At 43.5% G+C, this 144,179-nt stretch overlaps 1 protein-coding gene across 2 annotated transcripts; it reads right to left on the bottom strand.

The window, feature by feature from the left end:
- Window positions 1-31,036: 31,036 nt before the first annotated feature.
- On the bottom strand, window positions 31,037-143,029 carry TENT4B (terminal nucleotidyltransferase 4B). 2 transcript variants are annotated; one of them, XM_029608512.1, is made up of 12 exons: window positions 142,926-143,029; window positions 114,447-114,570; window positions 103,381-103,427; window positions 102,810-102,930; window positions 81,898-82,005; window positions 39,102-39,230; window positions 37,722-37,935; window positions 35,799-35,925; window positions 35,601-35,704; window positions 34,464-34,648; window positions 33,833-33,997; window positions 31,037-31,938 (listed from the first exon to the last, which is right to left on the bottom strand). In XM_029608512.1, the coding sequence occupies exons 2-12, from the start codon at window positions 114,534-114,536 to the stop codon at window positions 31,753-31,755; spliced, it is 1,476 nt and encodes a 491-aa protein (XP_029464372.1). In that variant the 5' UTR covers window positions 114,537-114,570; window positions 142,926-143,029; the 3' UTR covers window positions 31,037-31,752. The 2 variants fall into 2 exon arrangements, with proteins under 2 accessions (XP_029464372.1, XP_029464371.1); XM_029608511.1 differs by lacking the exon at window positions 142,926-143,029 and adding an exon at window positions 142,017-142,525.
- Window positions 143,030-144,179: the final 1,150 nt, after the last annotated feature.

The following is a 144,179-nucleotide window of genomic DNA, read 5'->3' as shown; positions in this document are numbered from 1 at the left end:
TACTAGCAAGAAGTGAAAGGCATAATTTATTATCTTACCCTCTTGAACTTTCAACATTTAATGGTTCTCATCGGTTAGAGTCCAATCAAGCAAGGGTATTAGAACTAGCAATCAGAAATATACTTTTGTTTTCAGACATTGAAAATCCACAGAGGATTGTGCTGCATTTAGCAAGCTGTTAATTAAAAACAGTTTAACTCTTGGGATACTGAATTGGCAAAATCAACAAAGGTTAGATAAATGCTCACTTAAAAAGTTTGGTTTGAAAAATCTTTTATACAACAATAACCAGATACAGGTACTAATACCATTACTGTATACAATATTCAATTTTTCCAGTAAAATCAACAAAAGTTCGATTTCTCTTCACTAAAAACAGTCCATGGTATCATCGCAAGAATAGTTATGAAGCATATTTCCCCTGAATAAGCCATTTCCATGCAAAACAGGGGCCTTTGTAGGGACAGAAAGAACACAGGATCAAGCAGAAGTATAACAGACTACACACAATACAAAATCATCATTGGAACAAGACTCCTGTGAAACAATTATAAAGTATCCTTTCTTATGGATTGTGGTTGAACTATATCCTCTTTTTAAAGAAAGTGTCATCCATGTGACTCATTTACAATTCACTAAGTCCAGCTCTATTGCAAGTGATTTATTGTTTCATTACTAGCACTCTGTACATATTTTGACAATGTTTTATGTATAATATAGACTATATATGCATAACACTATAGAGAGTTTAAAAGTGGTGGGAATGAGGAATGATTGAGTAGGACAGGTGATAAATATATGTATATTTGTTATTGTGCCAATTTTATCTTTTGAATCGTTTTGATATTCTTTGCCATTCTATAATAAAGCTTGCTACATTAAGAATCTTTCAAATCTTTTAAAATATTAGTGGCGTTACTTACCCCTTTTTTAGGGTTCTCTGACAAATTGTGTGTTTGTGTATATATCTAGATCTATATATCTTTCTCTATATACATAATCAGTTTGTTCTCTGCTAGAAAAGGCATACAGACATGGAAAATTATTGTGGAAACATTTTCTAAGATTTAAGTCAAAGAATGGATTATATATTAAGATAAGTCTTAGATCTGAATGCCTGAATATCAGTTCTAGCAGAGAAGGATCTATGAGTACATACATCTACTTAACTGATAAGTGAACTGTGCTAATGTAATCAGCAAGAATGTTTATAGTGATAGAGAGCACACAGACCATAATCTATTCTGGTATGTGAACTCTGAACTTTAGAACAAGAGCGGAGCAGAGTGCTCAAAATCTGAGTGCGAATAACCGAAGCTGCTCGCCTAGACAAAAAAACATTTCTGAATCCAGGTTGCACATCAATAGATACTGAAACAAAAACTGATTTAATCCGAGTGCAGCACACCCAATACAGGCCTGCACAAAATAGAACATTCCAAAAATTTGTCAAAATGTCTGGCAATCTGCAGTTTTATACAGGGTTTGAAATGTGCTGATAAACCGAGTGGAACACAAGGGAGGACTGATTGGCTCATACATGCACCAAAGAATTATTATTTAAGCCGGCAATGTGTCGAGCTGATAAAGGTACAGCCACTCCAACTCATTAATCTTATTCTTTGGCAATGTGTTTTTAATGACCACACATGGGTCTGTTCAGTGTAGCATGGCACAGTTAGTAACGCCATTCAAAAACAGAGAGAAGCTTGTTTTCCTATCATAGATGGTAGAAAAGGACAATTCAATCTAAAGAGTGGACATAGCAGTGGCAGACGTCAACAGCAAACAATATAAACATTTTTTGTGCCCACTAGCTTTCTACTGCTTTTTTTTTTTTGGAAGCCTCCAGCTTAAACAGAGCCAGTCCCAACTAGGACTACTGTATATAATCCTTCATTCACAGTGTGGTGTGGGTGGAGATGGTTTATCCATTTTTATTTTCTTGCTCTCCCCTTTCCACTTAACATAATCATCAGAACAACTATCTTTTAACTGAAAGACACAAACTGCACTTCTCTCCAGAACCTGCCACAAATATGCTCGAGTTAGCCTGAAGGTATCAATTTTAAAATGACAGGGACCTCTTTGGGGGAACTATGAATCCTGCAGCATTCCCAGCCCCTGAAATACTAGATCCAGGCCCAGAAACTGAACCTGGCTCGCCAGCATAGCAGTGCACGTATCTGATGGCACAATGAAATAAGACAGGAGTAAAAAAAACTTTGCACAGTAAAGCACATTTTCTTAATGCACACGCTAAAATATGAAGTTAACTCCTGATACACGGGCGCTATTACCCCTTATTCAATAAGGGGTAATAGCGCATCGAAAACACGCGGCCAACCCCCCAAAACTAATAGCGCCCGCAACATGCAAATGCATGTTGATGGCCCTATTAGTTATTCTCGCGCAATACAGAAAATAAAATGTGTAGCCAAGCCGCACATTTTACTTTAAAAAATTAACGCCTGCCCAAAGGCTGGCGTTAATTTCTGCCAGCACCGGGGAAGTGTACAGAAAAGCAGTAAAAACTGCTTATCTGTACACCCTCCGACTTAATATCATAGCGATATTAAGTCGGAGGCCCCAAAATTTAAAAAAAATTCAAAATTAAATTTAAAATCAGCTTGCGGCCCACGGGTCAGAAGATAGACGCTCAATTTTGGCGCCGGCCATCCAGTGCTTCTACCATGTGACAGGGGCCGGCCAATGGCATGGATACCCTGTCACATGGTAAGGGCAAAGGGCCATCGGCGCCATTTTTATTAACGCAGCCGATGGCCAGAGAGCAGGAGATTGTTCCCCGCGCCCCCACTGGACCACCAGGTAATTTTAAAACCTTTTTTTGGGGTTCGGGAGGGTTTTTTGATTATCGGATCAGGCACAGCCGATAATCAAAAATCAAATCGGGCCAGGCGATACAAATTTTAAGATTTGGATCGGAACCGGAACCGATCAGATTCCGGTTCCGATTCACATCTCTAGTCCCTATGGTAGCTATGGGGATTATGAGGCAGGTTTTGAGTGGATAGCCACTGTCACCCGAGGGGAGAAGCCACAGAAAAGCTGGATATAGCTTTTGGGTTTGAGAATGGGACAGTTCACAGGACTAGGTTTGAGCAGGCCTACACGGTCAACTCTCAATCAACCTAAACATGAGATAATAGGAAGCAATGAAATGGGGAGCTGCTAGAAGTGATAGGCCCCTTCTTATCTAGAAGCCATCCATCAGTAATGTGCCCTTCCTGGAAGTGTTCATCAAGTCTTGATTGCGAGAGAATGTAGTCACTGTGAGCCGATCCTGGAAATCGACGCACAACATTCATGATGCCCCCGGCGTCACAGACCACTTGCATAATGGAACGGAAGCCCTTGTAATCACGGTAGGCAGCCTTGTCTCGCCAGATGCCCTTATGCAATGTTTGAGCGATCGATAGATCTCAAGACAGAGGGGAAATGTGCAATTTGATACAAATCAGTTATTTGATGGTGTTGCTGTCTTCTGCTACAGAAGGATATAAATTGTTGCATCTTCCTGAGCAAGGCAGCCAGGACCTGCGCTACACGCAGATATGACCTCAAGAGGGTTCTGGAAGGTGCCAGTAGCAAAAAAAAAAAAAAAAAAAAAAAAAAAGCTAGGGCACTAGTGACCTTGCCATGTACAGGCAAGGCCTAGCCCCTTTGAGTGGTAGGGTGCAGGTCCTGCTCTAATAGCATGCATTAGAATCATAGTATTGAAAAGGGACTACCCAAACATGAGAATCCCCCCTCCATATATAGGTAACAACATATAATCCTGGGGGAATTCTGCCCCTGCACAGAAAATGGCAGAGGAGACCGCGCCATGCCATGAACAGGGTGCGCGAAGATGAAGGGCCTGGCCTGTCATTCGCAGCGAGGATGATGGCCCCTGTGTGCCATGAACAGTGTACTCCGCTCATGGCAAAAATCAAGGCCCGGTGAGAGGAAAAGGAGAGGGGTGTGGGAGAAGGGAGATGAAAGCAGGGAAAGGATGCTTGAGTGTGGGTGCCAGAGAGAGGGAGCCTATATGAGGAGATCGTGAAGGAGTGTGCATGTATGTGAGAGACTGGGATCATGCGTATGTGAGGGTGCTAGCCTGTGTGAAGGGATTGTGTATGTGTGAGACAGAGCCTGTGTGAAGGGGTGCGTGAGAGAGAGACCTAGGTAGCCTGTGTGAAGGGGTGCGTGAGAGAGACCCTGTATGAGGGTGTGTGTGTGGGCGAGAGAGTGAGGGAGCCTGTATGAGGGTGTGTGTGTGGGCGAGAGTGTGAGAGAGCCTGTATGAGGGTGTGTGTGTGTGGGCGAGAGAGTGAGGGAGCCTGTATGAGGGGGTGTGTGTGTGTGTGGGTGAGAGAGTGAGGGAGCCTGTATGATGTGTGTGTGTGTGGGCGAGAGAGTGAGGGAGCCTATATGAGGGTGTGTGTGTGTATTAGAGAGAGGGAGCATATGTGTGAGAGAGGGAGGGACAGAGGGAGCCTGTGTGAGGGGCAATATTATTTATTTAATTTATTAGCTTGTATATATAGACATTCGTGGGTACATCATGCCAGTTTACAATATAACTGAAGGAGGAAAATACAAAAAACCAGGGTGGGGGGAGGGGAGCAGATAGAAAGAGAGAAGGGGGCGAGAGAAGAGAGGGAAAAACAGGAAGAGGAGAAAAGGAACAGCACCAGAGGACGGGGTCAAACTCTGGGACTGGCGATAGAGTGGAAGGGGTTGAGGCTAGAGATGGAGGGGAGAGACACTGGCAGGTGAAGGAGTTGAGGTCTGAGAGGGCAAAGTGGCCAGGGGAGTAGGGAAAGAGAGGAAGGGACACTTACAGTGAATTTCTAGGGAAATTCCACTCAAAATATTTAAAATTCTGCATCTTTAAGTAATAACTTTTTTTCTGTATTAATTTAAAATATAAGTACTTAATGACCATCGTGTAAATTGTGTTATTTTGCCCAATATAAAGTTTGCAGAATTTTAAGGTTTTTTTGCACAGAATTCCCCCAGGAGTAAATATACTCGCCTAGCCTCCTTTGTAGAGCCCCTGTTGGTCTTATTCCTATCTATTACTCTAAGCACCTGTCTAGACCTGAATGTCTTATTAAATCAGTGTAACTCTCTTTACCCGCTGGCTTGCAGCAAGTGAAGCAGGGATATGGCCCAGCCTGGCCTGACACCCCCCCCCCCCCCCCCCCACTTGATTCTGTGTTCACTGACCGAGAGAGACCTGCCCAGCAAAGGAAAACATGAGAGAAAATGAAAATTTGCACTGCCTCTCATAAATAGGCAGTAGCAAGTGTGTGCATGTATGTTTCTAAATACATCGTTTCATAAGTGTGCATCCCTTATAAACAACATCATACATGTATAAGTATGAAGTCCCAACCTAACACCCATTTTTTTTTTAATGCGCACAACTCCATCTGTGCAGAAATGCCAGCTTTATAAAATTGTGTTCCCAAGCACAAGCATCCAAACGATTTTGCACTTGCAGGCCTTTTAAAATTCACCCATATGGGGTGGAACAGTGTGAGCGGCTTTACTGAAATATAAGACAATATCCAGTAGTCTTCCCTGATCTAACTGCATGGTTAGCTAATCAATCTCAGCAGATTAGTTTGCCATCAGCTCCCCCTAGTGAATTCATGCTACTTCAGCTCATGGTTTTTGCCCTCCAACAATTCTGGTTTCAGAATTACAGGTGAATAAGTTGTGATACCTTTCTATTGGACTGGTCCCAGATGTATTTAATCTATTACAATGGTAGCTATCCTATCCCCTTCTTTGTGGAGCCCTAATTCTACCTATCCAAGTGGACTAACACAGCAACCACACCTCACTGGTTAGTCATTTAATTAATTCTCCCACCATCACTGACTGAGCGAGAGGTGCCAGTCTGCTGCTCTCACTCAGGCAGATTCAGTAGGAATCGCGGGAGAACGGGCAGTCCGTGTTAAACGCCCGCTCTCCCAACGCGCATCCAGCCACCTTCTCCGCCGACTTGATATCGCTAGGATTGGCTGCACCTTTTAGTTTTGGTATCCCGAGCAACTAACCAATAGCCTCATCAACATGCATTTCCATGTGATGAGCGTTTACTAGTTGCGAGGGAGTTAGGCTGCGCGTTTCGACACGCTAAACCCCTTACAGTATAAGGGGTAATAGATGCGCATTGAAAACCACGCAGTCAACCATTGTTAAACAGTGTGCGCGGCCAAGCATCCTTTACAGAATCGGCCCGACTGTTGGGGAGAGGAACACCACATCTCCCCGGTTCCAGACCTCTTTCTATTTCCGATGAGCGACTGAACAAGGCTGCTCTTTGTGCAATCAGCACCTCTCCATGATGCATTGCACCTGGCCTCACTGCCTACATTTCCTTCTGATAGCATCATCTAGGCTCTTGTTTTCTATAAACGGAGGAGCCAGCTCCCTCCTCTTTCTGCTGGAGTTGTCAAACTTGTTGGCAGCACTTCCCCCGCCTTCAGTGAATACAGCACAAAAGTATTTGTAAAGTATTCCAATTTTGCTTATCTCCATTCGTACACTTCTCCTGTCCTCCTTCAAGACACCCTTCTTTTACGACTTAGAAAAGACAGTCTCCTCCCTTTACTACCTTATTTAGCTTGTTTAACTTTTTTTTTATCATTTATTTATAAAGTTTTCAAACAATTAACAGAGAACAGTGTCCACCATCTTGAAGCTTACTGACAAATGTACCTGGCGTTCTCCTCCCATATCCGCCCCTCCCTTCTATCTTGTTTTACTTTTGTTCTCCTACTGCCCAGCTGCACCCTGTGCTTTTCTAAATCTTCTTCTCCATCCTCCTTCCACAGATGCCTGGTATCTCCTGAATGCTAATTGTTGTAGACTTACCTTGTCAGTCACTACCTTTCTTCCCAGCTCGATTTCCTCCGACATCTTTGAGGCTCCAGCACAATCAAAACAAACCATTCTTGGCCTTGGGCCCATTGAGCCTTTGCTCACAACCTCGAAGAGATTTTTCCTACCTTAGTTCCCTGCTTTATTTAAAATCCTTTGTCAGTCACCAAGCTGACAAACTCGGTTGTTACAGCAACAGTCTAGACAGGAGCCATGCACCTCATTCTGCACCCCTGCAATCATCATTAGTCCTAAAGCCAGCTAGTAGGCATCACCATTGTACAATACCGCATGTCCCCCTTACCAAGCTGGAAACACTTTGCAGTGCTCTCAAACCATCGTAGACCAGGCCGTAGAAGACAAAGCAACTCGATGGCACTTCTGGAACTCTGCCCAGGGGGATGGTCCTGTAGAGGCTTCTTGCAGTTCTGGCCAAGCTATGTTGGAGATCTCATCCAGGATTCAGTAGTGAGCAGCATATAGACTGTCCCATCTCAAAGCAGCCTCCCTAGCCTAGTTGGCTGCTACTCTTGAGAAGATTATGGGAACAGGCTCTGTTTATAGCTAGGCCCTGGAAGCTCATAACCCAGTTATTTCAAGGACTGTGAGTACAGTAGGGAGAAATCCCCAAATGGGAAAAGGGATTGACTAGCTCAGGAACCATGTGATACTGCTTAACCTTATAGTTTCCTATCGCAGGCTGCTCCTGTTGCCGCAGGAAAGAGCCAAAAAAAAATATTGTGTTTAAAAGAGACTGAATAGATGGGATATTGCCTGTGGGTGTAATAAAACAAGGAGCAGCAATAAAAGTGATCAACCAGAATCAGCTCTATATCCAAAAAGTAAGAATTTATTCTGCGATACAAGAAAAAAGTCCAAACACAATTATTCACACTAAATGACATATCTTGGAGACCTGAATCTTTAACAATGAGGTAGCTGTATTTAAATACTACTGATCTATTTTCATAACATGTTGTAAGATTCCCTGAGTCCTTTTTGGAGGAGGGCAACATAAATCTGATAAGTAATGTAATATAAAAGTTGTAGAACAATGTAGATTAAGTATCGACACTAAATTGTAGCAAGCATGCCATTGCATCTTCTCTCTCTTTAGAGAAGTATACCACAGTCCAAAATCATATAAGTGAAATGAATTTTCACAAGCAGCCAAGAGACCTTAACTATAGTTTTAGATTAAGACCTTACCAGTCAGAGACCGAGGATAGTGATTAGTTATCCATTACAGGAATGTGTTTTTTAAAAATCTGAATTGCTCTGAGATTAAAAATCCCTCAGACTTTGAGGATGTGAAAGTTCATGCACTTTGAAGTTAGTTTCTAAGAACTGTATCATACGCCCTGAGGTCATCCACTGGTCACCTACTTACTCAGTCCATCTCTTCCGCATTGAAAATGACTCGGGTCAGCACGGAGTCTGTGCCGACAGAACTGCCCGGATGCAGGCTTTGTGCTTCTCTACCAAGCAAAGGCCTGTGCTGCTTGCTCCTCTGACGAAGCTCTGTGCAGAGGGCATTCTTTGCACAGGACAAGATTTTTTTCATTGAGGCCTGCAGTGACGGCAGAGAGCCACCACTGCCAGACTGGTGAGACTGTGGCCACTGCAGATAGGGTGACTGCAACATTCTTTAGAGTGCCATGATCTGGCAACATAGAAGCCTGTCTGCTCTTCTTAGAGGACTTATCCCCTTTCCTTGTTGGGATCAAGGGGATGGAAGAAAACCTCTCTTTGACACTGCATCTGGCCACCTCCCAATTGAGGAGAGTAGCTCTGGTTTAGCAGTGGAAAGGGTCTGAAGAGTTGCACAATGGTCTTTAACCTGAGTCATCACATTTGACCTTATTCTGAAAGAGATTTTCCTCATTGTACGTCACATCCATAAAGTCTTTCCTTGACATCCAATTGGCCTGCAGTCAGGGGAGTCTGTGAGCACCAATACCCACTCCAAACATTCGTGATGCTGTCTTGAAAACAAAGTTTGACCAAACTATGTTTTTTCCATACTCCATACCCTTGTCCACCAGTGTTTCCTAATCACGCTGTTACTGGGGGATGCCGCTCTGCCACTTTGCCCCTGGGCTGTGTGTGTGGGTAGCCCATGAAGGCGGAAGATATGTCAAAAAGGGAGAGATGGGCTAATTCTGGTGCAGATGGAAGGCTATGAAGCGGTGTAAAGTGAACCATCTTGGAGAACCTGTCTACCACAACCAGATGGTTGTGCAGCCATTAGAGAGAGGGAAGGTCTGTGACAAAGTCAGTAGCCAGATGGGTCCAGGATTCATCAGAAGCTGGCAATAGGTTTAACGACTCCCAAGGGCAAGCATTGGGACTCTTAGGACTTGCACAATTGCGGCAGCACTCTACGTAGCGCCGTATATCATGCTTCACTTGAGGCTACAGTAATGGCGGAGGATTAACTGCAGGATCCTAATGACTCCAGGGTGTCCAGTCAGGTGAGAATCATGGGCCCATTTAAGCACTTTTTCTGACAAGTGTTTTGGGGACTACTGTCTTCCCCAGGGGAACATTTACAGCTGCTGGGCTGATGTGCGAGGAGGTGCCGAGGAGTCTTCAATCTCAAAAGACCATGAAAAATTATTGGCTCGTTGGTTTCTCTCTGCTGAACGGTACCACCCTTCAAAGTTGAAGCAATTGATGACTAAAGACCATCTAGCCTGTCATGGGTTCAAGCGCTGGCTTGTGGTAAGTATTCTAGATCTTATGGTCGATGTAGATCATAATTGGATGTTTATCATCCTCCAATAGATGGTGCCACTTCCAGCACTAATTTCTCAGCCAAGAGTTAGTGTTTCCTCATAGGGGAGCTATTCCATCCCCTTTATCATTTTGGCCGCCCTTCTCTGTACCTTCTCCATTGCAACTATATCTTTTTGGAGATGCGGCAACCAGAATTGTACACAGTATTCAAGGTGCGGTCTCACCATGGAGCAATACAGAGGCATTATGACAATTTCCATTTTATTCACCATTCCCTTTCTAATAATTCCCAACATTCTGTTTGCTTTTTTGACTGCATCAGCACACTGAACCGACGATTTCAATGTCTTATCCATTATGACACCTAGATCTCTTTCTTGGGTGGTAGCTCCTAATATGGAACCTAACATTGTGTAACTATAGCATGGGTTATTTTTCCCTATATGCAGCAACACCTTGCACTTATCCATATTAAATTTCATCTGCCATTTTGATGCCCAATTTTCCAGTCATACAAGGTCTTCCTGCAATTTATCACAATCTGCTTGTGATTTAACTACTCTGAATAATTTTGTATCATCTGCAAATTTGATTACCTCACTCGTCATATTCCTTTCCAGGTCATTTATAAATATATTGAAAAGTACGGGTCCCAAAACAGATCCCTGAGGCACTCCACTGCCCACTCCCCTCCACTGAGAAAATTGTCAATTTAATCCTATTCTCTGTTGCCTGTCTTTTAGCCAGTTTGTAATCCACGAAAGGACACCGCCACCTATCCTATGACTTTTTACTTTTCCTAGAGGCCTCTCATGAGGAACTTTGTCAAATGCCTTCTGAAAATCCAAAAACACTACATCTACCGGTCCACCTTTATCCACATGTTTATTAACTCCTTCAAAAAAAGTGAAGCAGATTTGTGAGGCAGGACATGCCTTGGGTAAAGCCATGCTGACTTTGTTCCATTAAGCCATGTCTTTTTATGTGTTCTGTGATTTTGATATTTAGAACACTTTCCACTATTTTTCCTGGCACTGAAGTAAGGCTAACTGGTCTGTAGTTTCCCAAATCACTCCTGGAGCCCTTTTTAAATATTGGGGTTACATTAGCCACCCTCCAGTCTTCAGGTACAATGGATGATTTTAATGATAGTTTACAAATTTTTACTAATAGGTCTGAAATTTCATTCATAGTTTTTGTTGGCTGAAGAACCTTTTGCGTTTTGGTAGGTTGCTGATAGAACCATCTACGGTTCACCCCATTTTTGTATTTTCTGCTTGCATGCCCAATGGCTTAACACCTGGGTCTTTGTATTTTGGCTCAAAAAAATCTACTTTGCCCATTCTCCGGACCTGCAATATGTAATGCTTAAAGCTGTAGCAGATTTTTCTACCACCATCAAATAGTAGGTCAGTTTCTTCTGAAACTCTTTGGTTCCGGGTACCCTCTTATTTATGCATAATTGATTAGTATACTTACTAATACTCAACTAATCATTGACTGCAAATGGAGTAATGATAGCTTTATGACCCTTGAGTCTAGCTGATTTATGTACCCCGTACTCTCTTTGCTTAATCTTGAGAGAAATGGGGTGCCTTTGGCCAGAACCAATCTTAAAATGGGCATCTGTTGTCTTAATATCCAATCTAGATTCTCTAGTGATATTCCTCTCTGCAACATTCAGGGAGTTTGTATATCTACAAACACCTTGCCATTATTTTCAGGTGATTTTTTTTTTAGCAATTTATGTAAGATTTATTTATTTAAATGCCTTTATATACCGATATTCGTTTGTACATCATATCAGTTTACATGGAACAATTGGAAGTAGTACAAGGAACATGATGAAAAGGAACAAAAACATATCAGGTTAAAAGAAACACATAACTTATGCTGCAAAGGGAGTTTTGGGTCAGTTGGATGGTTCTCCTTCCTTGGGATCCTCTCTGGGCCGAGGAAGAGAGGACGAAATTGAAGCTGTAGCTCCTAGATAGGTGGATGGCAGGAGATATAACCTCTTGGGAAACTTCTCTGTAGCCAGCTTTTTTTTTTGGAGGGAGGAATCTGCTTGGCTCTCTCCCTTGAGGGTTTCTTCACTGAATGTCGATTTCAAAAGCCTTGATTTCCCACTCTCAGGGTGTCAGTAAGCACCTAAGGCTTCCCTGTTTCAAAACAGTTAAATGCTTGGGCTTAACTCAATGTGAATCTCCTACTCGAGGTCTCAAAGAAAACAAGGCTATATCTTAGACTACTATTTGAGGTGGGGGGGGGGGGGGGGTCTTCAATTCCTGCTGTAGTGATTGAAAGATGTTATTGGTGTTACTAGATATATGCAATGTTATTCCAAAAAAAAAAAGACCTATTACAATGCCCTCTTCTGTACTGGGTCCTGTCTGTGCGTGGATGTAGGATTGCAGTTCAGTGAAGAATCTGGCCCAGGTGAAGTTGCCTGGGACCGCATTGGGTCTGATGGCACTCCCCGAGGGCCCCCACTGTGAAGGGGCCAAGTTGGGAATAGAGAGGTCCCGGGGTAGTCTTGCTGGTGGATCCAGAGTCCTCTACAGGCTGAAGGGGACCTTGTCTTGGCTCCCCCCCGAGCTTCTTCGCATAGCAGGCACGGGGCAGAGGTCACCTCGGGCTGCGCCGCTCTTAGGGGACATGCCGGGCAGAGGACTGGACCTTTAGCTGTCTTGGACGGCGGTGCCATGATTTGCACGTGTATCCCGTATAGGTGCGCGTGCCGGGAAGCCTGGTTATACTTCCAAGCACACGAGCCTAGTTGTGCGCCCGGCTGGCCGCTGTGCGCACGGCTCAATTGTGCAGATGATGCGGCGACCGGGGGGGGGGAAGGCACCAGTGACCACGTGTAAGATGGCAGCGCCCCAGGGGTGTCTCCACATGGGAGGACCCTCTTGGTGGATCGGGGTCTAGCCCAGACGGGGCTGCTCAACCCGAATGTACAGACGCCAGAAGGACGATCTGTGTGACTGTCCGAGCTTCGGAGACTTAGAGAAAGTTTTCTACCTTACCTTGTCTCGGCGCTTCCCAGTCCTCTGCTGGGTGGTCTCCGGCTGTGGGGGGAGAGGGAATTACCTTCACTACCGTGCTCGGCTCTGCACCCGCTGCCTCTCAGCCGCTCCCTTTCCCGGGGGCTAAGTCCACACCGGAACAGAGGCTTACTTCTGAGGGATCTCGGAAATCACCTCAGGAAATCTCGACTGGGGGAGGGACGCTTAGGTATCACCGCAGGAGAACGGGGCTCGTTTTGGAAGTTTTTCTTCGTTTCTTCTTTATTCTAACGCTGTGCAAGCGTGTGTGAAGTCCCGAACCGCTATGGAGATGGGAAAAAATGGAGAGCAAAGCCTCGTGCACAGGTGTATGTAGTGCTGACATCAGATTGAAATCTGACTCAGTCTCCAACTGCTATGAGGAGCACACTATACCCACTGGTCCCGAGTCCATCTGCTACACGCTAGGAAAAAAGCATTTAAAAAAAAAAAGAATCTTTGTTCTCTCACTAACATTTTTTGTAAAGTTTCTCATAGTATTAAACATAACTTCTAATTTCACAAAACTTCTTGTAAACTTAGAATCCAGCACCTTAACTACAGCTACCGTCACCTCTTCCAACAAAACTTCACTTACTTTTGGCTGGGCAGTAGCAGCGCAATAGTATCCACCATCTTGGATTCTGTAGACCTCATTTTCTTTTTTTTGTTGCTTTGTGGTCATATCTCAAATATCAAAAGATAATAGGGTGAGTATGCAAATTTGACAGTGCCTTAACATTCCATTAAAGCAAACAGCACAAAATACAATCACGAAGACATGTGGTGAAGCAACCCTCAGAAGACCCTCTCCCAATTGGCTGTTTTAAAAATGCACTAATGTAGGGTTTAAATTGGTCCCTGGAAGATATCTTAATAGGAATCATCTCTCCCTTCCAGATACAGCCCAAATTCCCAGTGAACTCCCTTTTTTTTGGGTTGACGTGCCTCATTAAGAATATCCTGTCTTTGTTCCTGCCAAAAGCAGCTAGTACTCAGAAAAGGTGACCAAGGTGAAGTTCCTTCTGCATTAATTTAACTTTGGGCAAGAAGGAAATGCTGCTAGCCTCTCTTATGATGCCATGAAGATTAAACTTTTTCCCCTCCTCCCATTGCCTTTTAGCTAAGAACTAGGCGTAGGATCTGAACTAGAAGTTAAGGATAGTCCCCCCTCTTGTTTTGGCTGAGACTAAGAACCTGCATGTTAAGAGGGGCTACCAGTGTCTCCTGACCACACTAGAGATACGATGTTATAATCACTCAAAGCAGGCGCATTAAATCTGTTCTGAAAAAAACCACCAAAAAGTTGTCTTAGCCACTCAATGGCATCAAACTCACTAACCCCTCCTATGAGATTTAATAGTTAACACAGATTTAAGGCCCATTAGAAATTGGGGGAAAAAATGTTTCAAATTTTGAGGGGGGTTAACATTATGTTGTGAAAGGTAGATATCAATTTGTAACTAGATAAAAACCCATTGACTAGTTTGGTATGTGTTTGCATATACATGGCATCAAAAATATAAATATGATTTAGCTTTTAATATAAAATGTTAAACATTTCCCTTTTCAAGATTTCTTAAAAAGAATTAAGATTATGTTTGTGAAATGCATCACATGAAGCTAAGAACAACAATAATCCTGAGAAATGAGGTCTCTAAGTTCTAGGCCGTGCACCTATGACTGTAGATCAAGCAAAGCTTCAGAAACCAATGTTGTAGTCCACAACTCAATGAATGCAATAGCATGTTGCTTAGACCTTGCATAATTGATTCAGGTCCAAGTATTATTTCTGCTGGGTTTTGTTTTTTTGTTTTTTTATAGAGGTCATGTATGACTTAAGGGCATATGTACAAAAACATTTAACATATGCATTATTTATTACTATGTATAAAGGCCCAACACACAAGAAAATGCAGTTTAGAACATATGCAAGTGCTTTTAACATGCCCTTATATTCTCAGCAGGTACACAGTGTGCTAATGTCTTTATCCCTCATTAGCACGCTAGGTGCTAAGATTCCCTGAGCAGAAACTATTTAATATGCACTTTTAGCTTTTATTAGGAGGGCTGTAGTAAAATGCTATAATGCAGTGTTAGCAATTTAGTACTGCATGGTAAAGCTGTCAACATGCACCCCCTGAATCCTTTTTAAAGAGACGATGCCTTCCATTCCATGCCCCGCCCCACCCACCATGCTCTGGTCTCCTATATAAGCCCCTTTCGCCGACAACACAATCAACTGCGCAGCCCTTGCCTCGTTAACTTCATATTTTCGTATTTTCCAGGAACATTATAATAGTTCTATCAAGTAATCTCTTAATCATATTCAATTTATTTTTGTTATGTTACACAATGTTCTAAAGTTATCTGTATGTATTATGTTGTTCTCATGTTAACCAGAGTGAAGGCAGAATGCTATACTTCGGTATATAAAAGATCCAAAAATAAAATAAAAATAAATTCACTCCCAGACTTCCCAAAAGAGACCACTCAAGGTCTGATGCAAAGCTGGCAGAGCACGGTACCTCACCTTCTGCTGGCTTGGCATGCACTGCTGATCTGAGGTAAAGATTGTGTTTGTGGGATGGAGGGGCAGATGGAACAAAAAAAGGGAAAGAAATCCCCAGTTAACCAAGCTGTTGCATGGTTTGGTTTGCACAGGGGAACTTTAAGGGGCTTAATTATTAATAATTATGCTCTGAGCACACAAATGCTGTTTAGTGCACTTTTCATAGGACATTTTTACTGCATTCTTAATACAGGATAGAAGGGTTTGTACATACTTTCTACAGTCTTGCCTGCATCTCAACATTTTGGCTGAGAGACAACTCCGCCAGGCTGGGTAAAAGCAAATAACTATCCGTGAGCTGGTCGAACCAGTTTTAAAATGTGCCTGTAAGGCGTTTTTACGTGCACGGGCCTTTGAAAATCTGGGTTTAAATGTTCTTGCTATCTTGTAGAAATGTATACAGTTGCATGGCCTGAGACTAATAACCACGAGTAGACAAATGGAGAAATTACTTACCTGATAATTTCGTTTTCCTTAGCGTAGACAGATGGACTCAGGACCATGGGTATAGTGTACTCCTGTTAGCAGGTGGGAGACAGATTTCAAAGCCGACCTCAGTCTACATATACCCGTGCAGAAAGCTTAGCTCTTCAGTATTCTCCTCAAAATGCAATTGTGGATATATGTGTGCTCTAAATAACTTGATTAAGTAGGACTGGCTCAACTGATTTCCAAGTTGGAGACCGCCAGTGCACGCAACTGAATAACGCCTACACCCAGCAATTGTGGGTGTCTTGAACTAGGGTTAATACCTGGCTTACCTGTGTTTGTCTTGTTCTCGGTGTTTGTCACCAGAGTTTCCCAGATTCCAGGGTAGCCGTGGGCGGGATGCCGAGTCCATCTGTCTACACTAAGGAAAACGAAATTATCAGGTAAGTAATTTCTCCATTTCGTAGCGTGTAGCCAGATGCACTCAGGACCAATGGGATGTACAAAAGCTACTCCTGAACAGGGCGGGAGACTGCCCATAGCCCACTTAGTACTGCCCTTGCAAAGGTTGTGTCCTCCCGGGCCTGGACATCCAGGTGGTAGAACCTGGAGAAGGTGTGTATGGAGGACCACATCGCCGTCCGACAGATCTCGGCAAGTGACAGCATCTTTGTTTCCACCCAGGACACTGCCTGGGCCCTTGTAGAATGGGCTCGTAGAGGTGGAGGCTTCCCTGCCTCGATGTAGGCCGCCTTGATTACTTCTTTGATCCAGCGGCCTATAGTTGCCCACGAGGCCGCTTCCCCCTGTTTCTTTCCACTGTGGAGAACGAAGAGGTGGTCAGTCTTTCGCACAGATTCCGATCTTTCCAGGTATCGGACTAGGAGTCTGCCGACGTTTAGATGGCGAAGACGTCGTGAGTCTTCCGAGTCCTTATATTTGTCTGGAGATGGCAGCACAATGGTTTGGTTTAGATGAAACTGAGAAACCACTTTTGGTAGAAAGGAGAGGACAGTGCGTAGCTGTATGGTTCCCGATGTGAACCTGAGGAACGGTTCCCGACAGAATAGAGCTTGAAGCTCGGAGATGAGACGGGCTGGACATATTGCCACTAGGAATGCAGTCTTCAAGGTCAGGAGCCGTAGTGACAGACCGCGTGTTGGTCTGAAGGAAGTTCCCGCTAGGAAGTCTAGTACTAGATTGAGATTCCATAGGGGCACCGGCCATTTTAAGGGTGGTCGGATTTGTTTGACCCCTCTCATCAGGAAGTGGGAAACATCTGGATGGGTTGATAGGCTGATGCCGTCCACTTTGGCTCTGAAGCAAGCCAGTGTGGACACCTGAACCTTGAGGGAGTTGAGGGACAACCCCTTCAAGCCATCCTGCAGAAATTCCAGGATCATGGGAATTTTGACTGTCCGCGGAAGGATCTCATGGTCCTCACACCAGGCTTCGAATACTCTCCATATTCGTATGTAAGCTAGTGATGTGGAGAACTTGCGTGCTCAAAGCAAGGTGTCAATCACTGCCTTAGAGTATCTGCTTTTCTTCAGGAGAGTCCTCTCAATGACAAGACCGGAAGAGAGAAGAGAGTCGGGTCTTCATGGAGGATCGGTCCTTGCCGGAGAAGGTCCCTGTGTGGAGGGTAAGCACAGAGGGTTCCCCGCAAGAAGTCTTCGCATGTCTGTATACCATGGCCTTCTTGGCCAGTCCGGGGCCACTAGAAGTACTAGACCCTTGTGGTGTTTTATCTTGTGGATAATCCTGCCCAGTAGTGGCCATGGGGGAAAAGCGTACAGCAGGTCTTCCTGTGGTCAGGTTTAGACGAGGGTGTCGATTCCCCAGGATTGCGATTCTCGTCTGCGGCTGAATTACTTGGGAACTTGGGCATTGAATCGGGTTGCCAAGAGATCCATGGCTGGGGTTCCCCAGCAGTTTACTGTCAACTGGAAGGCTGTAGACGACAGCGTCCATTTCCCCTGGGTCTAGACTCTCTCTGCTGAGGTAGTCCGCAGAGACGTTGTCTTTTCCTGCGATGTGGGCGGCTGAGATCCCTTGCAGGTTTGTTTCCGCCCACGCCATGAGGGGGTCTATTTCCAGGGACAGCTGTTAGCTTCTGGTTCCTCCCTGGCAGTTGATGTAGGCAACTGTTGTGGCGTTGTCCAACATGACTGACTGACTCATCCCAGAGTCTGTGGCCGAATCGTAGGCAGGCTAGTCTGACTGCTCGGGATTCCAGTCTATGTTCCACCCCGCCTCTTCCTTGTCCCATTGTCCCTGGGCTGTCAGTTCCTGGCAGTGGGCTCCCCACCCTCGCAGGCTCGCATCCATGGTGAGCAGGATCCAGTTCGGTGGGGATAGTTTTACTCCCTTGCTCAGATGGTCTTCCTATAGCCACCATAGGAGCTGGGTCCGAACCTCTTCTGGTAGCTGGAGGTGAATGGAGTAGTTCTGGGATGTTGGGTTCCTTTGTGACAGTAGGGAATGCTGTAGTGGGCGCATGTGGGCCCTTGCCCATGGAACGACCTCTAGGGTTGATGTCATGAGACAGAGGACTTGGAGGTAGTGCCATACCTTGGGGCGAGCATAGTTCAACAATTTTCCCAGCTGACCCATCAGTTTCTTTCTCCTTGGAGGGGGAAGGACAACCTTGTCTTGCTTGGTGTTGAACCGGATTCACAGGTACTCTAGTGACTGGGAGGTTTGCAGGCAGTTCTTGGCTGTATTGACGACCTACCTGAGATTCTGCAGCAAATTCTTGACTCTGGTCGTCGCCTGGTGACTTTCCTCTGGAGATTTTGCCGTGATCAGCCAATCGTCCAGTTAAGGAAGTATGAGGATTCCTTCTTTCCTCAGTGTTGCCGCCACTACCACCATGATTTTGATGAAGGTCCGAGGGGCGGTAGCTAGTTCGAAGGGTAGCGCCCGGAACTGGTAATAATGATCCAGTATCGCAAAGCATAGAAAGCGCTGATGGTCGTGATGTGGAGATAGGCTTCGGATAGATTCAGTGAAGTCAGGAATTCTCCCGGCTGTACTGCCCTTATGACTGAGCGTAGGGTTTCCATGCGGAAGTGTCGTACTGTCTTGAGGTCCAGGATGGGCCAGAACGTTCCTTCCTTCTTGGGAACGATAAAATAGATGGAATAGTGACCAGTATTTTATTGGTGCATGGGCACCGGGGTTATCACCTTTAGGCTGAGTAGCTTTGTCAGTCCTCTTGGAGAGGGAGTGGCACAGTGATCTCACAAATTTGTCTGGAGGGATGCTGTGGAAGTCCAGATAGTAACCCTCTTGAATGATGGTTAGGACCTACTTGTCAGACGTTATCTCAACCCATCTTTGGTAGAAAAGGGTATGTCTGCCCCCTACAGCTTCTTCCTCTGGATGGGTCTATTGATTCTCATTGTGGGGTGCGGCCGGAGTCTGTACCTGAGCCTGCTCCCCCTCTTGTGTCTGTTCTGAAAGGACTGGGCCCTGCCTGCAGGGTGAGGTGCTTGGTAGTATTTATTCTTGTACGGTCTAAAGCGCTGAGCTCCTCTGTCCTTGATTCTTTGGGGGGGGGGGGGGGGGGGGGGGAGGAGCACTGGTTTCTTTTGTTCCTGTCCGGTAGACAAGGTACTGGAGATTTGCCCCATTTGTTGGTTAACTTCTCCAATTCGCTTCCGAACAAGAGGGATCATTTAAAGGACATTCTCGTGAGGTTCGCTTTGGAGGTTGCGTCAGCTGACCAATTTCAGAGCCATAGTTGTCTTCTGGCTGCCACTATGGAGGAGATGCCCCTGGCTGAGGTGCACACCAGGTCTGAGGTCGCATCCATGAGGAAGGATATAGCAAATGTTGCTTACCTGATGTAACAGGTGTTCTCACAGGACAGCAGGATGTTAGTCCTCACAAATGGGTGACATCGAGGATGGAGCCCTGTACGGAAAACTTTTCTGTCAAAGTTTCAACAAGCTTTGACTGACACTGGCACACTGGGTGCACTGAGCATGCCCAGCCTGCAATTATCCCTGTGAGCCACAGGTGTCTCCCTCAGTCTCGTCTTATAGCTAAAAAGCGCAAGCGAAACTAAAATAAAAGTATACAGACCCAACTCCGCGGGGTGGCGGGCGGGTTTCGTGAGGACTAACATCCTGCTGTCCTGTGAGAACACCTGTTACATCAGGTAAGCAACATTTGCTTTCTCACAGGACAAGCAGGATGGTAGTCCTCACAAATGGGTGAGTACCGAGCTGAGGATGCCCGGGAATGCACCAGATACACCGCAGATGCGCAAAGGCGTAACGACTGAGGTGGAAATGGGAACGGAGGGCATCCGCAACACCATAATGGGTTCGTGGAAGGATGTTGGGTAGTGAATTGAAAAAAGTAAGAGTAGGCGGACTGGCCAAACATGGAGCATGCCGGCTAGTCAAATGTAAGCAATAATAGGCTGCGAAGGTATGGAGAGGACTCCAGGCTGCAACCTGATAAAAAAGTACAAGCAGCAGTAACCAAAGGGAAGCTGTTAAGGCTAAGACGGACACAACAGTATGTGGATACCCACAGTGTTGTAGTGAAATGTCTGCTTGTTGGTAGGAAAGGAAATATAGACCACTTAATCAGAAGGATTAGGTCTGTGTGGCCACTGGAAGTAGCAGCTTGACCCTTGCATGAAGGAAAGAGTCAAGTGGAATTCACATGGAATGCAGTGCAATGTAGATAGAATGTAAGCGCAGCATTACTGTCCAGGAATGTGGAAAACCCAGTCTCTCCCTAGGGCGAGAGAGAGAGGTTAGGAAAAATTAATAGAGTATTTCCTGAGGAAAGGAGATACAACATCTACCTGAAAAGGATAGAAAGTTGAATGCGTAGAACTACTCAGTGGCAGAGGAACGGAGTCAGGTGAGTATGGAAAGAGTGCATAACTCATGGACCCTGCTGGCAGGAATGACATTAAGAGGGAAAGAAGTTCCCTTGCCAAACTGTGGAAGAGAGGAATGGAAAGGCTCAAACGTAGAATGTATGAGACTTATAAGGAGAATATATATGTTCATTCCGTGATTAGAGAAATAGAGGCGGCTTGATCAGTGGATAATCCATGGTAAGCCGACTCAGAGAGGATTACCGAAAACGGGAACCCAACTCCCAAAACGATACACCTCCTAAGAGAAAGGTGTATCTATGTGGAGGATGTCTGGAGAACAGAATCCGAGGGAGTAAGAAAAAATGGTGGAAAAGTAAAAGGGGTAAAACCTCTTTTTTTTTTAGCGTCAGGAGGTAAAGCCTGCCATATTAAATGGCAAGATTTATGTTTAGAAGGTTTTGTGACGCTACCAGAACCTAAGAACATCAGTAAGTCTATGATTTGGGACTGACTGGTGAGGGAATAAAAGGTTACTGATATGATGGATTGAGAAGTATGGGAAGCATACTGATCTCAGTCAGGGAGTGGGGAAAAGAATACTGAACCCCATCCCAGTTCAACATTAGAAGAATGCTGGCTACGAGAGGCAGCAGAAGAGATATATTGAAGAGGCCTTTGATGGAAGAAAAGGCATCTAAGGGAACGCATAGGAAACATGTGTAGGGAGCAGAACCTGTGCATCGTATGGAATGATGCAGACGCAGAGGAAAGTTTAGTTAAACTCAGCGTTAAAAGATTTGCCCTGTACACATGTAATTGAGACCATTCGAGAGGATAGAACCTACGTGGAGAAGGTCAGATAGAGCGTTCATTAAATCTCTTAGATATGTGGCCCAAGGACGCATGAAGTGAACAAGGGCCAAGGGTAGAGCTGCGCAGTTGTCTAGCAGAGCAGCTAAGAGGTTGTGCGTGCTTATGAGTTGGAAAGCACATTGTCCCTATGCTGTCTGTCTGTATGCACAAAGAATTGTTGCAAAAGCAGTATTGGAAGGCATAAGGGCATAACTCATGGGTGCAACGTCCAGGAAGTTTATGAGAAACTATGCTGGAGTGCAATAGATGCATAATGGGTTGACAGCTTTCAGGAGAAACTTTATAACCCTAAGGAATTGCGAGCATGAGTCGAAGGAGACTAGGTCCTAGTTCGAACTGGGATAAGAATCAGGGACGAAAGCAATGAAACCACTTAGGTCCATTGAGTATAGAATGTCACTGAATATAACCCATAGCAGTTTTGAATTATGAGAAAAATGCATAGTGGGAAGAAACCCCATAGCCCAACCATGAAAAGTTGAAAGGTTGAGGTTATGGAAAATATGCGCAGGGACATATAACAATGTATCAGAATGTCTGTGCGCATGCTGGACAAGAGGGTCTTAAGACTGTGGTGTCCAGAAGTGTTACAGAAGGGATTTATGGCAGTGACAGTAATCCCAGTTAGTAAATGTATAGTGAGACCTGAAAAAAGTGAGAGCTCCTTGCATGTACTGAAAGTGGTTAGCAGTAGTCTATGCAAGGAAAGTGAATGATGTTACACTCCGCAGAGAAAACAGCATTCACCAACAGTGATGCAAGAGACAGTTCACTTACCGAAGCTGGTGCCGGCGGCAGAGCTTGGGGTTGTAATGTTGACTCACCATAAAGCACATAGAAACATTAAAATAATGTACTTACTGCAGTATGGAGTGATGGTAACCAAAGATACCATTGTACCTGTGACGTCTAAAGAAAGTTGGATTTTCTTAGGTCCAGGATGTGCGGAGAGTAACTATTTTCTGTTAAAAGTAAGAATAGTGCAATTAAAACTCCCCAACCCCCCTCCCTTCTCCCCTCTGCACTTCGTAGCGCCTGGGGGAGTGTACCGGGACTTTGGTACAAGGTGGGGTGGCCGCTCTGATATCTGACCAGATGGGAGACCAGGAGGTGTCCCAATGGAGGATATCATGTAGGCTCCTGCAGGTGTGTGAGCGGTAAGTGGTACCCGCATTTCTGTATGCTGTACAAGGAGACACTGAGACCTGTGGCCAGGCCTCAAGGTGGACTTGTACATGGGGCAATGGTTGCTGAATCTCATGTTTAGCAGATCAGCCAATGCAGCTGGACCTTGGTTGGGAGGGAACCAAGAGTCAGAGCATTGGTCGGCACAGGGACTTGTTACTGACAAGAGAAGAAGCCCTGCTGCAATCCCAAGAAGATAGAGGGGTTCTCCTGATATTGTGGCTAACATAGCTAACATAGTGATATGTGACACTAATACAGTTCTAAAAGGCACATGACCCAGAACTTTTCGAACCACGGTCCGAATGGGAGAACACAACTCTATGGGAATGCCGCCGAAGCGGGTACTTACCATCCGACGTGGATCGCCGCAAGACGAGCCGGTGAAGATTGTTGACCCCGACGGTCTCCGGAGTCCTCGAGGGTAAGGCCGGGGACGTAAACGTCCATCTCACTCTGAAACCCGGTATGGTGGCACAGGTACAGAGGAGACAGGCCAGGCGTGAGTGGCGTTTAGACTGCTAAGTGTAACAGATGGCCATAGTCCCACACCACTTGACGGTGGGGCACGCCAGGAACAGAGGAGCCCTAACGGAACTCATGTTCCCTTCCCTCGTCACAGCGGCTCGATGTGTCGTGACGCCAATGCAGAAGCTGTCGGACCTGGATCCGGAAGTTCTGGATCACCAAGGACTGCCAAAACTGTAGGAACAGTGCTGATGGCAGTGGTGATGTCGCTCTGCCCGAGCGTTGTCCAGCCTGGAGAAGGATGGCACCGATGTGCTGGATGGCGTCAGCGGCGGACGATCACGATGTCGGCGATGATGGGTGCCACGGTGCTCGGCCCGGTCTTTCCCCAGCGCCGAGATGGAAGCCCTCGTCGTCCTGGAAGGCGATCGATGACGAACTGTCAGCACGCCTGCTCTGCTCCTGACACAATGGAGTGTCTTAAGCTAATACGGGGCTTAAAAAAGAACCCAAAGCGTGGAGCAATGTGAGGAGGCGAGGGTATTATGTGGCGGTGCTATGTCGGTATTGACGATATTGAAGGCAACCTAAGGGGCTTCGAGGATATCATCAAAATGGGTATGAAAAATTGTCAATGACTGGCCAGGAGAATGATGACAGTGACGGGCACTGACAGCAGTGGCATAGGTATCTTTGAAACGATGTGGAATCGAATAATCGAAAAACATTGCCGTTATTGAAAAAGATACCGGCATCGACTGAGTCGAAGTCGAATCAATAGGGCGTCAAGGACACCGAAGGAAAACGGAGGTGTCGAGGGCATCGATGCATGGAGGCGGGCATTTATGCCATTTGTGGCATGGCCACGGGCATCAACTATAGGGCCACAGACGTTGACGGTATCGATTTGGACAGACTCAGATTTCCAAGTGTACATGGCATCGGTGCCCCAGACACGTGTGTCGGTGGCATCGATATGGACACGTATGGAATCGATGGCATGGATCTCCCAGTCGATGAATTCCATCCCGGCATCAACGCCAGTCCTGGAATCGGCATGGGCATCGATGCCAGCCATAAGGCTGGCATTGGCATCAACGCCCATCCACGGAATCGAGCCGGCATGGATACCCACCGATGGGACCCACCTGGGCATCGAATTTCACCGATGGGAGCAGCCTGGCATCAACTGCCCTCGATGGATGCATTCTAACATAGATGCCCATGGATGAAACACCTGGGCATCGGTGTCCATCGATGCAAAAGGACCCGGCACCGATGCCATCGACGGACGGCCATCCGGCACCAATGCCATCGACGGACAAGCCATCCGGCACCGATGTCCATCGATGGGGACCATCCGGCACCGATGTCCACCGATGGGGACCATCCGGCATCGATGCCCACCGACGAATCGATGTGGCACCGATGCCCACCGATGGAAAAGGGCTGGACATCGGTGGGGAGGATGGGGCATCGATGGCATCCCCAAAAGGGGGGGGTGGCATCGATGAAGTGACCCTGGGATCATTAAAAAGTGTCTCGGGCAGCGGTGGCGGCGACCCGAGTATGCATGGCAGTGACTAACAGCGTGTGCGTCAATGGCATGCATCCGGGTAGGGACGGCACCGAGGAAGCCCAAGGAAAAAAACAGTGCGTAGGAGGAAAAAGCCTGGTAGCACTGAAAAGCAAAAAACATGGATAAAGGCATCAGGGCACCGTAGGGGGAGGGGCGCTGATGACATATAAAAGCCCAGGGCGGTTTAGGAGGGTCCCGGTGTAGCGATAGGGTATCGACTGCGTGAGGGTACCAGGGAACGAAGGACTTGAAGCTACAGAAGTCCTAAAGTTAAGGAAAAAATCCCTACCCCACTAGCATAAGCAAGCAGAGTGTCACAGAGATACTCGCAAGCTGTTTAAAGCTAACTGAAAAATGGGGGAAGGGAAGGCTTCAGTCAGTTAACAGCCTTAAGATAGTGACAGGAACCGACCGAAAAATAAGAATTAGTACTCACCGAGCGTCGTAAAAACGTACGCGGAGGGAGACCTGTGCAGGGAAAAGTGTTTTTTGAAGTGAAAAGTTAAGTGTTTCCATGAGGTAATTAGTTAAAAAATCCTCACAGAGCTCCAACCGCTATGCTGACTGCAGAGCGGAAAAAAGAAGACTGAGGGAGACACCTGTGGCTCACAGGGATAATTGCAGGCTGGGCATGCTCAGTGCACCCAGTGTGCCAGTGTCAGTCAAAGCTTGTTGAAACTTTGACAGAAAAGTTTTCCGTACAGGGCTCCATCCTCGATGTCACCCATTTGTGAGGACTACCATCCTGCTTGTCCTGTGAGAACGCTGGTTCCAATGTTTCAGCGGACATGGTTGCATCTCTGGAGAGGAGCAAGCAGGCACGTGTCACTATGGCGCAGCAGGAAGCGATCTGCAGGGTCATAGCTGCTACATCAAAGGACTGTTTAAGGATGGATTCCTGAAGTCTGTCCTGGGCATCCTTGAGTGCCGCTCCTCCGACTGGGATGGTCATGCGCTTTGAGATTGCGCAGACCATGGCATCCACTTTTGGGAACCGTAAGAGTTCCTTGGCCGTGGGTTCCAGGGGATATAGGGCTTCTAAGGCCCATCTTCCTTTGAAGCTGGCCTCCGGGGCATTCCATTCCTAATCAATCAGTTGTTGTTCAGCCTGCAACATTGGGAAATAGCATGAGGCCTGACAGAGGGACACCAAAATGGGGTTTGTCTTTGGCTTTGCTGTGGTACTCATGCCTGGAATGGCCAGCATCTTCAGGGTCAGGGACACGAGAGCTGGTAACTAGTCTTTGGAGAAGAATCGCAGCATGGTTTGGTATGGTTCCATCCCTTGGGGGGGATTTCCCCTTCCTCCAGGGAGTCAGTCTCGTCTCCCCTGAGGGGAGGCTCTTGCTTAGATGGGGCACGTCTCAAGAGGTCAGAGAGGTGCTTGGAAGGTCTTGTGCTTCTGGTGGGGACTGGGACTGTCGCAGGCGGTACCGATTGTGCCTGGACAAAGGTTTGCAGCCCTTTGAAGAATTCCACCCAGGAAAAGGTCCCTGGGTCCATATTGAATCCAGGTGGGGTTATGGTGGAGGCCTTCGAGGTGCCTCCTGTGTAGGTACCGAATCAGAGATACAGAGGTCCGGGGTACTATCATTAGTGGATCCAGATCCCTCTAATGGCTTTGGGGAGCCTTGCTTAAGTTCCCCCTGAGCCTCTTCGCACTGCTGGCATAGGGCGGAGGCAACTTCAGGTTGCGCAGCTCTCAGATGGCAGGCTGGGCAGAGGGCTTGTCCCTTGGCTTTCTTGGCCGGCGGTGCCATTTGTGCGCAAACTCCTCTGTGTGCGTTGGTACATGCGCCAGGCGGCTTAGTTGTGTGCTCTGGTTGCATCGATGTGCGTGCGGGATGCGCAAGATGTGCGCGCAGGCTATTAATTTGTGCACCTGGCTAAGATGCACGTGCCTATCTGTGCGGGCTGCTATGCGTTCGGCATTGTTGTGCGCGCCGCTGTGAGCACGGCTCAGTTGAACGGGCAATAAGGCGGTCAAGGGGGGGAGGAAATGGCACAGACGACCACGCGGACAAGATGGCGACCCCCCCCAGAGGGTCTCCACGTATGTGGAACCTCGCATCGGATCGGGGTCTAGCCCAGACGGGGCTGCTCAACCCGATTTAACAGATGCCGGAAGGGATGATCTGTGTGGCTATTCCAGCCTCGGAGACAAGAGAAGTTTCTATCTTACCTGGTCTCGGCATTTCCCGGTCTCGTGCCGGGCGGTCTCCGGCTGCGCATGATTCTACACCCACTGCCTCTCAGCCGTCCTGGGGGCTAAAGTCCACACCGGGAGCCGGCTACCGGACCAAGGCTTGCCTCTGAGGGATCTTGGCAATCACCTCAGGAATTCTAGACCCTTAGGCATCACTGCAGGAGAGCAGGGCTCATCTTCTAGAGGTAAGTTTTCTTTCTTTGGTTTAAAAGTTTCTAAAACTATTCTAGCGTGTGTAGTGTCCCTATCTGCTTAGGAGACAGAGAAATACTGAAGAGCTAAGCTTCCTGCATGGGTATATGTAGGCTGACGACAGCTTTGAAATCTCTCTCCCATCTGCTATCAGGAGTACACTATACCCATTGGTCCTGAGTCCATCCGGCTACACGCTAGGAAAGCGTGCTGTTTGACATCCTGTTAGCAATGTACATAGTCATACAGAAGTGTATATAATCTAATAAACCTGTATATATTTGTACATACTGCCAAGCCTTGCATAGTCCCATTTGTTTTCCTGGGGTGAAGGGAGGGAAATCCTATCCACTAATACTTTCTTCCCCAAGTGGAGGTACCAGGGACCAAGAATGCAAGGACTAATGAAATCTGCCCGGGGGGGGGCCTCTTCTGTCAGGTCAGGTCTCGGACCAGGAATACCCCCACAAGGTAAGCTGTCAAGGGGGTATTGCATAGGCTCCTGGATCATTTAACATCTATGTTTTCTCTAATTCATATTTACCCTCCCACACTGAAAAACAGTTACACTACATCATAAACCTGCAACCTTTCTCTATCCAGATGGATGAATCTTTGTTCACTTGATTACTTCTGTCATCAGACTTTGCTTTCCGAATGCAGAACCTTCATAAAACATCCCAATAATTTAGCATCCAGGCTTTGTATATATTTCAAGAATGCTGATAAACTGCAATGGTTAAATTAAAACATTTATTATGTTCAGTGTCACAAAATTTTCTAGACTGAGTCAAATACATAGATGAAATGTACAAGACAAATGAGCAGGCCAACTAAAAATCTTAAAAGTATTTTACTTCATATTGAAAAATGAACAGTTCAACTGTTCCATTTAAATAAAGATTTGCAAGATATACAGTATTTTATGAATACAGTGCTGGTCATTTGAGGCAAATTTTTAAAAAAAATACCTCAATTTTTCCTTCATGCTTTTTCTTTTAGAAAGATACTGTTTACCAAAAAGAAACTTAAGCAGTCCAGGAAAAAATAGCTATTTTTTTCCCATTAAATTTATGAAAACCATAAATTGAAGCAAACCTAAGATTCCCAACGGAATCAAGATTATCTTCCCGCTACCACCATCTTAAAAAAATCACATGCTTTCTGGAACACTAATATCAGCACCTAAATAGTACCATCCATTTTCAACAGTGAGGGCAAGTCTTGCTAACACTTCAGTGCGGTAAATGGAACACAGATCTCTGCAGGGATTAAGTGTCTGGAACAGTTCAATTATAGCAGCACAATACTGGATTTAATATCAATTTATAAATAATTGTTCCCCTAAGCAGTTAAACACAAAAATCCAGGTAATTCATAACAATTCCACAATGAAAATAGCAAATACTGTGATTAGGCATAATGTGGTCTGAAGTGTATGAGTTTCTGGTAACAGAAGCTCAGCACCTTGCTGATAAAAATTTATACAACCTGAATAAAATTTTAAAATTTAAAAATATCAAATTGACATCATTTTTTTTTAACCCTAGGATTTATGCAATGCTATCTGCAAGTAGTTTTACAATGTCATTTTTGGAATATAATTTTGTCCTCTGAAGTAAAACACTTAAAAATTGAAAAAAGTTTAATTTCAGTGATAAGTTTTTGATGTAAAGTATCTAATTGCAAAGCAGTTACACTAATCTGAGCCTTGTTAAAGGTTCCTTTTTCAGATCTGAGAATAATTTAAAAGACTGGAGATAAATGAATATATATAAAGATCTCATCACAGCAAACTGAGGTCCATACATTCCTTTCCTTCCTTCTCAACAGTGGGTCTCAATCATACTATACTAAAGCTAGATGTTTTTTTCCCCAATAAGGAATCTTTTACATGGATTTCCAAAATATGAGAAACTGTAAGAAGGAAGTCAGATGCAAACACCTCCACTGTAGGCAATATCTTAGGAGAAGCAATAGGCTACACCAGTATATCACAGGGTTTTATACAAACAATATTCACTTGCACACGCCTCTTAACCCAGTGCCCAAATTTCTACCAGCATGAAATGCTGAAACTGCCTGCTTAGTGATAAACAAGTTTATCTACTATATGCCAATAGTAGTGGTTTTGAGCTGGGGTGTGCAGCTGCACATTTCTAAAACTATTGCCACCAGATATTTGCATGGCGTAAACCTCGACAGGCACATACATGTAAACCCAGATTTAGTCTGTGCCCACCCACATTCTACTCAGCACCCATACAAATGACAAGCTCATATAGGTGTAGGCTGTTTGGGAGTGCCAAGCCCACAATATGTATAAGAGCTTTGCACAACCAAATCATTTTCTAAAGGCCTATTTATGGGCTCTGTTTAACAGTTCTTGATTTGTTTGTTCATTCTATATTTGGTGGCTGAGAACAGATAGGTAGAAGAATGCTAATCAGGTACATGGTGCCTAGCTGCATCCAGTCCCATAAAAACAAAACAACCACCTTGTAGAATAAAATGTGGTTAGCTACCCTAATATGGTACAGCTCTCCAACTCAGTAATTCAACCAAATTAAATATCTTGATGGATATAGCCATGTATGTGGCTAAAAACCTCAAGTCAAATAATCTGTTAGGATAGTTCAGTGTTTCAGGTAATGTGATGCTCCTGTATACCTAAATATCTGGGTTTTAACCTGACCCATTGGGATTTCTCCCGAGTTGCACCTACAGGGAAAAAAAAAAAAGGTTACTGCTTAGAATAAAGCTAGTTTAGTGGCTGCCCATTTTGGCTATTCAAATCTGAGGTCATCATACACATATCAAAGAAAACTACTATCTTGTGTCAGGTTCTGGTTACTCTTCAGAGATGTACCCTGGCCTCAAGGCTGGGCCCAATTAGATGTCAGCTTTTGGAGGGCACTGCTTTCTGATTGAACCCTGTCACAGGGTTGGAAAACAGATTAAAATAAATAAGATTGAAACTGGTATTGAGCAGAAAGTCTGGATTTTTACTGTTTAAAAATGTAAAAAAAATACATATATCACATAGCATTACTAAGTAGTACTGCACAACACCAGCAGCCATATTTCCACTGGGAAATGTTGCTCAGAGGTCTATCCAGCAGCACTTGTCTCATGTCAAGTCTGTGAATATCTGATTACACAAAAAATAAAACAGCAGGAGGCAATGCTAAGTACAGCACTAAATATAACATTTAATGCCAAGAACACAAATAAATTATAATCCTGGTCTTTATAAAATAGTTCAAAAAATGCTTCAAGCAGGCCATATATTATGTTGTTCTCTCTCAAAGAAGCTAGACAAAAATAAGGAAGCTTTAAAAGATGTAGGGAAGGAAATCCCATAAATTAACTATTTTGTTGCAGTTTCCAATGCAAACGATGAAAACCACTTGGAATCATTTCATCCTTAAAATAAACAAAACCTTTGCTGTAAAAAAGGAGACCTGAGATTAAAAAAAACAAAACAAAAAACAGTGCATATTACTAAAGATTCTCAGGTCAAAAAAATGCCAAGTGGGAAAACTGCCCAAAATCTGAGCTTGTTTATGCAGTTGGTTCCTATAATCAAGGAAAAAATAAAAGCGCCTTTCTTCTAAGATGTGGATTGCATGGTAAATTCTGTCCAAGGAGGATAAAATACAACAGGTGGGTGGGGAGGAGGGAGGAGGAACACATGTTAAGCTTAAACACGAAGTCAGCTTCCAAGGCTTCGGACCGTCTTTTCGAAAAGGGAAAGGAAGAACCCATGCCAGCCTCCAACGTTAAACTACCTGGTTAGTAGATGTTAAACTCTTAGTGGCAACGGCACCAATGTAAAGATGGTGTCAGAAATGGCTACAGGGTTCTCTCTCATTTTATGCCTCTGGGGAAAACCTTTCAAAATAGGTTCCACAGTTTTCACACACACAGCAGGGACATGTGCATATTTTATAATACAAACATAAGCAAAACGTAAAAACGTGTCACCACAGATTGATTTTTTTTTTTTAGAACAATTTTTGCTGTAGATTGTAAGTAATAAATGTAATTTTTTTTTTTTTTTTTTTGCTTTTGAGGAAAACAAGTATTCCTATGCATTTTCACTGCCCAGTGATCTCAAGGTGACAACTCGGGCTTTATCTTACAAACTAATCCTGAGAAAATTAGGAAACTATAATTTAAACAGTAATGTAAGGTAGAAAACGTTAACAAATCCACTATTACAAATGTCAATAATTTTTCTATAGTATGGTCATCTATATACACAATAAAATATATGCAAAAATAAAAAAACATGCACAAATCTTTTGCCTTGTCTGTGTTTCCCTCAAAGTACTTTTTTTTTCTTCATTTTTTATTTTTTCTTTTGTTTTGTGCATCACCCCTTACACACACTGAACACTAACCCTATAAGTCAGCATTAAAGCTGAGGAGACATACTTGTTTATATTTAAGCTTTTACATCCTAAATGATCCTGTTGTAGCATATGACATCAAATGAGCAGCCTTTTTTTTTTGTGCGCGCTTTTTTTTTTTTTTCTTTTCAGTTGTAAGTCTTCATGATCCGTTCCGTGGCGAGCTGGGAAAAAATGCAATTGTTAAATCAATGTCTGAACAGTTTGAAGCTTCCAAAGATGCCAGAAGTTGTTTTCAAACCATCCTGCAGCATGAAATCACTGCACACACAAGAACAGTTAGCCATAACACTGGCAACTATCTACAAAGGTCTGAGAGTGCAGAGTCCCTCTTGTGTTTTCTTTTTTTGCCATGGAAATATTGTTGATGTGATTTGTTTCCTTGATGAGGTTTGTTTGTCACCAATGAGCTGTGGCTTGCACTGGACTGACTCTGGAAGCCTTTATTAGACGAGGAGGCACGAAACAATCTCACAGAGCCATGCTACAAAATAAAGGAGAGGGATTATATCAGTTTAACAGTTCAATAGAGAGCTGAATATTCTGCAAGATTAACAACCAGCTGTCAGGTTCAAGTGGAAATGCTCATAAAGACAAAAATGATGCAAAGAAATGCTATAAGACAGCATTTTCCTCTCAGATTCCCTAAATTGTTTCTAACAGAACTAAATACAGACAATCATTTTTGTGGCTAACCATGAGTTTTAATTTCTTTATTCCGTAGACAGCTATATTTTTCCAGTAAAATTCAGGACTGCAGATTTATTACAGTGCAGTTCTGATATTGTTACATTACAGATCAATCCTTGTGACACAGTCACTTAGATAACCTTAAAAATTACATGAATCAATACAGTGGCTAGCTTAAAAGCCATTACAGAGGAAGAGAGTAGCTGGGGACAATCAAATACACCATGCACTCACAAGTAAGCATGCTGCTGAGGTTCCTACTTTGCTTAAACTTTTAAGGACATACCCTAGTCTCTCTCAAAGAAGCTCGACAAAAATAAGGAAGCTTAAAAGATGTAGAGAACATTAACTATTTTGTTGCAGTTTCCAATGCAAACGATGAAAACCACTTGGAATCATTTCATCCTTAAAAAAACCTAAAGACTCATATAGACCAAAGGCCACAATGCCGTACATGTAAGGTAAGAATTCTAACTGAAAGGATTTTTCTATTATCAGGTCTTTTTCCTTAAAAAAAAAAAAAAAAGAAAAGAAAAGAAAAAAGCAGCACTTTCATGGAAAAGGGGGAGGAGTTCCTCTCCTCTCTTCTCTTAAGATTTCATGCGTGCCCGCTCTAGCCAGCACACACAGCTTACAATCTGCCAGCAGAAGTGTAATGTGCAGGTCCATCAGCCCCGTAATATATGGAATGATTTCCAATTGAACTTTCTTTCCTAGTCTTGTTTCCCTGCCAGTATGTTTTCACAGTTTAGCTGATTTTTTTTGTGTGTGTGTAACACTTGTAAATCTTGATCTTACATACAAATGATCCATTATTTCTAGCTTTATATTTTTGCCTTCAACTTTCAACAAAATACTACTTTTGCAAAGAAACACAGCTAGTGCTATAATGTAACAAGCTGCGTGTCAAGGCACGTGCAATGAATAACGAATTTATATGTTCCTAAAATAATATGTGAAACCATCTTTCAAATAAAAAAAATGGTCATTTCACCAACTTTAGAAGTCCTTTGATGTATTCAAAGATTCTTCACTTAATGCCACATCCTCAGCAATGGATTCAGGTTTAAATAAAATGCCATCTGATGTGTGCATAGGCCCAGCAAGTTCATCTGCTCATGCTAGAGCTTATGAATACAGACACCCCATGTAACCTGTTAGTTATTGCTTAAACGCTGCTTTAAATAATTATAGGGCAGTCTGAAAACAAAAGCTGCTACAACTCTCTTTTTTTTTTTTTATTTAAACAGTGGAATATTTTTTTACCCCAGAATGTTAACGAACAGATCAAGTCTATTCTGAAGTCACAAACATATAGCCCTGAAAATGAATCACTTGGTAAAATTTTTAGAATAAAAAAAAAAAATGCTGTTGGCATATCTTGTTTGAAAAAAAACAAAAACACTAGGAGCTGTAAATATAATTTATAAAGGCCGAACAGCTTTCGTTTTTTTAAGACTCATTTTATAGAATTAAATATAAAAGTCTCTTGGTAACACACACAGGTACTGAAAACAGCAGCGGCCCAAATTATATTTTGATCTACCTAACTGATGAAGCTTCTAGCCAACCTCAGTTTTTCATATATTACAGTCATACAGATCACATGCTAATATGCTTCATCTAGCTAGGACTTTGCAGCATTAGAGGGAAAAAGTTCTGTCACCTTTCATTTCAATTCTACATACCTGGGGTTTATTTACACTGCTGGATGTATTGGCAGTTTGGCTATTTTGCACTTTTCCACCTGAATGGGAAGATCCAGTTGAAACTTCTTGTGATGCTACCCTGTTCATGCTGGACTGCCGACAGTTCAGTGGTTTAGATGTTTTGCAAGGTGCTCCATCCGAGTCCTTAACCGAAGGAAATGTATTATTCGGTTACTTAGTATATGTCAAACAAAAGGGAACCATCTTTGAAAGTTGATGAATAAAAATGAAATGAAATAAACTAGCTTTCCCTTGGAGATTCTAGCAGAGTTAAGCTCACTTATAGACAGAATTACAAGTAGATTTGTCATCCATTAATACAAAAAGTTTTCCAGACAAATTATTAAAATACATCACTGCATACCTAGTTACATCAGCTACAATGCAGTTTTTGTAGTAGCTACATTACATATGTTGTGAAGCATACAAGGGGTTTTTCTTTATTAATACGTTAAATCATTTACTTTGCGTTCTCTGCTAAAAGCATGCTGAGCTACAGAACTCCTAATCTTCCTTCCTCCACTCATTCTCCTACACTAAAACAGTAGCAAAGAACAAGGACCCAAGATTGTTCATCTTGCTGCAAGACACAGACAAAGACAACACTTACCACATCACTAGAACTGGACAGGGTGGAAGAGGATGACGACAATGGACCTGATGACGAGTTTGAGTGTTTACTGAGTGCTTCAGAAGCTTTACTTTTAGGCTGCCCCAAGGCAGAATTTTGTTCAGACACATTATTGTTACATTTGTCTAGCTGCTGATTATCTACTATCAAAGTTACATCATTTCCTGAAAGAAAGAAAGATGGCTTCATCAGTACAGCAAGTTATTTTTTTTTTACAGTAAAATCGAATACTGAACACTAAATCACGAAGCTCGCTCTACATATTGATGTAAGGCCCCTTATACAAGATGACAGTAAAAATCGCAAAGTTTACTGCTGGCCTTGGACTATGGGCAGAGGTACACCTCTACTATAAGGTGCATTCCTAACAAACAAAATCAGTAAACCTTAAATTGTAATGGAACATACCAAAAAGACTATTGGAGCCCACAATTAGTGTAATGTTATAGCAAATTAAGAGTCAATCAGAAGACTAACCTAATAAGGTCCGTTACTAAGAGACAGATAAGGATTTGTATACTGCAAAACATCTAAATGTTAAATTATACTTGAAAGGGAAAGCTACATGCAAATTGGTTTACAAAGTTTAAAATGTGCAATGTATCATTCTGCTAGGAGAAATCGAGACTGGAAATTCCAGTAAAAAATAAATGCCCTGAACATAGATCATGATCTGAACTTAAATCCTTACGGCCCGATTTTTAATTTTTTAATGCGCACAAGAGCCAGGCCTCAGCAAAGGGGTGGTCCCAGGGGCAGGGCTAGAGGCAGCCGCTACAGTGGCCATTTGCTGGCGCAAGCAACTTGCTACAGCTCCTTTGCAGGAGCAAAAAGTAAGTTACAAAATGGGGAGGTGACCTAGGATAGGGATAGGGGGCGGGCAGGGAAGTTCCCTCCCAGTCTGCTCCTTAATTGGAACGGACTGGGAGGGAACTGGGGAAGCCGGACGATGAGCTGCCGCGCGATTATGGCCTATGTCTGCCCCCTCCCCTTGCGCGCACCGCCCATGATTTTATAACATGCGCACACGTTATAAAATCGTGCATCCTTTTTTAAAATCTACCCCTTATTTTGTAAGAGGAAAGGATAATAGTTGCAGCAGACAGTGAATCTCACCATTATATGAAGGTTCAGGTCTACTCTGTTGACCCCAGTGCTTTGATATCCAATCTCGATAAGTGACCACTTCCTGCGTCACTCGAATTATTCGACCCAATATACTGCAAAAATAGGGGAAAAAATTCATTTGGGGCATATTTAAATATGTGAGTTTACAATGGATAACTGGGTAACAGATATGTACATGAACTTTACCTTTCCGTTTCGTTGTTGGGATAGTATTTAGCTATTGGTGACACAGCATGACTTAACACAACATATGCATAATCAAAGGCTTGCTTCACCTGCATGGCACCATAGGAACTTCGACCAACATCATTACCTTTAAAAAGACAAAGTTTTGAAGGTAAAGCTTATTCTTCTAGTAAAAGGAACAGTGAAGAAACAATTTTTGATGAGATGTAAAAATATTCACCAATTTAGTCACAGCACCTGCATTACGCTGATAAAGTCAAACAATTTTATCTTAAATACCGAATCTTTTGCGGACATTGGGGAGGCTATAATTTAGAACCTTTGAGTTTGAAGTTTTCTCTTAACAGCTACTCCTGCTCACTAGGGGGCTGATGTAACAAGACCAGCGCTGAAGTCTGTGTTATTTTTCCGTGGGTTTTGTTTTTTATTTGTATGTGCATGTCAAAAGCAGGCGCCTCCACGGGATGTAATAAGGGGATGGCACGCAAAGAGATACGCACAAAAAGCTGCAAGAAATACCTAATACAAGTGTCAATACCTGCACAAAAGCCCTGACGCAGAAAGCTCAGGAAAACAGGCACTAAAATAGGCACTCATGGAAAAATGTTGCAGACTCATTTCTAATGATTTCAAGTTACTACTATTCAAAAATAAATTGTTTCACCTCCTACCGGCCCTTTTACTCCAATGTTGGCATTAGTGCGGTTGTGTGCCCATGCAGTCTTTTCCTTGTTTGGCGCCTGGGGCTGCTTGGCATGGATCAGTTCTGCCGGGAGAGAGCAGGAGTGGGGACTGATGGACTGGCGACCTCCAGGGGCCTACAGAAAAGCACCAACACCGCCGGGACCGCAGCATCCCCGGGACCCAAAGCCACCAAAGTGGAAGGAGTGATTGGAATCTGCTAGCCCCAGGCACCCAGTGACAAAAATGCTGCATGGACACAACCTGGCATCAGAAAAATATTCAGGAAATGAAGAGAGTTCAAAGCAGCTCAAAGCTAATGAGAACCAATGCTAGCAGTGGAGTACAAGGGCCTCTATTACAGGCATTTTCACTTAACTCCTGCCCTGACCCAGGTGCTAAAAAAAAAAAAAGCCCGCTTAGAAAAGCCCCACACTAACCAATCTCCCTACTAGCATGGCGCCCTGCACAGCCTGTGAATAGATAATTGCCTCCTTTACATGCCATTTGCATGCACTTGCGCAAAACCTGCCGCAGGTGCGCATGCATTTTTTCCGTGCTAAATGCATTATTACATAGGTGTGCAAGATAAGTGGGGAAAACCATGCACAATCACTAGCATAAAAACCCGTGGCAGGTTTTGCACAGCTTATTACATCGGCTCTTCAATCTTAAAAAAGTGAATGTAGTTGGGATGGCTGCTATTTTTTTTTTTAAATTTTCAGAAATGTGACAGAAATGTGACAGAAAACTGCAATTTCAATTGATGCAAATTCCTTTCTAAACTTATCACATGCTGCTTTGCATCTAATAAACATTGTTAAATTGGTTTTATTTAACTCTCCCTAAACAATCACAAGTGCTGACAACTCATTTCATGCCTACTAGCTATTCAAAAACTTTAATGCAGCTCAAACTACTACAGAAAAAAAAAGTGCTGGTGCGATACTGCTTACGATGACAATTTAAAATTTTCATGCAAATTAGGATTAAAATGTTATACCAGAACTACAGTCCAAAGTACGCATTTCTTACTTAAATGGAGTGCAATTATTTCACTGAAAGTTATGCATAGAGAAGTTTTGTCCGAAACACATCCAAGTCACTTTCATATTTGACTTTTTTAAAATAAAAAACGTATTTTTTACTCTGTTTGCATTTGGTTGACTAGGCTGTAGCTTTGAACTGTAAAATGTGTTGCATTCTGATTTCTTCCTTTGCCCTGAATTACAATTTCAGTACCTGGCTGTAATGGATCCTCAATATACAACATGGATGGTCTGTATCCATCTAGCATATTCTTCTGCACCTCATCTTTTGCCACGTATGAACCACCATCCTTTATTCTGATGCCAGTCTTAAGGTAGTTGAAGTGCCGTCCATACAACTCAAAAAATTCTATTAGAAGAACGCCATAGTTAGCCTCAGGACTACAGGCATCTTCCCTGGGATGAAGCTATATAAAAACAGAAGATATGTTGCGTTAATAATTTGAGTTTTAGCCCAATAATTTCTTATTTATTTGTCATGGATATAAAAGCATGAACAATTTTAAAAATTTGCATTTGCACTGGTCTGTTACATACATTGATAATATAATATTAACATTATCATTCTGTGCTGTTGTACATAGAAAAATCCTTGATAACCCAAAACCATTAATGCAGGCTAGGATTCAAATATCAAAACTGAGAAAGCCGCTGACTGAGTATTGTACAAAAAACTCCATCTGGAAGCATTTATCGCTGTCAGTCATAGGACTAGCTCCATTTTAAAAGGCACTATCCATGCAGAAACACTAGCAGCAAATGTACTAACATTACAGGCTACCAATGCTGATCCCAAATCTGTCTGAACCCCATAGTACTGGTTCAGAATTAAATCTCTGTTCATAAATAGTCTTACCAGGAGATCAACTAACATTTAAACAATGTTGTCAAAAAAAAAAAAAAAAAAAAAAAAAATTACCCGATACATGTTTACATGTTCAGCGACAAGAAAATTTCTCAAGGCAATAACAGGCTAAGTCCTTTTCAGAATTCTAATCAAACCAGGCTCCAGGTCACATCCCGTTTCAGCAGTATAAGGTCTCAAGTCAGCTTTTGTTTCTGGCCCCTCTGGGACTTGTTTAAATATCCTACTCAAAGTAATAATTCAACATATAAAAACATATTGAAACCAAGCAACATATAAAAGACTTAACATGTCACAAGCTGACATTATTAACGTGATATATCCAGCATGCGTCTTGTTAAAAAAAAACCAACCCAAACCAAACCTCTATAGTGATCACCTCTTTACTCAGCTCTCTAATTTATAGACCACATCTGTCATCCAAACTTTTAATAAGTCAGTGCATTCTTTCCCAAATGACCACCATGGGTTATGCCATAAACCTGTTTATATATACCACTCTTATTTCAAGATTTAAATATGAACATCCAATGTAGGCTGTCCATACTCTAAAAAGGAGATGGATTTCATCATTAAATAAAAAAATTCAGCTAGGAAGGACAGATCAAATGTAGCCACAGAATTAAGTAGTAATAAACCCTAAACACAAAATTCTCTTCAGTTGCTTTCGCCCTCCCCCATCAAAAAATAGACTTTCAGTCAACTTACCTGTAAGAAACTTACAGCCATTAAAAAAAGACTATAGGAACCAATTCCACCTGTAAATACTTCATTAAGGTCTCTCTGTAACAGGAACTGTTTCAATACTAAAACCAAATATGGCAGCACAGGATATTTCTATGACAGAAAACAAAGTACAAATCAGAAAAGCTGCTGTATAATAGTTAATATAGATTCAAAACTATAAGCCACACAAAAGTCATATAGAAATCATTTACATGCCAGAAAAGACCAGCCCAGTAAGATTGGCTGAATAATCTTTGTCAAATTTTTCTGGTACTCAATATTTGTTAAAAACCAAAACTATTTATCTTAAGTACCTTGCTTTTAACAAATTACAGATGCAGCCAGTTGACAGCTGATACATGCTATATACATGCTATATACATAGTGACGTGCAAACGTAACACCTTTAAAAACTCAGATGTGTAGATTACAAGTGAAACTTGCAGATTGTTCCAGATATGCTTATTGCAAATCAGTATGATCTTAAAGTATATTTTCAAAGTTACAATTCATTATCTCTGCAATTTTTGTAAAATGAAATAAAAACTGGAAAATGCTGCTTGCATAAGTATTCAACCCCTGTGCTGTAGAAGCTCCAACTTTACACAGATGAAAGATATTGCCCTAACAACTGGCCTCTACCTGTGAATCATAAGAGTCAGCTTTTCTGGATAAAAGACCTCAATTCCAGAAGATTAGAATATGAAGACCAAAGAGCATCCTAAAGTCTACAAAGTATTCTCCAAGTGCTTGGATATCCCAGTGAGCACGGCTGGATCAATTGTGAGGAAATAGAAGCTGCATCATATCACCCAGACACTGCCTAGACAAGGCCGTCCTTCAAAAGTCAGCACCAGGGCAAGGAGGAGACTTGTGAGGGAAGCCACAGAGAGGCCGACAATCACTTTGAAAGGGCTACAGAGTTCAGTGGCTGAGACTGGAGTGGAGGGGCACCAGTCAACCATGTCAGTCTGCTAAAAAACTAAAACTTGAGAAAGAAAACTTGAGATAAAGTTCGCTTTTCAGCAGGCAAATGATCCCAAGCATAAGGCCAAAGCAATACAGGAGTGTGGTTGAACAACAAAAAGGTAAATGTCCTACAATGGCCAAGTCAAAATCCAGATCTCAAGCCAATCGAGAATCTGTGGCACTATTTGAAACTTTCAGACCATAAGCAACCTCCAGCAATCCTGAACAACCTGGAGCAAATCTGCCAGGGGAGAACGGGCAAAAATCACTCCCCAACAGTGTGCAGAGCTGGTAGAAACTTACCCCAGATTTAAAGCTGCTATTGCAGCAAAAGATGGGTCTACCAAGTACTAGTCTGGAGGAGCTGAATATTTATGCAAGCAGTATTTTTCAGTTTTTAATTTTATTTCACAAAAATGCAGAGAAATAATGACTTGTGACTTTGAAAATATACTTTAAGAACATATTGGTTTGCAATAAATATTCTGTCTGGAAGAATCTGTGTGTCATTTGTAATCCACACATCTGACTTTTTAGGTGGGTCGAATACTTTTGCAAACCCTTGTGTGTGTGTATATGTGTGTGTGTAATATATTATACACATACATATACACATTGTATTCTCTGCAAACAAGCATAAAATGGGAAATGTGACCATGCTTGGCATTAAATCTTCCAGAGCTCTCTGGAAAGTCAAATGCCTTCCACAGTTCACCTGTGGTAGTTCAAGTTGCAGTGACGCCATGGTTACTTTTGTGGTGGTTGTTTCTCTACTGAGATCAGACTTTTTTTGTGCTGTGGTCTTTCTGCCAACTCCCCCCCCCCCAGGTTGCCCTAGTTGGAAAAATAAAACCAGGATGTTGCCAAAACCCCTGCCTTTTCTCGATGCTGCTAAGCAGGCCTGGGATTTTCTTTTATACTGCCATTGCCAGCAGACTGTCCAGTCAAAACTGCACTCTTCAATTATATCATCCTGTTCCTCGCAATGTCCAAGCAGCAGGTCAATGACGTCAAGTTGTGTCCCAAATGCCAACAGCAGATTTCATTATGAACCATCACAAGGCTTGCTACAAGTATTCTGAATAAGGCCACCCTGACTCCAGTTAGGACATCTGCATGAAAATGTCATCAGAGCAGTTTGGGCCCTGAACAGCAGCCTTTGAGCCCTCCTTCCTGGTGACTGAAGTCCAGCTAAGTCCTAACAGGGATTATTCAGCTGTCAGTTACAATAATAGAAATTCAAAAGCTGTGGAATGAATGAATGAATGAATATATAAGCACCCCTACCTGTGAACTGTACCAGTGCTAATATATTCACCCCTTGGGAAGAGGTAATAGCTTCTCCTCTTCCCATAGGGATACATGCCTGTTACAGCCAGTTTTGTTTTTTTTAATATTGAGTAAACAGGTGAGCGGCAAAGTTACCCAGCCAACTTTATCGGGGTAACTAAATATATTCAGGAGACTTGTCTTGCTGAATATTCTGTTACAGTTAGCTGGGTGACTTTGACGAGATAACTTTGCCGCTCACCAGCTTATTCAATATAGACCTCAAAGATGACGGACTATGTTTTCTGGATCTAAGAGAAGGCATATAGGTACAGAGATGCATACCAGGACAGGAATTCTCAGATTTGTAGTAGGAAAAAACTCTCTGGTAGCATCATTTTATTTATTTATTTATTTAGAATTTTTCTATACCAGCATTTGCGATGGGAATCGCATCATGCCAGTTTACAATTAACAAGGTGTGACAAACTAATATAATAAAAACATTAACAGGTGCTAAAAGAAAAAGTAGCAGTTACAATAAAACAGGGACATAATACAACTTGGAACGCTGAAGAGGCGGTAGTAATTTAACAGAGGAAAAAACAGCCTATTTAAGGAGATCGTAAAGTTAAGGCATTGGCAAAGTTGTTGTTTACCCTGATGGGTGATCAGAGTTGATTAAAGGTGAAATAAGGTTCAGTTGGTGTCTGGAAAGGCTTTCATAAATAACCAGGTTTTAAGTCTTTTCCTAAATGTTGGAAGGCAGGGTTCCTGTCTCAGATCTGGTGGGATGGAGTTCCATAGAGTAGGTCCTGCCGTGGAGAATGCCCTGTCTCTGAGAGTTATATGCTGATAGGTTTTGGAAGGAGGAACCTGTAGTGAATCTCTATAGGACTCTCTGATCGGTCTGGCTGAGGTATGTTTTTTAAATGGAATTTGAAGGTTAAGCAGAGAAAGTTGATGGATAGCTTTGTAGATGGTGGTAATGGACTTATATAAGATTCTAAAGTGAACTGGCAGCCAGTGCAAGTCTTTGAGAATAGGAGAGATGTGGTCTCTTCTTCTTGTGTTTGTCAATATTCTGGCCGCCATGTTCTGAACCATCTGGAGGGGTTTAGTGTGAGAAGATGGGAGACCTAAAAGAATGGAGTTGCAATAATCTAACTTAGAGAAGATTATTGATTGCAAGACTGTTCTGTAGTCGTGGGAGTGGAAAAGTGGTTTAATTCTTTTTAAGACGTGAAGTTTATGAAAGCAGTCCTTGGTAGTTTGATTAATGAATGCTTTTAGGTTTAGCCGATTATCAATGATGGCTCCTAGGTCTCTTACTTGTGATGTTTGAAAGCCGGTTGGTGGATTTGCGGAGAGGTTACTGTTTTCTGGCGAAATTAGGAGTTCGCTTTTAGAAGAATTTAGGATTAGATTTAGACTGGAAAGGAGGTTGTCAATTTTTAGAAGGCAATTTTCCCAGTGTTTAATAGTTTTTGTGAGGGATTCTTTGATGGGGATGACTATCTGGACGTCATCCGCGTATAGAAAGTATTTGAGGTTCAGTTTGGTTAATAGTTGACATAGGGGGAGGAGGTAAATGTTAAAGAGTGTGGGAGAAAGGGAGGAGCCCTGCGGAACTCCTAGCGTGGAAGGATAGAACTGAGATTCTTTGTTGTGTATTTTGACCTTGTATCCTCTGTTCCCCAGGAAAGATTTGAACCAGGCAAGAGCACAGCCAGTTATTCCAATGTTTGCTAGTTGATTAAGGAGGAGGGAGTGATTAACAGTATCAAAGGCGGCCGAGGAGTATCAGTAAGTAGGCATGACCTTTATCGAGGCCCATAATGAGGTAATCTGTTAGGGATATGAGAAGTGATTCGGTGCTTAAAGATTTTCGGAAGCCATATTGGGTGGGGAATAATATTTTGTGGTCTTCGAGGTAGTCTGATAATCTGGTGTTAACTAGTTTTTCCATTACCTTAGCTATGAAGGGAGGTTGGAGATTGGGCGAAAGTTGGAAGGATCTTTTGGATTTAAATTAGGTTTTTTTAGGAGTGGTTTGATGGAGGCAGTTTTCAGGTCATCTGGATAGATTCCTTGGGCTAAAGAACAATTGATAATGTCAGTCAGGGCTTTGGAGATGGTATCTGGTATTAGCAGCAGTAGTTTGGAAGGAATATGGTCAAATGGGTGAGGAGGGTTTCATTCTCTTCAATACTGATTGGGTCTCTGAAGTTGAAATAGGTTCGAAGGCTTGAATAGAAATGCCTTTGCAGGGATGGAGGTATGCGCTGGGAGGCGCATACCTCCATCCCTGCAAAGGCATTTCAGCTGTGATTGCAGGTTGGATATTTTGTTACTGAAGAAGTTGGCCAACTCCTCTGCTTTTTCGTGCGCTTGGTTGAGTGGAATGTCCAGTGGGTTGAGTTGAGTTAAATTCGAAACGTAAGTAAAGAGGGCTTTTGAATCGAAGATGAGGTGATGGATCTTGTGAGCGTAGAAGTCCCTTTTTGTTTTTAATGTAGTGCGCTTGTATAGGTGGAGGGCGAGTTTGTAAGCCGAGAGGGAAGTCGGAGATGGTGCTTTACGCCATTTACTTTCTTTTTGCCGAAGGGAGTGTTTGAGTTTTTGAAGTTCTTCGTTAAACCAGGGTTGTCTTTTGGAGGCTTTGTGTTTCGGTTTTTTTGTTGCCAGTGGACAGAGTTTGTTTGCTGCTGATACTGTGATGTTGGACCAGGAGTGGAGAGCTGAGTTGGGCGTAGAGATGTCTATGAGAGGGAGTTCTAGGACAAGGTGTTTGTGTAGTTCATCGGATGAACAAAGTTTTCTGTAGGTAAATTGGGGTTGAGGATCATTTTTGTTGCTCGATTGTGCCAGCGAAAATGTGGTAGAGATTAATGCGTGATCTGACCAGGGGACTGATTTGCATATGGGTGGTGTTGCATGTGAGATGCCTGAGTTTACAAATATGAGATCCAAAGTGTGACCTGCTCTGTGGGTGGGATTGTTGATTATCTGCTTGAATCCCATAACAGTCATGGCGTTTATCATCAATGTGTGTATTCACAAAAGGTCCTACAAAGTATTTCTACACAAATGTGGAGGTGCATTTAGCATGTTTACATTCCACAAAATCTAATTTCATGATCAATTCGGATTACAACTGTGCATCCATAATTGAAATCACAATACAAAAAGTTGGCCTGCATCCCTTCATGGAAAGATCTGATGACAGAAACCCTTCTCTGAGCAGCCAAGTTTACGGAGGCTTTTCCATATGTTATTTCAGTTGATTGTATCAAAGACTCCTGTCCGGACTAAAGACCATGTATAGATCTCTATTTTGATTAAGGCACTTTTCCAGAATCTACCCGGCTGAGAACCCAGATCTATCATATTCAGCACATTTATCCAGCTAAATCTGGCACTGACAAATGTCAGGTCTTAAAAATCCTCTATGCCCCTGACACAGCCAGATAGACGATCAGCTGGTCAAGAACATATCTTGGGCAGAAACAGACAAACCCATGTAGAGTACCACCTGGGTGCTGCAGTCACTGGAGCTTATCAACTATCCCAAATCCATTCTGTGGCAGACACCATAATTGGAATTTTTAGGGGTTCTGCTAGACACAACTTAAGCCATGTCTTATCTTGCCACCAACAGGTTCAATGATATAGTAGTCGTGATGGAAAGTAATTCACAAACAGCAGACATCAGCTTGGTTTATGTTGAGAATGCCAGACCTTATGACTTCCACAGTTTACTGTCAAGGACTTTAAAATCCCAGTGAACAGAAGGAAAACTGTGTCATGGAAGAGCTAAAGACTTCCTGTGGCTCTCTGGATTTACCCTTTCAGATTGCTACTTACCAAATTGCCCTAACTAGGTATGCTCCCAACATGGGCTAGAGAACTCACCTACAAGGGGGCTTTGCAACCAAGGCCCTTGGTATCTCCAGAAGAGGATGTACATCAGCCTGCTGGAGTTATGTGCAGTTCTGAATGCTATAAAGGCTTTAAAAAATCTGATCGCCAACAAAATTATCCTAATCCAAACAAGCAAATCAGATCAACATGTATTTGAACAAGCAGAGAGGAGCATCTCCTTTGTCAGGAAACTGCAAAGATATGGAACTAAGCCATCTCTCAAAGGATGACCCTAAAATCAACTTATCTAGCAGGAAGAGACATCCGCAGACAGTGTCATCCCTGAATTAAGATGTAATAAACAAGATCTTAAAATATATCCCACAATGGATACCTTTATGGAACAGCCTAGAACAGGAAGGTGCCAACCAGGGAAGAGCACTATATGTAGAGTAAGGCTTTTAACATGGTTTTGCAAGGAGTCATAACTAATTGAGTGTTAATGTTCTCTGTAAACTGTGCATGTGCGCACACAGATTGTGAAACAAGCACCCAAAGGAAATACAAGAAGAAAAATAGAATGATGTTTCAAAGAACACTGCTCACAAACTGCTCCACCCCAACAGGGCATCATGTGCAAGGTGTGCCCTACTCTATAGTGAAGTGGTAGAGCCAATAGCAACATCTATCCTTCCCCATCACGGTATAATCCCCTTCTGCTGGCGAGAACAGTGCTTCTTTCCTGACTACTTCTTTGCCAGCTTCACTTTGAAATCTAAACTGCACAAGGTCCCATATCATGGTTCAAATTTCATGGTGAAGCTGGCAGAAGAGGCAGGTGCATGTAAGAAGTATTGCTCTCCTCTTGCCATGGGAGGGGGGGGGGTTAAGACTATTATGCCAGAGGGTAAGTTGGGGAAGAAACTGAGTACTTGGCATGTGTCTCCTCTCCACCTGGTATTCCTCATTAGTTCCTAGGAATGTGGTTGTGTGTATGTTGCAGATAAATGTGTATGGGGTGGGGAAGATTGTTATTTTTGGCTTCAACACAGGGTGCTGTTTTCCCTAAGGCTATCCTTGACCAACAGGCTCTGGCCCTCATAACTTGGATGTTCAAAAGGGATTTAATACAGTCCCTTGGTTTTTCCAATAATGGTTCTCAAATACTTCTGGCTTCTTGAAAGGAATTAAAGTCTTATGGTTTTTAAATGGAGGCAGTTTGATGTCTGGTGTGAGGGCAAAATCTTAGATCCCTTCATTGGTCTCCCACAAAAACTGCTTGAATACCTTCATCAACAAATCTGACTGCGTACAAATCCCTTATGCACCGCTACAGGATCTCCATCCTCCGAACAAAGAGAGATTTCTTCGCAAGGAAAATCCACCACTTCATATTAGACTCTAAAGCATTGTTCTCATACATCTCGATCCTCACCAAACCATCTCCCTCAGCTATTCCGGACGATCAAGCTGCTAGCAAAGCCTCAGAGCTAGCCTTATACTTCGAGAAAAAAATCACCAATCTTTTATCACCGCTAATCTCCAACATGGGGCAACCTCCTCCCCTTTATTCTGCCTCTCCATACCAAAGCACAAGCCTCGAAGCTTTCGAGCCCACTTCATCACTTGAGATAAAAACCTTACTCAAGAAGCTCAAACCTTCATCTCACCCATCGGACCAGATTCCATCAAATCTTCAAACCTCCATCCCAAAAACCATCGCTAAGCCGACTGCAGAAATCATTAACTGCTCCTTAGCTCAGGGCCTAGTTCCAGACGCCCTAAAACTGGCCATCCTCAAACCTCTATTGAAAAAACCTAATCTGTCACCTGCCGATCCAGCTAACTTCCATCCTATAGCTAACCTTCCATTCATCTCTAAACTCTTGGAAAAAATAGTCAATAGACAACTTTCGGAATATCTGGACGAAAATAAAATCTTAGCTCCTGCTCAGTTCGGCTTCCGCAAGTCTCTAAACACAGAAGCCCTCCTAATCTCACTCTCAGACACCATTCTTCTAAGTCTGGGAAAAAAAACAACCTTGTCTTCTCGCCCGCCTCGGCTTATCAGCCGCCTTCGACACGGTGAACCATTCAATTCTCGTGATCGGCTAGCCGACATCGGCATCAAAGGTACCGCACTAAGTTGGTTCAAGTCCTTCCTTAGCAACAGATTCTATAAGGTCAGAATCAACAACAAAGAATCTCACCCTGTCAGCTCAACCTTGGGAGTCCCTCAAGGCTCCTCTCTATCCCCCACCCTCTTCAACATTTACCTTCTCCCTCTCTGCCAGCTCCTTTCGAATCTAAAGTTAACCCACTACATATACGCCGATGATGTGCAAATGCTCATCCCGATTATGGACTCACTACAAAAAACCCTCAGCTTCTGGAACAACTGCCTTCAATCTATCAACCTCCTCCTCACAAGCCTCAATTTAATCCTTAACACCAGCAAGAGAGAACTCCTCCTCCTTTCCCAGGATGACAAATACGCAGCATCCATCAATCAGCTCACCGCACAACCAACCTTCTCCTCCCATGTGAGAAACCTCGGAGTCATCGTTGACAATCAACTGAACCTAAAGAAATTTGTTAACACCACCACAAAGGATTGCTTTTTCAAACTACAAGTCCTAAAACGGCTGAGACCCCTCCTACACTTCCAAGACTACCGCACAGTCCTCAATCCATCATCTTTTCCAAAATAGACTACTGCAACTCGCTTCTTCTCAGTCTCCCAGCAAACACCATCAAACCCTTGCAGATGTTGCAGAATGCTACAGCCAGGATTTTGACCAAGACCAACAAAAGAGAGCACATTACACCTATCCTGCGGAACCTTCATTGGCTTCCAATCAAATTTAGAATTCTGTACAAATCCCTTATGGTTATACACAAAGCTATTCACAATCTCACTCCTCTCGACCTAAATATCCCTCTTCGTCCTCTCAAACCATCAAAACCGGTTAGATCTGCTTACAGAGACACGCTCTACACCCCCCCCAGCCAAATCCTCATTAAGGAAACAAGCTCTCTCCACAGCCGGCCCTCCACAATGGAACGCTCTCCCTCCTGATCTCCGGCTAGAACGATGCACGATAACTTTAAAAAAAAAGACTCAAAACTTGGCTGTTCAGTCAAGCCTTTCCTTAATCCCAGATGACACTTACATCCCCCTATTTACTTTACTTCCCACCAGCTCTCAGGTCATCTTGTCCTATGAACAAGGCACAGCTCTGCAGGCAGAATATGCTTTCAATTTTTTCAATTTTAATTTGTCCTCTTCTTTCGGTTTGTCTCCACACCTGATCCCTTCCCCTGTAACTTGCGCATTGCTCCATGTTATCCCAGTATCCTTGGTTTTGTCTCCCCTTGACTTCATCTGCTAGCATAAGCAGCCCTTGTTCATCTGTTATGTGTTATAGAAATGTGTCATTGTTCATTGTTTGATTTCATTCATTTTGCTGCCCTCTGGATGAGCTTAGTTTTCATCTGTTCCCTTTTGATCCCAGTTACCGATATCCCTTGTTCGATGTAATGCATTCATTTATGCTTTTTTGTTTCACTGTAAACCGATCTGATACATTCTTTTGTACATGAATGTCGGTATATAAAAGTTCCAAATAAATAAATATATATATATCTTCCAGAGTATGGATCAAAACCAACTCTTTAGGGTTTACTTCTGTGAGATTAGCATTCAGCACCAACATGTAGAAGGAAATCCCATTTCTGTACACATTTTAGGTGTCATTCATGAAATGATTGCTTCAGTTGAGGCCTCCCATCAAATCTCCTAGTGCAGTTTGACAAATATGGTTCTTACCCAGCTGATGAACACCACCTTTCAGCTTCTTGGCTCTTGTGAGCTTAAGAAACCTGCTGTGGAAGCTTACATTTTTGGTGGCAATCACTTCAACTCAGAGTTAGTGAGCTTTAAGGCCCTAATGCAGGGGTGTGCAAGGTTTTTGTCTGGGTGGTGGGGGGTTCCCCAGCGGTTTTCAGTAGCATGGTGGGGTTGATTGGAGAATCTCATCAATAACTCCCTACTGGATCCACTGAAGTAGAACAGTAACTTCACTTCTGGGCTGATGTCAAGTCCAGCCTGAAGTAACATGCTCTTGCTGCTGTAGGCACATGGAAATCTCCTGCAAGTGAGATGTACCCAACTTTGCTTTAGTGACATATCCATCTTATACTAGATACTAATAGGGTGATGCTTGGCATGCACCCTAAAGTGGTACTGAACTTCCATCTTAATAAATCAATTATCCTATCACCTTTTTCTCCTAAGCTATAAAAAGGTGAAACATTTTATTTTATTTAAAACAGCTTATAGTCCATGTTTTCCAAGAGAACACTTTCCAATGAAAATTACAATAAACATCCACATTTGAAACAAATTCTTGCAATGCCCTGGCTTGCAAGACAGCTGTCTTCTACCTAATAAGCTCATAGAAAGTTTTCTGGGGCCAGCCCAGTGACTCAGTGGCAGTGCTGTGTACTGCCATGGAGAAGATCCCCGGTTCAAAACTGGACTGAGCCTTCTACACCCTGGCTTTGCTCTCTGCAGAGGCAGTGTTCACAGCCCATACAGGAGAGGAAGTCATGATCGCTATGAGCAAACCCTAGTGGCCAGATTTACAGCCCATGATGCAGGGTCGAAGAGCCCCGTGCATGGCTCCCAGCCTCAGCATTGTTGCTGCAATGATCAGACTAGGAACAGTGGGAGAATGATCTATTAAAATAGAGGTACAGTTTCTAGAAGTTTACAAATGAAGGCTTATGGTACCACAATCTCATCACTGGTTCTGACAGCTGGAAGAAAAAGGAGACAGAAGGAACTATAAAGACCATCCCCCCTCCCCCACAAAAACAAAAAAAACCCTACTAAAAACTTATCTGTAAACAAGGATCTCCACAGCTAGGATAAATTAGCCATAACATGTGAATGTCATCATCCGATGGCACCAGCACAGCTCTCAGAGCTCAGTAACACTTTAATGAGCATGTATTAGAGATCATGCATGCACAGACTGCCTCATGAAGGCCTTCAGTGTTCTTTCAGAGCATAAACTTTAGTGAGGTAGTCAACTCTCCAGGAAACGGGCCGGTATTAAGAATGGCTAATTTATTTTAGTATCTATGGAAAACCCTGTTTACAGGTAAACAAATCTGCTTTCTCCATCAACAAGCAGGCATGAATTAGCCATGACATGTGGAACGTCCCAAGCTGAGGGTGACACTCTGGAGCAATTATAAAAAAAAAAAAAAAAATGACAACCCGACCCCACCAAGTGACTAAAGTTTGTCCCCTTGATATATGCTGTCCAGATAGTAGTGGCATGTGAAAGTGTGCAAAGATGACCAAGCAAGCAGCTTTACAAATGTCGTCAACAGAAATGATCTGAGATGAGTCACTAAAGTCATCATGGCTCCTACCTGATGAACCTTGACAGAGCCTCGTAAGCCAGCTGGCGCATAACAGTACTCTATAAAGTCTGCTAGCAACTGGAAAAAAATTGTTTGGCATCTGCACTTCCCAAACTATTAGGATCAAAGGACATGAACAGTTGAGACACTTGATAGTGAGGTAAGTAATATACCAAGGCATGAAAAGCCTTATCTCCTTTGTGCATATGTGACTGTGGAAAGAAGGTTGGCAGCATAACAGCTTGCAGATACCACTTTCAGAAATAAGTTAGGGTGAGTTTGCAGAAACCTATTGTGAAAAAAACTGCAGGTATGGTGAATATGAAACTGAAGCCTGTAGCTTACTCTTCATACTGAACTAACAGCAACAAGGAATCTCTTTACAGGTGATAAACTTCAAGTTCACCAACTTTAGCAGTTCAAAAGGAGGTTTCATGAGTTAAGCAAGACACTGAGGTCCCAAAACTCTGGAAGTTTACTGTCCTGAGGTCTGGAATGCCAGTCCTTTCACAAACTTGGATACCAAATGGAAAGAGAGATTGCAGCTCCTTCCACCTACTGGTGATACATCACAATGGCACCAAGAAACTTTGACCAAACAGGTGCTAGGGCCTGAGGATGAGAGGAACAAGAGATATTGAAACAAGTACTTTGGGCCACAGGAGAAGGCATACAGATAGCTAGCCCCACATCAAGTCCAGAATCTCTTCCAACTAAAACCATACATTTCCTTGAGGGCTTTCTAGACAAAAACACATCCTCTATCTCCTTCAGGAGGAAGAAACTACTGAGCATTCAACACCATACTGTGAGGGCCAGGATGAGCAGGTTGAGAGAGAGTCTCATCTTCCTGTGCTATGAATGAGATAGCCCCAATGGAAGTGGAGATTGAACTGATAGGAAGAGATATGGAAACCACTTCTTGTGGCCAGGCTGGTACAATAATGATTATCTTCACCTTGTCCTGAAGGACCTGCTTAGTCCTGGTGATTAGAAGAAATGGTGAGTATGCATAGAGTAGACTGACATTCTATGTAGCAGAAAAGTATCAAGAGCTGATCTGTAGCTGCAAGGAATCATGGAGCAGAATTTCTTGACCTTCCTACTGACCTCTGAGACAAACAAGTAGATCACTGGCTTTCCCCAGCAACTGAGGAAAGCTCAATGACACTGAAAAGAGCAGAAAGGACAAGAAAAATACTGATGTTGGGTGGGAACAGACTGATTCCCCGCCACAGCCAGTGACTGGAATGTAGACTGATGCTCCTTAATAAACGCAACTCTCTCAAACTGTCGTTTAAAAATTGTTCTCAGAATAGGGTACATCTGCAAGATGATCATGCATATCTTCTAAGACCACACTAGCAGTCAAAGTCCAGGAGCATTATCAAAAGCTTCATATACAAAATGGATAAATTGGTTCTCACATTCCTTCAAGTCTTCCACTGCTTGAGGGAAGTCCTCCCCCATTCAGAATCTGAAAAATGTAAGAGTTTTAGCTTCTGGACACATTCAAGCAAATACTGCATGGTGTAGCAGCAATCTTCGCACTCGCCATAGAACTCTGGAAGATCACCTTCTCAAACACATCCAACACTTTTAAGTCCTTTCCAGAAGGCATGTTAGAGTGAACATACTTCAAATCTGATTTCAGCACCATGGAGTGATATGGCAATTGGACAACACCACATCCCAGGCAGCCTGAACTCTATGCTTCAAGACAAGTTTCTGGGCTACTGGAAGGCATGATGTAGGCATCTGCCACATCTTCATCTGAAGATCCTAGACATGTTTAGTTATGAACCTAGATAGCTGCAGGATCCGCTGGGAGCTGAAGAAACTGCAGGAGCCCTAAGAGCCATTTTTGTGTCCTTTTCTTAACCATGTTTATGCTAGCTTAGCCAAAAATCTTTAGACCCTTCAGAGAGGAAGTATACCAGATAAAGTCTGGCAGGGGATCAGATGGAATACCTGTGAAATCTTCCATTTCCAGAGCATGGAGGAACACTAAGCCACAAAACAATGAAGACTGTGACCTAGGCAGAAACCTCCACTTACCTGATTGGGAAACATCCAGAAGGAATGCAAAGTGGAAGAAACCCACTTGGCACTTCTTCCCCTTCTAGCTCGTGAAGGGACTCTTCTAGAGAAGGAGAATCCATCACTTCATGGTAAGGACTATCTCCCAATGTTGAAAAATCCTGATGAAAAGTGCACACCGGCAGAGCACTTGAAGATTCCCCACAATGTGGGAAATTTCCCTCCATTTTAGACATGAGAGGTTCTAAGTCTGCCTCTTCATATCTTCAAGGGGCAAAAAAAACCCCCAAACATCATTAGTTACAATAACTGGGCCCCCACTGGCTGACAGATCCTCTGAGCTGGAATTGAAGAGACATCCTCTTCAGAAACCCTGATTGGCTCACCAGTAAAGCTAAAAAGGACCCTGTTACCAAGGAGGCATCCTCTGCCTCAAGCTCTGAGGTGCTCTGTGCTGGTTGCATCATCAACTCCAGTTAACTAGTCCCTGGCACATAGATAGTGCTAATTCCTTCTGTGCCATTCCAGTCACATGAGTTTCTTGAGCTTACACACCAAAGCACTATGCTCCGACCACAGATGGCACCTTGATTTGCCATGCTAAATATATTGACTATGCAGACTCCATGCCAATACCAAGGACAGCATGCTAGCAGGCCCTGGGTCCAGATAAAACAAGTGGCTTGATAGCATAAAAGGGTCCTTTTGCATCATGAATAAAGATGGCACCTGTACTGTTGAGACTAAATCCCACTTTAGTGTCAAGGAGGGTCCAGGTCCAGCAGAGCCCTGTACCAATGGGTGCTGATCTTTTTGGTTCTGAGGAAGACTGCCCTGAATAGGTCCTGTGTGTCATTCTGATACCTCCTTTGGCACCATAGGCTTTGGCTCCACACGATACCCTGTCCAAGGAGGATCTGAAGGCCTGTACCACGGAAATGGGGAGGAGGCGGAGTTTTCCAGTGTTTATGGGATGAAGAGAAGAAGCCTCCTGCCTAGACTTCAACTGGGATACCAATGATACTTCGCTCATAGAATTGGAGCAGCTCTGCTAATTGGCATTGTACAAAGGCTTGGCTCTTACCTGCCAGCACTTTCCTTAGGACTGCCATCTTCCAGATGTGGTACTGCTGCGCCTTTTGGGAACATACAACTATAGCAGTAGCAGATGGAGTAAGTCATGGTCTGGGCCCAAGCAACGATAACATCTGGCACCCACAGATGCAGGCCGTAAATACTTAATGCAGACTTCTTAGCCTTGGGCTTCTCCGTCTATATATTTTATCTTTAAAAAAAAAATGTAAGAAGTTAAAAGTACTGTTTTCTGCTGCTGCCTTGGCAGTCCCTCAAATTTAGAAAGCAATATGGTAGACAGAAGCAATAGGCCCCAAAAATTAGAAAAAGTTTGAGACAAGACATCCATGTGGTAGCACAGACAAATATGGAGAGCCTCATGAGGCAGTGTGTAGGATCTCCCGTGTATGCTTGGTAAAGCTTTACTGAGCTCAGAGCTGGGTCCATATCAGTGCCCATGGATGAAGTCACCCACACATTATGGCCAATTCATGCCTACTTGTCAGAGAAAAATTCCACCCAGCCTTGTCTTTTGACCTCAATATAACTGGAATTAAAAAAAAAAAACCAACTATTTCTAATTGGATAGTAAATCTTCCATGATGCTTAGGCAGACTGTTTGTATATGGCCTCCTTTCAGGATAGGCTTGGATCTTCCATTCACCGCAATCTGAGAGGTACAGTCCAATCCCCGCCCCCGTATTACAAGCGAAAACCCAAGCAACATACCCGCAACTACCACTACCTCAGTCCCACCAAAACGTCTAGTCCAGCAATAGAACGATGAATTCTCTACAGCAACTGAGACTAGCACCTCAAATCCAATCTTATTAGAAACACCAAGAATTCTCCATGGTTCCATGAAGGTCTCTCTCCTAAAACCACTCCCCGACAACTCTGTCATGGTGGAAACAAAAAACAGATATCAGAAAAACTTGAGTGAGACCAAGATGGCGGTGAGAGCAGTCGCTCAGTAAGACGCTCCTGAAAGATTGTTACCTTAACAAAGATGCCAGCTAAAAGAAAGGGCAAAATGCGGGTTTTCCCCACCGACCCGCCGCTGCCTGAACTTCAGAAACAGATTACAGAGTACACGTCCGCATTGATGGTAAAAACGGGGGATGAAGTCCCCGCTGCAGTGCTACCTGGGGAGGTCAGCTTGAGTCCCCCGGATTACCGACCTCCACCGGCGCCTGGACAACAGGCGGCTCTCCGGCAGCAGACGCCTTCTGATGACATCACCCCCTCGTCGGGGGGGGGGGGGGGACGCCGAGAGGGAGCAGAGGCGGCTAGCCCTAGGTTCTCCTCGAGTTTGCTGGAAACAGCAGCCATGTCGGGTCAGGAAGATCGGGAAATATTGATATCTCCAGTTTACCCGAATGAGGAGTCAAGGAGGCTTTCGGAGATTGCAACGGGGAGAGTTTTTATGCTGCCGAAGGAACAGGAAAGGGGTGAGTTCATTATCCCCCCTAAACCAGCCACGGTAATGTTGGACCTATTGTGGGAGTTAATGGCCAGTATTGGACAATTTGTGAAAGAAGCTGATGCTAGATATAGCAAAATGGATATTGATGTGCAAAACCTGAAACTTAAGACGGAGGATCAAACGAGAGATCTTGGAAGTAGGCTGAAAGAGGTGGAGAATAAAAACTTTACAAGTTCAAATGGTCGATGTTAAAATGAGAAAAGACTTGGCATACCAGTCCAAAAGATTGGACGCATTGGAAAATTACAACAGACGTTTGAACTTACGATTCTTAAATTTTCCTAGTGCTTTAGGAGAGGATGTTCAAAGCACATTGAAAACATTTTTCCTAGAAATTCTAAAATTTGAAGAATCTAAATTGCCCATCATAAATAAGGCCTACTTCCTGACTAAGATTGAAAGAAAAACCGAAGGAGACCAATTGGCAATTTTTGAGAATTTAACTCAGTTTATTGAAAGTTCTGCTGTAGAGATATTGGGCAGGGGTACGTTATTAGTATCTTTTGTCATAGAAAGAGATGTTAACAATGTGATGAAAGCATTCTTTCAAAATTCTTCTGAAACCTTTTTTGGCCAATTGGTTAAGATTTTTCCCGATTTTGCCAGACCCACCCAATTAAGACAGGAGTTTTTAAAATTGAGACCTCAGGTAGTAGCCTTAGGCTACACTTTCTTATTAAGATATCCGTGTAGACGTCTTATTAAGGGTAAAGGTGAAAGCTTTGCATTTACTGTTATTGAGCAGCTGAAATCTTTTTTAAATGCAAGAACGGTGACCATAGCCCCACAATAATGTTTGGTAATCAGTAACCAATTGGTAGCCATCAAAAATCGTTAAGCTAGTTACTTAAAATTGTTTCTTTGTCATCTCCCCTTTGGATTACAGGTCTCACTCACCCATGTTGCCTAGGAGAACATATATTGGTTAAGATTGAATTTTGTTTGAGATGTTATCTTTTTACTTTTTTTATGTATCTCTTTATTTCTTTATCTTGAGAGTATATTTCATGTATACTTTGTGAAAACTCTAATAAAGTGCAAATTAAAAAAAAACAAACAAAAAACAAACAAACAGATATCAACCTTCAACTCTGCAAAGAGCACACCAAAACAAAAATCCAAAGTAGCCATCCAACAAGCCAAAAAGACTACATTTCGAAACTAGAACTGCCTATGAACCACCCAAGTAAACTTTACCTGGTACTGAAACCCAACTCCTACTGACAAAGAGGGTCACAGAGCTGAAGACTGCCAAATTCTTCACTGAAAAAAGTTACAAGCTATTCGTTGCTCCTTTTATCCCTCTATCTCACCCAGATATCAATCACCCAATGAATGCAACAATCACAAAGGCAAATTCTATTCAACTCCCTCCAGACTTGATTCCAATGTCCGATTTCAGGACAATCACTACTTACAAGAAATGGAAACGATCCTCTAGTATAGTGGCTCCTAAACAAGTCCTGGAGGACCTCCAGCCAGTCAGATTTTCAGGATATCCACAATAAATATGAATGAGAAATCTGCATGCATTGCCTCCATAGTGTGTGGGGGGAGGGGGGGGGCAGGTGTCCTCCAAGGTAGATTTGGGAAACTCTGCTCTAGCAAAATCAGCCAGTCCATGAGCCCAAGATTCATCTGTAACCTGAAATATGACCTAAATGCCATTCTAACCCAAGGCTTGCTACCCAGTTCGCTAAGACTTATCAAACCCATCCCAAAATACCTGGTGCTGATCCTAAATCAATCAACAACTATCACCCAGTCTCCAGCCTATTGGTAGAAAAAGTAGTTTATCTTCAACTCTTTAGAATTTCTAGAGGAGTACAATATCTTACACCACTAACAACCTGGATTCCAGATAGGCCACTAAACAGAATCAGTCCTGCTGGCCATCACAAACAGTATCCACCTCCATGCGGATCAAGGTTATGACTCCTTTATTGTCCTACTTGATCTCTCGGCCACCTTCAATATGGTTGCTCACCATATCTTGATCCAGCACCTAAAGAAGATCTACATTGATGGCACTGCCCTAAAGTGGTTTGAATCATTCATTGCCAATAAACCATCCTGCCCTAGAGTGCTTACCTGTAGAGTTGCCTCAAGGCTCAGTCCTCTCTGATACTTTTCAACATCGGTGTGTCCTATCTGCGATCTCATCCAGTCCTTCAATACTGAGTGCCACCTATTTGCAGATAACATCCAATACTGCATCAAAATGGAATCTGACCAAACTTCCTCCATTAACAAATATCAATAACTGTCTAAAAGCGGCTTAAACACAACTCAGACTAAACCCATCTAACTTGGAACTCTTCCAGCTCAGCTGCCAAGGTCGCCCCCCCCCCCCCCCGTTAATCGCTTCCCTCACTAGCAGGTACCACCTTACATTTTAAGGAGTCAGTGAAGCCTACTGAAACCTCACAATGGAACCCCACATTTTTAAAGTGGTAAGGTTCTCCTTCATGTATTTGTATCAGATACACCAAGTATGTAATTTCCTTGATAATCTTGCTACTGTAATCCATGTGTTAGCAGCCAAATCACTTACTACAATTCCCTAAGAATAGCATCTCACAATACAGTTCAAAATGTTTCCAGCTCCTACAAAGTACTTCTTTGAGAACTTTGGTAGGTGCAAAAGCAACTAATCATTTCAAGCTCATTCTACATCAACTTCACTGGCTTTCTGCTTTGTCTTCAAATGCTTGAGTAAACAGGTCCTTAATACCTCTCTCAACTTGTCTCCCCTTAAAACACTCTCAAGGGAACTCTAGGCTGCCAAAATGCTTCTTTTCTTCTCTTCTGCTGACCACTGCCTGATTGTCCTGCACAACATTTCATGCTTTCAGTTGCTATGCACCAAAAATTTGGAACAAAGTACTACTAAACCTGCATCTGGAACCATGCTATCTTAAGTTCACAAAAAAAAAAGCTAGGGAATGAGAGTATCCAAGATGGTTGCTGCAAGAAGTCAGCGGTAACGGTGTCCTGCTTTTCTCTTTTCTTTTGCCTGAAATGCCACACACCGCTCTGAAGCGGCGAACAAGGGAGAAAATCCCTCCCGCAGGTTCCAGTCTTTCCTGCTACGGGACCTATAGACGCCCATGTCTCTCGTGGGCTTAGATCGGGAGAGCTGGTGAAAGAAGTGGCCAGAACGGACTTGCCGGTTTCCCCACCAGACTTATCTGTTACATTACCCAGATCATAAGGGCTCCACCAGAGAATCCAGTCACCTCCAGGGATCGGGAGGTTCTGTCAGAGGAGTCATCTGCCACAGGTGCCAAGGACCTCTCTCTCTCCATGTGGGGACGGGCCTAGCCGCAGATACTGAAGATTCAGCTAAATCAAGGCCCTTCTGGGGCAAACCTAACTCACCTAAGGAGGTCTTGGAGCAGCCTGAAGCTGCCTTCAGAGTACCAGCTAACTCTCTTTGCAAGATTTCTGTGTCTATACCAGTGAGACCAAAGCTAATTACATTAGATACTAGGGATGTGCAATCGTTTTTTTCCCCCAAATTAGGAAATTTCAATGAAATTGCCTAATTCGGACTGGTTCGGGAGAACCAAAAAACGATTTAATTTTTTCCGAAATTTTGGAAAAAAATTCATTTTCGGGTTAGTGCATGCTAACTCTCGATAGTGCGCACTAACCTGAAAATCAGGGCCCCCGAAAAAAAACAAACCCAAACCGCCCCAAAACGAAGCCCAACACGATATACCAACCCAAAGCACATCTCTATTAGATACCATATAGGAAGCAATATCTAACTTGGGGTCCTCTATCTCTACCCAACTTAATCCTATAATTGAGAAGGTTAATGATATTGAGTCTAGAATCCTTGTCTTGGAGGAATCTAAAACAACATCTTAAGAAATTGAAACTGTGAAACAAGAAGTTTCTGATTATAAAATCGATGCAGGACTTAAGGAAAATCAGTTGCTACACAATACAATGGAAAATGCCCTCCGAGGGAAAAATCTACGCTTCATAAATTTTCCTAAAATTGTGCATATTTCTGCAAAAGAAATGTTAAAAAAACACTTTTCAGAAATTTTGAAAATTCCAGAGACAGCTGTACTACATGTTGCTAAAGTCTATATGGGAGAAATGAAAATTTGTTTCAATCTGATGGGATGGATATTATCTCCCCAATAAATGTATCTCAAATACTAGAGTCATCAGATATTAGAGATGTGAATCGGAACCAGAATCGGATCCGATTTCAGTTCCGATTCACATCTCTATAGATGTGAATCGGAACCAGAATCGGATCCGATTTCAGTTCCGATTCACATCTCTATCAGATATTGACTTGGCACAACCTGTTACAATGTTAGAACCCAGTCTCGATCCATATCAAATGCAAACAAAAAACTCAGACTATACTTTAAACACTGCACCAAATCTTTTTACCAGGTACATGTCAGAATTTATCCGGATGTTGAGGGTCACACAAATTGGGGCTTCCTTTGTACTAAAATTTCCCTGTAAATGCTGTGTGAAATATAAAGGTCCCTTATATTTTTTTGGTTCCATCTCAATTAACTATATTCTTGTGCGATAAACCGGTTACATTCTGAGAATGGTAGTGCAGTTCAGCCTGCTCCTCCTCCGGATGGTTGAATGCCCTATATTGAAGTATAGCCCCGCTGATAAACTGCATATTCTAGATCAGAGCTATTTCCTTAATAAATAACGATTTATGTTATTTTGAAGTCTTTGGATCCCATATTGTGGGCTGGTGGGATTGAAGAATCTAATTTATGTATTTTCTTTTTATTGTGTGATGTATGAAGATATATTTTCTCTCTTCTCTCTCTCATTCAAAATGTTTCTTGAAATTTATGGAAATTCAATAAATAAAAAATTTAAATAAAAAAGCTAGGGCATGGCTTTTTCAACACATCTTCAGCCCAACTTCCTGAACTCCCGACAAGGGACTGTTACACACAAAGACACAACTGAGTCTTGAACCTATTCACACAATGGGCTTTCCTATGCTGATACCAATGCTATATTAATTGCAAAATCTGATTCGCCTGTAAGCTGTTCCAATTCCTCTGTTCATTTGAATTTACTGTAATCTGCTTTGAGACCAACTTTGGGACAAGGTGGAATATCGAATGTTCAAGACAACCCTAAAGGGCCCTGTGTTCTGTTGGAAAAAAATGAGGCAGCCTGAAATCACAGCAGGTTGGATGTGGAAGGAGTTGGGATTAAACTGGAAACAAGTTCTTTAAGACAGATTGTCCAAAGGCTGAATCTTGACATCCTTCTTTGTCCAAGCAGTAATGAGTTGCAAACGTGTGGAGAGAGCTCCATGTTGCAGCCTTACAAATCTCAGCAATTGGAACTGAATGATAATGCACTACTGAGGTTGACATTGCTCTTACTGAGTGCGCCTTGTCCTTGGAGAGGAAGGCCTGCTTTTCATAGCAGAAATCTATGCAGTCTGCTAGCCAGTTGGAGAGTTTGTTTGCCACTGCCCTACCCGGTTTGTTTTTATCAAAAGAAACAGAGTTGGGTGGATTTCCTATGGCCTGCAGTGAGGTCCAGGTAAAATGCAAGTACACGTTTACAGTCCAAAGTGTGTAAAACCTTCTCGCCTTGGTAAGAGTGAGGCCTTGGGAAGAATGTGGGCAAGACTATAGACTGATTCAAGTGGAAGTCAGTAACCACCTTGGAAAGGAATTTAGGGTGAGTACAGAGGACCACTCGGTCATGTAGGAACCTTGTATAGGGTGAGTATGTGACAAGTGCTTGTAACTCACTAACTTCTAGCAGATGTAGTAGCTACTAGGAAGAGAACTTTCCATGTAAGAAATTTAAAATCGCAGGAATCTATGGGCTCAAAGGGAGAACGCATGAGCCTTGTTAGTACTACATTAAGGTCCTATTCTGTGACCGGTGGCCGTAACAGGGGTTTAAGCTGAATTAAACCTCATAATCTACTGACAAGGCGTTGCGTAGGTATTGGGGCATCCCCTGTTCCTTTGTGGTAAACTGAGATGGCTCTCAGATGCACTCTTACTGACGTAGTCTGGAGACCAGAGTCTGAAAGGTGCCAGAGATAGTCCAACAAAGATGATGTGGGGCAGGAAAAGGGATCAATACTTTTTCTGGGTGCACCACGTGGTGAATCTTTTCCACTTATGATATGATTTGTGTGTGGAAGGTTTTCATGAAGCTACAAGCACTTGAGAGACATAAGCTGAAAGATTTAGTGGTTGCAGGATTATGCTTTCAACATCCAGGCTGTGATGGACAGGGTTTGAAGGTTGGGGTGGCACAACCTGCCCTGATCCTGAGTTCTGAGAGTGGGTGCTGTGCCCAGGCGAATTGGTTCCCTGATCGAGAGGTCGAGAAGTATGGGAAACCATACTTGTCGAGGCCAATACGGGGCTATGAGTATCATTGACCCCTTGTCCTGTTGTAGCTTCACTAGAGAGTTTTGGTTATTAGCGGTATCGGGGGATAATCGTATAGAAGGCCTGAGTTCCAGGGGCAAGCAAAGACATCCATGGCTAATTGGTGTCTCTGCTTGTGCAGGGAGCAGAATCTGTCCACTTTGTGATTTAGTTTGGATGCAAAGAGGTCTATTGTTGGCTGACCCCAACTTTGGAATAGTCTGGTAGTTACCATAAGATCCAGGGACCACTCGTGGGGATGGAACTGATGACTGAGGCGATCTGCAACTACATTGTGTATGCCTGCTAGGTAAGTGGCTCGGAGATACATGGAATGGGTCAGGGCCCAGTCCCAAATCTGCGTTGCTTCTTGGCAGAGGAGATAAGAGCCTGTGCCCCCTTGTTTGTTCATGTACCACATGACTACTGTGTTGTCTATTTGTATCAAAACAGTTCTGTGTGAAAGGCAGTCCTTGAACGCATGAAGAGCATAACGTATAGCTCGAAGTTCCAGGAAATTGATTTGAAATGTTGCTTCGAGTTTCGTCCCAGTACTCTGAGCCTGAAGATTTTCTGTGTGTGCTCCCCAACCCAAGGTGGATGCATCTGTAGTTAAGGTAATTTGTGGAACTGGTTGCTGAAAGGGTAGGCCTGTGAGCAAGTTGTTCCTGTTCGTCCAGAAGAGGGATGAATGTAACTGGTGGGTTACTTGAATTGGAGATGACAGTGGTTGAATGGCTTGGAGCCACAGTGATTTCAAAGTCCATTGTGTTACTCTCATGGCTAATCTGGCCATAGGCGTGACGTGGACCGTGGAAGCCATGTGGCCCAGCAGTGTTAGAAACTGATGGGATAAAGCAGTTTTCTTTTTGTGCAGAGCTTTCGCTAGTTTGGAGAGTGTCTGAGCGGTCTTTTTGGTAGGAAGGCTTTTGATACGGTGGTGTTCAAGTCTGCTATGATGAACTGTAGAAGGCGAGAAGGCATGAGATGGAATTTTTGGGAGCTGATAAGAAATCCCAGCGAGTGGAGCAGATTGATTGTGAGCTGGAGAGAGTAGAGTGCGCCTTGTTTTGATTGTCTCTTGATGAGCCAGTCGTCCAGATAAGGAAAAACGTGTATGCTGTCCTTGCGTAAATGGGCCGCTACTGCTAGGCACTTTGTGAATACTCAGGGTGCCGACGCAAGTCCGAATGGCAGAACCCTGTATTGAAAGTGTTGATGATCCACCAGGAAACGCAAGAACTTGCGATGAGGAGGGAATAATGGAATAAGCACATTGACTGGCATATATGTTATATATATTTAAACCCCTGCTTCTTTTCTCTGATCCAAGTTATATTACTCCCTTGTTTTATTGTAACTGCATTCCTTAGCCTTCTCTTGTTTAACGTTTTTTACTACTATTACTATTATTTTTATTATTATTATTACTTAGATCAATGTTATTTATTGCCTTTTGTTCCCTATCTACTTGTTAATTGTAAACCGACATGATGCGATTTTTATCGCGAATGCCGGTATAGAAAAACTTAAATTAAAAAAAAAATAAAAAAAAATGTGAGCGTAAGCGTCTTGAAGATCCAGAGAACAGAGCCAATCTCCTATTTGAAGAAGGGGAAGCATGGTGCCTAAAGACACCATTCTGAATTTCTTTTCGTAGAAATTTGTTGAGATTTCGGAGATCTAGGATAGGGCAAAGGCTTCCCTGTTTTCTTTGGAATGAGAAAATAGCGGAGTAGAATCCTCTGCCCTGCTGAGGTCGGGGAACAGGTTCCACAGCCCTGGCTCTCAGAAGGGTGGATAATTCTGTTTCTAGAAGTGTGGTAGGATCTTTGTGCACCCAAAGAGGGTTTGGTGGAGAACCTCTGGGCACTGTGAGAAAATCCAGATGTAACCTTGTGTTATAATGGATAGAGCCCATTGATCTCTGATGATGTTTGACCAGTTAGGTAGAAAATAGGAAAGCACAGATGCAGGACATAGAAACATAGAAATGACGGCAGAAGAAGACCAAACGGCCCATCCAGTCTGCCCAGCAAGCTTCACATTTTTTTTTCTCATACTTATCTGTTTCTCTTAGCTCTTTGGTTCTATTTCCCTTCGCTTAACTCTGCACTCTCCCTAAAATCCTTGGCCAATGGCGCTAATATAGGGTGAAGACCCGATTTTTGAGCATGAGCAGCTAGAGGAGCGTGTGGGGAATGGCGAGCAAGAAAAAAACCTATTGACTTGGAGGTGTTTTCCCTTGATGTGAGTGGATCTCTGTTTGCAGCCTTAGGAGATGCGTCAGAATTTGGTGCTTCCAATATGGCTGACAACCCAAGCACTGGAGATGATGCGGTTGATTTGGCCACGAAAGCAATAGAGTTAACTAAAAAATATTTTTGCCGCTGGTTTCATGAAATTCAGGGCAATATTAAAGACCTGAAAGCCAATGTGAATGGAACCCTACAAGATTTTCACACGGACTTGACAGAGTTCGGTTGGAGAATTTATTAAGTTGAATCGGGGATGGAAAATCAAGGCTCAGATCTCTTTGCTGTGTACAGAAGTTTCCAACCTACAGCATCTGAATACAGAGATGGCCCTGAAGTTAGAAGATCTGGAAAACCAGTTGAGAAGATCGAACATTCGCATCTGCGGAGTATCGGAAATGGAGGATTTTGAAGATGCAGGCTTAGTGGTTCGGAAAATATGTTGCGCCATTCTTAATACATGGGTTAATGACGACATGACGAGATGCGGACAGTTTTAGAATGGGCACATCGGGCCCTTGGATGATCTCCGAAGAATGTTCCTCGAGATATTATTGCCTGTGTCCACAGCTTCAGCTTAAAAGAACAGATCATGCAACAGGCCAGGTCTATGGGAAATATTTCCTGGGAGGGCCTTGACATTGCTTTGTTTAATGACCTTTCTCCCATCACTCAAAAAAAAAAAAAAAAATAAAAAGATCTCCATGCGGTCACTACTTTTTTATGACATGAAAATGTGCGGTATCGCTGGCTTTTCCCGTGCGGTCTGTCATTTACGATCAGTGGGGTCACCTCAAAGATCGTGACAGAAAAGGAGGCCGCTCCTATCTTGGCACCCCTCGACTTTACGGCAGCCCCGGCGGCTGAAGGTCTCCGACCAAAGATGATTTGTCGTAACCCTAAGTGGCAAAGGGTTGGAAAGAATGGCTCTCGACGCCAACATCGATCGCAAGATGTGCTACCTGATGCCACGACCGCATCCCGATTCCAGCTACGCAAGCTAGAGGTTTCAATTTCTGGGGCTTCCTTATCTGTTGCATGCCCAGATATCTAGCGGCTGTTCATCTTCCCTCTACTTACTGGTGATGTAGCTGTTTACCTTTTGGAGGATCATGGACAGTTTTGGTGTGTAGTTATTTTGAGAGTTCGTTACTCTGACTTTGGTTCTCCTTCGATAAGACATCATAATCTCCCTCTCTTTCATGGGACCATAATGCTTCTTTGCTACTGGGTCGAGATTCTGTTCTTATCTACCTCATGACCCTCTATTTTTGTTTTTTATGGCTCATATCCATCTGTCTTTTGGACGGGGGATAGCAAATGTTGCTTACCTGATGTAACAGGTGTTCTCACAGGACAGCAGGATGTTAGTCCTCACAAATGGGTGACATCGAGGATGGAGCCCACCACGGAAAACTTCTGTCAAAGTTTAAACAGAACTTTGACTGGCCCCTACTGGGCATGCCCAGCAAGGCACTGACCCTGCAGCCAGCAGGGGTCTCCCTTCAGTCTGATGTTCAAAGCTACAGGCAGTGCCTAGAAAGTAAAAACAAAACAAACCCAACACCGCGGGGTGGCGGGCGGGTTTCGTGAGGACTAACATCCTGCTGTCCTGTGAGAACACCTGTTACATCAGGTAAGCAACATTTGCTTTCTCACAGGACAAGCAGGATGGTTGTCCTCACAAATGGGTGAGTACCGAGCTGAGGATGTCCTGACTTGCACCAAATGCACCCAACGACGTGCAACAGGCACTACAACTGGGGTGGAATTTGGTAAAGGGCATCCGCACCCTACCGGGAAGGTGGAAGGGTGTTGGTACATCACGTTGGAAAAAGGTTACGCAAGACAGATTGGCCGAAGATGGAGTCCTGTCTTCCAGCTTTGTCCAAACAATAGTGGGCTGCAAAGGTATGGAGAGAACTCCAGGTTGCAGCCTTGCAGATGTCAGGAAGCGGCACCGATCGAAGGTGTGCCACTGACGTAGCCATGGCCCTCACAGAGTGTGCTTTGACACGGTCTTGAAAAGGGATGCCCGCTTGCTCATAGCAGAAAGCAATGCAGTCCGCCAACCAGGAGGAAAGAGCCTGCTTACCCACAGGTTGTCCTAACTTGTTAGGATGGAAAGAGACGAATAATTGAGTGCTCTTCCTGTGAGAAACTGTACGGTCTAGGTAAAAGGCTAGAGCCCGTTTACAGTCTAGGGTATGCAGGGTCTGTTCTCCAGAGTTGGAGTGGGGCCTGGGAAAAAAGATAGGTAGTATGATGGATTGATTAATATGAAACTCAGAAACTACCTTAGGTAAAAATTTAGGGTGAGTGCGGAGTACCGCCCGGTCCTGCAGGAGCTTAGTGTAAGGCGGATAGGTAACTAGGGCCTGTAATTCACTAACCCTGCGAGCTGAAGTGATAGCCAAAAGGAATAACACTTTCCATGTGAGATACTTTAACTCACAGGAGTGCAGAGGTTCGAAAGGAGGTTTCATTAGACGACCAAGAACCAGATTAAGGTCCCAGGATGGGGCCGGAGGCCGTAAGGGTGGCTTCAGATGGAGCAAGCCTTTAAGAAAACGTGTTACTAGGGGTTGTACTGAAATAGGGACACCCTGTACACCTTTATGGAAGGCGGCTACCGCACTGACATGCATCCTAATGGAAGAGGTTTTAAGACCTGATTCAGAGAGATGCCATAAATAGTCCAAGAATTTGGAGATTGGACAGCAAAGGGGATCAAGGGACTGAGAAGTGCACCATGATGTGTACCTTTTCCATTTGTATGAGTAAGACTTTCTTGTGGAAGGCTTTCGTGAAGCTATCAGGACTCGAGAAACGGAATCTGAAAGGTTGAAAGGCTGAAGGACTAACCTTTCAACATCCATGCCGTCAGGGACAAGGCTTGGAGGTTGGGATGGAGGAGGCATCCGTCGTTTTGAGTGAGCAGATGCGGGTCCTTTCCCAGAGGAATGTGCCTGCGGATGGAGAGATCCTGGAGTATTGGAAACCATACTTGGCGTGGCCAGTAAGGTGCTATCAGGATCATGGTTCCTCCGTCCTGGCGTAGCTTCACGAGAGTCTTTGACACAAGAGGAAGTGGAGGGAATGCGTAGAGCAGACCGGTTGTCCACTTGAGGGAGAATGCATCCCTCGGCCGAGAGTGCTGGCTCCGAATGAGAGAGCAGTAATCGTCCACTTTGTGGTTCTGAGGGGACGCAAAGAGGTCTATGCGGGGAGAACCCCACTTGTGAAACAGAGAGGTCGCTATCAGAGGATCGAGTGACCACTCGTGCGGTCGGAAGACACGGCTCAGCCGGTCTGCCAATACATTGTCTACTCCCGGCAGGTAAGTGGCCCTGAGGTACATGGAGTGGGAGAGGGCTTCCGCCCAGATCTGCGCAGCTTCCTGACACAGAAGGAAGGAGCCTGTGCCTCCCTGCTTGTTTATGTACCACATGGCCACTTGGTTGTCCGTCTGGATTAAGATTATCTGATGAAAGAGATGATCTTTGAAAGTGCGGAGCACATAGCGGATTGCTCGAAGTTCCAGGAAATTGATCTGGTGTTCGGCTTCCTCGTTGGACCATAACCCTTGGGTTTGAAAGTTGTCCACATGGGCTCCCCAACCGATGTGAGAAGCGTCGGTGGTTAGGATTACTTGCGGATCCGGTGGAAGAAAGGGTAAGCCCTGAAGGAGGTTGACCTGAGTCGTCCACCAGGTTAAGGATAGGCGCAGCGCTTGTGTGACTGTGACTATGGAGGACAGAGGCTGAAAAGCTTGAATCCATTGGTGTCGTAGAGTCCATTGTGTTACTCTCATGGCTAGTCGGGTCATGGGAGTGACTTGAACCGAGGATGCCATGTGTCCTAGGAGAATGAGGAACTGGCGAGCCGTGGCCGTGTCTTGAGACTGGAGCTGGTGAGCTAGGGACATGAGAGTTTGGATCCGTTGAAGCGGAAGGTAGGCCTTTGCCTGTAAGGTGTCCAAGTCTGCCCCAATGAAAGATAAGGTTTGAGATGGGACGAAGCAAGATTTCTCGTAATTGACAAGAAACCCTAAGGAAAGGAGTGTGTTGATTGTCAATTGTAGGGAGGACCGGGCAATCTGAGGGGTGGAGGCCCTGATTAGCCAATCGTCCAGATAGGGGTATACGTGGACACCTTCCTTCCTGAGGAATGCTGCTACAACTACGAGGCATTTGGTGAAGACTCGTGGAGCAGAAGCCAGACCGAAAGGTAGTACTCGGTATTGATAATGGTCGCGGCCTACTAGAAACCGCAGATATTTGTGATGGGATTGTGTTATCGCAATATGGGTATAAGCGTCCTTGAGGTCGAGGGAGCATAGCCAATCCCCTTTTTGCAGCAGAGGGAGTAACGTGCCCAGGGTTATCATCTTGAACTTTTCTTTTTGAAGGTACTTGTTGAGGGCCCGAAGGTCCAAAATTGGACGTAGCCCTCCTGACTTTTTTGGAATTAGGAAGTACCTGGAGTAAAATCCCTTGCCTCGTTGAGAGGGAGGGACAGGTTCTATAGCATTTGATTGCAAAAGAAGGGATACTTCCTGTTGTAATTGAGTCAAGTGGCTGGAGAGACTCCATGCTTGAAGAGGCGGGGAGTCTGTCGGAAGAGTTATGAAATTGAGGTGGTAACCCTGTGCGATAATTGCCAGCACCCACTGGTCTGAGGTAATCCGTATCCAATGCTGTAAAAAGTGGCACAGACGACCCCCTACAGGGATGTGGGGGAGTGGGATATGGCATGTGCTCCGTATCGGGAAGTCAAAGGCCTGCCGCAGGCCCGGGAGGTGGGGCTACAGCAGGTCTTTGTTTCCGAGGTTGGCGGAGCTGAGGTCTGGTGGAGGATCGAGCCGGACGAGGCCTAGTCGACGGAGGGTAATAACGACGTGGCCGAAAGAACGACTTTTTAGAGTCCTTCTTAGGTGGTGGTTTGGAGGATACCTCAGATGGAACAGACGAAAGTTGTTTCAACGTCTCGTGGTGATCCTTCAATTCCGCCACAATCTGTTGAATCTGTTCTCCGAACAGATTGTCCCCCAAGCAGGGTAAATCGGCTAGACGATCCTGGACCTCTGGGCGAAGGTTGGATGATTTTAACCAAGCCCAACGTCTGGCTGAGATGGCAGTAGCTGAGACTTTCGTGGAAGCATCGAAGATATCGTAGGCCGTTCTGATCTCGTGCTTCCCAGCTTCAAATCCTTTGTGAAGGAGGGCTTGAAGCTGTGGCTGGTATTGGTCCGGTAATGTGTCAGCGTAGTCCTGCATCTGTTTAAGGATAGCTCTGTTGTATTGAGTCATATAAAGTTGGTATGAAGCTATGCGAGATATCAACATAGCCCCATGATACACTTTCCTTCCCACACTATCAAGGAATTTGTTGTCCTTGATAGGGGGAGTGGAAGAGTGTGGTTTTAGGCGCTTGGCCTTCTTTTGCGCAGACTCAACTACAACAGAGCGATGATCCAGTTGAGACTTCTGAAATCCTGGTGCTGACTGAACGAGGTATGTTGAGTCAGCTTTTTTATTAACTGGTGACACAGAGGAAGGTGATTCCCAGTTTTTCTTTAAAAGATCCAGAAATACCTGGTGAATGGGGATGGAAGCGATGATTTTTGGGGCATCCAGAAATTGGAGCAGCTCCATCATTTGGTGCCTGTCATCGGTCTCAGATTGCAGCTGAAAAGGCACAATTTCTGACATCTCCTTTACAAAATTTATAAAGGAGAGATCTTCAGGAGGAGATCGTTTTCTACTCTCTGTAGGAGATGGTGGGGATGGTAAATCTGTATCTGAAGATGTATCATCACCCCAGGTATCATAAGGATCATGTAGGGCTTGCAGTCCTGAAGGACCTGGTAGAGGATCCAAAGGCATCGATGGAATCGGTGCTGCAAGCGGAACTGTGAACGGCATCGAGGGCTTCGGGGGTACCGATGGAATCGGTGCCGATCTTGGAATCGATGGAGCCGAAGGATAAATCGGTGGAAAGGTATGTGAAGGCACCGATGGAACGACACCGGACGGGGGAATCCGGAACGGTGTTTCTCCTGTCGATGAATGTCCTTCCGGAGATGATGGTGTAGTCGGTGCTACTGGAATCACCGATGGAAGGGCGCGCATGAGTGCCTCCATACGATTTAGTATCGGTGCCAACGCTTCCACTAGAGGCTCGGTGGTCGGTTCCCTCCTCGGTGGCAGAGTCGGTGCTGAGGTCGGTGCCTGAGGCGGTGCCGGTGGAGGCTGGAATCTTCGCATCGCATTCTCGATGGCCTCCTGGACCAGCCGGTCCAGTTCTGCCCGGAGACCAGGGGTAACCATACCCGGCTCGACGGGAGAGGGAGGCTGAGGCAGGGCCGGAAGTACCACCGTAACCGGTGGGATCACGGCCCCCGCACCCCGGGAGGGTGAGGGTTTCCTCGGTGCCTGCGAACGAGACGTGGACGGTGCCAGGTCTGACCGAGGCTTTTTCGTCGGTGGCTCGGCCTGTTCAGAGGTCGATGTTTGTGGATCCTCGACGGGCCGAGACTTGTGCCGTCGATGGCGATGCTTATCCTTCCGATCTCCTCGCCCATCCGGGGAGGGGACAGGAGTCGACGGCCGAGAAGTCATCGGTGGAGGACGGTCACCGGAGGGTTGACGATGGTGGTGCAACTTCGACGGTGCCGGTTCCGATGACGTCGATGCTATCGATGGCGTTGGGGTGGGTGCATGGAAGAGGAGCCCCATCTTCTCCATCCTGGCTTTACGACCCTTAGGTGTCATTAGGGCACATTTAGTGCAAGTCAGGACATCATGCTCACTTCCCAAACATAGAACACAGACCCGATGGGGATCTGTGATTGACATAGTCCGGGTGCAATCCGGACAACGACGGAACCCCGTCGCCATGGCCTAGGGCCAAATTTAGCCGCGGGATTGGTAAGTGCCAACAGGCCTCTAGGGCCAAAATCGACGGCAGTCGATGAAAATCGGCAAAAAACTTACCGGCTTTCGCGGAGGTGACAAAAATTTGTCGAAGGGAGACCCCTGAGGGGCAAATTTTCTTCGGAAAGAAAAAAACCGAATTCCTGTCAGGAACGTGGTAAGAGAGCTCCTTTCACCGCGTGGCAACTGCTGCGCGGAAAAAAGAAGACTGAAGGGAGACCCCTGCTGGCTGCAGGGTCAGTGCCTTGCTGGGCATGCCCAGTAGGGGCCAGTCAAAGTTCTGTTTAAACTTTGACAGAAGTTTTCCGTGGTGGGCTCCATCCTCGATGTCACCCATTTGTGAGGACAACCATCCTGCTTGTCCTGTGAGAAACATTTTTATTTTTGTCTTATACTTTGGCCCTATGACTGTGCTTTGCCAAAGTTATTGTGACCTGGGGGACATTTTGGTGTTTATTTTAGTGCGCTGAGGAGGGAGTTTGGGGAATATTTCAGATTGATGTTCCCTTTTCTATATTTTTATTGTTATACTCTTTGTATAATATTTGCTTACTTTTGCTAATGTGGGTCTAATTATGTGATTATGATTGGGATTGGCGCCATTTGGCAGGGATGGGAGGGAGGGACGTACGTACTTCCTCCTTTATGCGTCACTTGAAGGTGGTGTATGTAGTTCTAAATGGGTGGGGAGATGCGAAAAGCTTGGGGAACATACCTTGATGTCCAAACCCTTTTTGTTTTTTGCTGGCCTGGTGTGTGTTTCTCAGAATCCTGGGGGATCTCATTGTTTATAGGTTTGTGCAATGGTTGTACGTACAATGGCTGACCTCAAATGTGTTTCTCTTAATGTTAAAGGCCTCAATTTGCCATATAAAAGATCTATTCTGTTTAAAGATTTAAATTCCATGCAAACCTCTGTGGCATTTGTGCAGGAGATGCATTTGCGCATGCGTGATGAGCATCTTATACAATCCTGGCGTTATGCACCTGTTCTCTTGGCTGCCAATATGCCAGGGCATAGGTATTATGGGGTGGGTATTTTTATATCTAAGGATATACAATGCCTAGTGCATTCGATACATCGAGATGAACTTGGTCGATTAAAAAATCGTCCATGCTTGTTTGGATGGCTCTCCTGTGATATCAATGTTTACTGCCCTAATGGACCTCACGATGAAGTTTTTCATGAGATTGATAAGCTTTTGCTTAATATGGACAGTATTTAACAACCTACCTCGGTTTCCTTAGTGCTATAATTCTACAACCTCCAAGACATCAAGGAAACCTCTTGATTTGTGGTTTTTGTGCGGTTGCTATCTATGGATCAGCCACTTGTCTTAGCTGGCCCATTAAGATAGCTCCCATGTTTTATTCTTTAATTTTCTTAAAAACAATTTTCTTTGTGTTTTTTCCTTTTTTCAAATTCTCTTTAAAACTATGTGCTTCTGTTCTCCCGATATGCGGTGCGACCCCTCATTTGTTGTTATCTTTCATGAAAAGATTAACTTATCTTTTAGTTGCTCAATTGCTGCCGCTATTCATGGGACCAACTCAGCTTGCCCGACACTGGCCATGTTTCGGCAGTTATCTGCCTGCTTCAGGGGCCACGGGAAAAAAATTTTTGTCTCCGTATCGCGGATCCTCCGTCAGAATGCACTTGAATCCTTTGTTTTTGCATACTAACTGACAAGTTAGTATGCAATAATAATGCTGTGATAAATCTCCCGGATGGTCTATAAAAAACTAAATTAAAAAAAAAATCTCTTTAGGATCGTCAAATTGTAGGACTTCTAAAGTCTGTCTGGTATCCTCCTCCTCTGTAAGCAGCTGAAATGGAATTGTTAGACATTTCCCTCACAAAGTTAAAGGAGAGGTCTTCAGGAGGTGACACTCTCCTTCTTCTGGTGGTGAGGGGTCCGATAAGATGTCCTCAGTAGAGGAATCCGTGTCCACATCCTCCCAGGCATCTGATAGTGTGTGGATGTGGACTAGAATGAGGAAAAGAGAATGGCATCGATGATGACTTGTATTCTATGGATCCATCGATGATTTCTTCTTTTCCTTCATTGGCATCGATGGCGATGATGGAATTGGGCGGCTCAACCCCGAGAGTCCCGACAGCCCTGGCATCGGCTGAGGAGTCTACGGTTGACGGTCGGAGACGATGCAGTCAGCATCCGAAGAGTCCCGAATCGGTATCTGGTCTTTCGGGTACTTAATCGGTGTCTTCGGCCTCGATGGCGCAGGTTGTGTCAGCAGGGCACCGATTAAGGTATCAAGCCTGGACAGCAACGGTTGAAGCATCGATGCCTCCGGCATCGGTGGAGGTATGGAAACCAGCACCGGTGGATGGAGTTCTCTGATGGCATCTATGACTGCCTGGCGGATTAATCTGTCCAGTTCCTCCCTTATAGCTGATGAGGACAGAGCAGCTATAGGGGGTGGCAGAGAAAGCAAAACTGGCTCCACTACAGGTCCCTGTGGGGGCTCAGTAACCAGCACTGATATCTGTGGGGATTGCCTTGGTTCCTTTGGCGTCGAGGGCCTCAATGAGTCTTCGATCCTGGCCTTCTTAGTGGGCGGTTCAATTCGGCACCGGGTGCTTCCCGATGCCGGTGACTGTTTTTCACGGTGCTCTCTTTTTTCTAACACCGAGGCTTAATTAGTCAAAGCCTTAGATGGAGTTGGGATAGTGGGTCACCAATACCCTCGTGCACCCGGAGGGTTCTTATGATTACCTTTTTTGTGATTCCTGCTGGTGATGATTGTGTCAATGTCGATGGGAGGAGCTGAATATTAAAAAGATGCTCCATTTTTTCTAGACAGGCCCGTCTACCTTTTGTAGTCATCTCTGCACATTGGGGACATGGAAAGACGTTATGCCCCGGGCCGAGGCACAAGACACACTCGATGTGGGGATCGGTGATCGACATCGTTCAGGGGCAATTGGGGCATTTTTTAAAACCGGTTGCCATGATTTTTGAAAGGCTGGACAGGCTTCGACTGCCTGTGGTCACCAAGGAATCTTGGGAACGGTATCGACCGCTAAAAATTTTTTTTTTTTTTTTAAATCACCAATCGAAGAAAAATTGATCCAAGACTGGCAGACCCCAATGAGGGGATTTTTCTGAGGAAAATTTACTAGTTTTTCCATAAGGAAAGTTGTGTGAGAATCACAGGGCTCCTGACCGTGAGGCAAAGTGCAGTGCGGAAAAAAAAAAAAAAAAAGAGACTGAAGGGAGACCCCTGTGGCTTGTGGGATAATGGCATGCTGGGCATGCTCAGTGTGCCAGTCAAACGTTTCTAGAAACTTTTACAAAGTTTTCCAAAATAGGACTCCGTCCAGTGACGTCACCCATATGTGAGGACTATCATCCTGCTTGTCCTGGGATAACATTTCAATAGTACCCAATTCAAGCATGACATACACAATGTTTAATAATGCAGTCATCCCCTACCCAGTACATAAATACTGTAATGTATCCTTCTCAATACACATACATATCCCTACTCATCCCCATTTATACTCACTCTTCCCTCCATTCACTACCTGTTTTTTCAAAAATACAACCTATAAAGATATTTTCACTGAATAATGCACATCTCTTACATTCATATCTTTTGTCTCCAATTCAATTAAACATAGTAACAGAGTAATGACAGCAGAAAAGAACCAAATGGTCTATCCAGTCTGCCCAGCAAGCTTATTGTATTATCTACTGCGGTGTGGTTTTCCCATGTTTCTCTTAAGAGTAGTAACTGCTGCTCCATGCAGTTATTTGATGAACCTTCTTGAAAATTCAGACCGTGCTGATGTTTTGCTTATGGACTTGGCCTTAGAAGCAGTCCTGTATTTTTTCACTTATGTCTGCATATCAATGCCCCAGACTGTAAAAGTCAGGGCTTGTGTTGCTGGTCATCTGAATACAATTCCTGTTCTTATTCATTGTTTTCTATATACAGTAGTGAATATTTTGCACCCAACCTTGTATACAACCATATCCAAAAATGGTAAATGAGAATCATGTTGCTATATAGTGAATTCTAAGTTTACATCCAAGGAATTAATCTATTCCTTGAACTAACTTCTTGCCCCGGTCCATATCCAAAATAGATCAATAAAACACCACCAAAACACTATATAGGCAGGAAATCTAGATAGATAAATATACTTACTTTCAAAACCTGACACATATAAACACTCAACAAGAAGGTGGGTAAAGGAGATGCTATAGGGATACCCTTAGTCTGCTGGTAAAACAACAACTGAAATGTAAAATAACTGAGTTATAGTCATCTTCGCCAACTACATTACAACCAATCCGGAGATATCGCCAACTCTTGTAATGTGTGCTGTATCACTCCCAGAGCATCATCCTGAGGTATACTGAGATATGTTTGTATATAGTGCCATTATGCATGATGTGACCAAGTCCACTTAGGATCGAGGTCTGTTAACACCTGTAACTCCTTAGTGTGTTGAATCACAAATATATGAAGCTATTTTCACTAAAGGTTTGAAAATCAAGCCTATAGCTGATACAACAGAGCACTGGGGGGGGGGGGGGGATTTATGGTATGTTCTGTGTAATACAGAAATATGGGATTGCTGGAGAAGGTTAAAATAAATATCAGAATTGTCTAGCTGTAATTGGCTTTATATGTAAGGCTTGTTCCAATATCCCCTTTAATTGTACTTGTAACGATCTAGAAGGATCCCAAGATAATACTTGATAAAACACCAGATTGTTTAATTGTTGAAAAGCCTCGTTCATACTGTATCTAACAGGCAGAATACAGACAGACCCTCACCAAATTCAGAAAAGAAACAGACAAAAATTAAACTGAAAAATTCAACAAGCAGTTGCATATGAACAGAAACATTACCATTCTTCACAAATCAAATAAAACCAAGAAATATAGAACATAATAGTAAACCCATACTAAACAATGTACAAATTTCAAAACAGCTTAAAAATAGAATAGCCAATAGTTGAATACTCCTAGAACTCTAAATTCAAAAAACCTTAGCCGGATAAGTCGTACTTATCCAGGTAATGGCACTGCTGAATATGACTACTGTCAGCAAGCAACACAGCCGGATAAGTGACTTATCTGGCTAACAGGTCTATCCAGTACCGAGCGGTAGGAAGAGCTGCGTTAGTGCCTGCGGCACCCGCGGTTGCCGCACGCACAGTGCAGCTCACCTACCGCTCGATCCTGAACACTAATTTTATGTAAATGTAAACCGCGTCTAAGAAGGGCCCGTGAAGCCTTAGGCCCGCGCAACCCATTTTACTGGATAGAGCGCCTATACAGTATCCTGGGTGCGCGGGCCTAACGCTTCACGCCACGCTGGTATCTGTCATTTCAAATGTCATTTGAAATGACAGATACCAGGAAGTCGGGACTGCCAATCCCCCCTCCCCTCCTCCCGAAGCAGGGCGCGAAAAGCAGCCTTGTTCCGGGAGGAGGGGAGAACCTGACAGCAGCAAAGCAAAAAAAAAAAAAGCGAAAAACCAAAACCAAAAAGTAAGTCGCTTCGCTTCTTCCCTCCTCCCGGAGCAAGGCTGCTTTTCGCACCCTGCTCCGGGAGGAGGGGAGAAGCAACTTACTTTTGCATCCCCGATCGGACTTACTTTTTTTGCAGCCGTCCGGCCATCTGAAGAAGGTATCATGGCTCCCCTGCCTCCCGGGGAAAGATGGATGCCAGCAGGGGGGAAAGCGGCCCCTGTGCATTCAATTGGCTGCTGAAGACGTGACGTCACATGCAGTGACGCCAAACGTCGTGATGTCACGTCTTCAGCAGCCAATTGAATGCACAGGGGCCGCTTTCCCCCGTGCTGGCATCCATCTTCACCGGGAGGGGAAGATACCTTCTTCAGATGGACCGGACGGCTGCAAAAAAAGTAAGTTTAGGCAGGAGAAGTCCGATCGGGGATGCAAAAGTAAGTCGCTTCGCCATGAAGCGGCGAAGCGACTTACTTTTTGGTTTTTTCGCTTTTTTTTGCTTTGGGATGAGGGAGAGGACTGGGGCTGCCCCGGAGACCGGGGCAGCCCCAGTCCTCTCCCTCATCACGGCCAGGGCAGGTGAGCGGGGGCTGGGGGAAAGCTTGCCACCTACCCTTACCCCTGCCTCTACCGCAGGGTCAGGGTAGGCGGTAAGTTAGCCGGTTAAATGCGCGACAAAACGGCAGGGAAAGATAGTGATAGTCGGGGCGCGGGTTACGGGATGCTAGGGAATAGCTAATTCGCTCGTTTGCATGCAATATCCATGCCGCGTGCGGAAGGGGTTGGCCAGGGATTTTAGGACGCGGTAGGAGTAGGTTAAAGTGGATTCGGGATCGCAGGAAGGGATAACGCGGCCGGAAAGTGAGTAAAACGCGGCTTAGGAGCAGGGTAAACGCAGCCGCACTTTACAGGATAGACCTGTAAGACTTTAGTCGGATAACCCTGACAGGGAATGGGCAAATCAGAGAGCCTAATAAGTTATCCAGCCAACTTCAAAGTGTTAGCTGCATAACTTACCCAGCTAACTCTTGTTAAACCACAGGACTTTCCTAAAGTTTGCGGGATAAAATTAAGATAGCCGGGAATATTCAGCAGCCCAGGCTAAGTTAGCCCGATAAATTTATCTGCTAACTTGCTGAGCCACAGTTTTCAAATATTATTGGTGTTTGGAAAACAAACACTACTCAATAATTAAAACTAATACGGATTTAAAAAAAAACCCACTACTCTCCATCCCTGGGAACATTTGATTTCCAATTATCCTAAGATTGTGCACCTCCCTCCTGCCAATAATCCAAGACAAACTTTCCCTTTCCTCCCTCTGTCACACACACAAGCAGGCTCCCACTCTCTCTCAAAGGCGCACGCACACACACACAAGCAGAATCCTAAATCTTTCACAAGCACTTCAAAAGCAGATTATATTCAGGTACTATGGGTATATCCCTGTCCCAGAGGAATCGCAATCTAAGTTTGTACCTGAGGCAATGAGGGTAAAGTGACCTGCCCAAGGAGTGGCAGTGGGATTTGAACCCTGGTTTCCCTGGTTTGTAGCCCATTGCTCTAATCACTAGGCTACTCCTCTATGCTAAAAGACACACACACAAGCTCCCAAACTCACAATTATGCCTCTGCTCATTATCTGGCCCCGCTGGCCTGAGCTCCGGTTTGCTGCCCCATCTCCCCATTTCCTTTGGCCCCACTGGCCTGCCCACTGTTGTGTCACTCCTGTTCTCCATCAGCCACGCCTGCCTGGCCTCCAGCAGTGGCTTGCTGCTGTGTTGCTCTTCTCTTTTCCTGCGGCCTAGGTTATGGCAGCAGCCTGGTTCCTCTCCTCCCCTTCCTTTGGCTGCCAGCAGGTTGAGGCTGCTGGCGGCTTCTTTAGCCCCTTTGCTCAGAGTGCAAGGATACAGCACAGTAATCAACCAATGCAGCGGTAATGCTGCCGCCTTTCATGTGACCACTGGGGTATGCCTGAAACCCCGATTAGCCAATCTGCCACTGGTAATTAAATAAAGGCCCAGCATTCTGAACAAGGCTCAGGCTGGTACCTATCTACATCTTAACCCATTCACGGAGAAAGTCTGATAGAAGGCAGAAAAGCCATAGCTCAAGTCGAGGTCTGCTTTTCATATGACCTCCAACTGAGGTGAGAGACTCAGGTTTTAACATGGGAAAGTTGAAGATTAACCCTAGTAACGTCATTAGCTGGATGGTGCTGTGCATGGATTTGGCGTTCTCTGCTTGAAAGGTGCCCTTTACCAGCCACTCTCTCAAGCAGGGCAACATATGTTGCGCACAGGTTGCATAAAAACACCACAACCAGACATTCTGTAAATGCCTGTAGAGCTAATGCTAGGTCAAAAGACAGTATTGCTGGACTGGGAGGTAATGAGCTCCCACAACAAATCTGATACACATCTAGGTCACAGGAAGGATCTCTATATGGGTGCAAGCTTCCATCAAAGCCAGAGAGCAGAGTCAAGTTTCCTTCATATAGAAAGGGGTAATGTAATGCCTAGAATTATAAAGATTATATATCTTGACTGTCTCTCATACGAGATATCTGTTCAGGAGCTTTAAAACATCTAAGAATGGAACAGCATCCTGTTTTCAGAGTAAAGCTCCCACCCTCTTTTCTGTAGTAGGACAGATTCAAGCACTTCAACCTGCAAAACAGGATTTGTGACAGGAAGAAAAAAGGTGCTAGACACTATTAATGGCACCTGAAGCTCAAAAGAATTACCTAAAAGACCCCCTTTATTGGTCAAGTTTGACAAAGAAAAAGCTTTTGATAGGGTGGACTGGTAATATCTTTTTGTCATTCTGGAGACATTTGGGTTTAAGGGGTCCATTTTGAAGGCTGTTAGGCTATTATATAAGAATCTGAAGGCTTATATTTCTGTTAACGGATCAGTATTGACTATTTTTAGTCTGAGTAGGGGTACAAAGCAGGGTTGCCCCTTGTCACCATTATTCATTTTATCACTGGAACCATTAACTTGCAAAATCAAGGAGGATCACACTGCTGATGGCATCAAGATAGGCCCGACAGTTAAAAAAATGCAATGTTGATGGTAAGTGATGTTCAGGTCATACTTCCAAAAAGTACGAGACTATTTATATTTTTAGTAGTTTTTCTGTCCTAAAGTTAATTTTAACTAAATCGGAAGCTAAACATACTGCAGGGAATCTAATGATTAATTGGCCCTATTTTCCCTTGATTTGGGCGACAAGCTATAAAACATTTGGATATCAAGGTACACAGGAATCCCAGTAAGTGGTATGACTAGTTTTAAATCTCTAATTCAGAAATTTAAACAAAAGTTCAATAGTTGGGCACACTTTCCCTCTTTCCTTGTCTGGTCATTTGGCACTAGTAAAAATGGTATTAGTGGCTAAAGTTTTCTATAAATTGCAGATGGTCCCTTTCACAATTCCGAGAAGGGATTTGTGACTAGTGCAAAAGATATGTACTACATTTTTTTGGAAGGTGAACAAAGCAAGGCTGAAATGTTCTACCCTGCTAACTCCTAAAGATGGTGGGGTGGGGGTTTGCTGATTTATGCTATAATATTGCTTGCTTACTGATGATATTAAGGGACTGGGTAGGCAGGATAGGGGGATGAGTCGGTTGAAGCATTGGAAAGTAAATTTGAGACCTTTCAACTTAACCTATTTATACCATATCAATCACTTTTGGTTAGGGCTGTGAGGAGGGCCCGGAGAGCGATCAGGACGCACCTGGGTCTTAGTTGGCGGGTGTCTTTCTGCTTGCCATTAACAGCCCTATCTTTGCACCAGGGAATGCAAATAGAAGGAGCCAGTCTCTTTGCTCCCAAGGTGTAATAAGCATATTGCCTTTTATTAATCTGCAGACTGGTGATATGCATTCATTTGAATACTGTATTGATCACTTAAATTTAATAGCAGGGATTTTCTTACGTATTTACAAATGAGAAGTTACGTGGGGAAGATACTTCAATTAGGATCAGGAAATATTGCTACGGTGCCTTTCAGCATTTATTGTGTTTAATAGCAAAAAACAAGTATCAGATTCTAAATTGTACAAATGTATGCATGATACACATATCTTATGCATTAGAGAACTGGTCTCGAGATTTGGAGATTAACAGAGGATGATTTGGACTGTGATCTTCTAAATAGACAAGCTATGAAATATGTAACTCTGTGGGAAATACATTTTAGGATATAGTACAGAACTATATTCTGGCCGAGCAAAGTGTCCACAGCAAAAACAGCTTCTTCTGGGTGTTGTCTGAAATGCACATGTCCATCTGCTTCCTGACACTATACAAAAAGTTTTGGGAATCTGTGAAAGTGCTGAGTCGATGCAAGTCTCAACCAAGACCTGGTCAGCAGCTTTCTGTCTGCTAGGTCATATGAATGTATCATCAGATTTGAAAATACAACACAAGATGCTGTTGATTAAAGGATGCTTAGTTGCCTCATATTATGTAACTGGTTAAAACCATTAAGCCCGACATTGGAGATGTGGACGATTTCATTTATGGATGTATATTTGTTAGAAAAGATGTCAGCTAGAGAGGGCTCCGAGAAAGTTCAAGGATGGGTACAACAAATCTGGTTTCCACATATGAATTCACTACCAACTGAACTTAGGGAATAAGATAGCATGTCATTGCAGAAGGCTGGTTAAATTGTTATTCCTAACTCCTCAAGGTCTGACTACTGTATGATGAACTTTTATGTATCGCTCATCATCATTTGACACATCTGAAACACAATGTGTGAGTAACGCATAATAGAGTTCTGGATGGAAAAGAAGTTGGGGGAAGGACGAGAGGGATGGGGGTTGAAATTCTGTGGAATTATACATACATGTTGACTTTGAGTTGTACTTGTTATAGATGAAAAGTTTAATAAAAATATTTCAAACAAAGAACATGATGAAAGATTAGTGGTGTTTGTGCAAAAAAAAAAAAGGCAACCGTGTGCATCTACTAGATGACAATTTGATTAGTTTATTATTTGCTTAACCACCTGATATTTATATGCATCTAATATTAGATTCAAAATGTTTGCAGCTTCAGGTCTTTTACCCACACTTTTTTTAAAGTCTGCCCTGATTCTGGCTCTCTGTAACCAGTTTTGATCTGAGCTGCACACATTATACAAAGATCCCACATGTTCTCTTGGTAGCATACATTGTCTGGCTTGTAATTTGGAAATTAAAACCTTAATAAACCAGTCAGTCTCCCTATCAGTTTTCCTTATGCCTCTATTATTGGTAGAGAGAAAGGAGCCATGGTTCCTGACAAAAACCTGGTTCAATCATCTTCTCTCAGGTGAATGCACTGCCAATATATGAAGCAGATATTAACTTCATTTATGAACTATTGTAAAAGAACAAGCAGCATTTTGCAAATTGTCATTCAACATCTGACAAAATTCACTGTAGTTATTTAACATCTTCATCTGATTGGTTTTATAGCCTTACTTTTATATAGCATTGAATGTACTTTATACTGTAAAACCAACCTTGATAAAATCTCGGATAAGTTGGGCTGCTTTGACTCCATTCTGCACATTAAAGCTGATATCAACTTTTACTTCCGTGAAAGAATCTGTCAGTTTAATAATAGGAACCTATGGAAAAAGCAACATAGTTAACATCTACATAAAGTGCTTACTTCTAAGTACAATCACTAATCTCAAGTACTATACTATTAAAAGGTGTTTGCCATAGACAGAATTAATTAGCCATGACACAAGCGTGACATCCTATGGTCCTGAACAGACTCAATAAAAATCTCATTAAGCATGTGGTGGTGGCTCTCACACGCCCCGCAGTCTATTTCAAAGCTTAAGCTTTAGTGAGGTAGTTAAAGTCTTGAGAGGAAAGAATGGCTAATTCATCCTGCTGTCCACTGAAAACCCTGTTTACAGTTAAACTTGTTTTCTCCGTTGACAAGCAGAGCTGACTTAGCTTTCATACATGGGCAGTCTCAAGCTGAGGGCTGCACGACAGCACTTGGTGAATAAAGCAGCCCAGCCCCACCAACAGTGAATGACTACTTGCTGAACTGCTTGTGCAAAACTACAGTTTTCTCCTGATCTGCTGTCCAGACAGTAGTGGGATGTGAAGGTATGCACAGATGACCAGATTGGAACTTTGCAGATGTTTTCAATGTAAACAGCCCTTAGAAGAGCCACTAGTGCAGCCATGGCTCTCATGTGATGAGCCTTAACAGTCTAATCTATAAGCCAACCAGCAAATGTGCCAATTTGACAGTTTTCTTGGCTACTACTACTACTGCTGCTATTCCTCCTCCTACTACTGGGATCAAACGATACAAACTTGAGAAGCCCGATTCTCTCTTAAATAGTAAACGAATGCTCTCACAATCTAACAAAGAGACTTCTTGCCTTAATGTGCCAGAAGCCTTGGGAGAGGTAGAAACTACTTGAACCTATTACAGAAGAACTTAATAAATGATGAAGAAACCAGTACTTGCGATTTACTGACTTATTAACCTGTGTTGAATTTATGAGTGTAATACCGTTAACTACCCAGAAACGTGAATGGGTGGCACAGAAGTTTTATAAATAAACAGCTAGCTAAAACAGAACTTTCCACATCAGAAAATTTAGAGAAACCAACTCCGGAGCAGAACCCCTAGGCTCCTGCAATCCTGCAGTTGCAGGAAGAGCCACATAATTGACAGTCCACCTTTATATTCAACAAACTTCTAAGACCCCCCTGTGTGAATAAATTACCTAAACAAAGGCTGATAGTGCCTGCAGAGCTACTTCAAGGCCCTTGGCTCTGCAAGCAAGACAGAGCTAAGTATTTGTAGACTAACAGCCAATCACAGCCCAGCCAGCAAGCTATTCACCAGTCACTATGGCACATGCAGACACAAAGAGAAACAGGTCTCTGTCCAGACCCAGGATTCATACTGCTGCTGCCATCTTCTGATGAAGAAATAGTGCCTGCTCAGACTGCTTTACTTGCTGCACTGAATCCAACTTAGACGTATGTATTATACTTTGAAAATATTTGCTGCTTTATTTATATAATGTAATTTTATTTGGAGTATTCTCATGTTCCTTTTTATTATTTTATATATGTATATAGATATATATAGCAATTTTTTTTAGATATCAATTTGCAAGTACAATTCAAATAATATACAATATAAAATATAAACTGCAATAAAAATATATTATGATGCAGCTTGAATTCTGATGCTGAGCACAGCTTCAGTATACATAAGCTTATATATTTAGAAAGACGACGAAGACTCAGGAAAATAAAAAGAATGGTTGCATTGCATTTCAATTCAACACAAAAGTGATGGTGTATTTACTTGATGAGTAAACTGATTTTTGTAAATGGCGAGTTTGTATTTGAATGAGTTTAAATATTGTTTAAAAAGTGTGAATTTTCAATAAAATAGACTTTTGCACATAATCAGCTGTAAATATTTATGCAAAATAATGTAAATCTGTCATAATTGCTAAGAATTGCTAATCCTTGTACACAGAATCTTGGAAAAAATCTGCTGCAGGAAACAGGTGTTAAATGGAGATTTCATCAGCTGAAGCTAAGACAACATTAAGATACCAAAACAGAGGTTTTACTGACAGGGGGCTTTGAATAGCACAATTCTTCCATAAGTTTGGATACTAAAGGGATGAATGGATATTGGTTATCCATTGACCTACAGATATGCTGCAACAGCATATGCCAATCCAGGCCATAAGAACCTGGCAAGTACCCAAAAACTAAGTCTACTCCATGTTACTGTTTGCAGTAATAGCAGTGGCTATTTGTAAGTCAACTTAATTAATAGCAGGTAATGGACTTCTCCCAAGAACATATCCAATCCTTTTTTATACCCAGCTACACTAACCTGCACTAACCACATCCTCTGGCACAAATTCCAGAGTTTAATTGTGCATTGAGTAAAAAGAACTTTCTCCAATTAGTTTTAAATGTGCCACATGCTAACTTCATGGAGTGCCCTTTAGTTTATTATCTGAAAGAGTAAATAACAGATTCACATTTACCCGTTCTAGACCCTCGATTTTAAACACCTCTATCATATCCCCCCTCAGCAATCTCTCTCCAAGCTGAAAAGTCCTAACCTCTTTAGTCTTTCTCATAGGGGAGCTGTTCCATTCCCCTTATTTTGGTTGCCTTCTCTGTACCTTCTCCATCGCAACTATATCTTTTTTTGAGATGCGGTGACCAGAATTGTACACAGTATTCAAGGTGTGGTCTTCACCATGGAGCGATAGAGGCATAATGACATTTTCCGTTTTATTCACCATTCCCTTTCTAATAATTCCCAACATTGTTGCTTTTTTGGACTGCCGAAGCACACTGAACCGATGATTTCAATGTGTATTCCACTATGACGCCTAGATCTCTTTCTTGGGTGGCAGCAACCTAATATGGAACCTAACATTGTGTAACTATAGCATGGGTTATTTTTATTTATTTATTATTTATTTGTGGATTTTTATATACGGACATTAGTATGGAACATCACATCGGTTTACATTGAACTCATAATATGCATATAAGCTTTACAGCTTATATATACTTTCCCTATATGCATCACTTTGCACTTATCCACATTAAATTTCATCTTGCTATTTCGATGCCCAATTTTCCGGTCTCACAAGGTCTTCCTGCAATTTATCAAAATCTGCTTGTGATTTAACTACTCTGAACAATTTTGCATCATCTGCAAATGTGATTACCTCACTCATTGTATTTCTTTCCAGATCATTTATAAATATATTGAAAAAGTAAGGGTCCCCAATACAGATCCCTGAGGCACTCCACTGCCCACTCTCTTCCACTAAGAAAAATTGTCCATTTAATCCTACTCGTTTGTTTCCTGTCTTTTAGCCAGTTTGTAATCCACGAAAGGACATCGCCAACTATTCCCATGACTTTTTACTTTCCTAGAAGCCTTTCATGAGGAACTTTGTCAAACGCCTTCTGAAAATCCAAGTACACTACATCTACCGGTTCACCTTTATCCACATGTTTATTAACTCCTTCAAAAAAGTGAAGCAGATTTGTGAGGCAAGACGCCTTGGGTAAAACCATGCTGACTTTGTTCCATTAAACCATATCTTTCTATATGTTCTGTGATTTTGATATTTAGAACACTTTCCACTATTTTTCATGGCACTGAAATCAGGCTAACCCAGGGGTCAGGAACCTATGGCTCAGGAGCCAGATATGGCTCTTTTGATGGCTGCATCTGGCTCGCAGACAAATCTTTAATAAAAAAGTAAAAATCTAACAAAAGTCCCTGGTGGTCCAGCAGGGGTCCAGGAGCGGTCCAGGAGCGATCTCCTGGACTTGGGCTGTCGGCTGCCAGTAGTCAAAATGGCGCCGACGGCCCTTTGCCCTCACTATGTCACTGGGGTCGACCAATGGTGACGGTAGCCCCTGTGACATAGTAAGGGCAAAGGGCCGTCAGCTGCCAGTAATCAAAATGGCATCGATGGCCCTTTGCCCTTACTATGTCACAGGGGCTACCACCGCCATTGGTCGACCCCAGTGACATAGTGAGGGCAAAGGGCCGTCTGCGCCATTTCGACTACTGGCAGCCGACAGCCCAAGTCCAGGAGATCGCTCCTGGACCCCCGCTGGACCACCAGGGACTTTTGGCAGGTCTTGAGGGGGGGTCAGCAGGGTGGGGGTTGTAGTAAATTAATTTTGGAGGTCTTGGAAGCGACAGGAGGGTGGGGGGTTTTGTTAGATTTTTACTTTTATTAAAGATTTGTCTGCGAGCCCTGGACCCCCGCTGGATCACCAGGGACATTTGGCAGGTCTTGGGGGGGGGGGGGGGGGGGGGGGGGGGTTAGGAGGTTGTAGTAAATTAATTTGGCAGGTCTTGGGGGAGTCAGGAGGGTGGGGGGTTGTAGTTAGTATGGCTCTCACGGAATTGCATTTTAAAATATGTGGCGTTCATGGCTCTCTCAGCCAAAAAGGTTCCCGACCCCTGGGCTAACCGGTCTGTAGTTTCCCGAATCGCCCCTGTAGCCCTTTTTAAATACTGGGATTATATTAGCTATTCTTCAGTTTTCAGGTACAATGGATGATTTTAATGATAGGTTACACATTTTTACTAATAGGTTTGAAATTTCATTTTTGAGTTCCTTCAGAACTCTGGGGTGTATACCATCCGGTCCAGGTGATTTACTACTCTTCAGTTTGTCAATCAGGCCTACCACATCTAGGTTCACCGTGATTTGGTTCAGTCCATCTGAATCATTACGCATGAAAACCTTCTCCAGTACGGGTACCTCCCCAACAGTCTCTTCAGTAAACACTGAAGCAAAGAAATCATTTAATCTTTCCGCGATGGCCTTATTTTCTCTAAGTGCCCCTTTAACCCCCTCGATCATCTAACGGTCCAACTGACTCCCTCACAGGCTTTCTGCTTCGAATATATTTTAAAAAGTTTTTACTGTGAGTTTTTGCCTCTAAAGCCCACTTCTTTTCAAAATTCTCTCTTAGCCTTTCTTAGCAATGTCTTATATTTAACTTGCCAACTGAAGTGTATTTTCATTGAAGACATAGTTAAGTCCTGATGAACAATGGGAGAAAAATACAGGAGCAAGTCCTTTGGATTCAGGCAAACGAGTTCAGAGAGCAGGCCCGATACCAGGACAAAAACCTCCTCCAATTAAAACTATAGGACCTTCTAGCAGAAGACTTCCTAACTGAGGTTAAGCCACTTTCCACTTCTTTTAGAAAGATATGAGTGAAAGATACCATGAGGGCCAAAGAGGAGAGGTTTGTAAGATGGCACAGTTGTCTGTTAGCCTATATGAAAATAGATGGAGAAAAGTCCCCAATGAGACCAGAGGCTGCTCAAACAAATGAAGTAAGGAACCACACCTTTCTTGGCCATGCCAGAGCAATGAGAATCATTCACAATTAAATAAGACTGGATGAGCATATAGAAGACCAGCATCTCAGTGTAATAGAAAAGCATTGGGAATTGGACTGAACCTACTTGGAAGCACGGAGCAAAACCTTTTGATTTTCCTGTTGTTCTCTGAAGCAAACAAGCAATGTCAGCTAACCCCAGAGGCTGAATAATCAGTCTGCCACCTGCTACTTCTGGAGTAGAAGGACTCAGCTGAAGCGGTCTACCAGAGAATTTAAAGCTCCAGGACAGTTATGTTGCTTACAGGTGACAGATTCCACATCCAGAACGGGAGAGCCTCCCAACTAAGAACAAAGGAGCTTATATCCCCAAAGCTTTTTTATGTACAACAAAGCTATTCAATTGTTTGAATTATGATTCTCTTCCCTATCAAAAGGTAAGAGAAAGCCTTCAGTGCCTGTCAAATAGCCTGTAGCTCTAGCAGGATGTTCTGAGCATGATTATCTGCTAAGGACCACATCCCCCACTTTGAGTTGTTCCAGTATGAGCTTCCACCCCTTAGCAGAGGCACTGGTGAAAAGGGGTAACTTGATGAGGCTGAGCCCACAGAGGGATATCTGCATTCAAGACAGTTTCAACCACCACTGCCACTTTCATCTCAATTTCCAAGATGTGATGAGATAATGCTTGCCACAACTGGGTCCACTGATCTCCAAAGCATCAATGAAGACTCTGGATCTTTGAACCTATGGAGACATGTGGCTGCAATGGTAACAGTTGAAAACATTGTGGTTGGGCCCAAGACAGGATGTCATGGACATTGGTGACAGACATTGTGCCACACACAAGCCTTAAAACCAGACATTTTTCCTTTTTTGGAACTGCTAAATCAGTGAGGCAATACAAAGATGAAAAAAAAAATAAAATGCCAAAAAGAATTTACAAATTGATTAGAGGAAAAGAAAGAAGAGTATATGCCCAATGCTATAGCCCTGAAAGGCTCTTTCAACCACTGCCACTTTCATCTCAATTACCACCAAGATGTGATGAGATAATGCTTGCCACAACTGGGTCCACTGATCTCCAAAGCATCAATGAAGACTCTGGATCTTTGGTCCACTGGAGATCAGTGGACCCAGTTGTGACAGTGCCTGCACAGGAACTCCTGCATATGGTCAGTAGAACAAAAGCTCTATGATTAAGAGAGAAGAGTCCATTTGGCGCCACTGGATAACATCACTCAAATGACATGGCTAATTCAGGCCCGCTTGTTAATGAATAACCTGACATCAAGATGAAAGTCTTTTCCATTTAAAACTGTAAACTTTCTGATGGAAGGCTTCTTGGCCAAAATCACAATATCCTCAACTTCCTTGGACAGTGATAGCAAAGAGACTAATGAGCGCTCAACATCACTGCTGTCAAGTTGAGATTCAGATGATATACATAATCCTCCTCACATCAGTAAAGTCAGATCAGATCCTAGAGGAATTAGAGAGCTGACCTGACGAGTTAAGAGAACTACACTTGCCTGGGCCACACTGGAGTAAAAAGGATAAGGTGCACCTTGTATGAGTATCTTCTGTGCCAGACTCACTACCACTGGGAGTGGAAGAAAGGCATACAGTAGGTCTGCAATCCAATTAAGAAGAAAAAAAAAAAAGTGTCCCAGCAGATGTGACCTTGCTTTGGAGCAAATTTTTTCAACTTGTCATCCTCTTGTGAAAAAGTTGACTGGTGACCAGAGCAGACAAACAGCCTATTTGCTACTCTCTGGTCTATGGACCACTTAAGAGTGAAAAACTCTGCTGAGGTTATCTACCAGCCTGTAAAGATCCCAGAAAGGTAAGTGCTTTTAGAAAGGCTGTGTCTGCAAGCCCACTCACAAATTTAGATTCTTGACAAAGGATTAACAACCCTCATGTCCCTTCGTTTGTTCACATGAAACATTGCTACTTGGTTGTCAGCATGAATCAGAATTCTTTCCCTGAAGGAGATGAGAAAACTGTCAACATGTCTGAAGGCTTAAAGCTCCAGGAGGTTAATCAAACATTTTGTTGCTGGACAGATCCCTTGTGTTAGGACGCAGTTTGTGAGCGCATTCCACCTTCTGGTGGATGCGTCCATTGCTAGCATTACCTCATGAGGTAAAAGCTGAAGAGAGAAGCATCTATCTCGAGGACACGTGGAGCATTTGGATTTTCATGTGTTTCATGAGGTTTCTAAGAAAACTAAAAAGTCATGGGATAAGAGGCAATGTCCTTTTGCGAACCTCAAAATAGTTAAAAAACTGGAAATAGTGAGTAGGATTAAATGGTCTATTTTCACAGTGGAAAAAGGTAAACAGTGGAGTGCCTACTTGGACTGGTGCTTTTTAATATATTTATAAATGATCTGGAAAGAAATACGAGTGAGATGATCAAATTTGCAGGTGATATTTATTCAGAGTAGTTAAATCACAAGTGGATTGTGATAAATTGCAGAAGGACCTTGCGAGACTAGAAGATAAGGCATCCATATAGCAGATGAAAAATAATGTGGACAGGTGCAAGGTGATGCATATAGGGATAAATAATCCATGCTGTAGCTATGTGACGTTAGGTTCCATTTTAGGAAAAAAGAGCTGAACCTCATAGTTGATATTTCATGGAAATCAACAGCTCAGTGTGTTGCGGCGGTCAAAAAAGCAAACTCTCTTAGGAATTATTAGGAAGTGAATGGCAAAACAGAGGATGTCAGATTGCCTCTGTATTGCTCAATGACTGGATCGCACCTTGAATACTGTGTGCAATTCTGGTCACAGCATCTCAAAAAAGATATAGTTGCAATGGAGAAAGTACAGAGAAGGTTGACCAAAATGTTAAAGGGCAAGTAATGGCTCCCCTATGAGGAAAGGCTAAAGAGGTTAGGGTTCCATGAAGTTAGTAAGAAGCACATTTAAAACAAATCTGTGGAACTTTTTTCACTCAACGCACAATTGAGACCTTGTGAGACTGGAAAATTGGGCATCCAAATGGCAGATGAAATTTAATGTGGATAAGTGCAAGGTGATGCATATAGGGAAAAATAACCCATGCTATAATTACACAATGTTGGGTTCCATATTAGGTGCTACAACCCAAGAAAGAGATCTAGGTGTCATAGTGGATAACACATTGAAATCATCGGTACAGTGTGCTGCGGCAGTCAAAAAGCAAACAGAATGTTGGGAATTATTAGAAAGGGAATGGTGAAAAAAACAGAAAATGTCATAATGCCTTTGTATCTCTCCATGGTGAGACCGCACCTTGAATACTGTGTACAATTCTGGTCGCCACATCTCAAAAAAGATATAATTGCGATGGAGAAGGTACAGAGAAGGGCTACCAAAATGATAAGGGGAATGGAACAACTCCCCTATGAGGAAAGACTAAAGAGGTTAGGACTTTTCAGCTTGGAGAAGAGATGACTGAGGGGGATGATAGAGGTGTTTAAAATCATGAGAGGTCTAGAACGGGTAGATGTGAATCGGTTATTTACTCTTTCGGATAGTAGAAAGACTAGGGGGCACTCTATGAAGTTAGCATGGGGCACATTTAAAACTAATCGGAGAAAGTTCTTTTTTACTCAACGCACAATTAAACTCTGGAATTTGTTGCCAGAGGATGTGGTTAGTGCAGTTAGTATAGCTGTGTTTAAAAAAGGATTGGATAAGTTCTTGGAGGAGAAGTCCATTACCTGCTATTAAGTTCACTTAGAGAATAGCCACTGCCATTAGCAAAAGTAACATGGAATAGACTTAGTTTTTGGGTACTCGCCAGGTTCTTATGGCCTGGATTGGCCACTGTTGGAAACAGGATGCTGGGCTTGATGGACCCTTGGTCTGACCCAGTATGGCATTTTCTTATGTTCTTAAGCTCTGGAATTTATTTGCCAGAGGATGTGGTTGTTGCAACCGTCACTACCCGACGGCTTCACTCCACCTACCTTTCTTTTTCTACGACTCCTGCTCCCTGTGGACATCTGGCTGCCGTGGCATCTGCCCGTCCTCTCCGGTGTCCCCGGACTGGCTTGGGCGCTGCCTCCCGCCATGCTCCTCAGGGCGCATGTGCCGCGCAGCCCTCATTCTTATTTCCATATGGTGCGAACCTCAGGGGCGTCCCCCTGTGATGATGTCACACTGCCTGGATATTTAAGCCTATTTATTGCTAGCCTTTGTGTTAGCAAGGGGATTCCTACGGATGGGATTCGCTCTCCGTACCCAGCTACTCTGCCTCCAACTTCTATTTGGACTCTGCTGTTAACGAGGTACCCGCTCCTCGGGGGCCTCTCTGCTTCTTTCAGGTCGCTATCAGGAACCAGTACTTGCTCCTCGAGGGCCCATGTTCCCTGACTCGCTGCCTGTGTCCATCTCCTCTTCTACTTATAAGAATTCGCTACAGACACCATCTGTGAGTACAACTACCATCTACTCCTCAGAGCTGTTTCCCTGAAACCAGGTACTCAAAGGCCTGCCTCCATTCCAGCACCAGTGCCATTTTCCACGGAGAACTGCTGCGCGAGTACTTGCCAATGAGTCTCTGTGCCCAGGGATCTGGTATTCACTCCTCGAGGGCCAGCTCTCCCTATCTCGGGACTCTGAATATCTCATTGTACTCATTTTCTCAGTTCTTCTTCCTACAGCACTGCTACCGGAGAAGCCGCTGTTCCAGCACCCTGAGGAATACTAGCCCAGCCAGGCTCCATCTTCTACTCACTACGGCCACCTCTGGTGGCTTCATAAACTGTCTAATAAAAGATATAATCTGAGTTCGTGTGTCCGGAGCCGAGCCTGACTTGTGGCCCCTCACAGGACTTCCCCCCCGTGGGTGTTGTCAGCTGCCACAGTGTCCAAGGGTCCACCCAAACCCTGCAAAACATAACAGAGGTTAAGGCAGCTAGTCTAGCTGGGTTTTAAAAAAGTTCCTGGAGAAGTCCATAAACTGCTATCAATTCAATCATTAGGGAATAGCCACTGCTTGTTGTCAGCATTAGTAGAACGGGATCTATTTAACGTTTGGGTACTTGCGACTTGGATTGACCACTGTGGAGACAGAATTCTGGGCTTGATGGACACTTGGTCTGACCCAGTATGGCATATCTTATGTTCTGGCTACCTCGTTTCAGGACTCTCTCCCACGTTCTCATTTGTAAATATAGGATCAAATGAATCAGGATTTTCAGAATCCACAGAAGGCAGAATACCTCCATGCAAGAATCCCTGCCTTAAGAACATTAACTTCCATTGCCTTGCCCAGTTGTCCAAGAATTTGAAGTATGAGAGGTTTTCTGGTGGCAAAGAAATGCTCTGGCAGATCAGGTATGGGGGTGGGGGTCCTCAGGTGTAAAGTGAAGGGATCCTACAACCCCAATGATGTTGAAGACGATGAGGGTGGGGTCCTCAGGTGTCTTAGAAGGGAATATCCTGAGAATGCTCCAGACAGTAGTGCCCCCCATGCTCCTTCCTCAGACTAGCTAGATTTCTCCACAGAGAGGGATGATTGTGGGCTAGATCCTACCACTGGGACCTCTGATGGGGGCTCCCAAGTTGTGGAAGTGAGAGGGACTCCCCCTTGAGCAAATAAACTTGCAACTTCCTCATCACTTACTGCCAGAAGCAAAGAAAATCAACAATTCCACTATCTGGTCTATGGGCTGCTGTGACCTCTGACCAAAAATTAGGGAAGAGATATCTTCCTCTGATACCAGTATGGGGGTCATCCTCCTGTGAGGCTCCTAGTAGACTGCTCTGGCACACACATGGAAACCAGATGAAGGTCTCATTCAAGGAGGTAGGATGGAGACAACTCCTTCCATGTTGAAATCCTTAAATCCAATTAGTTGCCCTCAAGATCCTTTAATGATCTCTTTCGAATGTGTTGAGTGCACTGCCAGCAACATGGTCCATTTTGGCGAGAGAACTGTTCTCGATCTTAGTTTCAATGGGACAGTCTATGCCACAAGCTCAGAGGCATGGTGCTTTTTCTTCTTGTCTGTTGAGTCTTGTAGGGTATGCGACAAAGAGCTCATTACCCGTGTTTGCTATTCTTTTCCATCTTGCTTGATCCCAGCAGTGTGGTGGATCTGAGAACTGGCACCGAGGAGGAGCAGCTTTACTCAAACAGCTCTGGCTAAACTTGGCACAGAGGGAGTCCAAAGATGTCACCGCTTAAAGAGAAGGAATGACTTTTTTCAGTGACCTGTGAAATTCTTCCATCAGTGACATCCTGCCATAGTCATAACAATTGGTGGTGTTGTGGTCTGGTCCCAGGCATTTGTAACAAGTATCGTGGCCACTGGTGATGGATATCTTTTGGTTACACACAATCCTTGCATCCATTAGAGTTTTCCTTCTTGGAGCCAGACATTTTCTTTTCTTTTTTTTTGTAGCACTGAAAAATGCTGTGGAGGGGCTGCCGAGGCAGATAGACAACCCAAAGTGAGTTTGAAGAAAACTACGAAGTACTAAACAGATGAGACAGGTACATATGAATGAGAAAGCTCTGACAAAAAGACTGAGGAGCTTACAAGGCTGCATGCATGCAGGAACTCCTGTCCATCTCAGTAGAACAAAAGCTCTGAGTTAGGAGAGAAGGGTCTTTTTGGCACCATCAGATGACATCACCCTACATGTGCTAATTCGGCCCTGCTGGTCTACAAAGAAACATTCGTAATGCAGGGGTGGCCAACTCTGGTCCCTGAGAGCTACAAACAGGCCTGGGTTTCAGGATATCCACGATGACTATATGCATGAGATAGATTTGCAAGAGCTGCATACAAATGAAGGCAGTACATGCAAATCTCTCTCATGCATAGTTATTGTGGATATCCTGAAACCCAGGCCTGTTTGTAGCTCTCAGGGACCAGAGTTGGCCACCCCTGCTGTAGTGTTGCAATATCAATTTCTCCATTAAATACACATTGCAAATACTCCAATACAAAGATTTTTTTTCAAGCTGCAATTTTACACTTTACTGCTACTACAGTGTCCATCATTCTGACCATTTATTTCCTCTACCTGGTATCCTAGGATGTAAATTTTTAGATCCCATAATCTTTAGTATCTCCTCCTGGATCATTTCCTAATATCTGGGGTTTTTTGTTTTGTTTTTTTTTTTTTACAGGATATCCCCACCAAATGTGCAGCAGTGTTCTGCAAAAGATTTGCTGTTTTTATGGGGGTGCAAAATACCATTTATACAATAGTTTGTAGATATGCTGCTTAAGATATTTATGTCTTACTCTATCAATCTTCACACTGCTCCTTAGTATCATCTCTAACTCTGTTTATGTTTAGTCCAACTTAATATACCACATACATATATAAAGATCTGGGCAGTTTACAATAAAACATACATAAGCTACCATATAACTGGGCTTTTGAGTATGATCCCTTAACAGCCAATATATCTTGATACCTCCCTTTATATCCTGCTAGCATAATTCTCAAAAGTACAGGATTTGAAAAAAATACAAAAACTAAGGAATGCGATTTTCAATAAAAACTTGCATTTTATTGGTCTAACAAGAATCACTTTATTTAAATGTTAGATTATGTTTTAACAGCCTGACACTGCAGGGCAGATGCTGGAGAAACATCAAAGCCTGGCTGTGGAAAAGCCATTCATTTGCATGTGTGTCTATTCCTGGCTCAAAAATTCATTGACCCAAAGAGATGCCAGACATAGCATGAGTCAATAAAAATCCATCTGTAAAGAGCAGTGAGAAAGGGATAGCTCCAGTTTAAATCAGTCCATCTTTGCTGAAGCTATTCTAGGACAAAATGTCAGGTGCCTCAGAGTTACTTTCTTCTGGCAAATTATTTCAGAGGCGCCAAGAGGGTTAAAGATTTTTCTTGTACAAATCTTGCCAATTTCGCTATTAAATTACAGCTCAAATGACTTTTTTTTAGGGGGGGGGGGGTAGATAAATGTCTCAGTGGCATATAACATGCCTTCCTTAGACATATATTCCCTCTATCCCACAATTGCATAGGATTATTACATGCAGTTGGCAGGAAAGATCACCACTCCCTCATTAAATCTTGCAGACAGCCAGTTTTCTTATTAAAACTCTACAACTGTTTTAAGATTATATTTATAAGGAAGATTTGATGTTGTGCCTGTATTATCTGTATGTTATGTGAAGGACAACAGCGAATGCTAAAGCCACGCAGCATGCACTTTTACCAATTTATATACGCTACATGGGTGAGAGGGTGGGTAGGTAGTGTAGGCATGCAGGAACCGTGGGTTTATGTGGGGGAGAGGTGTGTATACGAGAGGCAGATTTGTGTGGTTGGAAGGGAAGTGGGGGTGGGTATATGGTTGTGCAGCTGTGAGAGTACACGTGTGGGCATCTATGGACACTTATGGGGTGGTATGTGGGTTTGTGGTAGGTTTGGGGGTACAGGAATGTGTATGGTGGAGTTGGGGCATTTGTGTGTGCAGAAATATGTGGGAGTGGTGTAGAAATGTGTGGGAGATGTGGCTTTAGAAGTGTGTGGAAGGTGACATTGCATTTTGGTTCTATCGATTACCAGCTGCTTCATCTATTTCTTCTTGTTTGTCTGCCTGCGTTTTCTGGGCCAAACTGCTCAGGAAGTGATGCGGGGGGCTTTTGGAATGGAGCAGTGGTCCACTTTCAACAGTTTGTTTCCCATAAAAAGAAATGGAGATTTTATTTTTAGAGACAGTTCTCTGAACACACTGGACCAACATTTCTAGTTTGTTTTTAAAACTCATCCAAAATATTCACATTTCAGACCCTTTTTGGAGAGTTATGGTGTCTACAGATGGATAGACAGCAATCCCTTTTATACAAATTCTTTCCAATATTATGTATGTTGGAAAGCACAAACACTTTCAACAAATGCAACTATAAAGCAAAGGGGTTTTCCCCCCTGCAATGGGAATTCTGTTGAGAGCAGGATAATCTAGTCACTGAGGGTGCTCGGACGGAGTAGCTCTCAGGAGGAAAGGTTTGAGCGTGCAGGGGACTTCCTACATAGCATGTCCCCCTCAATCGGTAATTAAGCTTAAACCCTATAGGGGTGGTAGGAAGGACTAAACAGCTGATTTATCCTACCAAGAACCCCCGCAATACAGTTAAGCATTTTTGCTTTCTATGACAACAAACAGGATGAATCAATCATATAAGCAGGGACACCTAAGCTGAGGGTTACACAACTCATACGAATAAAGATAGTATTGGGAGTGCTCCTGTAGAGCATATACTGCTCATGTGCTTTTGACTTAGATCTCTAGGAAGCAACCTAGTGAAAAAGTGGCCTAGAGGAAGAGCTGGAGTCATTACACATTTTGAGCCTAGTCAAAAGCATTGTCCTTTCTGGATTCATGGTCCAAGGAATAAGATTTATTTATTTATTTATTTCAGGTTTTTATATACCGGCATTCGAGAGCGCAGTCCCATCATGCTGGTTCACATAAAACAGGGGTGCATTGTGAACAAAACTAAAACAATGGTGCGGAAAAAGGCAGTTACATATAACAGGGTGATTAGAACTTGGCAGAGAAAGAAGAGAAAGGACAGGTTAATAATTAATTTAAACATGTAAACAATAGTGGAGGTGGTTAATCATGGTGTAGGTGGTGATAAGGATTGGTGTGGAAGAGATAGGATGTGAATGTAGATGTGAATGTATGTATAGAATGTAGATGTGAATGTAGATGTGAATGTATGTATAGAATGTAGATGTGAATGTAGATGTGAATGTATGTATAGAATGTAGATGTGAATGTATGTATAGAAAAACCAAGTTGCTACTTTGCATATCTTTCTATGGAAGCTGATTTTAGATTTCAAAAATGTAATTGCTTTACTGATTACATCACTCAAAGCAATTTACAACATAACATTTAAACAATACACAAACAGAAAGATAGACCATGACTGCCCCAAAACAAGTTCTACTAAACTCTGAAAAACACGTGACATGAGCCATGTTTTAAAATTTATTTTTTTTAAACTGCAAAATCTCATTTTGCTTCCTTTAGATCTTATGGGAGACTATTCCATATGACAGTGGTTGAAAACGATCTATTTACTAGCCACTGTTATCAAAACCTTTTTACCTTGGGAAGCTGTAACAGATGTTTATTCCCTAATCAAAGATTCCTACTCACTTCATACCAAAATAATTTGCCTCTCAAATGTGGAGAAGAGGAGCCATGCAACATCTTAATGACCATCAATAGCACTTTAAATGTACAATATTGCTTTTCTAGGAGCCAATGTTAGCCCAGCCGTAAAGGACAAGCAGAAGTTCTTCTAGAAAAACAAATGCATCTAATTCACAGAACCTCCTCCTTTCCTCACTCTATGCATTGCTGTTACTTTGATTTTTTTTTTTTTTTTTATCAAGGGTTCCTCTCCCCCTTTTCTATCAATCCTGTCCTTCCAACGATTATAGCCGGGTATGGCCATATCCCATTTATGGGATTTACTGAATGATGTGATCGCAGATCTGGAATTTTATTGCTTATACTAAGGCATTTTGTGCTCACAATTTTCCAGCTATTTCTCCATGGGCTGCTTATACTCTGTATAGAATTGTGCAATGTTCACTTCTACCTTGTCACTCAAGAACAGACTAGAGAGCTCACAACTTCCATTTGTTTCACCAGAATTTCTTTGTTCATCAAGGATGACAAAGTCCATTGGCTTACACCCATAATCCTGGCCTTATGATTAAACACGATGTAAGATTTGAATTTCTCATAATAATTGTATTTATTCCTATAAAAGGCTATATGTAAAGATTCACCAAGTGTTTCCCTAGTTCCTTCATGAAAAGAAAGGTAAAGGATTGATTCCCTGGTTAGAAGTCCTTTAATTGGGAAAAGAATAAGATTAAGCCAAAGATAGCTCCTCCTGAGACAATATTTCCCAGGTGCCTTCACAAAGCATCTTCTGGGAAGATCAGTGAGAAGTAGCTTAAGTAGGGTAGGGTCAGCCAATGATCATACTGTTACCTGGCCAACTTCTGTTGTTACTGCACAGGAGTGTCCTATTAGCCCAGGGGTGGTCAACTCCAGTCCCCGAGAGCCACAATCAGGTCAGTTTTCAGGATACCCACAAATATGCATAAGAGATTTGCATTCAATGGATGCAGTGCATACAAATCTCTCTCATGCATATTCATCGTGGATATTCAGAAAACCTGGCCTGTTTGTGGCTCTCGAGGATCAGACTTGGCCATCCCTGTATTAGCCAGTCAACCAAATATGGGAACAGTACAGCCAGGCACAAGTAGTTCAAGTGAGGGAACTCTGTATTAGTAATGTTTTAAGGACATAGCAAAGCTGAGGAATTGTCTGTGGGCTAGGTGAAATAAAATAGGTATATGGGTACTCAAGGTCCAGCAAATATAACCACTGTCCTATGTCCAGACAAACAAGGATGGTGGCTAAGGAATTTATCCTGAATTTTCTGTACCAGAAACTTGCTCTGATCTCTTAGATTCATTACAGGACAGAGGCCACCTGACATTTTTAGTATGAAAGTATCCTGAATAAAACCCCTGGTTTACTTCCCTAAGAGGATCTAGTTAGACAGTGTTAATTTGCAGAAAAGAATGTAGCTAAGAAAATAAAGACCAAAAGAGCATGTTTTGTCATGCTGGGTCAGACCACGGGGTCCATATCAAACTCAACATCCTGTTTCCAATCATGGCCAAGCAAGGTCACAAATACCTGACAGGATTCCAAGTTCAACAGATTCCATGCTGCTTATCCCAGACACAAGCAGTAGATTTCCCAAAGTCCAACTTAATAATGGTTTATGGACGTTTCCTTCCAGGAACTTGTCCAAACCTTTTTTTAAATCCAGCTACACCATCAGCTTTTACCACATTTTCCGGCATTAATTCCAGAGTTAATTATGTATTGAGTAAAAAGGTATTTCTCCTATTTGTCTTAAATGCATCACCTAGTAACTTCATTGCATGTCATCTAGTCTTTACACTTTCAAAAAAGTACAAACTGATTTGCATTTACCCATTCTAAATCCACTCATTTTATAGACCTCTATCATATCTCCCCCATCAGTTTCTTCTCCAGCTGAAGAGCCCCTAACCTCTTTAGTCTTTCCTCATATAAGAATCATTCCAGTCCCGTTATTTTGGTGCCCCTTCTCTGTACTTTTCTAATTCTGCTATAAACCCTTTTTGAGATGCAGTTGCCCAGAACTGTACACATTATTCACAGTGTAGCCATGATATTCTCTATTTTATTCTTATTTTCCTAATAATTCCTAGTACTCTATTTACTTTCTTGGCTGCCACAGTACAATGGGCAGAGTATTTCAACATATTATCCACGACGACACCTAAACCTTTTTCCTGGGTGGAAGCTGCCAATGTAGAACCTTGCATCGAGCAGCTATAATTTGGGTTGCTCATCCTTCATGTATCACTTTGCACTTGTCCACATTAAATGCTATCTGACATTTGGATGCCCAGTCTTGCAAGGTCCTCTTGCAATTTTTCACAGTCCACTTGTGATTTAACAACTTTGAATAATTTTGTATCAGCTGCAAATTTGACCATCTCACTCATTATTCCATCTCTAGGATAGTTACAAATGTTAAACAGCAGCGGTCCCAGCACAGATCTGAGGCACTCCACTAGTCATAGTTATCCAATGAGAAAATTGCCCGTTAGCCCTACTCTGTTTTCCAACTTTTAACCAGTTCTCAATTCACAACAGAACATTGCCCCTTATCCCATGACTTTTTAATTTCCTCAAGAGTCTCATGGGACACTTTTGTCAAATGTTTTCTGAAAGTTCAGATACACTGTATCAACTGGCTCACTTTTATCCATGTTATTAATACATTCAAATAAATGTAGCAGATTAGTGAGGCAAGACTTCCCCTGACCATGTTCAGCTTGTCCCATTAGACGGACTATCTAGATGTTCAGCAATTTTGTTCTTTATAATATTTCACTTATTTTTTTTCCCGGTATGGATACCACACATACCAGTCTGTAGCTTCCTGGATCAACTCTGGAATCCTTTTTAAAACCTCGCATTATATTGGCCACCCTCCAATCGTCAGTAACCATAGATAATTTTAATACATCTGCAATTTCATTGTTAGGTACTCTGGGATGTATCTCTTTCCAGACCAGGCGATTAGATGCAGCAGTTATGTTTACCAAGAGTGCCTAGTGGACAAAGGCAGTACACTCCTGGGAGTAATCTGGGTAAACCTTAGGTGATGGTGAAAAAGGGCAATTTTCCTTACCCCATTTGTCTGTGGCTATGTAGAGCCAGGCCCTGTGGAAATATGTTAGATGACTTTCTATGCAGGACTATACACAGTAGGAAGACAGCTAGGTGGGGGTTGAAGTAAAAAAATAAAATAAAATACAAATGTAGACCATTTTGGTTGTATCATTACTCAAGTCTTCACCTGCCTTCTACCCTTTGCTTTGGTCTTACCCTGTATTGAGGGATTTGTTGCTATCTTAATAAAAGCTGCCTCCTGTATTAAGAGAATGGTGGCTTCTTTGAAGCTGAAGGCTGCCTTGACGTGGCTGCTGTCAACGCCCATAATTTAGAGCAGATCCCTTATTAGGTCAAGATTTTTTTTTTAATTTACTCTGAAAAATTCTCTCTTGTACAGGGTATGTCTGCTAATTTTTTTGTGGACATCTTCTGAGCTCAGAGGATCTTAGCCTCACTAATCTCCTTGGTCTGACCCAGTATGGCATTTTCTTATGTTCTTAGCATCTATGGCTGCAGCCAAAGTTCTTGAAGATGTCTCATAGGAGTCATATGCACGCAGATAACATGTCTTCCCATATCCTTCCACCTCTGAAAGATGCGACTACAATAAGCTCCTTGGATTCCCATGATAAGCTGAATTTCATATTTCTGTAAGCAGCAGTGTATATACTACATCATATAAGTACGGCCATCTTGAATGATAGCATTAACACATTCTGTTGTGCTGTTCCATAAACAAATTGATAAAACTGCTAATACCTCTTTCGATGCCTCAATATATTTTAAAAAACCAAATATAATCATACATTGGTTCTGGTTCTTCTTGAATGGTAAATGGTATTTTCCTGACCATAGACCATCAAATTTAGGTATGCAATTCCCTCATATGACGTATTCCTCACTGGAGAGAGATCTGAATTCTGTGAATTCTCCTCTGTATGAGGGATTAGAGAAGGTTGCGTCCTGCCAGTCCTCATCTGCAGGTCAGGTTTGGGATAGGGAGGAAACTACTGAGGAGTTTATTAATTGAACCTCAAGATTTTTCCGGTTCAGAATCCAAGTGGTTCAGCAATAGGGATAGTTGGGTCTTGCTGTTGGAATCACTCTCTGAAACATTTTAGAAGAACAGCACAGACATTTTTCAAGTATAGATTCTGATATGATCACGAAGGCAAACAACCAATCTACTGAAAACAAGTCAACAAAATCCTCAAACATTATGAAGAATGGATGAGATTCCTCTTTTTTGGTTCACAATAATAGTGAGGAGTTATCCATCTCTGGTGCCAAGATGACTTAAGAAGGCAAAGGGAAGCTGTACCCAGAAAACACTCTCCTTTCACAAGGCTGAATTTCAACTTTTATATTTTGCTACTAAGCACCAACTTTCCATGCAATTTATGCACCCAGGATTAAGCATACCAAGTTATGTCAATGTACTTTTGACATCCTTCTATGCCATAATCTTAGTGCTGACCACCTGTGCCAAGGTCATAGTGCAGTCTTCTGTGCAGAGTGTTCGATGCCTAAAGTTATCTTTAGGCTTTTTCTCCCTTCCTGTGGGATAGTGCTGAGAAGTATGTCTTCAGTTTTGGCACTTTTTCTCCATACTAGCTATCAAACTACGAACTGTGCCTACAGAGAAAGTTCTCATTTTCACAATTGCTGTTAGAGATTTCCCCCATTGACTGGACAATTAACAGTGCCTGAAAGGTTTGTTTTTTTTTGTTTAGAAAGAGAAATTATTAAAGTAGGAACCAAAACTTCAGTGCAGGAACAGAGCTAGAAAAAAAATGTCTAGTCAGAGTGAACTCCCTCCCTTCCGCCACCATGAACTAAGGTACACGTGCAGGGGCAGGCTGTGCAGGAACTCCCATATATTCTCAGAAAGCTTTTCCAGCATCTTCCAAGCTCCAAGAAAGCTAATCTGTCTTAGCACCATTGGGTATCACACTAGTGTAACTGATTCATCCTGCTTGTCGACAGAAAACGTATTATGGTTAATTCCTGTATCCCATAAATATATTGAAGTAGGATACACCGAGTGCACTTATGCCTAAGGAACGTACCAAAGCTTTTTCCCCATTCTATGTCTATGAGGGGGAAGCTTAATAAATAAAGCCCAAAGGTAATTTCAAACACCATTTCACAACTTAATTTTATTCACAAGACCTGAATAGGTTAAAAAAAAGTTATATAAAAGGAACATCTTGAAGAATACAAGAAAGATTTTTTTTTGAACAGAAACACTTACTGTTGCTTTGTCAAGCACTTTGACTGAATTTTCATCAGCTACATTATGTTTTCTTAGAGCTTCTTCCAATGTCCAGAGGGGTAAGGTCTCCCATTTCCCAAACACAACAAGATCAATATCGCTGAAACAACAAATACCTTTCCATAACTATATTTTGTAAATGCCATAATACCATCCATATTCACTGCAAATTAAAAGTAGTGCTTCTACGCTAGCAGCTTCACTACCTTACTGGAGTGCCAGAGAGCATGTGCATGAGATGCAGGAGTCATGCTCAAAGGTAGCTGTCCACTCAGATGTGGGAATATATATTTTTTTAATTAACTGAACATAAAAGAATAAAATGAATTAGACTTGAAAAAGGGGTATGAAAAGACTAATGGGAGATTGTGGTTCTGGAAAGGAAGCTGACAAGGGGCAAAGAGAGAAGAGACCCTTGAAGAGATTTACACAAAGTAAGAAGTTATTACAACTCACAAATCTGGACATGTTACAGCTTACTTCTCTGCCTGAACTACACACACTTCTTCACACAAATCAGCCTTTTATAAGACCATCTCAAAATGCTAACCTGGTAGGTAAATATAGTCCAGTTTTGAAACTTCCAAATATCTGAACCTGAAATACAAAAATATATTATTAGACTAATAGTCCTGCATTATTTATCAATATAATATATTTCTTATTCAAGTTGATTAAACCAGTCCTTATCTAATGAAACTACTTGAGCCTGTACCCTGTATTAGTATGTGCTAGTAAATACTAATACTCGCAAACAGTTTTTTTTTTGTTTTTTTTTTTACAAGCTCAACAATTCTGTGGCATATATAGGACATTCCTGTTCATGGTAAAATCTTTTTGGGGAAAAGTATCTGCAGACTCATTAAGGTAGTAAACTGTCCAGCACTATTTGCATAAAGACAATATAGCATTTTATTCCAAGACACTGCGAAAACTTTAGTTAAAAATATAAAATAAAAGACTTGGCTAGAACTCAAATATTAGCTATAACATACTTTATCCAGTGTAGAACAAATCCTGCTAGAGCCAAGTTCTTGCTCACCAGTTCTCAGTTACTAGGAATGCTTCTTCCTAAGCAGATTCCCCTAGGCTATACAGTGAATGATACAACTGCCAACCTTGGTAGAATTACATAAAACACCTTGGTTTCATCCATATATAGCTTTTTGCATGTTCCCCAATATGGCAGAAAAACAGTTTTTAAACACATGACTATGTCAAATTCACAAACACTTCATGATCTCACTGGAATTCTGACCAGCATCATTCCCCTCAAGTTTGCAGACAGAATTGCACAACAGATATAAAGGAAAATTGGTTCTTACCTAATTTCCTGTAATACCACAGTTCAGACCAGCGGTTTTATTCATGTCTACCAGCAGATGGAGGTAGAGAACAAAACTTTGGGCACTGCCACATATACGAGAATGCCACCTGCAGTCCCTCAGTATTAATCGATACCCAAGCCAAAAAAAATAAAGAACAAACAAGGCTCCCAATATGGATACCCCTGACCAACTAGATAACCATGCAGAAAAAACTAAACCTAGGAATCGAAGCCAAAAAACAGCAGAGCTGCTTTGCGAATAAATACAGCAGTAGACCAAGCAGTCTTTCGGCAGAGATCCTCTCTGCCGAAGGTGGGCCTCTGGACTGATCTGTGGTATTACAGGAACGAAAATTAGCAGGTAAGAACCAATTTTCCTTTCCTGAACATACCCAGATCAGTCCAGGCAAGCGGGATGTACCAAAGCCCTCTTAGACTGGGCGTGAACCCGAAAGACCTGCTCGAATAATATATTACTTACTCTCCAAAAGGGGGCCGCCTCTGGGTCTGCACATTCAAACGGCAATGCTTAGTAAAAGTGTGCAATGAAGACCACACTGCGGCTCTATAGATCTCTTGGGGAGACACCAGCTTAGCCCAAGACAGTGCCTGAGCTCGAGTCGAATGTGCTCTAAGACCCACTGGAACTGCTCTTCCTTTTGATATATAAACTGCAGAGATTGTCTCTTTCAACCAACGAGACAAAGAAGCCTTAGACGCCTTTTCACCCTTTTCTGCTCCCCCGAACAGGACAAACAAATGATCAGAACGATGAAAAGCGTTCGTGACTTTCAAGTAATACCACCCGTCTCACATACAAAAGGTGACGTTCTCGTCCCATCGAGGGATCCCAAGCCCAATCCGGAAACCTGGGCAACTCCACTGATTGGTTTACTTGAAAAACAGACACCATACCTTAGGAAGAAATGAAAGTACCAAAAGCAAGGACACCGTATCGGACGATATCCAGGGAAACTGATCACGGCACTAAAGTGCCTGCAATTCCGAAATCCTTCTAGCCAAACAGATAGCTACCAAAAAGACAGACTTCAGAGTCAGGATCTTCAGATACCCGATTCAGAGGCTCAAACGGCTCCTCGCAAAGGACCCGTAGCACGAGATTAAGATTCCAATCTGGACAAATGTGATGCAGAGGTGGACAGAGATGTTTGACTCCTCGTAGAAAACGCACCACATCCAGATGGGATGCCAAGGCCTTCCCCTGGAATCTCCCTCCCTCTGAGACAATCCAAAGTGGAAACTTGGACCCGAAGGAAACTATGAGCTAATCCTTTGGATAAACCCACCTGCAAAATATGGGACACAGACACCTGAAGAGGGTCCAATCCCTGTTGTCCACACCTTCCATATCCTGGAATAGGCTAAAGAGGTAGCAGGGTGTCTCGCTTGGAACAGCATGGTAATTACTGGATATGAATACCCCCACACTCGCAATCACCTCCTCTCAAAAGCCAGGCCGAGAGACAAAAGTGATCCTCCCGATCGGAAAATATAGGACCCTGACGCAGGAGATCCGGTAAATGGGTCAGGCGTAGTGGTCAGTCCACTGCCAGCCGCACCAGATCTGCGAACCACAGACGATGAGCCAATCTGGAACCAACAGAATCACTGACCCCGCGTGGCACTCTACACGCCTGAGTACCTTTGCTATCAGCAGCCACGGAGGAAAGACGTACAGGAGGACTCCGGCCAGCCACAGACATATGAGAGCATCGAGCCCCACCACCCCGGACTCCCTCCGGCGGCTGAAGAACCTTTGCGTCTTGTTATCGAGACTCGTTGCCATGAGATCGAACTGCGGTCACAGAGAAGCTCCCAGGCCCTCAGAATTCCCACTTCCCCAGATCCAACTGCTGCCGGCTGAGGTAAATCAGCCGGAAGTTGTCAGACTCCTGTGACATGGGAGGCGGTGATTTCTTAGAGATGAAGTTCTGCCTACTCGAACAGCAGCTTCTGTGGGACTCTTGGTTCCCTCCTGTACAGTTGATGTAAGGACACCGTGGTCGAACTGTCTGAGAAAACTCGCACCATCTGATCGCGGGCCCAAGGGTAGAAACTGCTCCAGCTCGGCGCACCGCTCTTCTCCAGGTGATTGATGGACCATGTCTGTTCCAATGTCGACCAAACGCCCTGAGTAGACCTGCCCAGACAAACTGTTCCCCAACCCTAAAGACTTGCATCCGTGTTGACCACCACCCATTATGGGACCTCGAGAGGCATCCCCTTCTCCAGATTGTTCTGCGTCATCCACCAGGCCAGACTGGCCCTGGCCATCAGAGCCAGGGCAAGAAATATTGTTGCGACAGAGGATTCCAATGGGACAAACAAGGCTCTCTGCAGAGGTCTCAAATGGGCAAACGCCCAGGGCACCAGTTCCAATGTGGACACCATCGAGCCCAGGGCCTGTAAGTAATCCCAGACCTTCGGCACCTGTAGACTAAGCAGCCGCGCTATCTGCCCCTGAATTTTTCTGTAAGAAACACTCTGCTCTCCGCTGGATGTCGAAGCGGGCTCCCAAGTATTCGAGGGAATAGGAGGGGACCAGATGGCTCTTCTGCATATTAATAACCCAGCCTAGAGATTCGAGGAGCGACTGAACTCTGTCCATGGACCGCACACATTCCTCTAGTGACTTCGCCTGTATCAGCCAATCGTCCAAGTACGGGTGCACCAGCAATGCCTCCTGTCGCAGCGCCGCCGCCACTACCACCATCACCTTTGTAAAGGTCTGTGGGGCGGTGGCCCCACCCCGAAAGGCAGCGCTTGAAACTGATAGTGCTGTCCCAGAGCCATGAATCTGAGAAATGTCTGGTGCTCCTGAAGGATGGGGACATGCAGATAAGCCTTGGTGAGATCCAGAGACGCCAAAAACTCTCCTCCCCGTACCGCCACAATTACAGTGCGCAACATCTCCATCTGAAAACGTGGTACCTTCAAACTCTGGTTGACTTTCTTCAGCTCTAGGATAGGTCGGAAAGTGCCTTCCTTCTTGGGCACCACGAAATAGATGGAATATCTGCCTTGTCCCTATTCAGACACTGGCACCGGTACAACCTCCTACAGGACTTAACAACTGCTGAAGCATTTCGTGGACTGCTGCCCACTTGCTTTAGGAAAGACAATGCAACTCTAGAAAGACCGACCGCAGTGGGCGAGAAAATTCCTAAGGCGTAGCAATTTCTCCACCACGCCTCAACACCCACCGGTCGGAAGTGATCTTGGTCCACTCCCCATAGAACCAGGCCAGCCTGCCCCTGATTACTAGAGACAGGAGTGGACCTGCCGGATCTCATTGTGAGGACTTCTTGCCACCAGCCCGCACCCTGGGGTGGATCCGCCTCTAGTATGACCTTCCAGCCCCTTGAAAGGACTGTTGCCTAAGCGAGGAACTATCTTGGGGGCCGAGGCCCCCGAGGGCCTCGTCTGACAAACTTCTGGACTCCCAAAGCGAGGCCGAGAAGAGAAAGGTTTCTGGCCAGACTTCGATCCTCTGGCAGCCTATTGCCCTTTGTCTCTCCCAGCGACTTCAGACGATCGAGGTCCTCACCAAACAGCAGATTACAGAGCTGCGATTTTGATGACAGATCCGCTGAACAGTTGGTAGCCACAAGTGTCGTCTGGACACCACCACCGACACCATAGCGCAGGCCGTGGTTCTCACCAGGTCATAAAAGGCATCCGTGCCATAGGCAACCCCTGCCTCCAGGCGGGCCGCCTGGACTGGGAAAGAGTCCCGGAGGCAGACTGGTCCTGCGGCTTCTGGATCCAACACAAACAGACCCGTTGCATCAGACTTGCACATACCACCGCCCGCAGGCCGAGCCCCAGGACCTCAAAAGCTTGCTTGAGATGCACTTCCGATCCTGAACATCCTTCAGAGTGGAAGCTCCAGCCACCGGAATAGTGGATTTCTTAGTAACTGCCGAAACTGCCCCATCCACCTTCGGGACCTTAAGAATGTCCAGATGGTGCTGCAGAAGCAGCCAACTCATGGACCTGAGTCGGGGGAATCCCACTCTCGGTTGATCAATTTCTGGATTTTCTTCGGAATTGGGAAAGCGCTAGGGGGGGGGGGGGGTGTCTCCTAGGCCATCCAGAACCGGATTAACCCCTTCAGCATCTAAATCCTCCAGGGTGAGCTTAATTCCCAGCTCCTCAAACACCTGAGGTATAAGCAGGCGAAGCTCCTCTCTTGAAAAGCCGGTCACCCGTGGATCATAGCCTTCAGCCTCTGGACCCTCCAAAGTCCCCTGTTCAGTTTTAGAGTCCCCTGGGTCCAGAGGGGGACCCCCAATTGGGTCCCCCATCCTGATAGGCCTCCGAGGAGACATCATCCTCCTGCTTAGACTCATCCGAGTCAGATTCCAATCGCGCTAGCTGTCCCTCGGAAGGCAGAGTTCGCGGGCCCACGGAACTTTTAGGGGGGACCTTCCCCCACTTGCCAAACCCGTTGGGCCTTCTGTGACACCGCACTTACCTGCCTGCCTAGCCAGGAAGGCCTCGTGCAGTAAAAGTACGAATTCGAGCGAAACACCCCCCCCGGGGCCCCCGAAGGGCACTTGAGGCTGCTAGGGCCTGAGATATCCGGACCTTTTCCCCAGGTCGAACCATGGGAGACAGGAGTTGCAGGGACCCCTCTGACAGAAGCCCCCCTATCCAGCTCCGCTTCTGTGGTCATAAGCCACTCCCTCCTGTGATCCCAGCACCACCGCCCACAGTCCGCAAATGCCTCCATGGCTTTGCTTTCCTTTCAGACCCCCCTTCCCCCCTCCAGCACACTCCGTGCAGAGGAAGAGGTCATTTAGGCCGACCAACGGGCTACCACAGGCCCTGTAGGTCTCTCTGAGCTGCTTGTCTGTTATAACAAGCACCAAGAAATAAAGCAAGGCAAAATAACAATCCAAACAGGCAATCCTATGCTTGCCACGCTTCCACAAGGCCCGAATCATGAGGGGGAAGGGCGTACCATGCAGCAGCTGTCAAACCAAGAATTTCCCGCCGGCACAGTGAACAGGCCGCTGCCACGATTGAAAACCACGTGGCTTGTTCGGGAGTACAGCCAGCCTCCACTGGAGTGAATCTGCCCCGACCGGGACCACCCTCTTCTGAATGATCCCCCGATCTGTCCACTTACTGCTCGGCCTGCACCTGATGATCTCGCCGAGGATTTCAGCCTGCTAGGCGGCACAGCCTGCCCCATGCTTCTGCTGATGATGCATTCAGCCTGCTAGGCCGTACAGCCTGCTCACATGCGGCTGGCTGTTGCAAAAGCAGACAGCTGCCGGTGACTTTTTTTTTTTTTACACAACAGAAAGATTTAAAGGCCCAGACACACAGGAAAGCACAAAAATAAAAAGTACGGGTACTTCCCTGTCCTGGGCAGGCGGAGGGGCTTTGGGCCCACCAAGGGAACCAGACCACTGGCTGTCAGTGGTCCCGGGCTGAAGCCTGTCATCTCGGGGAGCAATTTTCCTTAAAATATCCAGTCAGTCGGTACTGCAGGGTTAGCACCTCTACCATCTGCTGGAGGTAGATAAATATTGAGGGACTGCAGGTGGCACTCTCATATATGTGGCAGTGCCCAAAGTTTTGTTCTCTACCTCCATCTGCTGGTAGGGATGAATAAAACAGCTTGTCTGGACTGATCTGGGTATGTTCAGGAAAGTACTTTGAACAATGTTCTTGTTTCAGGGGAATATGCTAAGAGTTTAAAACAAGCCTCTTTGCAATAATGTTACCTTTAATTACTTGTATGAGATTAGGACTTCCTTCGGGGAATTCGTAGTCACTAGCCAGTCATCCAGATAAGGGAAGACACAGATGCCCTGAAGCAGGTGCACTGCAACAGCAGCTAGGCACTTGGTAAAGACTCTGGGTGCTGCAAACACCTCAAAGAGGAGTACTTGGTACAGACAGTGAAAGGATTCTTATATAAAGCATAGGTAGTGCCAATAGGAGGGATGCATGGGTATGTGATCACAGGAATCCTTTAGATCCAGGGTACACCAGTTCCCGTGCCTGAATGATAGGGAGAATCATGTGGAGGGAACTCATTTTGAATTTCTTCCAGAGTAGTTTTCCTATTCAGACTTATGAAATCCAGGATGATCTCAATTCTGTAGATATCTTGGTGATAAGGAAATAGCAGAAGTAAAATCCTTGGCCATGTTGACTGGGCTGGACAGGTTCTATTGTTCACTAAGGAGGTTAAAAAAAGTACCTTCCTTGACCTTAGCCATCAGGGAGGTAAATAATTCATCAAGTCTGCCACTTGGTCTAAGGGCTGACGTGCCCTCTGGCTGGGAGTCTGAGGTGTAATATCCTCTTCAGAAATCTAGGACAGAATCCTCTTGTACATTTGGGCTTTACAAAATTTGTCCTGGTGACATGTTAGAGATTAAGGGCAACAGGGAAAAAATGGGATCTGGCATTTTCAGGCACAGGTCTTGTTCCAGTAACCTCAATGGAAACATTGCTTTAGAAACTGGTGGGGATAAATGAAGCATATCTCCTCCTACCCTGAAAAAGCTCCCACTGAAGACCTGTACCTGAAGCATCGCAGACCAGTGCAGTAGCTTGCTCCGGTGCCCAATGCATTGACAGTGCTGTGGCACTGGGCATTAATGGTGCCAATACTCTATGCTTATTTGGTGCCAATTGCACCAACTCTAAAAAGTGGAGCTGCTTCTTCTTAGATATTTTGTTTGCCTGCCACCAAAGACTCTGCCTGCTCCAGGGAGGGTGGAGATTTTCCCCAAGAAGGTTCCTGCTCAACTCAGCACCCAGGGAGCAAGACAAGGCTCTGCTCCGGGAGGCGGACCAGTTGCAGCACTTCAAAAACTTAGGTAGCTACTCCATTTTCCAAGCCCTGAACTTCTGTGAGCGTGGAGACATCTGGCCACAATGGTAATTTGCCTGATCATTGTTTGGTCCCAGGCAGCATTAACAGATGTCATGTTCATCTGTAATGGACATTTTCCTACCATACACATAATCCTTGAAGCCACTAATATACTATATATCTATATAAGAATATATATATACTATATATATATATATATATATATAGATATATATAATATATATATATATATATATATTAGTGGCAACTATATATTTCGGATCTCTCTCTCTCTTCTCTCTTCCTCTCTCTATTCGTGGCCCTCTCGCTTCTATCGAGTTTCCAGTTTCAGCCCCTGTTAATTGTAACTGCATCTCTTCATCACGTTTAGTTATGTTCTTGGTTTGTTCTTCACACCCCTGTTTCATGTAAACCGGCATGATGTGAACGCTTTCATGAATGCCGGTATAGAAAAACCTTAAATAAATAAATAAATAAATAAATATATATATATATGTATAGCACTTAAAAGTGGTGTTTGTGGGGGTTACTGAAGCAGCAAGGCAACATAAGAAAAATATTTAAAAGAATGAATATATAACAAGATATTAAGAAAACCGCTTTCATTGTTTCCTAAAAAAAAAAAAGTTGGCTTCTATATAAGTTGAGAATAATGGTCTACATATTGCTTCCACTTGTCCTTCAAAAAAAAAATCCTGAAAAACAAGGTCAGTATGTTAATAAGGCTATTTTCCAAAATCTAGATCCCTCCAAAACTAATCCCACCTCCACAGAGCAACTAATATGGGCATGGTCTGACCTGATCAACTTTTTGAGCAAAATATATTTAATCCAAGACTTAGACCCATGGGCTCTAGAGATGTATATGAAATCTTTACCTTTAATAGATGCCATATATCAAGAACTTCCAATTGTTCAAACAAATGGAATCCCTTTAGGTCCCATATATTTCCTGGCTGACTATCAGGGGCACCTAAACTGGGATTAGTTACCAACTGAAATTTCTGCCAACATATGGACCATCTGGAATTATAAGTGTGCATTAACAAAATTAAAAAGAAGAATTAGTAATTGGGAGCACAGAGAGAAGCCAGCAACCATAAACCTTCCCTACAATAATAATGTTAATGTTTCTTACTCCATCTGAAATTGCTTGTTCCAAATGAAAAGGAACACTTTTGTGAATTAAGATGGCAACCCCAGATGTTTTATTTAGAGCAGAAGAAAAGAAACCTTGAGACAGCGCCTCCCACCCCCGATTACCCTAATGTGGCTCAGTATGTTTTTCTATACAATGTGGCAGTGCTGCCATCCTTTCACAGCTTTTCATTGGATACAGTCACGTGACTCGTCTGCAAGAAACGGCTATGACAGATTGAAAAGTCTCTGTATTGTTACCATCTAAGAGGTCCTACACCTGATTGACTAGTATATTTACAGTATGAATTGACTGATTATCTTTGTATGTGAGTTTTTTGAATCTTTGAATTGTTGATAGGCTTCCACATTACAATTGTATTTCCTGCTATGCGTTGCATTCCATGTATGTGTCCTACTTGATTTACTTTTTTTTTTTTAGGTCTTTGAATCACTGTGGGGCAGATTTTAAAAGGCTTACGTGCGTAACCCTTAAAAAAAACCCTGCGCGTGCCAAGCCTATTTTGCATAGGCTCGGCGATGCGCACAAGTCCCGGGGTTTTGCTAGGGGTGGGTGGGGGGGGGGGGGGGAACGGGCAGCGCGCGCAGGGCTCGGTGCGCACAAGGTGCACAAATGTGCACCCCTTACGCGCGCTGACCCCGTATTTTAAAAGATACGCGTGTATCTACTGAAATCTGGCATACTTTTGTTTGCGCCTGGTGCACGAACAAAAATACACGCTCTTTTTTTTTTAAATGTACCCCTGTATGCTCCATCACTCCCTACGCAGCTTTCGGACCGTATTGGAAGATATTGACACTTTCAAAGCTCATTAACAGGCCGATTCAGTAAAGTCCGCGGGACAGCGGGCGAAAGGCCACTCGCCTGTGCGCGCAATACAGTATTCAAATGAGGCCCGGCGGTAGAAACGGGCAAAAGGAGGCGCTAGGGACACTAGCGCGTCCCTAGCGCCTCCTTTTTGACAGGAGCGGCGGCTGTCAGCGGGTTTGACAGCCGACGCTCAATTTTGCCGGCATCGGTTCTCGAGCCCGCCGATAGCCACGGGCTCGGAAACCAGACGCCGGCAAAATTGAGCGTCCGGTTTTCGGCCCGACAGCCGCGGGCCGAATTCAAAATTTTTTTTCTTTTTTTTTAAACTTTTTTTTACTCTTCGGGACCTCCGACTTAATATCGCCATGATATTAAGTCGGAGGGTGCACAGAAAAGCAGTTTTTACTGCTTTTCTGTGCACTTTCCCGATGCTGGAAGAAATTAGTACCTACTTTTGGGTAGACGCTAATTTCTGAAAGTAAAATGTGCGGCTTGGCTGCACATTTTACTTTCTGAATCGCGCGGGAATACCTAATAGGGCCATCAACATGCATTTTGCATGTTGAGGGCGCTATTAGGTTCGGCGGGGTTGGACGCGCATTTTCCGCCCCTTACTGAATAAGGGGTAAGGTAAAACGCATGTCCAATGACAGGTTAACAGTGCGCTCCCCATTGGAACGCACTGCACTGTATCGGCCTGTAAGTATGACAATAGGAGTCTCTCATAAGAGATAGATAATTGTCTCTTGAAGACATGTTTCTTCCTGGTGAGGACTACAAAGGTTAGTACCATGCTTCTCTCTCTCCTACTTGTGATTTTTTTTTTTTTAATGAGGTCCCTTCTCCCCCTTACTGGTTGGATTGCTTTGCCATATGGTATATAGCTGGATTATTGTTTTGTCAATAGATACTGTTTTATTATGCTATTGCTTTTTGTTTTGGTGTAGGGCTGATCAACTTTTCCCCTCTCCAAAAATAACAAACAAGTAGTTCATTATAGTGCTTAATTTCTGCTGCTGCTTATTTTGTTTTGTGTTACTGGATTCTCACATTTGTCTAGGGGGTATTATCTTTGCTAGCATGCGCATCCACCATTTTGGGATCTTTAGGACACTTTTCAACCAAATCTCATCTGATACAGCGCTCCAGTAAAGGAAAAAAAAAGGCTCCTACTGTGACAGAAGCCTCAAAGCAGCAAAGAAGGTAGTAACAGCATCTGACAAAGCTTTTCTTCTTCAGGGACAGCACCTAGAACTAAACTAGCGCACATCTAGTTCAATGCACTGCTCATGTGACCTCTCTAGACCTCTATTTAAAGACTTGGCAGGAGACATATCAATAAGAAGGTGTTTGATCTCATTATAGCAATTAAAATACAAACTAAAACATGCAACTGAATCATTTCTTGTATATGAAGTTCTCATGATTTCTACTTACATCTGCACTGGGCCACAGTTCCTTAATTACATTTTCTATCCTGTTCACCACTTCCATTCGCATTTTCTCTTCTTCAGATCGAGGCGACATATATTTGTAAAAATCTGTAATTTCCTCATGAAGTCTGAAAAAAAGAAGCAAAAGAGAAAGTCAGAAGGGACATCTGAGTGCTGGAAGAAAAGAAAATCCATAAGGGATTTTTTTTTTTTAAATAAGAGAATGGCAATGAAGAACTGAGCTAACCCGTGGTAACTTTTCTGCATGAGGATAACATGCACAGAGCAACAGTTACAAGCCTAAAACACCTTGCTAGACAGACCGGAAGGGCCATTTTTGGTCTTTATCTGCTCTCATTGACTTACTATTGTTCTTGTGAAAAGTAACAGATTGACAGCACTGGAAAAAGCAAGTCTGCTTCCTATAGACTGTTTTCTCGTAGATAGCAGGATGAATTAGCCATGTTGTCTTGGATGATGTCATCTAACAGCGCATGATATGAAGCCTTCTCAAAGTAGCAGAACTTTGATGCTCTGCCCTTGCAAGGTGCTTTTCACATGACTGACCAGTCCCAGAATCCTCAGTTACCACAGTTTACAGACGATTCAGTGGGAGCACTGAGAGGAGAGGATCACCTTGCTGGTGGCTGAAAGGAATCAGTACGTTTTTGCTTGGGAAATTTTTCTTTTTTAAAAGATTTGGGGCCAAGTTAACTTTTTAGGAATATTATTTAGTGTGTTTGTGCTTTTAATAGTCAGTAAGGCAGCAAATAAACAGAAGTTACACTATTTTTAAACAGTCAGTCAGTAAGGCAGCTAGTAAGCAGTAGTTAGTGTGTATTTTTATTAGTCTATAAGGCAGCTAATAAGCAGAAGTTAAGAGTTTGTATATTAAAAACAAACAAAAAAAAAGTAGCCAGAAGCTAGAAATAAGCTAGGAGCAGAGTATACCTAAGCAAAAATGTTGAAAAGTTCAGTTCAGTTACTCATCTTGGAAAGGTGTTAAGGTAGTGTGATTTGGTTTGATTAGGTACCAACATTTGTTAATCAAGAGAGCAGTGAGTCACTCTGGCTGACTAACTGAAGTTAGACTGCATGAGACTAAATGCACAATCACATCTTTATGGGTAGAAATCCCATGTGTGTCAGGGAAGACTATAGTGATAGGAGTATACTACCATCCACCTGGTCAAGATGGTGAGAAGGACAGTGAAATGCTAAGAGAAATTAGGGAAGCTAACCAAATTGGTAGTGTGGTAATAATGGGAAACTTCAATTACCCCAATATTGACTGGGTAAATGCATCATCGGGACACGCTAGAGAGATAAAGTTCCTGGATGGAATAAATGACAGTTTTATGGAGCAATTGGTTCAGGAACCGATAAGAGGGAGCAATTTTAGATCTAATTCTCAGTGGAGCACAGGATTTGGTGAGAGAGGTAACGGTGGTGCTTGGCAATGGTGATCATAATATGATCAAATCTGAATTAATGATTGGAAGGGGGACAGTAAGCAAATCCATGGCTCTCGTGCTAAACTTTCAAAAGGGAAACTTTGATAAAATGAGAAAAATAGTTTGAAAAAAATTGAAAGGAGCAGCTACAAAGGTAAACAGTGTGCAAGAGGCGTGGTCATTGTTAAAAAATACCATCCTAGAAACACAGTCCAGATGTATTCCACACATTAAGAAAGGTGGAAAGAAGGCAAAATGCTTACCGGCATGGTTAAAAGGGCAGGTGAAAGAAGCTAAGCATAATGCATAAGCGTTGGCAAGTTAAATGTAAGACATTGATAAGACATGCTAAGAGAATTTGAAAAGAATTTGGCCATAGAGGCAAAAACTCACAGTAAAATTACAAACCTCTCCTCTCTGGCCCTCATGGTATCTTTCACTCTGATCTTTCTAAAAGAAGTGGAAAGTGGCTTAATCTCAGGAAGCCTTCTGCTAGAAGGTCCTACAGTTTTAAATGGAGGAGGTTTATGTCCTGGTATCGGGCCTGCTCTCTGAACCAGTTTGCCTGAATCCAAAGGACTTTCTCCAGTATTTTTCCCTTTGTTCATCAGGACTTAACTATGTCTTCAATGAAAATACACTTCAGTTGGCAAGTTAAATGTAAGACACTGATAAGAAAGGCTAAGAGAGAATTTGAAAAGAAGTTTGCTTTAGAGGCAAAAACTCACAGTAAAAACATTTTAAAATATATTCAAAGCAGAAAGCCTGTGAGGGAGTCAGTTGGATCGTTAGATGATCGAGGGAGTTAAAGGGGCACTTAGAGAAAATAAGGCCATTGCGGAAAGATTAAATGATTTCTTTGCTTCAGTGTTTACTGAAGAGACTGTTGGGGAGGTACCCATACTGGAGAAGGTTTTCATGCGTAATGATTCAGATGGACTGAACCAAATCACGGTGAACCTAGATGTGGTAGGCCTGATTGACAAACTGAAGAGTAGTAAATCACCTGGACCGGATGGTATACACCCCAGAGTTCTGAAGGAACTCAAAAATGAAATTTCAAACCTATTAGTAAAAATTTGTAACCTATCATTAAAATCATCCATTGTACCTGAAGACTGGAGGATAGCTAATGTAACCCCAATATTTAAAAGGGGCCAGGAAAAATAGTGGACTAAAAATCAAAATCATAGAACATCTAGAAAGACATGATTTAATAGAACAAAGTCAGTATGGATTTACCCAACGCAAGTCTTGGCCTCACAAGTCTGCTTCACTTTTTGAAGGAGTTAATAAAACATGTAGATAAAGATGAACCAGTAGATGTAGTGTATTTGGATTTTCAGAAAGCGTTTGACAAAGTTCCTCATGGAAGGCTTCTAGGAAAGTAAAAGGTCATGGGATAGGTGGTGATGTCCTTTCGTGGATTACAAACTGGCTAAAAGACAGGAAACAGAGCAGGATTAAATGGACAATTTTCTCAGTGGAAGGGAGTGGACAGTGGGAGTGCCTCAGGGATCAGTATTGGGACCCTTACTTTTCAATATATTTATAATGATCTGGAAGAAATATGACGAGTGAGATAATCAAATTTGCAGATGATACAAAATTGTTCAGAGTAGTTAAATCACAAGCAGATTGCGATAAATTGCAGGAAGACCTTGTGAGACTGGAAAATTGGGCATCCAAATGGCAGATGAAATTTAATATGCATAAGTACAAGGTGATGCATATAGGGAAAAATAACCCATGCTATAGTTACACAATGTTAGGTTCCATATTAGGCGCTAGCACCCAAGAAAGATCTAGGCGTCATAGCGGATAATATTGAAATCATCCGTTCAGTGTGCTGCGGCAGTCAAAAAAGCAATGTTAGGAATTATCAGAAAGGGATGGCGAATAAAACAGAAAATGTCATAATACCTCTGTATCGCTCCATAGTGAGACCGCACCTCAAAAAAGATATATTTGCGATGGAGAAGGTAGAGAGAAGGGTAATCAAAATGATAAAGGGAATGGAACAGCTCCCCTATGAGTAAAGACTAAAGAGGTTAGGACTTTTCAGCTTGGAGAAGAGATGGATGAGGGGAGATATGATAGAGGTGTTAAATCATGAGAGGTCTAGAACAAGTAAATGTGAATCGGTTATTTACTCTTTCAGATCATAGAAAGACTAGGGGGCACTCCAGGAAGTTAGCATGTGGCACATTTAAAACTAATCGGAGAAAGTTCTTTTTTACTCAACGCACAATTAAACTCTGGAATTTGTTGCTAGAGGATGTGGTTAGTGCAGTTAGTATAGCTGTGTTTAAAAAAGGATTGGCTAAGTTCTTGGAGGAGAAGTCCATTACCTGCTATTAAGTTCACTTAGAGAATAGCCACTGCCATTAGCAATGGTAATATGGAATAGACTTAGTTTTTGGGTACTTGCCAGGTTCTTATGGCCTGGATTGGCCACTGTTGGAAACAGGATGCTGGGCTTGATGGACCCTTGGTCTGATCCAGTATGGCATGTTCTTATGATGTCCGGTGGTATATTATAGAGTGCCAGGGAGGTGGGCAGGTACGCATGGCTAATTCATTCTATCTACGAAAAACACCGTCTACAGTAAGCAAACTTGCTTTTTTCCCCCATTGATAAACACGCTGAATTAGCCATGCTGTCTTGGAGGCTCTAAAAAGTTGCTAGCAAAAGTCCCAAACTCCTAGTAAAAGCCAAGAACCATAAATCAAAGTGAATGGCCAAGTAAGCATTATTTCCAGAAAGTAATCCATTCTCTGTACCAGCTACAACTACTTTAAATCTTAGGAGCCAGGACCTACCATATATACTCTCATGTAAGTCAAGAAATTTATGCCAAAAAAATCGGCATAAATCAGCTGGCCCAACTTACACACGCGTACCCCCCAAAACTTACTGAAAGTCCTCCCCTATTTCAAAAAACAAAACCAGTCCCAACCCATCAAAGCCCACCACCCTCCCTTCATAACTCCTGTTCAATCCCTCCCCCCCAACCCACCAAATGCCTGATGGTCCAGCGGGGGGCCTGGGAGCAATCTGCTGCTCCCGGGCAGTCAGCTGCCAGTAAACAAAATGGCAATGGCAGTTCTTTGCCCTTACCATGTGACAGGGGCTACTGGTGCCCTTGGCCAACCCCTGTCACATGGTAGGAGATGGAGAGATTGAACAGGGTGGGCAGTCATGGGAGAGGGAGAGGAATTATGGTTCTTGACTAACTGCATTCATTTATTCATGTCCAGCAAGTTTACAAACCCTGTTCTCTAGGTAGAGTTTTTGCTCTGAGCATGTGCAGGAGTTCCTGCATAGGCACTGCCTCATGATACTCCACGCTGTCATTAGAACTAAGACTAGCTAAATAAGTGACTCCAGGGAGGCAGGTGGGTATTTAATATTCATTCATTCTGGTGTCTACAGAGAACACCATTGCTGATTAAAAATTGCTTTCTCCAACAATCAGGGCTGAATTAGCCATGACACATAGGGAGTCCCAAGCTGAAGGCTGCAGCAGAGTAAATGAACTGAACTGAATAAGCAACCTGGACCCCACCATGGAGAATGGAATATTGGGTTGAACAGGCTATGAAAAACTGCTTGTCCAAATTTGTCACTGTTTGATAAATTGTCCAGACAGTAATAGGATATGAAGGTATGCACTTATGGTCAAATTGCAGCTTTGCAGATATGTTCAAAAGGTACTACTCTCAGATAAGCCACCTATGTGGCCATGGCTCTCTCTTGCAGAGTCTTGATAGCAGGCATCCAGATCAGACCCTAAAGCGGTTAGGATTGTAAGCAACAATCAGTTAGGAGTCCAATGTGGCTGGGTTCTTTTCCTGTAGTAAGCCAAGGTTCTTTTATACTCTGAGAAATGAAGTACCTTTTCACCTTGGCACGTGACCTTGGAAAGAACGTAGGTAAGACTGGCTTGATTAATACGGAGGCTTCATTAGTTGTGCCAGAACCACATTCAGATTCCATAGAAAGAGAGGTTTGACAACTGGAGGCTTATTATGCCATAAGCCTTTCATGAACTTGGATACTAACAAATGAGTGAAGACTGGCCTACCCTCAATCTGATAGTAGTAGGCTGTTATGGCACCCGTTACCTCACAGAGGATCAGGCAGCTGATCCGATGGTTATTCCAGTCTCCTTGGGAGAGGATGCCCTTCCGAAGGTGGGGGTCCTAGGTTGGAAAGTTCATATCCCACTGCTTAGCCATACTGCTCATTGACTCACTGGCTGGAGAGAAAAATACCCAGGGATCCCTCCCATGTAAATCAGTGGGTCTGAATCTTCATACTCCTGGGAATGTAAGGACTAAGATGATGGTTCGGATGATGGAGCATCAATGTGTCTCCTGATCCCTCTTCTCCCCCAAAGAGAAAGATGTCCCTGCTTGAGGACCTCCTCTTCAATCATAGTCACCCCAACATTCACATGTCACCCCAACATTATCAATAAGATGAACTCTTATTGAACATTATCAATAAGATGAACTCTTATTGATAATGTTCTGAGACCTGAGGAAGACAGAGAGAAAGTACTCAAGTAGGCTACTTGATTCACATTTGAATGAGTCCAAGAAGTCTGTAGACACCAAGAAGAGAACAGTTTCTATTTAAACCCATAAGCTCTTCTAGCAGATGGCTTCCTGGTAGATGCTACTATACTCAACTTCTTTAGGTAAAGAAAAAATGTGAGATCAGTGAGTATTCAACATCCATGTCAACAAAATTGAGGGAGGGAACAAGTCCCTTATGAAGAAAGGCTAAAGAAGTAAAGACTCTTCAGCTTGGAGAAGAGAGTTGAGGGGAAATATATGAGGTCTATAAAATGAGTGGAATGGAACGAGTAAACATTAATCAGTTTACTCTTTCGAAAAGTTCAAAAACCAGGAGACACAATGAATTTTTTGGGTAAGATTTAAAACCAATAAGAAAATATTTTTACTCAACACAAGTAAGCTCTGGAATTCATTGCCAGAGGATTTAGTGAAAGCCATTAGAATAGTTGCGTTAAAAAAAAAAAAAAAAAAAAAAAAAAAAAAAGGTTTGGACAAGTTCCTGGAGGAAAAATCCATTGACAATTAAGGGAGAGTTTCAGAAATCCACTGCTTGGGATCCTGCCAGGTATCAGTGACCTGGCTTGGTCACTGATGGAAACAGGATACTGGACTTGATGGTCCTTTCGTCTGACCCAGTATGGCAAGTCTTATGTAAGGTTTGGATGATACAGATGTCCTTCCTCTTAATGGTATATCCACCCAGACATGAATTAAGAACATACTTGTAACTAAGGAATGTAGATGTCCTTTAGTTCGAGAAAGCTGTCTAGGACAGTTGCAAGGGGTCTACTGTGCACAGGACTTAGGGGGCAGAGAATAATGCCTGATCAGGCAGAAGTGCTTCCTCTGCCCCAATCTTGGAGGGTAGGTCCGGAGCTGGAAAGGAGAGCTGCTGGAGCATTGCACTGTGTCCTTAATTTGATCTCCAAAGAGGTTCTTTCCAGTTCATGGCACATCAGCGAGTTGTTCCTGCACCTCTGAACAGAGATAAAGGTGTGCAGCCAGGTGAATCTATTAAATCCTAACCCAATAGCAGAAACATCATAGGTCGACTGGACCTCGTGTTTTCCACTCTCCAGACCTGGTTTTCCAGTGACTGGAGGGAGTTTTGCTGTTTGAGGGAGCTGCTCTGCCATTTCCTGCACCTCCTTCAGAATGTCCTGCATATACTAACTCATGAAGAGCTGGTAAGCCACTATGTGGGCCGTGATCATGGCACCCAGAGGGGAAAAAAAAAACCCTTTCCTCCCAAGAGTACCCAGGGATCGAAGATCCCTTCAAAGGGCACTGAGGAGTGGGTCCTAGAGAGCATGGCTTTCTTGAAAGCAAATTCAACCATTACAGACTGGTATAATAGCTGACATTTGTCAAATCCAAGAGCCTTTAATGAGATAAACCATGTTAGCTTTCTTGTTTATGGGAGCCACCAAGAGGTGGGTTCTCCCACATCCACAACTGCACTTCCTGAAGGATCTCATGCACTGGGACTGTCATGATCTCCTTAGGAGATTTCATATATTTGAGGATATCCTGCATCGTGTGCTTGGAGTCTTCCTTTGTCTAAACTAAAAGGGACGTTGTCTGCCATCAACTGTACAAACTATGCGAAGGAGGAGGTCCTCAAGCAGGACTTCCTTCTCTTGGGGGAGAAGAGGGATCAGGAGACACACTGATGCTCCATCATCCGAACCATCATTTAAGTCCTTACATTCCCAGGAGTACAAAGATTCAGACCCACTGATTTACAGGGGAGGGATCCCTGGGTATTTTGCTCTCCAGCCAGTGAGTCAATGAGCAGTATGGCTAAGCAGTGGGATGTGAACTTTCCAACCTAGGACCCCCACCCTTCGTAAGGGCATCCTCTCCCAAGGAGACTGGAATAACCATCGGGTCAGCTGCCTGATCCTCTATGAGGTAATGGGCAGAAAGTGCCTGTAGGGAATTAAAGCAGCAGCTTGAGAATAGATGGTGCCACACTCTGTGCTAATGCCCCAATACTGAAGTCCTACAGCACCTTTTCCACAGCCAGATGCATCTCTCTCCAGTTTCTTCTTGGAACAGAGAGAAGGATCAACAGATGTTACCTGGACTGGTAGAGATTGTGGCAAACCTCTGGGAGTGAGAATGAGCTCTCCTCTCCATGGTGTCACTCCAGGGGGTTTCCAGCAGGCACTGGACCATACCTGTGCTCAGCACCATGGATCAATAAGGACAATGCTTCTTTGGCTTCTCATAATGCTTGGCATTGGTCTTACTCTGTGCTGGTCGAAAAAGATGAACCTGAGGTCTTCTTTGATCATAATGAACTGAGCGATGGCCTGTCTCCAAGTTCCCTGCTCACCACTGACACAAAGGGAGAAGATTTGCTTCCCCCCCCCCCCCCCCAATGATGCAGATGACTTCACTTCCATCGGTGCAGCTCTGTGGTCCTTCAACATTGATGGATCGGTCTTCTGGTGCTCAGACAGACATTCCAAAGCAGCCAAGTGGGATAGGCATCCTTTGGGATCATTTCTGTCCACTTGCGGCAGCCCCCAAGTGATGTGATGCCCCCAAGCAGTGAACAGATCTATAATGGGAATCTGTGATACAGTCCTCTTGCATTGGAGGCACCACTGAAACCCTGATATGGCATCATGAAACAAAGGCATGCAAAACTGAACTTGATGGCAGCAGTAAGCTGATAACACAGACAGCAGCAACACACACAAGGGAACAAACTGCAAAAGGAAACAAATGCTTGAAAAATCTACCTAGGAATATTATCAGGAATACAATGGACCCTGTGAGCAGCGAAGAAAAAAAAAAAAGCAACGGGAAACTGCAAAATACCAAAAAAATGCAAAACCCATCACGCCAATGTCCCCAAACTCATTTGTCATACGCGAGAGGTCTTGGACACTTGGAGGGCGTTACCCCTTTCGGCTGCAGGACGAGTCGCCATATTCAAGATGACCCTGCTCCCGAAATGGCTTTACCTTCTACAAAATGTGCCCTTATTCCTGAGGAGGAGGGATTTGGCAGCGGTGGAGAGTGCAATGCGCCGATTTTTCTGGCGCGGGGGGAAGTCTAGGCTTCCGTTTAAGTGGTTACAGAATACCTGGGCAAGGGGTGGCCTGGGGGTTCCTGACCTGGCTCAATACAATCTGGCTTGCAATCTGCGGATACTCCGCAATTGGTTATTGGACACCTCCGATTATGCTCCCCTGCTGGTGGAACGGGCTCTACTACATCCGTTGGCTCCTTCCTATGTGCTGCAGGCAGGGGCCTGTCACCTCCCCCCGGTCACGAACACCTCATCGCTTACGCGGCCCTTGCGGCGAACATGGCGTCGCTTGATGCACCTTCTACAGCTTCCGGTGGTCTGTGCCTACTTTCTCCCACTCCAAGGTAATGCGGAGTTTTCTCCTGGCTCTCAGTCGGCTATGTTTCGGGTGTGGGCCAGAGAAGGGGAGTTCATGCAGTTTTCCGAAGTTCGAACTCTTTACAAATTGGGGCCCCCACACACCTTCCCATATATGCAGGTCCGACATTATGTCCGGACTTTATCAGTTGAGTCACAGGAGCTGACCCTATATAATACACTTGATAATCTGTTTCATTTTGAGCGGTCCCATGCCCCATCCCTCTCCAGTTATTACAGGGCGTTAAGACACAAAACTCAGGTAGATGTCTGCACCCCATTGGTAGCCCGATGGAACGGGGATGGAGCTTTTTGTCTAACTGGTTTTATATTGCGTATTTGTTTTCGGCGGCTAACCAGGATCTCCTCCAACATGTACTATCGAGAAATGCAGTTTCGGTTTTTAACACAGGCCTATGTTTCACCACAACGAGCTTTTCAATTGACCATAGCACCTTCCCCGATGTGTCCTCGCTGTCCGACAGTGGAGGGCTCCTTGTCTCATGCTTTTTGGACATGCCCCTCGGTACTTCGTTTTTGGCGCCGGATTGTTGATTATCTGGCAATTCTCGTGGACGTGGGCTTGCCTTTTTCCCCTTTGTGGGTTTTATTTGGCTGCATTTCTCCACTTCGGGTACGAGATCCTGGCTCCCGCCTGCTGTTGCAGAAGGCCAGTTTAGTAGGGAAGAGGACAATCTTACAGGTTTGGAGGTCCCCGGACGCCCCGTCTTTTGGGGCTTGGAGGAACCATTTCCACGCCCTGATGACTATGGAAAGCATGGCGGCCCGAGGTTCTCCACGCCGACGACGCATCTTTTCCAGTGTTTGGAACTCATATCTTCAGAGGCTCCCCCACCGTGCTCGGAGTTTGATACTGAATGATTGACTGGTGTCGGGTTCATCCGGTCCATTCTCCGTTGATCTTGTGTCCCTGACTCAAATGTATCTGTCTGTTTGTACGGCAAAGGGTGGGGGGGGGGGGGGGAGGGGAGAGGAGGAGGGGGGGGTAGATCTGCTGTATGTTAATTGGGGCTGTTTCTTGCGGAGCGGGATCTGACTACACCCGTCTCCGTGTTGTTGTATGTTACTGAAAATCCAATAAAAATCGTTTAAATTAAAAAAAAAAATGCAAAACCCTAGTGATGTGAGACTTCAACCGCAACCACCGGGCTCTGCAGAAAAAGAAGAGTGAAGGGGCACGCTCACATAGGTTTTCCATACCAGGCTCCATCAGATGATGTCACCTGTGTGTGAAGACTTGCTCTCGTAGAAACTTTGCATCACAGGTACAAGTAAGTGTGAACCACAAGCCAATTTTGTGTGTCAGTGCTGCAGCCTTTCCTTTTCCTACAAAATTCCTTAGCTCATAAAAAAGCCCTTTGGTAGCTATCTGAAATGATGCTCAAAGACTCAAACAACTTCAGCGCTTGCTGCTCGAATGCTAGTGTGTTTTATTATGTGTTTTTACATTGCTTAGAATAACTGTATAAGTGATTAACAAATTGTAATACAAGATAAAAGTGGATTTTTCCTAAACTGAAAGCTCTACTGCATCCCTCTTATTTGCTAAGGAAGCCTGTTGTGAAAGTCAGAATGTGACCTGCTGACCTCTTCAAGAGCGTTTTCATAAGGGCATGCGCAAGTCAGATCTTGCACCATTTGGAAAGCAAAAGTTCAGTCTTGCCCAGGAATCTCTATTAGGAAATATAAAAGGAAACTGGATCCAGATTTGTCCTACAGCAGGAGGGCCGCCTTTCCTTCATCCACTTCATTAACCAGTTTTTCAAGCTGAGGACATAATGGCACGGCACCTTCTAAAGAAATTACAATTAAATGTCTCTTTAAAAGAATGTCAGCGATCATTTTTTTTTAATCTAATCACAAGCCTCGCCTAGCTGTATTTCACCAGCTATACCTGAAGTATAAAGAGGAATCACAGGCCGCATATGCTGCCAGATCCATAACAGATAATGGAAATAGATCAATTCTAGCCACCCCAGTTTTACTAATGGTCCCCTACATGATCTGATACCATTCAATCTTAGCCTAGATATATGTGTCAAATGCATTGTAGATGAAATAAAATGAGTCTTGCAGGTTATCTTCAGAGTTGACTCCACTCTCTTCCCTGCATCCATCAATGGCAATGTCCTCTACAGGATCAATCTTATAAGCCTTTCCACTTTATCCTTAGATAGTATGTTCAGTGAGACCAGGTTGTTTTTTTTTCATCCTGACACTCATGTAAAAAAAAAAAAAGTGCAGTGTATGTATAGCTGAGTGTACCAGCAAAAACTCTTTGCCCTTATCTTCTATGCTAGTTTGTTTCCTTATAAGACTGCTTTCCACAGGTAAAGCAGTTTATAAAAAACTATATATATAAAATGCAATTTTAAAAATTGCAATGGTAACAATTGATTCCACAATATTTATTTATTTATTTAAAGGCTTTTCTATGCCGACATTCGTAAGGCACATCATGCCGGCTTACAATGAACTGATAAGAGGAAATACAGAGAACAAAAAACCAAATCGTAGATAACAAAACAAAGAATTAATTCAAAAAGGGAAATAAATACAAAAGGACATTATGCAACAGATATTTGAAGGGCTAGGAGGGCAAAAGGCAGAGAAGTGGGGGGGAAAAAACTTTGTACAGGCGATACACTGATATCTTTACTAGGAAGTCGAGGTTCGTGGAGTACCAAACTGGATTCAGGGAGGGAAAGTAGCATACCAGGGAATCAGGGAAAGGTAAGGTGGAGAGACACAGGGGAGGAGGTGCAGAGGCTGGCTGTGTAGGATCAGTAAAAACTGTTATACTAAAAGGTCTACGTTATGTTTGTGTCGGGGTAGGCTTGCTTGAAGAGCCACGTTTTGACTCCTTTTTTGAATTTGGTGAGAGACTGCTCTATACGAAGGGGGGCGGGGAGGGAGTTCCAGAGGGAGGTACCAGCTATGGAGAAAGCCCTTTCTCTGGTGAAGGACAGATGCGCAGACTTGAGGGAGGGGGTAAGGTGCCAGCATGGGCACTTCTCGTGGGGCGGTTCGATGTGCGGAAGTGGGGCATTTCTTCAAGCCAGGTGTGGTTGAATTTGTGTAGTGAGCAATGAAGAATGGTCAAGGCTTTGTATTGAGATCGGAAGGCGATAGGTAGCCAGTGCAGTTCCTTTAAAATAGGGGTGATGTGGTCCGTCTTGCGAGTATTTGTTATGATTCTGGCCATGGAGTTTTGGAGGATCTGGAGTGGCTTGATGGTGGAGGCCGGGAGGCCGAGTAGCAGGGAGTTACAGTAGTCCAGTTTTGCAAGCATAGTGGTCTGAACTACTGTACGGAAGTCTTGAGCGTGTAGTAAGGGTTTGAGTTTTCTGAGGACATTTAGTTTGTAGAAACCTCCTTTAAGGAGGGAGTTAATGTATGGTTTGAAATTTAGTTGATGGTCTAAGATGACACCCATTGGTAGCAATACAAATGCTACCAATCAAAATCTAAAATTGCAGTAGTTAGAATAGAATTCTAAACAAGGAGAACACCCAATGCTCTAAAATGCATTAAAAACACATGCTGAAGTATTTCCTTAGGATTATCAATATTCAGCTCTACAGTCATCAGACCATCCAGGGCCACTGCAACTTTCTTCACAAAAACACCCATGCCAGATTCACTGAAAATGTTAGGGTGCTTTGAAAAGGCTTTCCTATGAAAATATTACTACTGCACTGTGAATTTACATCGATTAGACTTGTGTAAGTAAAAAAAAGTGTCAAGTTCAGCCTTAAGTTTTGTTCCTGCCTTCTGGGTTCAATTTATAAGAAATCACATGACTTACAAGAATCCCAGCTTCATTAAGAACATTATAAATCCATCTTATTAAAAGGATGTCATGGTAGTGTGAGGAAGTAAGTAGGTGTGCAGGGGGGGGGGGTTAAGTGTTGCAAGTGGGTGTGCAGGTAGAGGGACTAAGGGTGTGAACAGGTGGTGTGAAAGGGTGATAGATGTGTGGGTGGGCAGTTGTTACAATAGGGTTTCCAGAAGTACAGGTGGTTGTATTTTCAGTAGTGTCTAAGGGGTTATTGGAGGAAGGGGCTGCACATGGCCTCCATGGTTGCATGGAGGTGTAAGATGCGTTGATGGGGATGCCATCAGTGATGTGAGAGGATTACTGTCCTGATGGTTTGTGAGGGTGGAGGTGCACTGTGGGTGAAAGTAGTAGTGCTGTCCTTAGCGTGAGGGGGGGATTATTGTCCTGACATGGTTTATGATGGTGTGGGTGCAGGGATGATTTGGGTGGTATGTGGAGGAGGTATCAGTGGTGCAGCGTGGTGAACATTACGAGTGGCTTTCTGGTGGTAAATGGTGAGCATGAGTAGCGGCTTGGAGTGTGGAGAATGCTTTACTTGATAAGAAAGGATGCAAGTGTAAGGGCACATTTGGGAAATCTTGTTTTGGAGTATATATGGGGATGCATGGGGAGAGCATGCACAATGGTTTGCAAAAGTATTCAACCCTCTAAAATGTCAGGTGTGTAGATTACAAATGACATTTACACAGATTGTTCCAGTGTGTTTATTGCAAACAAGTATGCTCTTGAAGTAAACTTTCAAAGCCACAATTTATTATTCCTCTGCATTTTTTGTAAAATAAAATTATAAACTGAAAAATACTGCTTGTATTCAACCCCTGAGCTATGGAAGCTCCAAGTTTACCCAGATGAAAGATATTGTCCTAACTGGCCTCTACCTGTGAATCATTAAAAAAAAAAAAAAAAAAAAAAGAGTCAGCTTTTCTGGATAAAAGACCTCATAATTCCAGTACAATTGTTCAGATTATGAATCTGAAGGGAAGATTAGAATATGAAGACCAAAGAGCATCCTAAAGTCTACAAAGTATTCTCCAAGTGCTTGGATATCCCAGTGAGCACGGCTGGATCAATTGAGGAAATAGAAGCTGCATCATATCACCCAGACACTGCCTAGACAAGGCCGTCCTTCAAAAGTCAGCACCAGGGCAAGGAGGAGACGGGAGGGAAGCCACAGAGAGGCCGACAATCACTTCGAAGGAGCTATAGAGGTCAGTGGCTGAGACTGGAGTGGAGGGGCACCAGTCAACCATATCAACAGCTCTGCATACAACTGGCCTGCATGGGAGGGTGGCTAGAAAAAAGCCATTATTGAAGAAAAACCACAAAGCAAGTCTGGAGTTTGGTAAAGCATATCAGAGTGACCCAGCTAAAATGTGAAATAAAGTTTTGTGGTCAGATGAGACAAAAATGGAGATTTTTGACCAAAATTCAAAATACTATGAATGACACAAGCCTAACAATACCCATCCCGCAGCAAACACCATTCCAACTGTAAAGTATGGGGGTGGCAGCATCAAGTTGTGGAGATGCTTTTCCTCAGCAGGGACTGGACATCTTGTTAAAATGGAAGGACAGATGGATGGTGCAACATATACAGGGAGATACTGCAAGACAACCTGCTTCAGTCTGCTAAAAATAAACTTGGGAGAAAGTTCACCTTTCAGCAGGACAATGATCCCAAGCACAAGGCCAAAGCAACACAGGACTGGCTAAATAACAAAAAGGTAAATGTCCTACAATGGCCAAGTCAAAATCCAGATCTCAATCCAATCAAGAATCTTTGGCACTATTTGAAAATTTCAGACCATAAGCAACCTCCAGCAATCCTGAACCACCTGGAGCAAATCTGCCAGGGGAGAATGGGCAAAAATCACTCCCCAGTGTGCAGAACTGGTAGAAACTTACCCCAACAGATTTAAAGCTCTTATTGCAGCAAAAGGTGTTCTACCAAGTACTAGTCTGGAGGGGTTGAATACTAGTGCAAGCAGCATTTTACAGTTTATAATTTTTTAAAAAATGCAGAGAAATAATGAATTGTGATTGAAAATTTACTTTAAGAGCATACTGGTTTGCAATAAACACAGTGTTTGGAAAAACTGTGTCATCCATACAAATCTGCTGACTTTTTTTTTTGGGGGGGGTGGGTGGGTCAAATACTTTTGCAAGCCACTGTATACAGAATAACGAGGCTGATGTTATAACAAAAAGAGACCACATGGCCCATCTAATTTACCCATGTCTATTTTACCTAGCCTTTACAATTCCCATCACTCCCTCACAAATGCCCTGCATTTTATCCCATGCTTTCCTGAATTCAGATATCGTTTTTGCCTCCATCACCTCCACTGAGAAGCCATTCCATGCATCCAGTACCCTTCTTTGTAAAGAAATATTTTCTAAAATCATTACCTTTTGTTGCCTCCCACTCAACCAGTTTCTCACCCAGTTACTCTAGGCTCCACACCAAGAACCATGTCAAAGGCCTTACTGAAATCTAAGTACACTATGTTTACTGCTCTCTCTTTGATGCAGCAATCTGATCACCCAAAGAAATTGAGCAGCTTTGAACAACAAGATTTACCTCTAGTAAAACCTCGCTGCCTCAGATCTTGCAATCCATTAGATTCCAGAAACTGCCCTATCCTCTGTTTTAGCAGTGATTCATTAATTTGCTCACCAAAGATCAAATTAGCTTACCCCTAATTCTCAGCCTCCTACTTCCACTTTTTTTTTTTTTTTTTTTAATAGAAACCACTTATGCCCCCTCTCCAGTCCTCCGAAATTACTCCCAACACAAAAGCAACACTGAAAAAGGTCAGCCAAAGGAGCTGTTAAGTTCCCACAATACCTTTGGATGTATTCCATTCGGCCCCATCGTCTTTATCTACTTTAACTTTAGTTAACTTCTCAAGAACACAGTATTCTGAAAATTGTTTGGAGCTTTACCTCACTTCTAATTTTGTGTTCATTTATTTGGTCCTGCTCCAGGCCCTTTCACAGTGAACACCAAACAGATGTCAAGCAATTTTGCTTTTTCCTCATCAGCCTCTACATATTCCTCTCCCCTTCACCCGAGTCTCACAATGCCACTTCTGCTCTTCCTTTCACTAACATATCTTAAAAAAAAGTCTTATCCACCTGTTTTACATTTGCTATTTTTCTTCCATTTGACTTTTTGCATTCCTGACTACTTTCCCAGCTTCTCTTAACTTTTCCCAGATATTGTTGCCTGTCTTCCACTTTCTGTAATTTCTTGGTGTTTATGAATGCTAACATTTTCTCCCTTATCTTTGAAGCTTCTTTAGAAAACAATAGCAGCCTCTTTTTCCCTCTTTATTTTCCTAACAAAAAGGTTAGTTACCCTTTCATTTCCTTTTAGTTTTGCCCACTGCTCTATTTTCCCTAGATTTTCCCAACCAGCTAATGACTCCTTGAGGTATGCACCCATTTTAACAACATTAGTTTTCTCAAAGTCTAGGACCCTCGCCTTTGAATGAACCTTCATCTCTTGCACTTTAATAGTGAAGCACACCTTCTGGTGATCACTGGATCCCACATCAACTACAACAGAGATATTGCTCTCACTAGTGAATACCAGGACCAGTATTGCTCCTTCCCATGCAGGTTCTGTTACTCACTGATCATTCGACAGAACAATTCTCCTTGCAAAGAATCCAGGATTATCCTTGCTTTTAGAAGATACTGCAGCTGGTCCAGGCAGATTGAAATCCCCTAGCAATAGCATCTCCCTTTTCCCTCTGTGATGGACGTCTGTATATTACACCAATGTAAACAGATGTTCCATTCCCTCTTTCCAAATAAACCCACAGTCCCTCTTTACCTCAAACACTGCAACTGTTGCCCTGCCTCCTCCCTTCCTGAATAGATTGTAGCCTGATATCACTATATCCCAGTCATGATTTGCTGTGTAGCAAGTCTCCGTGACCGCACTACATCTAAATCAGTTTTTCAATGACTGCCTCTACATCTGAGACTATTTCCCATACTATGAGCATTAGTGTTCATAGCTTTCCAGATACTGTCTTTTTTTACTTGCCTTTTGTTCACCCATCCTCAATTCTAGTTTAAAGCCCTCCTTAGTAGGTTTGCTTATGTTGAAAGACCCTGTACTGACCATAGCATGGCTTTTTACTCCTGTTTTAGCATGGACGTTTTGGGGCTAATCTAACGCTGGTACATAATAGCAGTTTGAGCGCCAAACATGCAGTAAAGCAGGAATTAAAACCCACACTAGGATTAGTGCAGGTGCACACTAATACCATGTGAATTAAAGTACTACCGTGTTTCCCCAAATATAAGACAGCGTCTTACTTTCTTTTTACCCCCAAAAGTCCCACTATGTCTTACTTTCAGGGTATGTCTTATATTGGAAAAAAAACCTGAGTGTTCAAAAAAAAATTATTTTTAAATACCTGTCGGAGGGCCGCGTGGGTCCAGGCGGCTGGCGGCGGGAGCCGGGTGGTCGCGTGTTAAATCTAGGCCGCGGGCGGGTGGGCGCTTGTTCCAGGCAGTGGCGGCGGGGGGGGGGGGGGGGGGGGGGGGGGGGGGCCGGCGGGTGGTCGCGTGTTAAATCTAGGCCGGGTCGCACAGGCGCGCATTCATTCACTGCCGGTGGGGGCTGCCTCGGCAGCCCCCACCGGCAGTGAATGAATGCGCGCACAGGCCCACAGCGCCTGTGCGACCCCTGCGATTCGGCGCTGGGGGCTGCCGGTGGGGGCTGCGGCAGTGAATGAATTCATTCATCCAGGCGGAGGAGCCGGCTGCTTTCGGCTGCCGCTGCCGGCTGCTTTCGGCGCTCAAGGCAGTCACATGCCGTGACGTCACAGCATGTGACTGCCTTGAGCGCCGAAAGCAGCCGGCAGCGGCAGCCGAAAGCAGCCGGCTCCTCCGCCTGGATGAATGAATTCATTCACTGCCGCAGCCCCCACCGCCGAATCGCAGGGGTCGCACAGGCGCTGTGGGCCTGTGCGCGCATTCATTCACTGCCGGTGGGGGCTGCCTCGGCAGCCCCCACCGGCAGTGAATGAATGCGCGCCTGTGCGACCCGGCCTAGATTTAACACGCGTCCACCCGCCCCCCCCCCCCCCCGCCTGGAACAAGCGCCCACCCGCCCGCGGCCTAGATTTAACACGCGACCACCCGGCTCCCGCCGCCAGCCGCCTGGACCCACGCGGCCCTCCGACAGGTATTTAAAAATAATTTTTTTTTGAAATGACAGGTACGTCTTACTTTCGGGGGATGTGTTACATTAGCCGACCCCCCTAAAATTCCCACTACGTCTTACTATCAGGGGTGTCTTACTATCGGGGAAACACGGTAATTATTACTGGGTAATGAGGGAAGGTGTGTAATAAGAGGGAAGCCTGCTGAGCACACCCTTTTCTAACACAGGAAATTTAACTCTTAAATTAGGTCAGGATTGGAACTTAACTCAAATTTTTGGTAGCCACGTTACTCTATTGTTGTGCCCAGTATGGTAGTGTCTAGCTGCTACCACCACATTGTGCACAAAACATACGTTTTTGTGACTGAAGTTTAGTGCCTACTGCTAAATGGTACGCTGGTGCTATGCTTCCCAACGTTGGCATACTGTTTAGCAATAAGGGTTCAGTCCAGAGAGCTTAGGCTTTAATTTTATTTGCCATGTCTTAACAAAATGGCACTGCATGCGAAACTGGTGCTCTATATACCAGCTTTTGGGCATATTCTTACATTCAAGGCCATGCTCACAAGGCATGGCAAGTAAAATCAAAGAATAAGCTGAGATGGTCACCAATAGCTGAACAGAACACGCTTTGGCACCATGCATGTACTGTTCAGGAAAAGCAAGGAAACTTAATTGGGGCTTGCCTTATGGAGCTTACGCTGGGAATTTAACTCCCAGGCCCGAGGTGGAGTAAAATCACATTTCTGGTGGCCAATATTGTCTATTGTTGTGCCCAGTGTGGCACTCCACCTCAGAGCCAGGAATAAGCTGAATTTCTAGTGTAATCTCGCCAGGGATGGCACCTTACAGCTGAATAATTCACTAAACCTAGGATGCACAGCACCAGAGGGCATACTGCTCAGCTGAGGGTGCCTGCTTCAGAGAACTTATGCCAGAAATGTAACCCCTTCCTTGGTCCAAGGTGAAGTAAACTTGCATGTCTGTTGTACCCAGTGTAAAAAAAAAAAAAACAAACAGCTAGACACTACTATATAGGCATATCAATAAAACACTGGCCAACAGAAACGTGAGTTCATTTTTATTCCATCTGAAATCTCGGAGCTGAAATTTCGAGCATTAGGCCAGACAAAACAATTTCAATTGTCCCCAACCATACCCCATTTGCCCCTCCATCATTATTCTCACCCCATCCCCCAAACACAAACCCCTCCAAACACACACACGGGGGGGGGGGGGGGGGGGGGGGGGACGACCTACAAAATGGGAAAGAGAGAGAGAGAACACTCCCACCCCCCACCCCTGCATGCAATACTATTGTTGGACAAAGCTGCTCAATTTCTTTGGATGATCAGATTGCTGCAAAGGAGAGCACTAAACATAGTATACCAGTGTGTACTGTTTCAGCTGTAGGTACCACACTGGTACTGTGGCAAAATGGAGTTGCATGCAGCATTTCAACTTGGGAACATTCTTGCATGTAAGGCTATTTTGGACACATACCTTCCAACTTCAAGCATTAACCCCCTTCTACTGTTTTTAAAGCAACTTTCTGCATTAGCGCAGATTTTCAAATTATATATATATTTTGTTTGTTTAGCATATTGTTTTACTCTTGCTCGATTTGCATCCCACTGTACTGCTGGCTTTTATCAAACACATTAACCAAAACAGTTATAACATGGGTTTTATTACATCAGTCCCAAACTGATCTTTACCCAATACAGAATAACTGACCACAAACTAGAAATACACAGACAAAAATTAAACTTGAACTCCAGGAAGCCAATCTTAATTGTAGTGCAACACTGGAAAATTAGAAACAAATATTTCCTCCTACACTGAGAATTTAAAGATATCTGACATGCACATTCCCAAAACTGATGCATTCTAATCATTAATTGAAAATAATTTTTTTTTTCTAGCTTTGCTGTCTGGGCATCTTGTTTTTCTATCCATTCGTTACTCTCGTCCTTAAAATTCTTTTCAAATCGCATCTATCAGATTCTCTATATTTCACTCCCTTCTCATCCCACTCTCCCCTTCCCCATCTCTCATTGCTTTTCCAGAATTATTCCCCAGTCCAATTCCAGTCACCCTTTCCCCCAACCCTCATCTTCTAATCAGCCTTAGCTCCTTCCCTGTTGCTAATTCCTACCCTGCCTCCACCCTCTTTCTTTTATCCCTTATCTCCTACCTAGCTTTCCATTACACCATTTTCATCTCTCACTCCCTTCACAGAGGCACACTGCCCCTCCTTCCAGATCATTCACATCAGCTCTCGAGCCCTCCCCAACCTTAAGACCCCCTCTCACACTCATAACCCCATCTCAAATCCCTCACTCCCATCTCTAAAGCCTCCTTCCAAATGCCAAGTTCCTATTGTCAACCCAATTCCCAGGCTGAGTCCTTGTTCTCTCCCCATCCCACCACTCTCCTTAGTCCCTTTCCAATTTCAAATTCATCAAATTCAGGAATGAAGGTTACATTTTTTTTCTTCCAGAACAGATTAGATCTTTTATTGCTAGGAGTAAGCTAGCTGCTTCCCCTGCCTTTTCTGTAAGTTTATTTATTTATTTAAGGTGTTTTGTATACTGTCAGTCGGTTTCACCATCATAACGGTTTATATAAACATGCAAGATATTACATCATCACAGAGATTTAACATGTATAGTTAAGATCCAACTATATGTGTAATGGGGTTGGGATTTCATGCCATGGCCTTTCCTTAGGTGAAATGCCTGATATTTTCTCCTGATTTTTCCTTTTCTCTCCCCTCCTGGTTAGAAAGTCTAAATTAAGAGAGTATACTGCCTTGTAAGACTCACATAGTGTGAAGTGTCTTTAAAATTGTTTCTTTTGTAAATCTCCCTGAAGTTTCTGTGCAAAGCTTGTTGTTTGTAATCTTTTGAAAATTATAAATAAAAAGTTTTTTAAAAAGTTTTGAAAAGTTATCTCCTGTGACCATGGGCACAAGTACTGGCAGCTGATGAGATTATCAAGTAGTACATTTAAAACAAAGAATTATTTTTCACTCAATGCGCCATTCAGCTCTGGAATTTGCCAGAGGATGTGGTTAAGGCACTTAGTACGCCTTGGTTTAAAAGGGGTTTGGACAGGTTCCTGGAGAAGTCCATAAATTGTTCTTGACCAGGTGGACTCTGGGAAATCCACTGCTTATTGCCAAGCAATAGCAATATGGGATCTGTTTACTGTTTGGAATCTTGCCAGATGTTTGTGGCCTGGATTGGGTCACTGCTGGAGACATGGACCCTTGGTCTGACCCAGTATAGCAATGTTCTTATGAAGTTGGCACAGCATGCCACTCTGTGTTCCTCTTGGGGTCTGTGAACTGCCAAACATACTCCCCAAAAAAAACAGAAGCCCTAGTTAAGATACACTATTAACAATACTTCTGGGGGGGGGGGAGGGGGGAATTCTGCACCAAAAACTAAATTGCATTTTTAAAACACACCTGTTTTGTAATTGAAATTCATCCTTCCCCAAAGACATAGATATGTTGACTGTATGCTAAATTAGAAAAATGAATTCTGCACACAGCATTTTAACACACAGAATTCCCCCAGATGTAAATAGATACTAGACTAAGGCGGGGGGGGGGGGGCAAGGAATTATATCAAAACAAAAAAAGGGCAAAAATGTGATAAAAACACAAAAAGATGTAAGTTATAAGTTTGCATCTAAATTCTCAACTCTGTATATCAAAAATTTTTTTATACATAATAGGTAACTAAATACTGTCTAGATACATACACAAACCATGCAAAAATAGATAGCTTACCCAACTGTTCGTGGTTTACAGAATTTAGTAAAAATACAAATGAGAAAGGATAGGATAAACATTTATAAGAATCAGTGAGGTGGAACAAGGGGACAATTATTTACTCTTTCACATTAATACTAGAACAAAACAGCATAAAACAACTAGCAGATTTAAAACAAATCAAGCTATGGAATCTGTTGCCACAGGACATGGTCAAGGGGATTGGGCAAATTCCTGGAGGAAAAAGTCCTTAAACAATTAGCCAGGCAGACTTGAGAAAGCTACTGTCTATCCCTAGGAGGGAACAACAAGAAAAATCTACTTTTGGGATATGCTGAGTACTTGTGATCTGCACTGGCCACTCTTTGCAATAGGATGCTGGGTTTGATGGACCTTGACCTGACCCAGCATAGTATTTATGTTCTATTAATATATTTAAAAAATAATCCATTCACTAGTAAAACCTGTACCAACCAGGGAGGCCAATATAATAAACCCAACATTAAGATTATGCTCTGAATTCCGCATAGTTTCTTAACATGGGCACTTAAAATTGTACTCCAGATACAGTAAACAAATGGCAAACTAATGCACCAGGAGTTAAAAATGAATATAAACCCAAACCAGAGTTGTGCTGATCACATATTTTAGATCAGGTAAGTTGAGGGGGCCTAGGTAGTCTTGGAAAGGATTTATGCGCATACAAATCATGTTTTGTGCCTATAAAAAACGTGTGCAAAATGATTTATACTTTTTGTGCCTATACATTTTTTTAATCCAAACTCAAATATAAAGTGTCCGTGTGTTTTTTTACTCAATAATATATTCAATGCTTAGGGAAAACAACTCTCCTATGATACTATATGCAACTTATAATAACAAAGTTTATCAGCGACAATGTTTAAAGGGAGAAGTGAAATGTTTCATAAATTTTTCAAGCATTACTGGATTGAAATGCCTTTCAGCTGGTTTAATCATAAACTTTCCACCTCCGACCTTTTTTAGTTTTTTTGGTGAATTTATAAAGTGCGCTGTAAAAATCTCTAGGAGATTGATTGCTGTGGTGCATGTCTAAATCAAAGTGATAATACCGACTTGTGTGAAAAACCATTTCTAGAAGTCCACCCGACAAGGCCTTGTTTCTGACCGTGTCCCGGTCTTTCTTCAGGGGATGTAAATGGACTTAACAAATAGTCGGAATTACTTATCTGAAGGCGGGTTACTGAAGACTCTCGCTGGTGGTTAAACTGCTCATTCGTGATCCGTGAGGTAACTTCCGCGAATCAACATCATTTCAGATATTATATGGGCTGATGAGCTCTTAGGTCTAAGAGCTTTAGCCGGACACCGGGCTTATGACCACCAGCGGGATGCAACTCTAATCTCCACTCGTTTAGCGATTCATCTAGTTCTTCGCGAGCCGATAATCACTTCGCTGTTTTTCTGTGTGAAACGCTGTATTTCGCTCTCGGTAACGCTCTATGTTGCCAGAGATTTTTTAAAGGGCTTCAGACACGGTCAGAAACAAGGCCTTGTCATGTGGACTTTTAGAAATGGTTTTTCACACAAGTCGGTATTATCACTTTGATTTAGACATGCAACCACAGCAATCAATCTCCTAGAGATTTTTACAGCGCACTTTATAAATTCACCAAAAAACTAAAAAAGGTCGGAGGTGGAAAGTTTATGATTAAACCAGCAATGCTTGAAAAATTTATGAAACATTCCACTTCTCCCTTTAAACATTGTCACTGATAAACTTTATTATAAGTTGCATATAGTATCATAGGAGAGTTGCTTTCCCTAAGCATTGAATATATTATTGAGTAAAAAAACACACGGACACTTTATATTTGAGTTTGGATTATTGTTGTCATTGCACAAGTGTCTTGGAAACATTTTTGAGGTGCATAGATTTTTGGTTTGTTACATATACACTTTTTTATGCACAATTATGTACAAAAAACATGCTGTGCGCCCAAAGACGTCTGGGCACCAGAACTCTGGCTTCTGCCTATAGACTAACACTAGTGCTGAAAATTTTACCACTGACCAGGAATAAAATTTCCAGTGCAAAGAAAACATGAGTTAAGCAACTGCATCTCTCTGCATTTGGGGGGAGGGGGGGGGTTAATAGCTAATGCTTTCACCAGCATTGGATTTCCATGAGCGTGTTAATATGCTATTTTAGTGTCTAAAATGCACAAAAACCTTAAGAATTTCTGAACAAATTGTCATTTTCCAGCCCTGTCATCAAACTAGCCAAATAAGCTTTTTTTTTTTTTTTTTACTTGTATACTTACAGATCTTTGCCTTGTCACCTGAGAAAGCAATCATTTTCTATCTAGCTGATAGTTTAGAAATCCTGGATCCAATGTAATAGGGTGCACTTAGCACAGTGCACAATTGAAATCATGTACTGTCCATGCAGAAGAGCTTTGTATACAGAGACTAACTTTTAAATAGGCACATGGCTATGCTTGCACCCATTTTAAAACATACACGTACATATGCACGCATGTTATAAAATAGACTGACCACACAATTTTATGCGGACATGCGCTTACCGTAAGTGCGCAAATGCTGCTTCTACCACATAAGTGGGAAGATTTTGGTAGACACATGCACTGACACCATTCCCATTTCGCCCAGGTAAGGACTGGGCCTTCCAAACCCCCCCCTTGGTTTAATAGCCTCCCTTCTCCCCTATTAACCCCTACCTTTAAAGACCCATTGATCTGCCTATATCTTTTTGTTTTACTTCTTACACACCATCAATAGGAGAAGTAAAGTTACAAGATAGGGGACGCTGGCTCGCACCTGGGCATGGCCCACTCCTTTTTCGGAACTGTGCGCGGAGTGGCACGTTTGCACGTAAACGGGCATCTTTTAAAATCTGCTCAGCGCGTGCCAACCCAACATATTTACGTATCTCCCGCTTTTGATGCTTTTAAAATTCACCTTAGAAAACGTGAGCATAAAGCTGTGTATCTGCACTTTTGATATATATATAAAAACTTTTAGGCATATAATTTTAATATATAGATTGTTATGATGACTTTGAAAAATTTAAGACTGCTCAAAAACAATGTACATCAGTAAGTTCAACAAAATTTGAGGATATGCTGCTTTATTTTAGATTAAGGACATATGTGGACACAGATTCCTATAAATCCACAAATGCACCATATTTGGATATCTTTCAATGTTTCCTCAAACACTGAAAAAGACACCCAAATAAAAATATCTATAAAATCTTAAAAATGTAGTCATTTTTATTCTTTTCTCAAAGTCGACTTTCAGAATCTTACCAAAAAAAAAAATTAGAGAACTTTAACGTTATAGTTAACAGCTTGCAAAAGGATCGGAAGCATATTATGGGCATATTGCAGTACCTGCAACATGCCAGGAACAGAAAAAGGCAAATATCCCCCATACACTAAGAAGGAAGAAAGCTTAACTGAACTCAGCAATGGAGGGAGTTCCTTGTTATGTGCATGTGGAAAAGGAGGGATAAAAATGGTGGGAGATATATTAAGAAGAATGAAAGGAAGGGAAATGGAGTGGGAAGGGTGGGCATAAGGAGAGATAGGGAAGAGTATGGAGAGGATACAGACTTATGAGTGAAGAGGCATGAAGGAGAGATTAAAGATGGTTGGACAAAAAAAAAAAAAAAAGGATTAAACCAAGTAAGCCCTGGGGAAGAAAAAAAGTGTGTGTGGGGCAGGGGAACTGAGTAAGAATGAGTGCCCAGCTACAAAGCAAAATGATGGGAGCAAAGTTGTGAGGAATTAGAGACTAAACAAAAAAATAATTTTAAAAGTGCTCGCACCATATGTAAAGCACACTTTAGGGTTATAAAGTCAAGAACTGTCAATCAGTAGTGCCAGAACCAGACAGAACAGGAGAAAAAGTTGAAAAATGCTAAAGGGGGACAGCAACAGGAGTGATAGAGTAGAACAGCAGGAGATGGAACCAGCAGCCATGAGTATGTGGAGGACAGGAAATCTAGATGTTTTTCTACTTTTCAGGACTATTTTCCTGTTTGTGTGCCAAATTTCAACCTTGTATATAATGATGTTCACCTGAAATTAGTAGAAAACAAAAACAAACATGTAATTCATTATCTGAAACCCAGAAAAGAGCCATAAAAAATTAGAGTTTAGCTTAAAAAAAAATAAATACAAATTTAAGAGTTAAGATACTCTGAGCAACGATTAACAAGGCTGTCAAAAGAATAAGTATTTGTAAAGAATGCTAGAAGTCAATTTTTGTTGTTGGTTGAATGTGAATATTGGGTTCTCTCATGTTAAGTAACTGAGCTTGGCATCAAGGCATGCCATTTAAGTTACAAATTATCTTCATTTGCCCACCTGTACTTCAACCAAAAAGGACAGAAGTTCTAATGTGCTTTGTAAATACTTAAAAAAAAAATAAATTAAAGGACAGGTGTTTCCTAATTTTACTAAACAAAACGTTATTAAACTACAGGACTATATACGGTATAAGTAACTGAAGTCCTTAACGGTACAACTATTACAGAATTTAACTTTTTGACCAAACGATACTCATTTGCCAACACCATGCAAGCACAAACGAAAACCTTTGGAGCTGAACAGAGCTGTATAATCAATACATTTGTTAACATTTTCTGAACTTTAAAACAGAATGCCCTCACAACGACTAAACTCCAATTTTAACACTGCTAATAGGAACACCATCTTCAAGTCATGCGATTAAATGTTTCACTTAAGTATGACTTAAGAGTCCAGGCACTGCATCTGCGTTTAAGGAAACTCTGTAAAGATCTCCAATGACCTAAAAGCACCAATAACCGAGCAGCGACTATAAAAATGTGGGGGCCAGGATGGAATCAAAGTACTTTTCCTTTTACAGCAACCCAATGGCCTGTAGCCTGCTTACTCCCAAACACACAGCTGCTTCCTCACCCTTTTGGCAGCTAGACGAGGTCCAAATACATTCAGGGCAGAATGACCATAACCGTAATATAATAGCACCGACAGGCAAGATACATTGCCTGTCCAGCCATGGAACACAGTAGGGGGGGGGGGGGGGTTGACTTTATATCCATGGAAAAGTACTGCCCCCTCCACAAAAATTAAATACAAGCAGATCTATAACTTTCAAGTGTACGAGTAGCAGCTTTGTGCCTCTCCCCTCATAATTCCCACTTGCCTCCTTTAGACAAGATTTCGGACGTCAACTCTTAAACAGGCACAAAAATGTCCAGAGATTTACGGACGCCAGAAATCAGGAGGATCAGGGATACTTCACTCACCCCACCACGGCCTCGCTGTAGTTCCTGCACTTCCAGGGGGTGCCGGTGTAGCCGCTGGCGCCCACGCCGTCCTCCCCTAGGCCGCCGCCGAGCAGCAGGCTGTAGTTGAGTCCGTAAGTGCTGGCCTTGTTGTCCCGCTTCCTCTTGTTCCGGTTGCCCGAGTCCGGGCCCCTCCTCCAGCCGCCTGCGGTGGTGGTGGTGGTGGTGCTGCTGGGGTTGTTGAGGAGCAGCTGGTTGTTGTTATTGTTCGTGGTCTCCAGGGGTAAAAAATCGCGCTGCTCCGCGAGCTCTCCGGCTGACTGGCCCAGCCTGTCCCGGAACATGCTCCCGCCGCCCTGCTCCGTGCCGCCGCCGCTGGGAGAGCTGCAGTTGTTGTTGAAGTACAGGTTCCTCAAGCCCTGAGTCGTTTCCCAAATCTGCATCCACAGGCTGTTGGAAGGTCCGAGTTGTTCTGGCTGAAACCAGGCGATCCTCGGATCCATCAAACGGCGACTTCACCCTTCACCTCCCCCCCCCCGCCCCCCCCCGGCGCCGCCACCCCACCAACCCCCCCCCCCTCCTCCCCTCCTCCCCTCCTCCCCCCGGCGCGCGCGCGCGCGCGCTCTCCGCCCGACGCCTAGCACAGCCCGTCCCGCACGTTCCCGGCCCAGCCGTTGTTTTCTTTTAAACAAACAAACAAATAAAAGGAAAAAAAAAAAAAAGCCTCCACACGCTACTCAACCCCCTTCTCCTCCCCGCCCCCCCCCAGCCGACGACTAATAACTACTAAGAAAAAAAGAGACAGGAGGGAGACGCGGTAACACGTGTAGCGAACGGCTCCCGAAACGTCGGCGGCTACTCCTGCCGCACCTACCGCCGCCGCTGCACCCCCAGCCCGCTCCGCTTCAAACCCCCCCCACCCCCAACCACCTGGACTCTGTCACTGCTGGGCTCCCAGTGCAATGGCGGCTCGGGGCGAGCACTGCGCCTGCTCGCGCTCCCCGAAGGGGCGGGGCCTCCGAAACTTCAACTGTGTGGCGTAACAGGGCGAGAAAAAAAAAAAGGTCCTTACGTAACAAGGGAGAGCAAAAGGGGCGGGTCGACGTCCGCGGGAGAACGTGTTAAGCGAGGCCGGAATGGGGGGGGGCGGGGGGAGATTGGCTGCCACAGGAGGGTGGCTTCGATTAAAAAGTTCCGAATAAGCGGCAAAGATTGTGTTTTGGCTGTAAAATAAACTGCTGCCGGTAGATTTTTTTTTTTTTTTTTTTTAGTACTTTTACGTTAGTTTTTACTTTAAAGGGCTGTGATAGATGTCGCCTGAAAAGGAACGGTACCACTTTCACGCTGCGGGATTTGAGATGAGCCTAAAATCCTGATTATAGAAGAGGTGGAAGACCGCAAAAAATGATTGATAACCCCACTACTTTTTCGTCAGATGTATTTGCACTTATTTGAGCTCAGACCCAGGTTAATCTGCATAGCTCGAGTAACTGGAAAAACAAACCTTGAGGGCCAGCGTTGCATACCGCTGCTGTACAATCATTATAGCAAACCTGCAATTTACATAGTTTCCCAAGGGCACGGATAACAGCAATCGTGATTACAAGTTATTAGATGATCCGGGCTTTGTTCTTTTGAAAGGTTTAGAGGTTCTCGGTGCAACAGATGGAGCAGAAAAAAAAAGTAGTAAATGATTTCCTTAGGTCCCATGGGTGCTTTTGGAAATAACTTACACAGGCTTCTAGCAGTCCGAATATCCAAATAGAAAATCAAATGCCGGTACTCCTTGCATATAGGCAGTTTAATATCTTAATAATAAAACATACCAGTGTTTTAGCTCAAGTGGGACTTTCCTCACCTTGAGGAAAATTTTGTTTGGGGTGAGGGAAGAGGAATTGGTTTTTGCCAGTTTTTCATCCTATACATCTCAAACTGAACCAGCCTCTTAGTGGGCTTACAATGCTATACTATTTGGCTTTACCTGGGGCTTTTCCCCTATTTTTATTACACATCCCAAGTCCAGCAATCACAGCAACAGTCCTGGTTGGGGGAGCCATAAAGCTCAGAACCTGGCGAACATGAGCCCCCAGTAACCTATGTATTAAAAGTCCACAAAAAATGCATGCAAAAAATTAGACCACATTTTTTAGTGTGAATATTATGTAGAGAGCCCCTGGTCTCCAC

This window comes from Rhinatrema bivittatum, chromosome 7, assembly GCF_901001135.1.
Source record: "Rhinatrema bivittatum chromosome 7, aRhiBiv1.1, whole genome shotgun sequence".
NCBI classification, from domain to species: Eukaryota; Metazoa; Chordata; class Amphibia; order Gymnophiona; family Rhinatrematidae; genus Rhinatrema; species Rhinatrema bivittatum.
Note: the sequence above shows the minus strand (reverse complement) of the source record. Positions and strands in the feature narration are given on the sequence as shown.

Coding starts and splice junctions, on each gene's coding strand:
- TENT4B (XM_029608511.1), bottom strand. CDS start 142,498: ATGGATCCGAGGATCGCCTGGTTTCAGCCAGAACAACTCGGACCTTCC. Junction 102,931..103,380: donor GGACTATATTTACCTACCAG/GTTAGCATTTTG, acceptor TTGTTGTTTCAG/CGATATTGATCTTGTTGTGT. Junction 82,006..102,809: donor AAGTGCTTGACAAAGCAACA/GTAAGTGTTTCT, acceptor CTTTTTCCATAG/GTTCCTATTATTAAACTGAC.